Consider the following 123,530-nt stretch of genomic DNA (forward strand, 5'->3'; position numbering starts at 1 on the left):
GATCTGAGTTGACATGGGCAAGGCCGACTTTAGTGTGGTCTTTAAGAGCACCGTATGCTTTTCTCCATGTCTGAAGCGTCCCCATTTCCCTGCAGATCGCCTCTGTTTTCTCTTCTTTTCTTTTATGAAAATTAGGAGTCTGTCTCACTGTGTGATTTACCCTTTCTTATGATTTTTCCTATGATTTCTTCGACTGTTTTTTCTCTCTCTGTCTCTCTCTCTCTCCTGCTATTCTGTTGCTCGAGAGAAACGAAGACTATTAAATGGATTGTTGCTGATGAATGAAAAGAAATGGGAAATGAGCGGAAGTATGACACTGTTCTGGTTAGTACTATTCGCTCGCTGTGTTTGTTTCTGCTTCTTTTCTTGTGTGAATAATTGAATGAAATAAATATTTTCCTAGGAGTTTTCGATGGCTCTGGTCGGATGATGATGACAAGTGACGACATGTAAACATAAGATGATGATTCTTTCTTCATTAAGAATAAAGTGTACATGTATTGTCAGTAGCAAGACTCTCATTACATACCAAACAATCTGGTTTGGTTATTACTTACTTTTCTTTTGCATAATCAAAATCTTGATTTTGAATATGAGCGTTGAATGATTGGCATTTAATAGTTTTATTTGACTTTGAATTCAATGAATTGAACTTCTGGAAGAATTCTGTTTTGGATGGCTTTACATATTTCAACACATTCTCATTCATGGTGCAGAATCAAAAGTCAAAACACATTTAGAACACCACTTGTTCTGTATAGTATGAGGCAGGAGGAGGAGGAGGAGGAGGAGGAGACGAGCATTTAGTGCTAACAGAACCAAGATTGAGACAAAAGCAGCAGCATCTTGATGCAAGGCAATATACACTATTCTTCATGAAATGAGATCCTCCAGAAATGGTATGTCAAAGGGCAGCTGTACCATCCCAGAAGCTACAGTAAATGCAAATATCCACACTGGTATCATCCATACAAACATACCCATCAGGATTTGCTTTCCTGCAAACCACAAATCAAATCCACCTCAGTTACTTTTGTTTCTAATGCAATTACAAGAACCAACTCAACTGCACCTCATGTTTTCTTTTGCTGATTGTAATGAAAATCAAGACACTGCCTTTTCAAGAATGATTGGAATCACCTTAAACTTACATACAAAGGCTAATAATCTGCATAAAGCTTTCTGAATCAATCCCAGAAAAACAAGGATATAAAACTCCACCTCAGCTTAACACTTGAAACCAAGAAGGAAGCTACTACAGGCATATAGATACCAATTCAATCTCCCCATGCAATGAAACTTTTGCCAAAATGGCGTGTGTATCAACTTGGATTCAAATGGAGATCTTCAAATCAGAAACCCATTCACACATATGAAAGCCATATGAAAGGTTAAAAAGAAGATTACCAGCAGAACGAGAAGTCCGTTCCGTTCGTTCAATGAGCCATTCCCCAGTCTCCCTTAGCTTCTTCTCCACCGACCCTTCACTTTTCCCCACAGATTTCCTCAGCATATTATCAAACATACTCTCCTTCTCTTCTGCTTCACTGCAAATTGGGGACAGCCGCAGACAACACAACCAACAATTTTTTCAAGAAACCAAAATCATTATAAGTAATCTAAAACAAAGAAAAAGGGAAGAAGAGTTTAATTCTGCCTTGAGAATCTTGTTCTTTGTTCTCATAGAATTTAAATGAGAAGATAAAAACATTAGGGTTTTGCTTCTGCTTGCCTGTTGGTGTCCCTGTCCCGAAAAATGCCAGCACCAATTGCTCGTTCAATTTCCAAAACAGAAGGCTGCTGCGGCCCCTGTTTTTGGTAGACCTTTTCTTGAAGTTTTCTGCTATTTGCTTTTTGAAGCCGAATAGGTGGCTTGAGATTGGGATGAGGAGAAAGAGAAGGTGAAGAAGATTCATTAGGTTGAGCAGAAGAAGCCAGAATTTGAGGTTTGGCAATGGAGTGGCAGTTGAGGATAGCCATTATACTACTGATACGTACAACTGAAAGTACAAACAAAGCTTCCTTTTTTATTAGTTTTTTCTCAAAGGTATTTAAAATTCTGATAAAGATAAAAAGAGGGCCACACCCACACCACAGCCATGAGTAAATATCTACGCCTGGCTACAAATCCAGTGATGGTGTTATTCCTGCTCAACTCCAGATATATGGTTCCAGTCCAGACCAAGTCAACTAATATAGTAAAGCAAGAGATGAAAGAACCAATTTTGCAAATCTAATAAATAGCTAAAATTTTTAATACAAGTTTCCACTTGCTACAATGTAACCGCCCTTCCTCATGACAACTATCCCATCTACAGTGCCAATATTTTCTACATCTGAAATATATCAAATTAAAGTAGAGAGATACAGTCCACCTCCAATGACAAAATTTCACATTGAATTCGTACATCATGTAGACCAAAAATGGCCAAAAAGATTCACAGCCAACTTCTTTGACTTATGATCTTATTCCATCAAGTAGGTAACGTTCTAAGCAAGCGAAGAGCACGCATCCATTGCGATCTTTGTGAAAGCACAAGTTTCCTCAACACTGGAATGGCTCCAGCCGCTATAATTGCTGCATGGTTTTCGCTGTCCATGCTTAGATTATAGAGTATTGCTAAACTGGCTTCCACAGCTCGGTCACTGCCATTTTCCATCAGCTTCACCAATGGAAAAATTCCTCCCTCAGAGGCGACGGCTCTGGTTGAATCTATCATCCCTTCAGATATTATTTTGTTCAGCTCTAAAACAGCGGCTTCCTGGACTTCAGGGGAAAATGAACTTTTGATCTGTTCTATCAACCTTGGAATCGTTTCATAAAGAGCCACTTCCATATTAATTGGATTCTCAAAGTCTGAATTTTGACCAGATAGGCTGCCGAGTTTAACAAGGCAAGCAGCAACCCACTCTTTGTTCTGAAGAGGAATGCTAGATATGAGGACTGCATGAAGCAACCTTGTAAATTGATGCCAATTCACAGTTAGGCGAAACTGTTCATAATCGAGCAATTTTGTAAGTAACCGTGATGCTGCGGATAGTGCTAGACCGGCTTCTTCCAATTCCAGAATTTGCAAGTCTGGCTTGTCACCCTCAGTCCTGTACTCCATCTCTGCTATTCAGTTCAAATAAAATTAGGAATTACATACATGAAAACTCAGAAGCGATGGATGGAAATGCATAAATCAAGGTTGCTAAGTATTTAAAAAGCAGAGGCATTTAGACACTATTTACCCATTTAAACGATGATAACAACTTAAACGGAATCTGGTTTAGGTATGTTACTTGAGCAGTTTGTAATAGTCAACAAGTATTAGTTTCTACAAGTCATCAAACAAATCATGGCAATTATCCTCGCGTCATATTTCTGCTTCCAACATATGGTCATTCCATTAGTAATCCCTCTCTACACACGAACTTTAACTTCTTAGCTGATGAGTAGAGATCTTGAATTGTTAAAATGTTGCAAGGCACCTTACATAAAGTTTGTTTCTAAATGAAGGGACTAATAAAGCAATTAAACAGGCTGAAACAGTACATGTAAATCTTCTCCACATTTTCTCACATGTATACCCATGGACAATGAAACAAACGAAAGAAAGGCAAATGTTAAACTTCGTCATATTTTCTCACATGTACACTACTAGACAATGAAATAAAAGAAAAGATCAGTTAAATCTCAAGGTAGTTCCTGCACTTTGCTAGGTCTCTCAAAATGATACATAAACCGGTAAGGCAGAGACAAGGTATTTTAGTTCAAGTTCCTATTTCCAAACATGTTCTAGCACATCTTGCCTTTGTAGCAGTAAGTTATTTTTCATACCTATTAAAGATTTCTGTCGAAAAACTGCTTCTAGTCCTGATTCAATATCAGCTGAGATAAGCTGTTCAACACAAGCTTCAATCGCCACAATGGACTCTAGGATCGAAGCAGCTTTTCTCTGCAAATCGGGGATTGATGTCTTCAAGATATCCACAAGGCAAGAGAGGAAAGTCGAATCAACAGGGTCTCCTCCAGCAATGGTTTGTCTTCTGTCCAAGTGGTTATTTCTGTATGACTCCCAATCATTTTCATTGAAAGAGGAGTTCTAAATAGATTATGCAAAAGGAAAAACAGAATTGCTCAAAGACTTTCACAAGATCCTGATGTTGCTAGCACGTTGAATTACAATTAATTCATAAGCATATTAATAACTTGTGATGACCAGCGCCAGAAAAAATGGTACTTTACTTTCTCATTAACAATCTTAAGCCATAAATGCCAGAAACCAGCTCAAATAAGTGCACAAGACAGAAAAGAGACATTCTCTGGCAGTAAGTTTAACAAGCTCCGTATACAATGCCAAACAAACATCCCATATTTGCATCAGCAAGCCCAGACAATGAAGACAAAGTACACTATTTCTTTTTTTTTGGAAAGAAGGTGGAGTGGAGGGGCCAAAAGACAGAATATATACTCAGTGTTTGTATTGTCCATAAAGAAAACAAATAGCATGTGGATTAGTCGTCTGTCTAAAGAAAATACAGATGAATCTATTGCTAAAACTTCAAATGTGAAGAAATTGGATAAAATATCATTTGGAGGGCTTCTTTCAAACTGATGAATAAAATCAATATAGAAGGGAGTTACAAATATTTTTCTAGTTCTCATAATCAGTTCCAACGAAACCTAACACAACAAAACAAAGAAGTGGAATATGGACAATAGTTTAATGATTTCTTAAGCTACATATTACAAGTTTGCTCGGCCAAAGAATAGAAAGACCAGTTGCAGAAGGCTCATATTTCGACGGGCCAATTATATCCAATACAACCAGTGAACATCAACTGTGGAAATCAAGTAATTCTGCCAACCCTTATACATGGTAAGAAATACATGACACATTGATATGACAAAAGAATTCCATTTAAGAGATCCTCCACCGCCAAATCATATCTTAATGCCATCTACAGGAAATTATAATACGATTTTTTCATATTTATAACAGATGCATTACTTATTTAAAACACACAGAATGACATGAAAATCTTACTGAAGTGCCTATTGCATTCTAATATGAGCTCAAACAAGAAAGAACCTGGAGGCTAGTTCTGAGGGGATCATGTCATTCCCATGAGCTGATGCTGGATGCCTCACCACATCCCATCCTTTATTTGACCCATTTACCGTTCCATCATAAAACTGAAACACAGAAATATCAGACAAACTGTTGCATATAAGAGGAATCAGCTGAAAGCTTTTAATATTGGTGATAAAACCCATGTACCTTTGATTTCATTTCTTTGTTAGGGTCTAAAATCCGAGTAAGAATGTTCAGTATCTGCAGATCAACATAATTTTCTTTTTCTAACTTCAGTGTACAAATTGGAAACTTGTAAGTAACAGCACTTGAGGGAAATATATTCAAATACTACCATTGCTGTCAAGCTATGAGAGATCTCTGACTTTGACTGCTTCAGCAAATTTGTGAGAGGGTGCAAAATATTTTCTGCTTCAATTGTCCGACAGACATTATTGCTGGATTGCAAACAACTCCAGAGATTTAATATAATCAATTCACACTGGATAAAGTCCAACAACAGTATACAAAAATCATCCAAGAACTTGATTTGTGATAACCCTTCATTAAAACATGGACAGATAACAAATCGTACCTTGACGAATAGGCCAGAAATGAAAGGATAGTAGATTATATGAAGATACTAGGACTATAAACAAAAACAAACTATAGTTACATGTACTTTGATGCATGAAAAGATAAAATGTTTAAGCAAATTAGTTAATGTGAAGAAACAGAAACATACTCAGACATCCTCACCCACATCAGCACACAGAAGTGTAACACAATTTCAACAATCATGCACAAATCTACACTGATTTTCAGGGATGCATACCAGAGAACTCATATAGACTACTTCACTAATATACAAATGTTTTTATGGGTATGCCTGCATAGGTGTATATGGATGTGGTCATGTATCATTCTAGACGGGTATATATGCAACTGAAAACTAAGAAAAGGTCAGCACCACAAAAACCCCAATCCCTTCCATTGGATTTGGTCTTCTTTCTCAGGCCACTTTCTCCATTCTAAGAAATCTATCAGAAGTGAACAGCTAGGCACTGAAAGAAATAGCATGAGAACACCAAGAAGAATGGAAGGTCATTGTCTATCCACCAAGACAAAGGAAACCCTACCGACCAGACAATAAGTTCCACAAAATCTTATAAGTTTTCCATTTGTCTCTAAGATTCTTCATGTTCCTATTTCCATACAAAATTCCCTAAAATTACTGCTTATCTCACATATTAATCTGTACATATTACCTGATGGACAGCCTGTCCAAAGCTCGAATCACGGCCAATCTAACAGCGTCACTAGGATGATCAATAAACTGAACAAGATGCTTGATGGCACCAGCCTCCTTAAACGAGGTACGCATATGTTCATTGATGGATGCATCAGCAATTGATGCTGCAGCTTTGGCAATAGCTGATTCTTCTTCAAGTCCGAGAATTAAAACCAAACGTGCAACAGCGTCCATCCATGGCAAAAGCGTCACCCTCTGACCGGAAGACCATTCACCATTAGATTTAGTATCATCTTCAATTTCAATTGCCCCCATACGAGCAAGAAACTGTTGCTGTGTGCGTCCAACTACTGCATTCATCTTTGCCTCCTCTAATTCCACATTCTTGTCTTCAACATTCAATCCAAGTAGCAGTTCAGCTGCACCATATCTGGAAGGCCCTTTTGAGCTCTGTTCAATCTTTGTACCATCAGGCAAAGAAGGCCATGAGTACAAAGCTGGTCTAAAAGACTTATAGGCTGCTGCACCGACCAAGGGCACCAGAACCAGACCTTCCTCCATGACAAGTATTCTATTATACTCATCTTTAGCAAGTTCCAATAATGCATTTCTTGCTATCTTCCTAATGACTTTAGAGTCCTCCTCATTAGCGTTCAAGAGATTCGCCTGCATTGTGTTTGTAGTGATTAAATTCTCATTGGATCAGGAACATGATTAGGCATGACCAGCATTTTGCTATAATACAATCCTTGAGGAAAAAGGATATGCATGAAACAGCTGCCTGGCCACTTATACACCTCATAATCTGTTATGGCAGTAAAATCATGCATTAAATGAAAGATACATTAATCATGGTGATTCCAGAGAAGCAAAGTGAGCCTCACCAATTTCGGAATAACTCCAGCTTCAACCATTAGTTTATGACTTGACTGGCTCAACGTTAAATTAGACAAAACTCCTCCAGCAGCCTCCTTAACTTTGATATCTTCATCCTCCAAGAACTTGACAAGTAGAGGAAGGATATCAGAGCTAGTGATTCTCACACGGAGCTTCTCATCTACAGACAAGTTCCACAGAGTACATATGCTCTGCTCCTTCACCTGCAGAAATTCATTCAAGCTTTCCCTAAGTCATGAACCCAAGAAACAAAACAGCTAAGTACCAAAACATGGTAGTATGTTAAGTTTTTATTTACATCAGAAGACAAGGAAGAACGTGTCAACAGGCTGGTCATCTCTTCTATTGCACCACTGTCAGCTACTAAGTTTCTGTACAGATTAATTGATGATATCACCCTCAGAAGTCCAGCAGCTGCTTCACATGCAGAATCCGATTCTGATTTTAAAAGGTTCACAATGAGATTGACAGTTCCACGATACTTCATGATGCTATCAATGCAGTGCTTTCCACCAAGTGAGTACTTCCAGAGAGCGACAACAGCCTGTTCTCTGTCCTGAGGATCATTGTCTACCCCAAGCATGCGAATAAACAATGCGATGGAACCATCATTTGAAATAGATGATTCGTCCCTCAATGTCTCAACATCCTGAAATTGATGGGAGAATTAGTCTATCATTATAAGGTAGCCAAAAGAATATCATACTTCTTTTCCCAAATATTACAAAAAACTCGACTCTTAACAGCGAGGAACCCAACCAACTACAAAACGGTTTTGGGTAAATACAAGGGGTTAGCTGTACCAGTTTCAATTTTCTAAAGAAAGTGCTATAGCTGTTCAACAATCAGTTTATTTAAAAAGGAAATACGGAGGACAGTTAGCAGAGTCTAACCTCACTGAAAATGTCATACCCCGGTATATGATCATAGGAACACAGTGGCATCTGGACTTTGGAAGAACTAAATGGAAGTACAATAAGAGATCATTATCTCCCCAATATGTGTCATAGGCATGCTTGATGCTACTTGCGTATAAGGTTTGGACAAAAGTCACAAAAGAATTACGGTATAAATTGTTTTAAAATATTTCAGGATTGATACTTATCAATGACTTAAAGGTACACATAATTGCTAGAATCCTAAAAAATCCAATGTCGAGAAGAGAGGGATAAATGTATATAAGATAAATGCACAGAGTGCACGAGGAAACCTTCTAGCAGATTCAAATGTTTTGTTGCTGATAGAAAATACACCACATATGCAAACTGACAATGTTCAGGAGTTTATAATCCCTATTATGCAACAAATTATACTAATAGTAGGGTTCTGATATGACATTAGAATGTTGAAAAGCTATTCAATTACATAACTTGTAGAACAAAAACCACACAATAAATAATTTTGGATGCATCTGCTAAATTCGATTGATTCTAACAAGCTTAACCATGGATGAGAGATAGACACAGATCATTACCCGAACACAAACATACATTATTAAGCACTTCAAGTGTGCTATATTACAAACTGTTGGCCGTAGTTCAAGTATTATTGAGCAATCACATAGACAACCCAAATTCCATAAGGCTTAAAGCTGAAGACCTTAAGACAAAGGTAAAATAATTTTAACTTAAAATTTAAGGGAGGAAAAAAAAAAAAAAAAGAACAACCCATAATAAAAAGTAGCAACAAGCCATATTACTTGACCTGCAAAGAAATTCATCTGAACAAATTTGAAGTTTTATAGTCCCCGATAAATTTGGTAAGAAGATATATCATGCATTCCTCATGGCAGCATGACTTTAAAAAACATATACTTCCCCAGAACATTTTAATGATCATAATTCCAAACATGAAAATTGCCAACATAATAAAAGTGGCCTAAGTGACATGCATATACGGAACCATCAAAAACATATATAGAAGTGAAAACCAAAATGAGAAAAACCCAAACGGAATTATAACGAGTAGAGTGCTTACAGAAGCTGAAGATTGTTCTTTGGCAGCAAAAATTTCACCTTGACCTTCATGACTGCAAGCCCTTGTCGGCACAGGGAACTTAGAGCAGAATGAAGTTGCTGGGTACATGGTATTTTTCTTAAATTTTTAACTGAAAAAATATAGGCAGACGTATGATTATGTAAAGAGGGTTTCATGAAATTTGGGGGTTTGAATTTGAAATGGTTTGGGATGGCCACGGACATGTTGTTAATCTTACCAAAAACTGATTCAAGAGTAACAGAAACGAGGGTTTAAGCAGGACGGTGAGTCATGAAATGGGTTTTTCCCTAAGAGAAGATATGTTTGTTTTTCATTTTCCTTTCTTTTTTTTTTTTTTTGTGGGAATAAAACAAAGGTTTGTTTCTAGAGTTATACCTCTTGCCCTGTTCTTGTAGCATCAGGATATTAGGGCGGGGAGAATTTACAAAAAGATATATGAATGAATAATAACTATATATGCCCATGAAAAAGAAAAAAGCGAGAGAGAGCTCACTCATAGTACATAAAATAATTATTAATAAATTATGAAAGAAATTGTTGACACGAGTATTCTTTATTATTATTTAATATAAAAATTGATCTTTCGAAATTTCCAGAACCATAGGATAATTCGTTTATGATTTGACTTTAACTAAAAAGAATTTCTTTAAAGAACTGTTTATCACATTTACAGTATCTTTTTAAAGACCATATTTACATTATTTGCTACTTTAATAATTAATTTATTTCTTTGAAATTATAAGAAAGTTTCTTTTTTTAAAAGAAATAATGCAGTGGTCAACCATTAATTATTACATCCAGAAATTAGCAGATGAATAGTAGAAAATTTAATTTTCAAAATTATGAAAAGATAAGAAAAAAAGGAAAAATAAGAGGTGGGATGGAGAAATCTTATCCGGGTTTCTGGGCCGTATCTTTATTTTCTCTTTGCAACAATTTATTTTTTGATTTCTGCCTGTGCTGAAATGGAATGAAACAGTTGCAAAACCAGTGATTGTGGTAGAAACTAGGACTAGGAACCAGAACAACTCTGCGTCATGCCTTGTTGTCCTGTGTACCATCTGTGACCGAGAAAGATAAGGAAATTTTGGCAGTTGGGTCAGTAAAATGAGCAGCTTCCACATCCTCAAGGCTTTGCCTTCTCTGTCCCCTCCCTTCCAATGCAAATGCAAGAATCGTCTTCTCTCCATTTCTTGTGAACAGAATCAGAATCAGTATGTCTCCTCCTCCTCCTCGAGAAAACAGGTCTCAACTTCTTTTCAATCACAGCCACACGCATCCATTACAAACAAAATCCAAGACCCCAGAGCTAAAATTGTTAGTTTGGCAGTTCAAGTTGGAGGCGTTTTGGCCACTGTACGTAGAATCATCCTATCCAGCTGCACCATTAATTCTTTGCGCTTCCATGTTTTTGAGCTTTAACCTCTTTGAGAATTGACTATACACGTGATGTGAACAGGTTGCACAGCCTGCTTTTGCTGTGACAGGTGTAAATGAAGGAGAAGATTTGATATGGATTTTGATTCAATCCGGAATTTCAGCTTTCTTGTACTTCATTGTGTTTCCAGTGAGTGAAAACTGTGTCGTAATTAACTTGTATGTATTAATGTTGGGCGGGTTTGGGTTAATGCAATTCTCAACTCTGTTTTGCTGCAGCCCATCATCATGAACTGGCTTAGGACCAGATGGTACAAGAGGAACCTATTGGAAATGTATGTGCAGTTCATGTTTGTTTTCATCTTCTATCCAGGGTAAGTGCCACTTTACAGCTTCCCCAACAACTCATTTGTTACTCAACCTATTTGCAACAAATACTACACGTAGTAGCAACTAATAATGGTAAGGTTTGATTCATCCGAAACTCCAAATGCTATCTATATATGTTGGTATTAATCAGTTTTTATGGACTGTTTGAATGAGGTTGGATTACCTCAAGTCAGGTTTTCTATTTCTTTAAACACGTAGTATATATGTGGGCAGGGTGTTGCTTTGGGCACCATTTCTCAACTTCAGGAAGTTCCCCAGAGATCCCTCCATGAAGTATCCTTGGTCCACGCCACAAGATCCTTCTCAGATTAAAGGTGGATTCTTGAAGTACCCCTGGGCTCAACCTGAAGACTATGAATAGGAATAGGACGTTTTGCAAGTGTAAGCAATTCAAAACGGTCTACACGAATCCATCTAATAACCATTTCTACTTCAGCTCCATTCCAGTGTTAATTAGTTTGGATGAAAGATGATATTAGAACTGATAATTATATAACAGTACTGGAAACACACTTTTCTCCAAGACTCGTATCCTATCTTTGTTTCTAGCGCCAGCTAGCTAGAGTTAGCAATTGACTAGTTTCTCCCAGTATTGTTTATCAAATGAAGCTATTTCACCAAGGAATACAACTTCAATTCCTCTTAAACAGAGGTCATTAGAACCAGTCAGCATTCAGCAACGGCAAAAAACATACTGCGCAGATCAGCTTGGAAGTCGGGACTCTACCTACCAAGTCTCCAGCACCAAAGGCCAAAACCCAACTCCTATATATATATACAGGGGGCAGTGGGAAAGAGAGCAGAAGATAGCCAAACACATGCAATTGATTTACAAGAAATGCCACCAAGATATAAGACTGTCCCATACACACATATGATCACACAACACTACCTCAGTTTCCATCAGGAAGCACAACCAAATATAGCAGCTCAACAGCTAAGCCACCATGGATTTAAAGCTAAGCACATTAACAATAAATAAGAAACTATTGCAGCTTTGCTTCCATGGGAGAGAATTGGATCGGTTGGAGTCCGAAATTTCATGTATGCTATATATGCAAGGAGCCGGAAATGGAGATAAATATATATAATAGTAGCAAGCTGGGGAAGTCTCAATTATGGGCTTGTGGGTTTTTTTATATATAGCTTAATTAGATTGGTTTTCTTTGTTTAATAAATGTGTAAAATTAACCTTCACAATACATATCTGATATAAATGAAATAGACCGCGTGCTGCCTATGATCAAGCTTAGCTTGTATATTTTTAAGCTATGCTTCTTCTCCGGTTAAACTCATTCATTTTCACTTATGAAAATATCACTTATCTTAAAAGTTCATTTAATATTGATCATCGGACCAAACATTAGATTTAAATTTTTTTTTGGTCAAAATGTTAATGCCAATTGAGATAATATTTGTCATCCTTGTACAAATGATATGTGTGGTTCAGATTGCTGATTGCTCTCTAGATCTCCAATAATGTATATATATAATATATTGGGGGTGAAGATGAACACTTGAATAACTTATAATAACTAAGAAAATACTAAATAAGAATTAATTAATATGATGAAGAAAACAAACTCATGCATGTATGTAAAAGATTTGAAGGGTTGGGCCACAATTTAAGGAAATGCGGTCATTTATGTATAATTAATTTTGTCACACGTACGGTGGGATATGATAAAATCAAGTAGAAACGTGGAATTAATACATAAATATATATATATATATATATATATATATATTTATACATATATATATGTAGGTATATATGGGGCTTATGGGCGTATAGGTATAGTATATGGGTGGTGGGCGTAGGTAAGGTAATTGTGGGATATATGTCCATCGCCCTATATATAGCTCTCCTTAAATATCTGTTGTCCTGAGGTTGAGGAGCCCATTTCTCTACATTTACGTACGTACGTATACCCATTCTCCATTAATAATAATAATATTCAAATCAACGTTAATTGCTAGCTCAAGAAGAGGAAGAAGAAGAAGAAGAAGAAGAAGAAGAAGAAGAAGAAGAAGAAGAAGAAGAAGGAAAATGGATGTTTTGGGTCTTGTGAAGATTCGAATTCGTAGAGGCATTGGTCTTGCTGTGCGCGACACCGTCAGCAGTGATCCTTATTGTGTTGTCTCCTGCGGTACTCAGGTAAATTAGTTTGACTCATTCATATTTATACATCCTTAAAGATATTCATTATTGGAAGATACGTGCGTGCATGTTTGGTGGTGCAGAAGGTGAAAACTAAAGTGGTGAAGGGAAACTGCAATCCTATTTGGAATGAGGAGCTCACCATTTATATTAAGGATCTAAATGTTCCCATCATTCTGGTATAAACGTAATTTATATGTATGTTCTCCTATGTTTTTGTTAAATTGATTTCATGGTTTAATTACAATTTGATGACGATGCATGGATGGATGGATGGACGGATGCAGCAAGTGTTTGACAAAGACACGTTCACGGATGATGACAACATGGGAACTGCTGTAATAGACATAAAACCTTTAATAGAATGTGTGAGAATGGAATTGGAAGATCTGCCAGATGGGACTCGAGTAGATAGGATTGTGCCGGACAGGCACAACTGCCTTGCTGATGAGAGCTGTGTTATATGGAACCAAGGCAAAATGACACAAGACATGATTCTCAGACTCAACAATGTTGAATGTGGCCAAGTTGAGGTTCAAGTTGAATGGATGGAAGGTCTCCTCATATAATTATTATTATTATTATTATTTATAACATTATTACCTACCAATATTATTAAATTACTATATATATTTTCCTTAATTATGATTCTCTCTATATATCATTCTTATCTAATTGTAATTATATATATCATCAAGTGTATATATATATATATATAGAGTCCAGCTCCAAGCACCAGTTTGCTGTTTCATCACCCAGATCTACATTCTACCCAGTTATTGTTGACATAAAGTGCTATTCTGTAAAAACCCTTTTTTTTCACTCTTTGTTATATATATAATCCCTTGTATAGCTTTGTGTGGCAATTAGTCAGGAGAAGAGGCAGTTATTTCAATTGTATCAAATGGCCACCTGGCCGAGGCATTAATTTACTATATGTGAGAGACTGATAATCTGTTGTTATAAATTTTGGTACATATTAATTGTAAATTAATTCAACCCCTTTTATACATGCATCCTATAAATTCTCATAATTTATGTGATAATTATGATTTCAGACTTAGAAGATTATGAGGAAGCAATGGATATGAAAATAGAGCCAAAAGACGCAAAATGGAAGGCAGTTTTTAAGAAGAAAACATGGCATGACAGATTTGTCAACAGAATTAGACGTGGACACGACTAGTGCAGCATACACATTCCTGATCAATGCCGACGAGTTGGATCAATTTTCTGGACATCTTTGCTTCCTTTTTACTTCCTTTTATACTTATATGTTTTATCTAAATTATGATGTTTTCATCTTTTATGTATTACGTAGTAGTAGTTGTAGTAGTAGTAGATTTTGATTCAAAACTTTTCCTTCTTCTCTAGCTTTATTAGGCAACTTATATTGTATAAATACAAGACATATTTTCAGCTTTAAGACATCAAATTCCATGTGTCTCATTTCAGCAATAATATTTTCTCTTTTCTGATGTATTCTTTCTTTGATATGTTTAGCCAATACTTCTTTTTCTTTCTTTCTTTTTTTTTTTTATTCTGGAATTGTAATTTCTACTTTCATTCTCTATGTTTTATTACAAATAATTCGATTTTTGAATGACTGGCACTTTCTTTGTCAATAATATTTGTTATTGGACTATTAAATCTGTAATTATTGTTTGATTAGTGGCAACACAATATAATTTATTATGTCATAGTAGTCAATATACATTATGGTTAGAAATTGATTTTTTTTTAGTTTTTAATTCTATTGATAAATTAAATATTGAGGATGTGTTCCTAATTATGTTGTTTATTTAGTAAGGTAATAGTTAGCCAACAGCGTTCCTTTATGTAATGAAAGATATGAATGGTAGGTTCTTAGGTCGTATTATTGTTCATAATCAATTTTTGTGTTGTGAATGAACGATATAAAATATTTTTTTTCTTACAAAATATTAAGTTCTTTTATGCAAAACTTCTGTGATAATTCAGTAATTTGAAATAATTATAAAAGTGTGATAATTTTTTAATTTGAAATCTTAATTTAGTAATTAATTTTATTAATATATTAATTGAATAATTTAATTATTAAATTTTGAAATTGTAAAGGCTGCCAAGGGTGAATTTTATAATTTTTGAAAAGACAAGGGTAATTTGTGTAAAAATGCAATAGACGAGGGGGTGTAAATATAATTATTTTTTTATTTTCTTGTTAATATCAACAAGTTCGATAAATTTTGACTAACGAATAAGCTTATTTATTAAATAAAAGCAAATTTTAGAGGTGTTAAATATAATTTTTTAAACTATAATGAGTTAGGTAAATGTAATTTTTATTAAAGGGCAAAAGACAATTTTCGTCTCACAACTATAGGTCATTTTCGTTTTAGTCCCGTAAGTATCTAGGGTTTGATCCCGTAAAACTAAAAAATTCGCAATTTCAGTCCAAATTTCGCCGGAAAATTTTGTGGGTCGCCGGAAAAAGTCACATGCGATGCATGTGACTTTTAAAATTGGGGGCTCGATCCTGATTGGCTGGAGAAGCTGATGTGGTGGATTAAAAATCGCCCGCCAGTCGCCGCCACCTTCTCTCTTCAATTCCGCCGCCGTTACTTGGAATTTCTAGCCACCACATATACCATTCGATTCCCCATATCAAGGAGAACAAAACCCCTCAACCAATTTTGAGATCCCACCACGACAGCGATTGGGCTTTGAAATTGACCGCCGCGGACAATTCCTGTCGATTCTCCGGTGACAGGACGACCCACGATCGCGGATTGGTACCATTGGATTCGTCTCCTCACTGCGGTTTTAATGGGACTAGTCTCATCCATTTTCATCAACTAGGTGCAAAGATCCATCGTTTTGAAGATCTCGGTCGTCGTCCGCCGCGACTGCACCTTCCGCCGGCGTATTCTCCTTCGTCTGAACGAACCACCTGCTCGGAATACCATCGTTGAACGCCTCTCGTTCTGGCGAATCTTTTGAGACCAGTCCCATCGATTTTGGTCACCTCTGTGCAAAGATTTGACGAAAGCCATCCTCCGCCTTTGCCGACGGTCGCGAACTCGATTTTCGTCGTTTTTTTTTTTAATTTCCATGTATGCGCCACATATGCGCCACATCAGCTTCTCCAACCAATCAAGATCGAGCCCCCAATTTTAAAAGTCACATGCATCGCATGTGACTTTTTCCGGCGACCCACAAAATTTTCCGGCGAAATTTGGACTGAAATTGCGAATTTTTCAGTTTTACGGGACCAAATTGAAACCCTAGATACTTACGGGACTAAAACAAAAATGGCCTATAGCTGTGGGACGAAAATTGTCTTTTGCCCTTTATTAAATAAACAGTACAATCGTACAGTATAACAGTGCTCAATGAGTGGCTGTCTCCCTCGACAGGCTAAGGGATACACCAAAGTCTATATAACACACAAGAACTAACAAAGCGAGCTAAAAAAGCACTATAAAAAGTTTATATATAATTACATTAAATTTGATAGAGGGAGAGTGTAGTTATCCCAATATTAATTACGCAAGCAGGTAAAACTCGAACGGTTTGAATTTAATGCCCAGAAACAAGAAGCCAAGATCATATATTCCTCTAATTAAAATATATAGAAAGCAGCAGTCATCAATAGCTACTCACTCACTCACATTTTTAATTAATTGGCGTGGTTGATTAGTGATCATTACTTAACTCGCTACTGCAAAGGAAAACAAATTAAGAGTTGGGTGTAATTAATCATCAATCCCATATATATATATAAGTCGTTATTATACAAATACCTCATACCGAAGCAAGAAAGAAATTGTCAACACACGAGACACGACCACTCTGGTTTATTCACACACCATCACCCACTTGACCAGACAACAACAAACATACAGCAATAGCATACTTATTTCTGAAAGAGCTGTCTAGATCTGCATGTGGATGACCAGTACTTGCACTAATAATAAGAAGGAAATATATAGTTGCAGTCGGGCAGCTCTCGGACGTGACGAAAATATTTGTAAATGTAATTACTGATTATGAAGGTGAGGGACATGGTGTTTCTCAATGTCTTTGGTAACATTGAGGCAGAACTCCATGAGTGTGTGGGGGTCAGGAACATCCTCGCTCAGTTTCTCGTACTCTAGGGTCCAAGTGACGAGGTTGTCGTCCCCATTGGTGTCCACATGAACGGTCAATTTGAAAGTCTTGTACAGCTCCATAAGATCTCCTTCTATCACTTTGAATGTCACCGACTTCTTCTCCTCATCTATAGCTTCAATTATCTCTTTCGCAACCTTCTCCTTACCATCTGTACGTATTCATTCATCATGCATGTATATATATATATATAAAATGAATGAAATACAAGTAGCTAGGTACGTACCATGGGTGTAGTTCCAATAAATGACAGAGCCGACAGTTCCCCATTGGCCTTCATGCAAATCGCAGTTTTGAATGTTATGAGGGGTCATGCCGGAGATGTGGTGTGGTCTCTCTCTGAAGATCTCATGGAAAACGTCTCCATCGCATTTGATGTCTATTTGAGACACCAGCTTCCCACTTAGCCCCATGGATGGATATTGGATATTGGATATTGGATATTGGATATTGTGATCAACTAATGTGATGTATCTCTGATGAGGCAAGAAAATGGCTTCACACTTGACCTCTTTATATAGTACAAGATCTGAAGATGCATATATGATTACAATTTCCATCACTCTCCTCTCTTCAACCACACACCCAATATTTTATGAAAATAATGCCATGAAATTATTTTGGATTATTTAAATGTTTTATGTGGCTTGGGATCCTCTATTCTCATATCATATTTCATCTCCTCTTTCATCAATAATTGATGCCATGCCGACGAATTATTTCTTCTCTTTTCATTTGCGACCCATCTTCACTAAAATAATATTTTATATCTACTAACGCTGCATTACACTCCATGTAGCGTATGAATAATAAAATATATATATATATAAAAATATTAAATTATGTATTTTAATCAATTTTAATACGTAGTATTCAGTATAATGAAATTAGAAAAAAAAATTAAATATATGTACATATGTGATTTGAAATATATAAATTTAAGTATTTTAAAAAGAATAAATTATAAAAGTTGTTAACAAAAATATATAATCTTTTCCTTTTGCCTGTATTGGAAGAAGAACTAAATATAGTAGGTATTATAATATCACAAATTTGTATACTATAATTTAACTTACATAATAATGAAATCAACTATCATCCTTTGGCTAGAAAATTACACATGACCCAATTAAATTGTAATTTTAATCATGTAATTTAAGAGACATTGGTATTTTTAGTTCTGTAATTTAAAAGAGTTAACATTTTTGGTCCTATACGAATTTATTTACTACACTTAATCGCAAGTACTTTTTTCTTTTAAGTAAAAGCTCTTCATCATATATAATATAGTTTAAAATAAGAATTTTAATTAAGTTAAAAATTTTATTTTGATGATAAATACGCTCTACTTTAAAATAGTAATTCTTATATCACAAAAGTTTCACTACTAGTTTTAAGAATAATAGTAAAAAATTGAACCATTTATTATTAATACTTTTTCATTACATTATCGATACTCTATACTCAAGTATGCTAGACAAGTTAATTTTAGATATTGAGCAAGTACAGTTAGTCTATTAATTACTAAATTAAATTGGTTAAAATAACGTCAAATTCAGTCTCTAATATAATACCCTGTAGTGTGTGGAAGCAAGGATTATTAATTTTCTCTCTCTTGCCCATATATTGTATTAGCATTTGCTCTTCATTGCCCGGGTCTCTTATCAATCGATTTCTTGATGCAATAGAAGATGAAATATGATAGGGGAATAGAGGATCCCAAGACCTTTTTTTTTGTCCATGCTACTATGCTCATCGGAAAAGAAATGGCCCCATTATTATTATCTTTAAATAATAAATTCTGTTACATGATGATAAGTATAATTTTATTTTTTATTTGGTGAGAGATCCAAACATATCTTCAAAATTACTACTTGTATTAGAATAATAAGTATAATTTCATTATTTATTTGGTGAGAAATCAGAACATATCTTTAAAATTATTACTCATATTATATATATATACACATAAATATTTTTCTATGTCTAAAGTCAAATGTATAAATTTCAACCACAACTTTTGAAAAGTTTATTCTAAAATTGTACAATTCTTTTTGCCAAAAAATTTCGGTATCAATAATATCTCAGTTCCAGCAAAAAGCTGATATAGGAAAGTCGTACTTCTGACCAATGGATCAATTATGTTGCTGCCCACAATGGTAGAGACATCTGACAAGATTGAGTAGGCAGAGCCGGTGAGATTGACGTCTATTATGTCTTTCTTGAAATGATGAAACATACATTAATATGAACATCAAATTATGAACCGACATATCACATTGGTAATGGTGAACGTCAATTTATATAATTATTATTGAGAATCTCGTGGAAGACAAATTATTGCAATCAACATTTAATCATTAAACCTCCTCTCGAGATCCATCAGAATAATAATAATAAGATCCGACCCATTAACAGTGATAGTTTTGGCCATTTTAATATCAAATTTTAATGAATCGTGAATTTTGTACCTGTGTATGCTGGCCAAGATTCAATTGAAAGGAGCCAGAGGCCCGAGACCTAAAGCAGAACAGTTGAGTTAAGAATAAATTTGTTCACTTGTGATTATAAGAAGAGTGCTGTTCCTTTCCTGCACACAAGATACTCCAATATTTCTTCAAAATATACATCAGTTGATGTAAAGAAAGAAAGGTCAGAGGATTCTGATGGCTCTATATATGGTTAGACTCAGACCGATAACATTCACTTCTTTATCAAGTCAGATGATTCTTTTCTATTGTTAACAACAACTGGAGACGTGGAGAAACCATTCCGGTTATCTGAAATAACAAACTTGTTGCTTTCAGGATTGCATTCTCTTGATGAAGACTCTGATCTTGCTCCCATTATCTGCACTGTTAAACTTCCACCTACACGAGAGATTGGGGACACAAACTTATTAGTATTTTCTGGAAGAGAATTATCAACAAGTAAAATAACAAATGCAAAACGTTCAGTCCCCAGTACAACTTCTTGATTCCACTTCACTAGACAACTTATTAGTAGAATAGATTTGTGTGTTTAAATTATATTACAGAAGCAGAACCTTTAAGGATTTGAAATTGTCAAACAAGATGTAGTTCTGAAAGCAAGACTCCTTAAGTTCAGAATTAACCTCCACAAGAGTTGCACATTTTCAGATTCAATAATTGGTAGTTGGTACTTAATAGTATATCGGATATTAAACTCATTAAAGATGACAAAGGTTTTCTACCAAGCACAAGAGCAGCTCCAATCCATCCTCTGACACCCCATCTCTCACCAAGTAAAAACCAAGCGAATCCAGCACCCCATACTGGTTCTAACCCGTAGATTATTGCAGTTTCTGTGGCCGAAACATCACGCATTGCAGCCATCTGCATAGTAATTCTAGATCAAACTTAGATAACAAAGACTTCAATCTCTAATTATTGAATCGACAACTGGGTAGCAAAGTTAACCATATCTATACCGTGTATATTATCTGACAAAAGAAACCGGTAACAATTGAAGGTGTTTAATAAGCCTTTTTCCATTTCTACTAGAAATTTAAATTAAGAAAACTTTATGTACGTTGAATAAGACCTGTTGGCAAGAGCAGAACTTCATACCTCTACAGATAAGCAAAGGCTAGTTGAGAAAATCCCAGTATAAAGTGCTGGTATCCAAGGAAATGTTGAAATGCAATCCAGAACTGTTGGCCACGTCCAAGAAAATGGGTTTGATTCTTGGATACCACCACTAAACAAGCCTTCAACAGAGTACCAAACAGCTGATAGAAGGGCAACAACACATACCTACACAATTCAATAATTGGACTTGCATTACAACTATAAAGAGTAATCTGTAGGCAAAATCACCGAGTTACGACTTTACCTCATATCCAAGGAGTGGTAAGAAATTTTCTCTTTTTGTACTTCTTGAAATATGTTCAGTTCTAAGCATATGGATCCCAAAAGAAACTGCACTTAAAAAGTTTAGCAAGTCTCCAATCTGTAAACATCCATAACAAAATAGGTGAAATCTTTTGGTAAATGCATTTGGATTGTAGATAAAAGAGTAGTTACAGATAAGTTCAAGGAAATAATAGCTTCAGATCATTTTAAATCGAAGCCATGTGAAGAACAACCTATTCTAGAATTCTATAGGAATAACAACAAGACACTAACAGATGGAGGCGATCCGCTGGACTCCAGCATCGCAACTCCTACTATAGACATGAGAGCGCCAAACCAGGTACGAGCAGGTATAGCAGATCCTAGCATGCCATCAATCAAGGGGACAACAATTACCTGAACATTATCCTAAGTTAGAAGAATTAAATCACAATCTAGAACAAAAATGTCTTATCAGCAACAGTGACAGTTCATAGATCCATACAAAATTTAGGAGTTGTTCTTACAGTAAACATGGTAATAAATGATGCCCGTCCAGCATCAGATGTGAGAAGCCCAAGGGCTTGCAGGATGTATCCTAAGCTGACCCAAAATCCCAACTCTACCCCTGCATTACGAGTATGAACATCATCTCTAGCCTGGATAATAAAGGGGATAAATGGAATGGCAGCCACAGCAAATCGCACAACAGTGAAGGCCTCAGGATCAATAATAGCTTCAACTTCCTTGACAACTGGAATGTTACTGGCTGCAGCAAAATGGGCATATATATCGTAAGTCAATCAAACTTTTAATACCATTACCAGAAGTTTCAACTGAGACATTGTTTTACTTGATACCATTTACACATCGTGGTCTTGAGCTAATTGCATCCTTTTATAATTATAGCACAGTTGATGTTGAGATTCTGCCATATCCTTTTTGGATGTCAACAAATAGTTTTTCTACTTCTTAGATGGCAAATCTTTCCTTTCCACAAGTTTTCAGGTAATCTAATAAATTTGTAGAAAACATTTCACTTTTTCAGCTCTAAAAAATGTGCATAGACATTCCCCAGCTCACATAAAGAATAAAACTCATGTCTTTGAGTTGAACTTTCATCTATTACTTAGCTGCGGGGTCAATGTTCTATCTGTTCAACGTCGAGGATGATTTTCATCGATAAGAAGATTTCTTTGTTTCATCTTTAACTTTATTTAATGAACACCAATTCCACAGCTAAAATAAAATGTCTACTGAAAGAAAAAAGGGAATTAATTTAGAAATTAATGGCTGAATTACACAATGAAGATTAGTGCTGAAAGAGCAAGAAAAATGGAATGAGTAAAAACAATAGAAATCAAAACCAACAAGAAAATCACAAACTTCAAATTCCTACCATAAATAATCGTGATGACATTTAGCAAAAGGAGGCTCCTTACTTTCCGCGACGCAAGTAGTATTCTTCGCCAAGATGCCCGCTTTCCAAACAACGACTTGAAACTCAATACTTTACCATTTAATGCACCGCCGACTGTTGAAGAATTAGTCGTTTCATTATTTTCAGAATCAGTGTGGACCTTAATTATTTGGAGTGATTCTTTTCCCAATCTGTTTCTGCCATTATTAACAGCACAACCACACAAAAAAGAAGAAGAAGAAGAAGAAGAAGAGTGGAAATTAGAAGAGGGGATAACAGGAGGGGGTTTCCGGTAAGAGAGTGATGGGAAAATGGAGGAGCGGAGAGAAGTAGTGGTGGTGGTGGCGTAGTTGAAGTGCCATCGCCATGGGAATGGTGCAACCATTCCCATTGGTGTTGGTTGGTGGAGGTGAGCCTGAACCTGAGCCTGAGCCCGAGTCTGAGGAGCTCTCTCTCTCAAACTGTAAGATCTCTCTTCCCATATGAATGGTGAGACAAAATTGCAAAATAATCCCACATTTTAGTATTATTTTAAATTTGACCTTATATTTTAAAATTTAAAATTCATCCTCATATTTCATTAAAAATTACAAAATTGATTCCAAACATAGCAAAAAAACAACCCACCACTAACAAACATTAAATACTTAATGGCGGCTGTCAATCCTGTCATTAACCATTTTTTTACTTATATTGCATTTTTTGCTCTTGTTCACAATCATTAGGCAAAGATAAAGAAAATAAGAAAAAAACAATAAAGTTAATTCACAAATGACAAAATATTTCATGTGTTTAGTAATAACAATATATTATTATTATTATTATTATTTAAGCATAAATTTCATTATTTTAACCAAAAAAATAAATAAAAGAAATATACATACCATAGTTGGAGTTGGTATTGTTGATACAACTCTAGACTGCAGTGCCACACGTCAAACAACTTTGGATGTTCATATTGTGTCAATATTTGAATATCAATACTATTATCAGCAAATTATGTTGGAGTTGATATTGCTGATACAACTCTAAGACTGCAGTGCCACACATCAAACAACCTTGAATTTTCATATTGTGTCAATATTTGAATATCGATACTATTATCAGCGAATTAGGTTGGAGTTGGTATTGCTGATACAACTCTAAGACTGCAGTGCCACACATCAAACAACCTTGGATTTTCATATTGTGTCAATCTTTGAATATCGATACTATTATCAGCAAATTAGGTTGGAGTTGGTATTGTTGATACAACTCTAAGACTGCAGTGCCACACATCAAACAACTTTAAATTTTTATATTTTCAATCTTTGAATATTGATACTATTATCAGCAAATTAGGATGGAATTTGAAGAGTTTGGAAAAACGATTTTGGAGAAGGAGAGAAATGACAATATATATTTTATTTTTATAGCCCACTAAGTGCAAGTGACTTGTCCTCCGTTAAGTGTCTATAACATATGTTAGTGGGTGGGTGTTCTTAAAATCTTGAAAAACATGGAGTTGAGTTTGGAGAATTCCTAAATTGTGAGGCTAATTTTGTAAGTTTAGGGAATTGTGTGCAGTGGTAAGGGTACGGTAGTAACAATTAGGAAAAGAGAACCAGTTAGGAGAAGCCACGTCTGTTTTGGACACGTATGGTATGGATCCTTTTTTTTGTCAAACTCTTGTGATCTCATGTCCTTTTTCTTTTTATTAAAAATTGACTATTAGGAAAGCGATAAATTTATGATTTTCTTTTTTTTTTATATTGTAGAAATTCCATTGAGCAGTAACAATAGCATCAAGGACGTTTGGGCCCTTGTCACAAAAAATATACATGGGGAAGTTTGGGGAGGGGGGTACTAGGCTGTCCCAATTTACAACATGAGCCCATTTAGCCAGCCTATGTGCCATGCTATTACAGTGTCTCAGGATTTTCCTAAAGATCCAGTTGGGCCTAAGGTCCTAAAATTCTTTAATAATTCAATTTTTGCTGCATAATCTGCATTCTCACTGTTTCTGGAGATCCATTGGACGGCTTCAAGAGAATCTGACTAAAAAATGACCTAATCTGCATTAGTTCTGTGGAGTATTTCTACTGCAATTCGGATTACACAAAGTTGAGCAAGTGATGCATCGTTTACAAAAATTTCATTTGTCTCTGCACAAGTCAAAATTGAGTAATGGTCTCGAACAATTAATGACGCTAGCAAAACATTTTCCCTCCTTGAGTGCGACATCTGTGTTAACCTTGATCCAACCCGTCGGGGTGGAGTTTAGTTTTAACAAGACCGGATTCATGAGCGTTCCAATATTCAGTTGAGTTCTTGAGGATACAGGCAACAACTTTCTCCAGTGGTTGTGGGTCTTTCCCATGCATCTTGTCATTTCGTATCTTCCAAATGAGCTCGAGGGTGATGGCCCCTGCAGTGATGAATTCGTGTTTGATATTCTGGAGCTAGGACTTGAGATTTTCAAAAACCACTCTCTAAGTGACAAGTGGAACAACAGGTGTAGTTTCACTTACCATTTAGAGAGTAACCAGATTCGCTCTGAACAAGGGGCAACATAGGAAAAGATGGTCAGCATTCTCCTCCTGCCAATCACAGAAAAAAACATTCAGGGTTGGAGATGGGGAAATATTGTATCAATTTACCTTTAGTAGGCAACATGTCAAAAAGAATATGTCAGATAAACAACTTCAATCTATTATGGAGGTTAAGCGACCAGATTCTTTTTCCTAAGAGTTCATCCTCCTAGTTTGGGGAGGATTTGGAGAGCTGGATTGCACAAAATCGCAATTTGGCAGAGAACTTCCTTGACCTGGAGAGGCAAATGGACGGGGGGGTTTCGTACATTCTGGAATATTTTGGATTTTTTTTTTTATTTCTTTTGATGATTGAATCTAGGAACAAGTCCACGAGAATTTCTTGCCTCCACTGGTAGGTATTTTGGTCAATGAGGTCTCGAACCGGTGTTGGTCAGCTTGGTCTCAGGTTCAGTGGTTGAGTGCAAAGAAACAAAAATAATTTTGGGTTGAGAGGAAAGCCATTGGGGAAGCAAGAATTTCATAAAGCTTGAGAGAAAATTATATCAGCTCAAGAACTGGAGCTTCAGTATTTACAGAACTGCAAGAAGCGGTTAACAGGTTAACCGCTATTAAGAAGGGGTTGTGGTGGCCTTGGCATTGCTTAAGCCTGTGTTAGCAACAATGTATTTGATGTATTTTGTCTGCGTAATGGCAAGGCCGCTGGCTGATCTAGCAATCTCCAATCCTAAAAAATGCTTTGACTACACGAAACTAACGGTGACAACAAGTCGAGCTTGAGCTTGAGCTCGCTTCTGTAATTTCAAGCTTGAGCTAGAAGAGCTCACCAATTCGAGCTCGAGCTCGAGCTCAACTCCTATATGTCGAGCTCGAGCTCAAACTAGAGCTCAAATTGTTTTTTTTTTTTTTGAACTTTTTGTTTTCTTGTTTATTATTATTATTATTATTATTATTATAAATTATGGAAATCGCCAATTTTTTACATAAATTTATAAGTAATAAAATAAATTATATAATGCACACTATATTATTGTTATTATTATTATTATTATTAGATTAAATAATGGGATCACCAATTTTTTACATAAATTTATAAGTAATAAAATAGATTGTATAATGTATACTATATTATAAATATACCAAAATATAGTATGAAATTCTAATTTATTGTTATAAATATAAACTACTGATTAGTTTAGTAGTAATATAATTAGTAAATTGAACAAAAAAAGAAAATTATTCTGAATAGTTTAAAGTTATTGGAAAAGTATCAATTATCTGAAATAATGCAATTAAAATACATAAAAATATTTTATAGTTGAAATTAATATATGCATAAAAATATTTTATAGTTGAAATTAATATATGTTCACAATCTGCAAAATTTATATATTTATAAATGTTACTATAATATTGATGTAACTATCATTTTACATTGTTGAACAACATGGGCTAATCGGGCCATCAAAATTCAGATCAGACCGTTAGATATGATAAAACTTACAAAAAAATACATTTGGTAAAATTTTAGACTTATTGGATATACGGAAAAACTTACAAAAAAATACATTTGGTAAAATTTTAGACTTATTGGATATACGGATGTCGAGATATCGTACTCGAAACATAAGAGTGATCATTCAAGACGGTGTATCGTTGAATCATACTATGTGATTTTAAATCATATCATTTGATATGATTTAATAGACACAGTCTTGTATATATTTAAATTTCATATGAATAGGGTGTCTGAATTTTAAGAAATCGTAATTATTGATTAAACTTTTTAATCTCATTATACATATAATAAAATAATAATTAAAATTGTTCAACCATCATCATCATCATCATCATCGTCATTATTATTATTATGATTTTTAGATTAATTCATAGGAATTACTAAATTTTGACATAAATTTATAAATAATAAAAAATCATAAGTGAATTACTTGTCAATTTAAAAAATGTATGACGTAATACAAATATATATATTTATATATTTCATATTAAAAATAATTTTAATTATAAAAAATATTATAATTTACTAAGTTGTTGATTAAATTTATTTTTGTATAAATAAAAATACCATAATTTATTATTATTCAAAATAAAATGTATAATATTTATTAATAATTATAATATATGGTCAATTTTGATTATAAAATTGATCAAATATTAAATATAAAAAATTTAAAAATAAAAATATATATAAAAAATAAAAAAAAATATTTGGCTTGCGAGCTGGTGAACAACCATAACTGAGCTCGAGCTCGAGCTGGCTCGCGAGCGGCTCGACTCATCTGCCACTCCTACAACAAACCATAAGCCTGGAACTTAAATTCTTAATTTCATTGCTTTGATGCTTGTTTTAGCCTATATAATGACCTTTTAAGCTTGCATACTTGACCTGCAGGTATTGCATATCCTTGTGGAGGTTTCATGCATATTGCTTCTTCTAAGAAACCATACAGAAACGTATTGTTAATGTCAAGTTGATGTATATGCCACACATGTGCTGCAACTACTACAAGTATGATCCTTACTATTACAGACTTGGTATCTAGAGAGAAACTATCCACATAATTTATCCCAGCAACTTGATTATAACCATTAGCAACCAATCTTGCCTTATGCCTATCTATAGATCCATCTGATCAGCTTAAGTTTAAAAATCATCTACATCCTATAGCCTTTTTTTGTGAGGTAGGGGTGCAATATCCCAAGTGTGATTACTTTCAAGAGCATCTATCTCAATCTGCATTGCTCTTTTCCATTCCTTCTGCTGACTGGCCTTTTCATAAGTTCTTGGTTCTTGCAAATGGTTAATAGAGGCAAGAAAATAACTATATGCAGAAGAAGTGAAAGCTATCAAAGGAGAATCAGAAGTTAATGTGGAAAGTGTACATTCAAAATCCTGCGAGTATCCAGATTTATTAGTAACTCTAGAAGATCTTATAAAAGTGGTACTGTTTATAGGTTTGTCATTTTGAGGAGTTGCATCAAAACCTATTTCTTGTTCTATGTCAACTGGAGTCTGTGAATATAACGGTTCTAAGTCTGTATCTTCTGCAAAAGTAGGTAAAGATGCTTACTTTCTTAAAAATTTGCTGACATTTTTCAATCGAGAATTTTGTATCATTATCAGTTCTAAAGCTCTTAATCTTTTTAGTAAATTGGGCCTGAACCATCTTATTAGAAGCAATAAGAATGGATATCGTTACAACTTTGCGTTTCCTAAGATAAGTCCAAGTACATCTACTAAAATTATCGATTAAAGTTAACATATAAGTGCAATTAGACAATTAATATTGGTTATAGGGTCCAAATCTGCATGCACTTATTCAAATTCACTGGTTGAATTGGATTCACTTACAGGGAAAGAAAGTCTATGCTATTATGCTTGTGGGCAAACTTCACATAAACCAATATCCTTTTGATTATTCTTTGACAAAGGAAAATGATTGTAGTGGAGGCATGGCCTAATCTTCTATGTCAGATTTCCATATTATCAGTGGTTACATTGAGTCTCATTCTTGTTACAACATTCAACCATTGGTCTACGGTTTCTTGCTTAAAAGATTGATTATCTAGCACATAGTTAGCCACACATCTCCTGTCTTCTTGACAGGGTGTTTGGCACCATCTACAAGCCCAACAAAATTATTAGTAGCTAGTGTTTTTAAAACATGAAAGATGGAGATATCATTACACATATGTGTGGTGGCTCTACTATTTAGTATTTATGAGGTTTGCTTCTATTTAATAAATAAATTCCTTCTTTAATTAAAATTCATCAAATTTATATGATATTAACAAAAAAAAGTTTGGATAGAAATCCGTATTTACTCCCGATTGACTTATTATTAATTCATTGCAGGTCATTAAATCTTTTTATGATCAAATTAATTTCTCTTATTCATGTTCACATGTTAATGCATGTGATGAGGTATATTTTCATCGTATAAGGATAGTTTAGTTACAAAAGGTTTGTTTAACCTGCAATAAATCAGAACTGGGAGTAAATATCAATTTCTATTTGTCTTTTTTTGTTAATATCAATAAATTCAGTGAATTTTTATCAACAAAATAACCTATTTATTAGACGAAAACTAACGTTGAAAATACTAAATATAATTTTTTAAACTATAAAAAATTTAAATATAATTATATCAAATATCAGGAAAAGAGAATATAATTATACATATTTCTTATCATGGCATTTTATGGTCTTTTTATGTAGATATGTATTATGTATATATGTATTTGCTAACGTGTACATATATACATTACATACACAGGAATAATTATGATTTTGGCCCTTAAATAAATTAAGTTTCTTATGCAATTTTGATCTTCAAATAAATTGAGATTGCAGTGTTGATTCTCAAACTGTTGTTTTTTGTTTCTTTAAACGTTTTAAGCTCTAATGTTACTAAAATTATTAAAGTTAAGTGATGTTTAATTTAAAGAGGTAAAATAATCTTTTTTCTTCAATTTTGTGGTATTTTTCAAATTTTGGTCCAATTTACTCATTTCTCTCATTTTTCGTCAAACTTCAATAGATAAAAAATCAAAAAAAATAAAGTTACGCAATAAATTTCTATATAATCTCAACAAATTTTCTATATAATCTCAATCTTAACTTTATTGGATTATTTTGTCTTTCTTATTTTTTTTAATCTATAGATAAAATATATATGATATAAAGACAATAAAATAAATATAATAAAGTCAATATTTTGTTTAATACATATATTTTAGGTATTGCATTATACACAAAAAAAATAAATTATTGACAATATTTTAAGATTATAAGATAATTTATTGCTTAAATCCATTTTTAGGGTTTTATTTTTCTTTCTTGAAACTTGAAAATAGACGGGGAGAAATAGATGTATTAGACTAAAACTTAAAAAGTAAAACAAAATGAATGAAAAATGACTATTTTTGCCTCTTGAAATGAAACTTTTATTAGTTTAATGATTTTATTAACTGAGAAAACATCTAAAAAAATAACAATTTAAAAATCAAAACTACAATTTCAAATTATATAAGTGACTTTATTTGACAACCAATATTATATTTATCCCACATACACACTACGTAAAATCTGATTGTTAGCAAACATTCATGAATTTATATATGTGGAGAAGTAGATATGATGATTTTTCTTGCACGAAATAAGAGATGGTCGAGTCGGCTTGCGCATCTAATTTCTCACTTTGTGGAATCTCTTTTGGACAACGTGGCAAACTTTAGTTTCAAGAGAGAGACTGCTCCCTATTCTCAAAACAATGTCGATGGGTTTGGTTGGAAATTGGAATTCCAAGGAAGTTTCTAAAAGCAACTTTTTAGATCCCGCCTTGAGAACATGAACATTATTTAACAAAAAGGTGGTATCGAAACAACACAACAACTATACTATGCCAGCTCCTTTATCGGAGGCTTCTCTTTCAAAGATTCTGCCCTTTTTGAGGAAGGAAAAATGCTCTCGTCCAATTCTCTGCCTTTGCTCAAATCTCAACTTCCTCCTCCAAAACCTCCAGATAAAGAATTCCAGAGATCATCAAACTATCCTCACTTCTCACAAGGGATGAATCCAACAATACAAAATTCATCAAAAAATTCTGAATTTGAGTTTTTTCTATCCGTACAAGAGCAAACTTATGCAGACATTCCCTCGTATTTATTTTTCAAATTGGATCTGTGATTTTAATGAACCAGAATACAACGATACTTGCAATGAAAGTAATCCATCTACCAGAAATACTTCATTTTTATAAATTTCTAAGGAGCTTATTGAAAAGATCACGAAACCATGGAACCAGGCCCACATTATCCAGATCACGGGTATTCCTAAATCTCACCATCAATTAGATAGTCATTTACAGAAGATTTGGAAGCCTACAAACCCCATCACTACCGTAGAGCTAGGACAAGGAAGATTTTTTAATCCAGAAGATTACTTTCTCACTCTCGATGGAGGACCATGGTTCTTTCTTAATGATTATATAATAGTATCTCAATGGACCCCTTCAGACTTTTTACATAAAAAATTACAACCATGGTTACATGGGTACAACTCCCAGAACTACCCATAGAGTACTATGATATTCAATCATTATTCGAAATAGCGAAACTGATTGGAAGACCCATTAAGGTGGATGCTCACACTGGAGCTGCTTCCAGAGAACAATATGGTCGACTCTGCCTTGAAATAGACACTACCAAACCATTGCCTATGTTCATCAACATGGGAGCATGGAGCCAACTACTCATTTATGAGCTCAAGAATGATTTCTGTCAATCATGTGGGATAATAGAACATAATAAAAGTAATTGTCTCAAACGCATAGGGACGAACTACATAAAGAAGTCGCATCATAGTGAACATCATATTCGCTTATTCAAGAATGCCAGATTATAAGAAACAGACCACACAGAGCAAACCCCAACCCCAACACCAATCACCGAAGGTTTTCAGACTACATGTACACGAAAGAGAACGATCAGTCAAAAAAATACACAATCAACAAATCCAATGAAAAATATTGACTAAGCCCCTTCACAAAAAAGGAGTGCTCAGATTTGGGTACAGAAATCGACATCCATCAAGTCTACGAAGACAAGCACACCTTCTCCAATCTTACAATCAAGTGACTGAGATTATGTCCTGGCGCATGCACAAAGTGTAGACAAAGGCAATCTGACATCAGCCCTAAAGATAGATAAACAGTCTAACACGCAAACAGTCCATAGATTAGACAAAATGGTTACTACTCTCCTTCGACCACGTCCAGATACTAACGTCCAACTGGTTGCTGAGGTGGCAGCCATGCAAATAACCCAGGCCATACCTACGCGTCAGCTGGTTTCTCCATCCCTTAACTGAGTCCCGCCAATAAACAAACTAAATCACCTACTAAATACCTTTCCTACAACTCTAATCAATCAGGCTAATATGGTAATATCCACATATTTTCATCAAAACCCACTTAGGGAAACTGAAGAGTTGGCTATAATTTCCAAAGTACAAACAACTTGCATGAAACCGTGTAACCCTATTTATATAGAAGCTCATACCCACATTAAATCTTATTTGCCACTTACTCCAAACTATTCAAACTTTAGCTACCACGAACCAGCGCCACTGAATCTAACCACTCAAACAACCAAGGGCCACCGAGCCCAACTTTCTACCTGACCACCCCACAGAATGCACAACCATCTAACAACAACCAGATTATATCACCTTTGATCTGCCCTCAACAGCCATCAACTTCCATCGGTCAATGGCCAACTCAATAGGAGGGAAGCAAATCACCTAATCCCAAGGCTCAATACCCTTCTAGCTTTGAACCAATATTCCAATTCCATTGCACCACTGCCGAACCAATCACCAGTCCAGGCAAAAGAGGGAGAAAATTTGGTCGGAGGCAACATGCATCTAACAAATATGAGAGCAAGAAACAACATGACCACCCTCGGCCAGTACGAGTTCATTATTCAACCATTTCATGTGGTACCACATATCTTCATGAACCCAATCAACAATCCTAGAGTCCTGGTCGACGTAAGCCAAGAACAGGAAGCATTTGAACGAGAACGGGAAAGGGAGACTCAGTTCCACATACTCATTTTTCCAATGTCAAGCGTCCATCATCTAAACCAATAGAACATGATGGAATAAAAGATGTTGCACCGGACAACCAAATTAGGAGGAATGGCTATCTATCCCTAATTGCACCGCCTTTAAACCCACTGATGAAAATACTTGTCTAGAATTGTAGGGGTGTTGTTTAGCCAGAATTTATTACGGTAGCCCGCTCTATTCTTAGCAGGTATACCCCGCACATCTTTGTGGTTCTTGATACTTTAATACAGGCGAAGAGGTCTCAACAAGCTGTCATATAGCAATTAAACTTAATCTTGAAAAAGCTTGTGACAAACTTGAATGGTCTTTTATAGAATCTTCACTTCAAAAGCTATAATTTTCCACAATAAATAATTTCTTGAATAAGGACGTGCACTCAATTTTTCACGTACTCAATTAGTATTAATGGGACTACATCATCGCAGTTCAAACCAAAGCAAGGCTTACGCCAAGGAGACCCATCATCTCCTTATATCTTCATCTTGTGCTTGGACCGCCTTATTCAACACTTACTTACCCTTTCAAATTCTAAAAAAAATTAAACCCATTAAAATTGGCAAAGAAGGTCCCCAATTCCAATTTTATGTTTTGCAGTGGATTGTATTCTCTTCAGTAAAGCAGCCCATAAACAAACAATAAACATTAAAGAATCATTAGATCATTTTGCAATATGCTCAGGCCTTATTGCCAATTAGGATAAATCAAAAATACTTTTTTTCCCCAACACTCCTAGGTTGAGAGAAAAAAATATCATAAGAACCCTCAATATTAGAAAAATAGAAGTAAGAGATAAATATCTAGGCCTTCCTTTTACCTTCTCAAGATTCTCCACTCGGTACTACTTCAACTAACAAAGCAAAATTACGTGCACTTTGGATGGGACTCCAACATGCCCTCACACTTGAAATATCACTCTTATTGTTGAATTTGATTCACAATTTCTGTTAAACAGCGTGACCAAGGATCCACTTCAGGCACTCAAAACGATGGACAACCTGCTCGGGGACTGCCGAAGGCGCTTCTCTAATTTTCAAGAAGTTCAGTTTCACTTTTGCTGCAAGGAGCTCAATCAAACGGCAGACAGACTAGCCAACCATACTGTATCTTCTCAAGTCTATGAAATTTTTTACTATTGCCCGTTTTTTTTTTTGTTTTTGCTTATTTTTATGGAAAATGACAAATTATGTTATGTAAAAAGTCCATGTACTCTCCGTCCCTATAGAAACTTTGCTTTGCTTTATCTAATATATTATGTTATGTTCAAAAAAGAGAAAAACAACTATACTATGCCATATTATGTTACTGCTGCTTATGCTTTTTCTGGAATACGTCAAAATTAATTAATGTTCATGCATTTTAATTAAATAGGTGATACGTGTTTTTGCCAAGCCAAAGGTGGCTTCTAATTAATTAGTACAAGCGTAGCGTAAATATTGAAGAACCATATATATATATATATATAGGATTAAATATAATTTACCTTCTATGTTAATGAAAAAGTACAAAAAAACCCTTGTAATAAAAAAACAAGTGCAATTTAATATTATGGGAGTAAATTATATTTTATTTTTTCACAGAGTCTTTTTTTTTTTTTTTTTTTGCACTTTTTCATCAAACAAAGGAGTACATTGTATTTTTTTTGCACTTTTTCATCAAACAAAGGAGTACATTGTATTTAACCCAAAATATTTTCATAGTTTTCCTTAGTAATAAATAATTTAGTCATTTCTTCAAAGGACTATCTAGAACATGAGTTATATCAATAACAATTTTTCAAAATTGGAACTTGCACTACTTGAGTAGGTAAGTAGTATCAAAATTATAAAAAAAGAAATCAAAGAAATTAATAGGTAGGTAGTTAAAAGAGAAGTGATTCAGTAGTTATGTGTGGAGTTGATGAATGATTGTAAGCAAGTAATAACGGTGGGTAGCTAATCAATTTGAAAATAAAGTCATGAATGTGTAATTAATAGATATGTGTGGATATGTGCCTTAGGCAATTAATTAAGGCTTGAGAATGCGTGCTTGTTGAGACAGGCATCCCATTCCCATCCTCCTTTTGAGAGAAAACAGGAGCATTTAAGTCAATAGAAACAGATGAGAGCCCCCCCTCCCCCTAGGAATAATCAACAATTCAACCCTACTCTCCTCTCCACCCCATGTGCCATCTACACCTTAATTTCCTAAATTTTCAAATTAACTATTATTCATGATATCGATATTGTTCCCCCAATAAACTCCATCTAATTATCAATATTCATGATCATGAGGTGAATAACTAATTTTCCTTGCTAAGAATGAATGCAAAGTGTATATATGATCAATTATTAATCAAATTAAGTTGAATATATATTGGGTGAGTTAATTTTGTTTGGCTTTTTTAGTAACGATGAACCTGTGAAAAGGATTGGCAGTGTAGAGTTTACATACAATAGGCATGCAGATGCATGCCCGCTAAATTAACAACCTTCCTTGCCTCACTACTATATCTCAAAAATTAAAATTGTCCTCCAAATTTAACACCTAATTGGGATGTTTATCTCTATACTATAAAATTAATACCAATGTTGATTATCTTATCATATATATATATATATATATGTGTGTGTGTGTGTGTGTCAATGCATGCTCGTCGTCCAACAATTCATAACTCATGTTTAAGTATTAAAACTGCATGTCTTTTATATATATATACAAGTAGTGTGTATAGTAGGTGGTAGTAGTCATGTACGAGTAGAGGGGCGTTTGGATGATAAGGTGGCGGTGTCTTCATCAATTAATTTAAGAATGGAAAGTATATGTGATTTATGAAGAAGAAAGAATTGTATTTGTGGCTGCAAAAGGAAAAGAATGAAATACTAAAAAGAGGTGGAGGTGCAGGTGGATGGATGAGTATTGAGTAGATGAAGATGAGTTACTGCAGCAATTAATACAACAACAGCAGTACTAGTAATAATTAATGTTTAATTCATCACCAGCAAGAGCAAGGTACGTACAGGGCCAGGAGAAAAAGAAGCAACAGCATTTATAGTACTAGTTACTATTGCCTGCTCTCTACGTACGTAACACCGCCCCCCTGCCCCTGCCCCTGCCCTTAATTATATATTTCTTTCTTCCTTTTTCTGCAGTACTCGCCCTCACTCATAACTGCACACTACATCATTTAATTAGAGCGATGATCCATCACCGGAAAAAAAAGCTTCACTGCTAATAATTAATAAGCCTTGCTACAATTAATTCTAATTCACAATTAAAGGAAAAAAGAACAAATGGATGGATGGATGGATGAATTGATTAAGGAACATACACAGTAGACGACGGTCTTTTTTCCTGTAGCTATAGTGGAATTGATGAATTCCATTATTAGAATCCATGGTAGCAAAGCTTCACCTTCATCTTCGTAATTAAGTCGTCTTAGTTGTGAAGAGGGTTGGGGCCTGTGTGTACTAATCTCTTCTCTTCTTCATACAACTTGTCGTCTGACTTCTCATTCTGATCCCTTCTCATTTCTACCACTTGTGATGAACCTCTAATTGCATGGTGCTGCTGATGCTGAGGCGCCCACCCCCGCCCATTATGATAAAACCGCGCTTTTCTTGCAGCTGACCACCGTCTCTCGGAGCTAATCTTCTCGCCGCGCGCGGATGGTAATAAACAAAGTTGAGATAAAATCAAGAGGAAGCCAAGAGAAAAAACTGCCCAAAAATCCCATCTTTTTCTCCTCCTTCTCTTTCTTTCACTTTCAGTAGAAAATGACATTTGCTCCACCAGAAAAATAACGCTGCTAGGTAGCTAATAATATGGGGGCTTACACACTAAATTAAAGGCAAGGGAGAACACACCTTATGTAAAAAGCTAAGATGGATAGATATGTTGGAGCTACAAAGTATAGTAGCAGTAGAAGAAAAATGGATGGTGAAATATGAGGTGGTAACACAAACACATCATGGCAAACTCTCTAATAAACCCTAGCTAGTGTAGAGAGAGAGAGAGAGATTGAGAGATAGAGAGAGACATACTAATACCGCTTTCTCCTTATCTTATGGGTCTAGTCACATGATCTTGACCCTTGATTCCTGGAACCTTCTTATACATATCTTACTTTCTTCTTGGCTGAATCTCGGAAGTTGGAATTCTCTGTACCTTTTTCTAATTTTTTGTGTTAATTGTAATGTAAACAAACAATGCAGGTCCGGATATGCATGTTAGTTTTGGGCTCTGTTTATTGTATTTTAAACGTTGTGACACGTGATTCTTGTGTGAATATAATAAATAATTTTTTTACATATTAAAATATATTATAAACAAGAAAAAATATACAAATTACTATATTATTTTAAAAAAAAATTAAAAAAAAGTTATTAATTAATTATAATTTAAAAAATTAAATAAGATAGTCATCTTATTAGTTTAAAAAAGTATTTTTAACTTAACAAAAAATTAATAAAATGGTATCATTAATCTCTATTTATAAATATAGAGCCTTTTTACTTTTTATATTAATATAGATATACAAATGTGATTTAGTGGTTGGAGAAAGGAAGATGCGAGAGTGGGACTGTCGAGTATTAATAGCCGTTGTCTGCGGACTACACGTATACATATATACTGCATGTGTATGTATATTTCATCAACTTGTTTTCTTAAAGTTTATGATATATTAATGTGTTTAGGTAGTATTATATATGGGGTATCTGTTTGGGGTTGGGTGTGTTTATGTTGACTAATTATTTAATAAAAAAATTCTAATACAGATCGAGTTTGGTCAGTTATTTGAATTAATTATATAATAAGTGTTATATATTTATTGGTATATAATTCAATAAAAGTGATAAATTATATGATAAATATATTATACTTACTTAATAAATAATTTAATTCTTTTCAAAATTCATTTGGATAAAAAAAAAATTATTATAATAATAAAGGGTGCATCGATTTTGGGCTTCATTTTGGAAATGTGTGTGAAGTAATTAGAAGAATGAGGGCGGAGGCGCAGTGGCATAGGCAGCATGGTAGATAGGCTTTGACTTGCCACTTTCCACCCATCTCTAACTATCTTTATAATACTCTGTGTGTCTAGTTTGTATTCTGTACCCCCTCTTTTCTCACTCTTTTTGGTATGTTAATGCTAACATCTCATTACCAAAATCTTAACAATACGACCCTCTACATATCTCAGTTTCAGTCGCTATCCCCTATACATATATACTCTAATAACTAGATTAGGTTTGAAACATTAAATAAATATATAGTACGTTTGAAACTAGTCCAAGAATTTCTTCTTTCCCATGCAATTTGATGTGAAGGTTTTCTATTATTCTTCTTATTAGTTTGAAATAGAATTTAGGAGTTTGGTTGAATTAAATGAAAAAGTAATTTTGGGGGCGTTGAGCATTTGAATCAAATGAATCCTAATTTGGGCGGTTGAGTGAGGGATTATTTTCTGCACATTCTCAAAATATGTAGTTATTTTTAGTTTGTGCAGCCAATTTTGACTTAGCATACTGATTAAAATTAAGGCTGGTATCTTATAAATAAGTTTGAAGTCACGAGGTGGAGTCTCATCGAATGTGTGAGTGTTGATTTATTTGTCGTTGTTAGTCATGTTGGTGTGTTGATTGAATTGAGCTATTGTAATGTATTTATTGTTGTTAGTATGTTTTGCTCGAATTGAGTTGTTGCTCAATGTTTTTATAATTTATTTATCATTGTTAGTCATATTAATGTATTGTTTGAATTGAAGTATTACTCGATATATGGAGATAAATTAAATTTTTGTAATTCATTTATCTTTATTAGTAAAATTAAAAAAGAAAAGTTTGTCCACACACATTTAAACATAATAATCAATTGAAAAAAATAAATTATTTATCATGGGTGCGCATTATATTTTTAGTTATCAACGATCGAATCATCCTAAAAATCGCAACCATCAAACTCATTATATCAATGATATTTTAGCTTTGTGATTAAAGTTGAAATTCAACAAACAATTTCACAACTTTGAGGTCATGAATTCGAGTATAACCGAATGTATGGGTATTTGTTTCACATTATATGAGTTTATATTGTAATTTATTTTATAGTGTTTAGTTATATTGATGTATTGATATTAAATAATACATCATCAATTTGTTCGAGATATTAGTGTCATTATATAATTATCTAAAAAAAAATTAAAAGAAACTGATTGTTCACACTTCATTATTTATTTATCTTACAAATTAATTATGTAAAAAATCAAATGACAAATGAAAATGCAGCTGCATCAAAAGAAAAGAAGAGAATGAGGATTACTTTGAAGTGATGTTGAGTTAACGAAATGAAATGAAAGCAAAGAGATCAAAGCAAGAAAAAACAAAATTTGAGAGGCCGTGTTTTGGTTGGAGTTGGGATTGGAATTGTTGGAACATGGAGGAATATGCCGCACATTCAACCATTCCTAAGGAAGATTCTCTATTTCACATTCGCATCTTTTTCCCTATTTTAATTTTGCCCTAATTTTCACTACCATGGATTTTAATTATTAGATTCCCATTCTTTCCTCCAACTTCGCATCGCCACACTAGTCCATTTTCTCAGGTAATATCTTCTCTCTCTCTCTCTCTTTCTCTCCCTCCCTCAGATGTCATAAACTGAACATTCATCCTTTTTATATATTCTTCTTCGTATTATTATATGTTATTTCTTCAATCTCTTTCTTATTTTTGATTTGATTGCTAATATATTCTGCAAGTTTAATTATTTTGGGGGGAAAATGCTCTGATCTTAGATGCATTATTGCACTTATTTAAGTCCAATGCGTCTCGTCTTGTATGAACTTTGTAGCTAGGTATGGCAATTGGCAGCGTTTGAGTTGTCATTTGAATGGGCATGATCACTCACAGTTGTCCTCCGACTTCTATTATGTAAATTGCCACCTTGCTTGTCTTGTTCCTCATACTTAATGGTGGTTCTGCTGTTGAAGTTTGGTTGTTAAACTTGTTCCACTACTTCAGCTGCAGACTCCAACACCAGAAATGGGAAAAAAAAAATTCCATTTGGATTTTCTGATTGATTATTCATGAATCCAGCTGGAAACTATAATCGCCGGTCCAAGAATATGATTTTTTACCCAATCTGGAAAAGCAAATTCTTCACGATTCAACCCAATCTGGAAATTTTTTGTAAAGATAATTTTTAAAGACAAATCCTATATTTTACCTCAAAAGTATAACATGGACAGACCCAAGTCAGATTCTCTGCGACTGCGTACGAGCAAAATAGTGGGACTACTGTTGAGAAAATTCAAATTTTGATTAGGCAGCCTCTGTAAATAATGCGCCTTTATTGTGTAGGAGGGACTATCCTAGTCTGGAAATGGTTGTCTATGTATCTCTATCACTGTGTCAGATGTTGTATGAAGACTTGGTTGATGACTCTGATTACTAGTGTTTTTCACTTGTTTGCAAGTCCAGATTTGGTAGAAAAACTTCGGATTGCAATTAATCCGTGACTCTACAACTGTGCAGCCCTTCTTCCCTTCCTGTGTCCTGTATATATGTTATTTCTGCAGTTAGTCCAATTCGACTGACTGTTTGCCAAATAACATATGACTCCCGAGAGTTCATTGAAGCCTAGTAACGCCTTAAATGGAGTACATGGCATGCATGTGGTTTCTCACTCGCCATTTTCATTCCAAGAGATAAAACAACATGCGGACTTTAATGAGTCGGCCTATGGACCCTCCAATACAGGGAGCAAACAACGGCTAATAGTGCAGTGAGTTTGTTGCTTAGCATTTGATTTTAAACTTCTCTTAACCATATAATGCAAAACCTTTTCAAGGGTAGTTATTGTTAGTTTTATCATGGAGCACTTCGCTAACTGTAATATATATATATCCTGCTGATCAGGAAAGTTTGGCATCAAAGACCTGCTTGTTTGAGGCCCATCCATTGCTGTCGTACTGGTACTGCAGACTTTAAGTTATCCTTGGTCTTAATAAAGTATCTGTCTTCTGTTTTTTTTTTTTTTTTTTTTTTTTTTTTTTTTTTTTTTTTTTCTTCTGTTTTTTTTTTTTTTTTTTTTATTGTTATTTTTCTTGTTTCTGCCATAATAAATAAGTTGCTCCTCTCAGGTGATAAAAACATTGCTGAAACAGTTGCCAATGTGCTTACTTCACTCCCTTTTATTGCCCTTGGACTCCAGGCCCCAAGGTGATAATTATACCTCTCGTCTAAGCTGCCTACAAGTGAAAAGCTGTGTGTTCTCTTACTTTTATATCTTATACTTTGGTTCTGATGCAGGAAAAATCTTAATTGTAAAATCTACGCCAATTCGTTAATTGGAGTAGGAATTGCATCAAGTTTTTACCATGCTTCAAGGGGGAAATTGAGGAAGTACCTTAGATGGGCTGACTACACTATGATAGCCACAACTACGGTGGTGAGTCAAATAATTTAGGCATTCTATGTATTATGGGCTTCCCTATTAATAGTTTTGTAGAATGGACTTCCAGAAAATTAGTTTCGAAACATCACTCTTGTACTATATCTCAATTGCTTGACATGGCAAATTTTCAAGAATGGAATACTCAGAAAATTGAATTTATTTTATGGTTGTTATCTATATTATTGCTTTAATTTTAGTATGATTGAGCAAGATTTCACTAAACAAAAAGTTTTTCGGACTTGCCCACCAAAGGTTTCTGGTTTGGAGTCATGTCAATTCGAATGTGAAGCATGCATGCGTTTAGGTCATGACTTGTAATATAAATAACCATTCAGTTGTCTTATTCACTTGTAAGATGAATAAGCTGCTTCTTATATTATTATCATTTTGGATGCTTATCTGCTTGAAATTGGGTTGTGTCATGTGCAAAGGGCTCACTGATTATTTCTTTTTATCTCTATCATATCAAGAGGAGAGATCAAGAACTATGTATTAGTGTGTCTTTGTAAAATATATCTTCTTCACATTTGATAGTTTCCAGAGTATGGAACTTTTTGCTTCTGTTGGCAGACTTTTGACAAGTTAATTCCTTTTCAGTGCCTCTCAAGAGCGCTTAGGAATGAGAACCCAAAATTGCTGATGGCAGCATCTGCGTTCTTTCTACCGATACAGCCAGTAATGGTTTCAGCAGTTCACACCGGAATGATGGAGGTAGCATTGCCATCTCTAATCATTTAGGCCCCAAAACTTACCTTGTGAATTTAGAAGAAAATGAAAAATTCTTTATAATAAGCTGGGAATTTTTTAAATCATGCTGGTCTCTCAAGTGTTATTTCTACCTTTTCGGGTCCAGAGCAAACAAGCTCTTTTAACTTGAATTCTCTCTTTACACAATCAGGTTGCATTTGCAAAGAGAGCATTTCAAGATCCAGAGCTGAGGATGGCCCATAATGTGCATAAAATGTCATCATTGTTAGGTGGAGCACTTTTCGTTGCTGATGACCTGCTCCCTCAAACTCCATTTCTCCATGCTGGTTGGCACCTTGCTGCCGCTGTTGGAGTAAGCACTCTCAACAAGCTCCTCGAGTAGTTAGACACTCCAAATCATCCTCACCAATTTGCCGAAAACACCTACATTTCCCACATGCATTTTCCAAGTTTGCAATTTATAGGTATGACAATTAGAGGATATGCCACATCAAAACAGCATCTGGCATTCCAGCTGGTTCTACAGCTATCTAGAAAGGGATTTGCAATGTGTAATGCTATATTAGCATATAGTTCAGGTAAGTAGTACATTTGGATTTTTCTAAACTTGCAGAAATGGCAATCTGGCGTTGCCTTTAATTGAAAATAATCATTTTTTGGAAGGGGAAGAGTATCAGCTAAGTAGCTGGACTTAGCTGCCATTCATGTAATGATACTAATTCCTATCTTCTTAATTAATTAATGGTTCAGATTGTAACTCTTCTCTTAGTCGTGAATATAGTCTTATAAACTGTTTGCACATAATTAAGAGCTGGGTGTATTTAGATCCTTCCAGTACAGTAACAATCGTTTTGAACTCATCAGTCAAACCATTTCTCTATTATCGAATGCATTATTGAGGGTACTGATGAGATCAGTAATACTAATTGTATGTGAATTCTGGCAAGCAGGCACGGGTGTAATGTAACCTATAGCGTCAGTTTCTGGTTGTACCTGTGGGTAGGAGTATTGATTGAATGCTTGAATGCACTTGTAATGAGATGCATATTTCACACTTAACAGTTAACAGGTACGTGGGGGGGAGGTCTAGTTAATTATTATTTCAACCATCCATTATAAATGCGATAGCGAAAAGTACTACTAATAAGCTGATATGCATGAACAGATATTATCTGACATAATAGCGCCGAAATGATTCTTCAATAATAAAAACATAAGAGGAAAAGGATGGAGTTAATGTATATAGTTAGTAGTTGGAGATAAACATGATGAGTAATAAAGAGACGTCATAACAATGATGTACATGGTAGCACTCGCACGAGTGCACAATGAAATGTAATTTATGTGAGGCACCCTACTTTCTCCAATAATGCGTCAAATCATGGTGTAAATATTGATGCAATCTGCAACACAAATTAAACACTTAAGTAGCTAGCTAGTAGACTAATAAGTCAAAGATCAGTAATGAAAACGAAACGCCATAAATGAAGAGCTAGGTCTCAATTAAACTACGTTCTTGAAGAGACAAAGAAGTAAATTCTAGCAGCTGCAGGTTGGAGGAATATATGATGATAATAAGAAATTGAGTGAGAGGTTTACTTACTTTTGAGCATTATTAATCAAGAAAAAGAAGGCAAAGTCTTTTGCCCTCTTGGAGTGGGTGTGTGAGAGGGGGCAGATTGGAATATTGTGAAGAGGAAGAGAGGGGGTTGTTGATGTTTAAGTTGCATGTGGGGGGCCTAGTGCGGTGTGGTATATGAAGAATGTATAGGTGCATGGTATAAAGACATTAAAAGGACCGTAATGACACACTTGTCATAATCTCATCATCATTGTCAAGTCGCTGTAAAGTATCCATCTCTCCCAGAATTTCACGCCTCCCTTTGTTTCATCTCTATTCAATTCTCTTTCTCTGGCCCTTTGTCCCCCTTTCAATTCTGTTGTTGTGCGTACTCATGTACTGTACGCGTGTATATACACATAGCTAATGGATCATGCGGGTCAACCTACCTATACCTGTACACAATATATATATATATACATATATATTACATGCTCCTCTTCTTTAATTTGTTGTAAAACCAAGAAAATTATATATCCATCCGTTCTCCCTCCCTTTGTTTTCTTGTCAAGTCTTTATCTCTGAAACTCTGAAACCTTATTGTCTACATTTCTTTAACCTTAGAGAATTCTTTTTCACTGATTTCTAAAAGCTACTCGACACCTCCAAAATCTACACTTTCATGCATCATTAACCAATGCCGGCCATGCATACCCTTCAATGTTAATACCCCTCCCTCCTATACGTACATGAGTTCTCTCTTCTTCAGACTTAGCGCCTATCTTTTATTATTAGTATATTTTACTAGCAATTAACGTTTTACAACTCTATCTCACACACACATACAGAGAGAGGGGATGTGGATGATGGAGAGTAATAATCATGAGCATGGCAAAGAGTTGATGAGGATGTCAACGTCGGCGTCAACCGACGGCCCGAAGCTGCGGCCACTTATGCCAAGGCCAATTAGTAGCTCCAACAGTACCAAGAGCAGCAGTAGCACATTTTCTACAATTACATCAACTCTCCCTTGTTGCATTCGAAACCCTAATAATATCCTTACATGGAATTATCCCATAAGCATGATTAATACCTCAGGTAATTAATTTTCAATACTAAATTTGCAGGTAGTGGTACATATATACTCCTTCAGCTGATTCTGATACTGGCCAGCTAGTCATGCATGTTTAATTTGTAGGTTGTGTGATTAATGATTATTGCGTTAAAAGGGATGATGAGATAATTAAGACGGCGCCTTTGGTGAGTGGAAGATGGAGCCCTACCAGAGAGCAAGTGCAGGCTCTTGAAGAAATGTATAGGCGTGGAATCAGAACTCCATCTGCCGATCAAATCCAGCAGATTGCAGCAAAACTGAGGAGGTTTGGTAAAATCGAAGGCAAGAATGTGTTTTACTGGTTTCAGAACCACAAAGCTAGGGAGAGGCAGAAAAAACGTCGTCAGCTTCAGCTCATACCTCTACCTGCAAATAAGATTCACCATCAAACACTTGCATCTGCACCTCCAGGTAATCATATAATTTCAATCACCACTCACATTTTTAATGTATAATTTACATAAACTAAAACGTTCGTGTTTTGCAGAATTGAGGCGGAGATATTTTGATATTGAACATCATAAGAAGTTGCCTAACCCTTCAAACTGCACCACACATTCCGAGGTATACATATCTATACGTTTTTTCCTGTATTTACCTAATTAGTACTTAATATATCTGATAGCTAGATCTCTTGCATGCTAATTACACTCCTTTTGCTTTCTGTTTCTTTTTTTCCCCCAACTTCTATTCTAAAAAATTCATCATTTTCTAGACGATGTATATTTACAAAGTTGAACGTACTTCCACACGATTTTCCTCTTGGAATGCAAATGTATTTAGATTAATGTATTAAAAAAAATTAATTTATATATTTTCCGGTTACAAATTGAATTAGAATTTATAATATGTTTAGAACATTAATTGGGGGTCCTCCATATTTTTATTGAATTGTGGATATGATAAAGGCGAGTGTTATTTTTGTTGACAAGTGATAAAATATATATTTTCAAATTAATAATAGAAAATAAGAATTTGAGTTTGAGAATGAATACAAACATGTACTTAATTAGTAGTATCTTTGCACAAAACTCAACATCCGACTTAATTGATACTTTACAAGACAAAAGCAGAGGCAAAAATTATGGGGCAATAATATGGTATGAAGGTCAAAAAGTTGGAAGGCAAAGAGAAAAAGTAAAGGAAAAGGTTTGTATGATGGAAAAAGAATTGAGGCCAAAAGGCTGCATTCTATACTTTCTGTTGGGGGTGTTGCTATGATAAGTTAATTTAGAATGTGTTGGGAGAAGTGCAAAATTCACTCAGCTTTTTTATTAATTGTTATAATGCTCAGGATTCTGCAGTATCAATGCACGGATCAGTGATAGCAGAATATTGTAATAAAGATGGGTGGACACACAAGGAATTACAGCAGAAGACCACAACACCACACAAAATTCAAACCTCCTGCCGATTGGACTTATCTTCTTGCTTCTCTGTCCAACCAATTACTACTGCAGATCAAGAAAAGACAAAGCCCTTAATTACTGCACTAAACCTCAGCTTATTACTGCCCCCCAAGGATCTTGATCATCACAATTATATTGTTAGGAATGAGATAAAAGAAAATGATCAAACTCTTGAGCTGTTTCCCATTGGGACTGGGAGGAGCAATGATCTTCATGAGCCAGAGATTCATGATGTCTCAACCACAGAAACCAAATTAAGACCTAATGAGTTTATTGAGTTTCTTCCAACAAAAAATTGAAGCCTTCTTTCCTCTCTTCATCCAAGTAATTAAAGTGCTAGTTTGTAGCAAATTGAAGATGTACTTTACTCTGTGACTTTCTTTACTTCAGTTACATTCGTGTTAATTTGTATCTATCTGCATCATGTATTGCTTAATTAATGTCTTCAATATATATTTCATTAATCTCAAATATATGAAAATCCATGTGAAGTATATCATGGTTACTACATATGATCAATTGAACTGCTAATCCTCTTGGAATAATTATAAAAAAAGAACACCACTTAGGATGCATAGGTTGATGCCAAGGGACCAACCACGAAATCTAGACAGAATCTAAAGGAGAAGAGCAATAGCTACTAAGCAGAAGCAGTAGCCTCAGGACATAAGAGGGTGGCAGCTGGCAGTCTGTCGTCTGTCTGTGTCTGCCGCTCTGGGTTGCCTTGTCCCAGCTAGACAAAACGAACCACAGCACACAGTCAGTGAACAAGTCAACAGATTAGTCCATTTCTCGCATAGCTGCTGCTTTGGGTTTTCCGCAACAAATTAAATCCCATTACCTCTTTTTGCATGAGACCATTTGATATTCAAGTCTGCTCTCACGCATTTCAAATAATCCAGCTACTTCCAAAACATTCAATTCCAGCTAGCATGTATCTCAATCAATCCACTTCCTCAACATTAAATTCGAGCAAGCATCTATCTTAATCAATGTACTTCCTTACCATTTCTCGGGACGCCTGCTGGTTCTGGTTTTCCATTGTTCATAAGTAAGCTTCTGCATTGTTGCCAAATCTTTAAAATGGTAACAACAATATTGAGGTTATTGTTAAATGAGTGCGTAGAACCTGAAATGTTTAACCCTTTCATATTATTTGTCAGAGCTTTGAAAATTTCTTAACCCTTTTCTATCATTTGTTGAAACTTCTACAACTCTATAATTAAAGTAAAGAAAAAATTGCATTCATCAAATGGAAACAGAGCACGTCATTTAAATAACACCAAAGGCATGTAATCGGAATAGTAGGAATTAAGAGTGGATTGAAAACCACAAATACAGAAAATAAATAAATATATAAAAGCCAGAATATGGAACTAATGGAACCCAAATATAGAATTTTCGCTTGATATATAACATCCATCCTGTTTTCTACCATATTATACAGCTGAAACAACTAATGTACAGTACAAACATGGACACATCACGTCCAAATCCCTCTTCCTTAGTCTATCCACAACTTAGATACAGTCCCTCACACAAAGAATTCATGTATAATTAACGCCTCTCCAGTAAACATTGAGTCCTCTTCCGGCATTGTGGTTAATCGACAACTACCCCTTGTACCAGGCAAAGAATCATTCTTCCAACAAATCAACATTGCCACTCCAAAAATGCCTTCTCTCCAGAGGAAAGGAAAAAAATGAAAGAATCACAATCAAGATTTGGGGTTAGATGCCACGAGCAGACAAATAATAGAAACAAAACCAACTCGCTGGTTGCACTTGAACAATCACGTCACAGATGATGATCTTGAATCTTCAGTTTTATTTGCTTTGCACATGCAATCTGGACAAGGAAACGAATATATCGAGTCATTAGGTCTCTTCAGTTGAAGACCTTTTGAAGCGCTATGTGCTCGCATACTTAGCATCTGCTTCTTGAAGCCTTTCCACCTGAGAGATAGAACCAACCAAATGCATAAAATTAATGAACTTGCAATATCACTCCACCAGTACAGAGAATTTGTGAAGTAGATTTCCCAATAAAATTCATTACCCAATACTTGGATTGTCAAATATTAAAGCCAACTTCCGCTTGTCAGGCTTAATTGTCCTGGAGTGTCCACCATACAAATATCTTCTGTGCCCCAAAAGAAAATGTGGAAAGTTTCCACCTTGAGTTGTTACAAACACTTCACTGTGAAGACAAACAGTGTAGTCTATAGCAGCCATTCTGGATGAGTAATTCTGAAATTAAATAACTCAAGTCAAAACACATTATAGGTTGAGACCATGAAAGCTAATTGCATAGATAAAAGATAGCTCTTGATTAAGACCTGAAATGGAGCTAGTTCCTCAGCAGATGCCAACGTCTCTTTTGTTTGCAATAACGGAAACATTTCGAGAAGAGGAGCCATATGCCTCTCAGAGTCATATATCTTTCCAGATGCCAAATAGATAGAAGTACTTTTGCTAAAGCCCATCCCCCTCAGCATCAGACCTACCTGATCCACATAACATAAGGGTTATGAGTTATTCAAAATTATGCAGAGAAAATCCTCGTTATTCAGAGATGTAACGTAATTCCAAGAAGATCAAGGTGAATCAAATATAGAGATAAAACATGAATATCAGGTCTCAACAAAAGGATGTAGATCAATCATGGGAAGATCAATATTGTGAATTAACATTCTTGTAAATCACAAACCAGCTATCAACATAGTTGTACTATTTAAAGAAAGCAACAAAGAAAACCAGAATGGGATTAGGGGAGTGGATAATCATATATAAAAAAAATTCACTTCCTGAAAGAGCAGTTATATCTATGTAGAATAGTTATACATTGGAATCATGCAATTTTCACACACAGCCATGGCTCGCAAATGCACCCATGTCCACCACCTCTATACGTCCTCACTCGACATAAGATATTGTGATTAACATAACACCAGAGGAAACTGATTTCACATAAGATAGTCTTTGTGATAGATATTCAGCAACATCATCTGGACAGATTTTTGTAGGTCATGTAAGACCTCCTTCAAGTCATGAACCTGCTTAACTACTCTTACTAACCCAAACCCAGTGCAAATTGTATTTCAGTCGCAATGGCTAAACTCAAACTTCTGGTTATGTGCAACCAAACACCTGCTTATTCTCCGTTCAAAGTACCTCAGCACACTAGCTTGTACTGAGAAACAAGCTTAAGTAACCAAACAAATAACTAAAAAAATATTAGCAAAAGAACCACATTATATTTTGAAACCTACCTTGAAAAAGTTCAATAAAGTTACAACATAAACTTGATAAAAGTATGAAATAGCATGCCACTCAGAAAAGGACGTCCGGAAGTCAACCAAAAAGGAACCAAGAAGACCCTAGCCCATTTATTCCCCCCATATTTCAAAATGATTTCGGGCATTTTTACCTAATACATGAATTCTATAGCATCTTTGAAAGAGGAAACCAACAAAACATCAAAACCTTAGGCTAATCAAAGAGAAGAAAATGTCAGAATCATACTTAATGCATATGCCTCATTGGAATCAGCTTACTCCTATAATATCTTCCTCAAGTTGACCATTCATGCCAGTCCACCCAACATCATATTTACAGTCAATATGCACATTTTTCTCATTTCAGTCAAAACTGGGACGTGCAATTCTGCCTTTCTAAACAACAAACTCGCAGGGGTGGAATGGAATGGGAAGGAAACTGAAGACAATGCTAATTAAAAGTACCTCTAAAGGTGTTAAGGGACAACTTCCATTTAATCTGATTTCTCCCGGAAGTATGATACGACCTGGTTTAGTAAATTTTCCTCTCCAACCTCTTTCTCTGGCAGCATCCATGTCTGTCTTTTCTTGCTCGCCACCATCATATACACAACAAGAGAAAGCTACCATATCCTATAGAAGAACATAGTTAATTCTTGAATTTTTGAAAGAGTACAGATACAATCAAATTCATATTGGTCCAGATTAACCTCCTCAAAGCGAAGATGCACAGATATATATTTGCCACTATTGTTTGCACTGCGTTCTTTCATTCTTGCCACCAAAGTTTCACCAAGAGATAATATGGGATTCGAGAACCTTAGAGCTTGATAATTTGCCAAGCATCTAAGCCGTTGTACAGCTGGAGGAGCATCAAATGACAGTCGATTTGCAAATGGTGCAATCCTTATAATCCTGAGTTAGCAAATTACATAACAGTAAAAACATGAAACTGAAGAAACAAGTAAATGAAATTCTCAGGAATCAATAATAAAAAGAATTGTAGCAACAGAAAAAAATATTATACAAAACAGAGATATCTGGTCTATGAGCAATAAAGGGCGAAGAAATTCAAAACAAAATGCAAAATTAGGATGGCAATGAAATTGAAGGCAATGACATAAGCAAACACAGGCACTCAAGTACCAATCCACCACTATGTTAAATTCCTTTACATCAGCGATTTGCAAAGGGTGCAATCTCTATCACCCTGAGTTAGCAAATTACAAAAAGGTGAAAGCTTGAAACTGAAGAAATAAGTAAAAAAGATGCTCAGGAATCGATAACGAGAAGAATCATAACAGAAAAAATATCACGCAGAATGGTGATATCTGGCCTATAAGCAATAAAGGGTGATAAATTCAAAACAAAATGCAATATTAATTGGTCTTAATGTATTCAAGGCAATGACCAAAGTGAACACAGGCACTCCAGGATAAACATCAATCCACCACTTTGGTAAATTCTTTTATACAATAGTCATATTGTGCACATCGCCATTGGAACATCACGAATAGCATAGAACTAGAAGGATCTAAAATATAAATTATGCACCATGTTAGTCAAAAAAAAGGAAAAACTCAAATGGACGTGCAAAAAGATCCGACAATAGAACAAAGGGAAAAGGAAAAAGAACGACTTATTTGTAGTAATTTTTGCTACAAGATATCAATTAAAATATACATTGTATAACTTGCAACTATGAAAAGTGGGTATACAAGTCAAATGTTTTCCCTGAGCAAGCAAATAATCATCTAGGTGACTTGCAGGATAAGTCCAATGAATTGTATTATCGGAAATCTCCAATGCATTGCACAGGCTGATTAACCATTGCAGTGATTAAAAAAGGTTAGAGAAATGTAAACCAGAAAACCTTTCGAACCTACTTTTCCTCAAGCAGCTTCGGAAGAACTGTATCCCTATAGAATTGGATTGATGACCATGCCTTTATCCTGAAGTTGTAGACGTTGCTCAAGTTATAGTCAAATCGTTCCATTATGTACCCTGGAACAGTTTTAACTATCCGAACATCATTTTGCAGGGATTTGATGAAAAATCCTTCATCATATATGTCTCCAAACTTGCTGCATGTCAAAAACCAGTATCAGTCATTTCTACTCTTTTTAATGAAAGGATGTCACATCACAAGTTAAATTCTGCAATGATTATTTATTTAATTAAAAGGGAAAAATCCAAACCAATTCATTGCCATGATGACAAAAGAGGAAAGAAGATTGAAGACACCTCAAGGTGAATACCAATTGCATTTTTTGTTAATATCGACTAAAGAAGCCAATTAACCAAATCATAACTTGACCCACAGACAGACTGTGGAGCAGGCAGCCAATAGGCTTTCACCTCAAAATAATGCATATTTTTCCCTTGCCATCAATCATTTACAATCAGAACATTTCTCACAGCTGTACGCATAAATTTTTCATATTTGTTCCAGTAAGCATGATCCTTGCTATATATTTTCGGTCAATTAATGCACCGCTTGGCAGCAACAATCATGTGACCCACCTTCTATCTCTCCAGATGCTGTGGAAGTGGAAGTTTGGAATTACAAGAGTTGCATTAAGGTAGCCTGCCACAGCCACAGCATTGCATATCTGGAAACACCAAAACCAGTGAGAGAGCACATGTTGCCAATCACACAAACTAATACGAAGTTATTAAATCATAAGAAATAGACAATGGTAACACATAATATGTACCGATGTTCTCTGCTGATTCAGACCACCGTTGGCCTCAATAAATATATATCCATTTGACTCAGGTAGACCTACAATGATAAAGTATGTTTTATAATTTCTGAAGCTTGTTTGAAGTAACAGCAAAATGAAGAATACAATGACAGACAAAAGAGCATGATATCCGGAATATATCCACTTGACTCACGTACGTCTAGAACAATATAATTCGGGCAAACGTCTAGCCTACAATTGTCTTATTACATTTGCCAGCCCCTCTTCCTATGAAAATATAGAACTAAGTTTTATCGTTTGAATTATGAAGCCTAAGAAGATCAATGATGCATTGAAGACAGCAATCCTGAAGAAAACAAAGAAACTCTAAGAAAATCTGTACCTTGCAAGGACTTGTTGATGCATGGTCTCCATTCTCGGCCTTTATAAGAGTGTTTCCATATAGTTGATATCTGTACAGAAGTTCAAGATAACTTATATTAATAGCAACAAACTGATGATTAACAGAAACAGATACATATTAATATGAAAGGTTAAGTTGTTATTTTGAAAAGAATTATGCTTGTTGTTGATAATGCTATGCTAATTTTCACATATGACTTATTCAATAGGCACACCCACATAAACTCCATCTAGCAACTTATAAACAGAAAAACGACTCTGCCAGACTTAATTTTTTCAAGACATAGAAAATGATTTGGCCTAACAATGATCAGCATATCTTGATTATACTTTATACGGTGTCATGGATGAATAGTATATTAAGTAATCGACTTAAGCCACAATCAATTGGGGTTGTTAGACTGGATTAGGGCCAGAAAAATTAAAAACAAATATTGTTATTGGTCAAGTGTCCAGTTGCATTTCGTATAATCATATCTCGCAGACTCACCATTTTAAACCTCATATTTATGCAAATTAAGTACTTTCTCTTCATTCTTGCATATTCAACATAAGAAATCCATTCTTTCATTTTATAAATCCTTAATTCTCAAGGCCCTTGAAATCGATCCAAACTTGATTGCAGACTTTTACCATGTTAAATGAGAAAGCAAGCATTCTATTTGGGATTCTTGAACACAGATATCAATGCATAAACATATATTTCAACAGAGATAAGTAGGACTCCCAGAAAATGGAATAAAGTATAAATAGTGAATGAAATCCAACAATATATTAGTAGCAGAGAGCTGACCAAACCAGAGATCCTAACAACGCCTAACTAAAGCTATACTGCATTCAGTCAGATTCCCAGCATAGTGATGCCCTTAATTTATCTGAAATACTTGGAAGGTACAATAAAACGAGATCCATAGAGTTGCAAGGTTTCATTTTTACACATAATTGAAAATTGGGAGACAATCACTCCAATACCAGGAAAGAGAAGGAATACAAATAAATAAATAATCAAAGTGAGTTACAGCTTAAAATCACCTTGAGTAAGCAGGAGAGGATTGTAAGTTGCAGGAAAAAAACTAAAAAAGTGTGAGGAAGAGAATTTTAGTAGTTGGGGTACTAACCGTATCACCGTAGGAATTATCAGATTCCATTTCGCGGCGGACCTTGGCGTAGAGCTGAGGGCTGCGGTAAACGGAACCGGGGGTAGGCCTATGCTTAATAACGGGAACAACATCAAACGACACCGTTCCCATGTAAAACAACATGACGGAAATGTAGAGTAGGGGAGCGAAGAGAAAAAGGCCCTGGCGCTTGAGGAGTAGGGAGAGTAGGGTCCAAGCGAGGCGCTGGGCGAGGGAATTAGGTGGGGAGCGAGCGGGTTTGGAAGGGCGTTGACGGCGGGGATCTTGGACTGTTACTTCCGCTGCTTGGGAGCCTATTGTACGCTTGCATCGCTGTGTTTCTTCACATGATAGTAACAATAGGGAGGACGAATTTTACGCGAAAAGATACAAATCGTGATGAATAGATAAAAAGGGGGGAGGGGACTCAGGGGAGAGGGGAGAAGAGATAGCGAGGGTGGGGACACGTGACGTGAGAGAGGGGCGCACGTGCAAAAGGGAAGAGTGAGAGTGAGAGTGAGAAGTGAGGGATGATGAATTGGAATGGAAGGGAAGTGGGGGATTAGGGCGTGTTTGGGAGTACAGTACAGTCTACAACTACTGCTGCCTGCTGGGGAATTGATATTGACAGTTCTAAAGAGGACTCGTTTTCAGTTTCAATGTATAATAATAATATCAGATCAAATCAATTCAATCCGATATGAACAACAAACAAATTGTTGCCAAAATTTAAATATGGGAAATGAGGAGGAAAATGTGAAAAGGTTAATACGAACAAGTTTAGATTAGAAAGATTAAAACAACACCACCACCATCATAATAATAATAATAATAATATAATAGATAGTATTGGTAATGGTAATGGTAATGGTAGGGCGACCATACAGGTTATTGACAGCTTAAAGAAAGGATGGAAGAAATCCCAACAATGGAGCACCCCTGCCAAGTTGGAGTTGGAGTTGGAGTTGGAGAGCACGTGGTGAAGGCACATATGTCACGCCTCGTGTTGCGCCATTTTACCCAACACTAACATCAATACCAAAACCAAACAGCCTGTACTGCTACTACTATTATTATTTTCTTTTCTGTCTTTTGCTTCTTCACTTGTAATTCGAATCTACTTTCCTTCCAACTTCCTCTTCCACTTCCATCCATTTTTTTTTCTTTTCAAATGGAGAAATTAAAAATAAAATAGGCTCTCACAGCTTGATTTACACAACACAAGATAAGGATTTGGAGAATTAATGTAGTAGTTGTTGAATTTGTATGACTCTGCACATAATTAGGGCTTTAACATGAAATTAGTTTTAGTATATCAATGTTTCAAGATCAAAATTCAATCCACTCAGTTTCTTTGCATTTGCCTTCCAATTATTTGCTTGAGTAGGGTACCTTTTCAACCACTCAACTCAACACCATACATCGCCACTTGTGTAGCTTCAAAAAAACACATCTCCATCCATTAGCTTATGAATGTGTAGTAGATCAATGGAAGTGGCACAGACACCTCCTAACTGCAACTCCAAATCTGGATCTTATTACTGTTCCCACCACAATTCAACTTCAGCTACAATACAAAAACATTGTCTCCCACGTCGTGCATATTAATTAATCCCTATAGTCAACACAATTTTTAATCCCACTTGAACAACACAGAAAAAGGAGGATGTCTATATACTGCGATCATCATCAATTAGAATCCATTAGAGAGTTATCCGTATGGAAGTAAAAAGAATCTGATAAGTAATCTAGATGCATACACTTAATCAAAGAATCAAATTCACCACCAAGTCCATCAGACACGATCAAACGGAAAACCCGACACTTCAAAATTCAAACATAAACAGTTGAATGAGAATTGGGAGGAGCACAATCACAATCAATTATGTCAAAAGCGCAGCTTTTCCTTTTAGGTAATAATAACAAACTGCCACAGCAATTTGAACCAAAGATAACGACCTCAAAAACAGAATTCCTCATTGATCATTGGATTGCAAAACAACTTCAATAATCAGTTACACTTGAAACACCAACACCTACAACTAATCTCAAGAAACAAACATGAAGCCGAAACCCAATTCAATCCAATCCATGCGACATTCCTAACGTTGTTTTATGGATTGATTAATCGTGCAGAGTCCCCAAGATATCCTCATCCCTGTACAAATGGTACCTGCATATGCATTCCATTCCCCCAACACGGAGAGTTAAGTTAGCCGTCAGTTCACCCTACCAAGAAAGCAAAACACAGTGAATGACAAAGCAATCTTGCAAGATCATGAAAAAGCTCACTCACTCTTTTTCGCCCAATTTGACTTGTGTTCCCCCATATTCAGGCAAAAGAACCGTGTCGCCTTCTTTCACAGCAACCGGGATATGGTTCCCCCCTGCTTCCCCACGCAGCCCGGGTCCAACCGCAACCACTTTACCAGAGTTCAACTTGGATGATTTTTCTGGGAGGAGAATACCAGCTGTGGTTTTGGAAGGGGGCACAATTTTCTCCACAAGTACTCTGTTCAGAGTTGGGATCAACCGTTTAGCCATTGCCGAACGGGATTCAACTTGCAGACGCAGAAGATCAGTTCACTACCAAGATAAACAAACTATCTCGTCGTGAGCGAGTCTGAGTGGTAACAAATAGAAAGAGGGAGTTTTAAGTGGAAGGTTCTAGGCTGTATTCCAGAGGGGGTTTAGGGTTCTACAGCTGTAATAAAGAACTTGATTTGGGCCAAGAAACAAAAAAAGAAAAGGGCTGCTGGGCTGTTTCTCTTACTTAGTTTTGAGTCTTCACAATTTAATATTGCAAGATGGACATTTCTAAAAAGTCCCAAGAACATATGGTTTGTTTCAAATAGCTGGGCATCAACTTTTTCATCATGTTCATAGGGGCTTCTCCATCATCATTTAGAGCCCACTAACCTACTTGACACCATATCTTCTATCCATACTTCAAATACTTCGGGCCTCGCAACTGTCTACTTCGGTAAGGAATATGATGTCTAATTGTTCAAGTAATTCTAAACCAATGGTCAGGAAATAAATATGTATACCATAGTTAACAATCATGTGCTTAAATTTAATCTCTCTACTCCATAATCTCTTCAATGTTCATAAGACATGCAAAATCTTAAATTGTCTCCAAAATTTGGGATAAATGTATGAGAGATTTCTGCAATTTTAGAGTTAGAATTCATGATTTGACATAATCTAATCAAAATTCAACAAGAGCATCATGTTATCGATATATCTTTATATTGCAAACTAAATAAAAATCTTCAAAAACAATGATTACTTACAAGTAAATTCATAAATTGACATCCACTTGCAACAAAATTATTGAGAGGCAGAGGCGTGGGAATTTCAACAGCAGTTACCATATTCACCACCCTCTCCATGAGTTGCTGAGGCTCACACGATGAAAAAGGGGTTGGACCAAGAGTTCCCCATCATCTGTGGACGGCATTCTTGGACCACTCGGTTTTTTTTCTTTTAGCTCAATCATAAGTTGTTGTTGCCCAACTGCATCCATACCATAATCAGATTCATATTGACTACTTGTCCCTCCTCGTCCCTCATAACCAAAGTAAAATCCAAATAGAAGAGGTTTACGCTTTTGCTTTTGGACCATCAAAGAATATGCAATAAGAGTGGTGCACAATCAAATGAATAATTAATGGTATCTTCTGCTAAAGCCCATGGCAACGGCATACACTCACTTATCCATCCCCCCAACTCCCCCTGACAATGACCACCACAACATCCATCATTTTTCTTCCCAAATTCAATGTTCCCATCATCTCCCAGACCCTGAGAAGATTCTAGTATCCAACTGATGATTGCATATTTTCTTAAGGAAAAAATGCTTAATTATTTGGAGGAAAATTGATTGAAAACAAATGTGTCTCGAAACATTCAGCTCAAGCAAAACCAAAAAAGAGGCGAGCAAGATTGAGCCACGTGTATTGTATAATTGCGCTTTAGAGCATAATTGTCTTTAACAAACAAGGAAAAATAAGGACATTAGTAGTTAGTTTATTGAGTCTCGTTGAAATGTTTTGTTTTGACTCAAATCAAGTGGAGCAAAATTACAATCACAAATAAAATGATGCTGATATAAGAATATGAACAACTATGTGTTGTTCAGAATTAATGTTGATTCGAAGGGAGCATATATGTAACAGTAAAGCATGTGTGAGTTGGGACATTCTGTAACTGATGTGAAATCATTAGCTTCCAATAAATGTGGTTTCTAAACCAGCTTTCTTGCGCCACATTTTCTGGGGAGGGCACACTACCACCACACCACACCAAACCATTCACATTTCACTTTTGTAATTATAATTTAGAGCCAATAATTTTTTACAATTTATTTCAGTATAAAAGTTGGAAGTCCAACCGAGTCAGAATTATGGACTACTTTTGTACTGGTTGTTTCAAATTAAATGAGATAATTAATTTGATTGCTTCACTTAAAAAAAGAAGTTGCCAATTTAGAATTGGTAATTGTTCAACCCGTCATGTCGTGTCGTCAGCATGCACAAAGATTGGTCCAAGATTCTGAAATATTTTACCCGTTGGTAGATAATAAATCAAGTAGGAATGGTGCGAAAAGAAGTAACTAAAATTGAAAGAGTGCAGATATGGTTGAATATGGTCAGGGCTAGCTGAGGCCTGCCTACTGTCTCCTACCTCCACTCAATTAGGCAAAAGGTTAAATATAAAAGCAGGAGGAAGGCATACACATTGCAGTTTGCACACTCCACTCCACTCCATTCCACTCGCATATAAAATGCTTGAAATGGATATCGTTTTGCTATATATATATATATAGATATTGACCTATTGGTGCCTAACTTGGACTAAAAAAGTTCCGATTTAGTATTAATTGACGACAGCTTTCAGTAATGTTTGTTAATAAGGTCCCGAATATTTTTTTAACTGTAAAAAATCTTTACACTTTGATTCTCTCTTGCCCAATTCACATCTTTGAGACCTTAGAAAATAAAATTATGATCTAGATTAGATCAAGTAATTTGAGATTTGATTCGATCTTCTCGGTGGTTCAAGAAACACAACAATAGCAAATTTATGGAAACAAGGAAGAAAAGAGTATATGAAAATGGGAGAAGAAATTAAACAGTTTGGTGGAATTGAATTCTTCCTTAAAGATACGCGAGATCTTGAAACAGAATTGGGTGATATGAAAATGGGAGAAGAAACAAGTCAACAAAGTAAGTGCTATTTGACGTCAACTCGTCAAGTTTCTTTCAACAAAAACAATTCATTTAGATCAACTTGTTGGTTTCCTCAGACACACACATACACATGCACTCCTTTTATATTTTTTAAATTTGAATATATAGGTATGTATGTATGTGATGGAGATACGGTTTTAGTGCGCCTGCGTTGCATGGTCCTTTTGGACTTTAGAATATGCAATTTATTCCGTAGCCTTCCACTCTGAGTTGAGACCTAATCTTGATTGTGGGTGGCATTGGCATACCAGTGCAGAATCTTCTCCGTGTGGACCCTTCATTTGGTGCGTCGAATCTTTACGTGACCCACATTTCTTTTTTCCATTTTTTCCCAAACCTATCAGCGTTTTGAACGTATTAGCATTGATACTGTGTGTTCAACATTACATGATGAAACAAACCCTTTCTGTAAACAAAACAGGTGGTCGTGCCGGAGTGGTTATCGGGCATGACTAGAAATCATGTGGGCTCTGCCCGCGCAGGTTCGAATCCTGCCGACCACGTCATGAGTCTTTTAGCTATTTTCTTATTTTGATATGGTTGGCTGTCAGCACCACAAAATTCCAGTACGCCAACCGAACCTAAATCTCTGAAGATAAGCGGTGGTACTGGTAAGCATGCTTCAATTATTGTTCAAACCGTCCATGCACGATCACGCTCATACAGGCACAGGCACAGCAAGCACAAGAGAGAGGGGGTACATACTACATATCCGTCCATGGCATTGGCTCTACTATAGTGAGTGCTGTGGGCCAAACAAAAGAAGGGATATATGAGTTGAGTGGCTCCAATTCCTCAACTCAAAAAGGGAACTTTGGTGATGATGATAAGCTCCCTAACTATGTTTATCCTCACCCACTCCCCATCATCATCATCATATATACTTGTTCTGCTCCATCATTTTAATTACAATTAATTGTGATCAGAATCATCCATCCATCTGCTTCACTTTTCCATCCCTTTGTCTCTTACATTGGATCCCCAATTGGCTTTAATGAAACTCACCCTATCTACCATTGAAGCTGAAACCCATCTCTATCTACTTTGTTTCCATCCTCAAAACAAACCTCCACTCTTCATCATATTACAAAAAAAGAAGCTTTTCTTATAAAAGTAAAAGTGTAGTACTGTAGGAATTAATTGGGATATATCTAAACTAAAGCAAAGGACTAGGTTTTCTTATAAGTTGCCTCTTTTTACTCATGTAGGGACATGGGACTCATCATCACTTGGAATATATATATATATATATATATAATTAGTAGTTTTGAGACCACAACAAATATTGTGAATTTACTAACCGCTTCTCTAATGAATTCTCGTTTGACCATAATATTAAAACAAGCCAAAACTACTAACATGGTTATCAATAAAATTTCAAAATGTAATAAATATTTGTTGTATGATAAGTTAGGTCTGACCACCCCCAAGTTAGGAGAAAAGATTATATAAAAAGTAAAAGATGAGTACATACATATACATCTATGTCTCTTCATTTGTCTCAATCTTGAAAATTTGAATGATTTCCAAAACACTCAAAAAAAAAAAAAAAAAGAAAAACATTTTATCTTAATGATCATGTGTTGTGATGAAGAGGCCCGTGAGCATTAGACGTATAATGCCAAAAACCAATATTATGTAATCAGCAGGGAATATTAATTGGTTAGACATGTGAACTAATTAGTTTAGTATTTTTATAGGAACTTGATGATCCATGATTCCATTAATCAATTTGCATTCATAAAAATGTATACAGCACGTAGTGCCCAAATCCGGACACATTAACTGTTGGATTGAACACGACATTTAAGATCGATCATCGCTGCCACGACCATGTTGTTGATCTCATCATCATCATCATCGACTACTGCTTGCTTGCAACCTCATCGTGCGTCTGTGGTTGATAGGCAGATGATGATGCAAATGATTAAATGAAAGGGAACTAACACTTGTTCTTTTCTATTCAACTAGTACTCTGCTGAGCTAACCACAAATATCGATCACTACACATGATCTTGCTGCTCTGTACGTATAATCTAGTAGAGGGTTGACACGCTACGTTTATACTTGCGTCCATCACTAGAACTTCAAATAAAATAAGCTTGAAAATTTATACAAATAAATAAGAAATTAAAAAAAAAAGTGTCAATTAATTTTCTTTGCATCATCATCTTATATATAATTTAGGCAATCCCATGCAGTGATACAGTCGAGATTCCTGAATATACTCATCAAAGCGAATGTTCTAACCACATAATAATATATAGTATTGAAATAAAAGCATGAATGTTTCTTCATAATAAAGCAACTTTTCAGTGTATTTTATGAGCAATGATCGATAATGGATAAACTAGAAAGTGGGACTGGGACTGTGATCCTGACGCAATTTATTAATAAAATCATATATATATATATATATAAATTAAGTAGGGAGATAATTATTTATCAAGTCTGAGTGGTTCCTTCCCGAAAGGCATGCAGATGCAGGGGTCTAGGCAGAGAAGAGTAGTAGTCCCGTCCACCTGACCTCACCTCACCTCTCCACATAAATGTGTTAATAGCCACATTTAATACGTAGCAGACCAGTTTTATGCAAACTTTATAAGCTACCTTGGGACTTCCCACTCTCCAATATTCTAAATTCAATTATTATTTATTTATTTTATTTCCATGGACTACGTACTTATTGTTACCGCCTTCTCTCTCTCTCGGGCCCATGGAGAGATTCTCATATTAAATCATTGATTTATTATATATCCTATCCGTGCTTTATATATAGTATTTCATACTCAGCTACATATAAATGAATTTTTGTATTAGAGTTTATCATGTTTAAATATGATTAAACTACGTACAACAATATTCGGATTAAATCCGACACGCACATATATATATATATATATATAATATTCGCTACTATATAATTAGAAGTTGAGGCTATTAATTAATATGTTGTTACAAATGAATAAATTATTAAAAAGAAACTAAATAAGGTAGTTGCCACCTTTTATTCTACTTTACCAAATACAAACACACTTATTAGCCTATAATTGCAGTGTTGGTATGTATATGTGTAATAATTAATATGCATGTAATGATTCTTACAAATTAAGATCATAACAAAAAGAAAGAGGTAATAAAGATTAGAGAGGAATTAAGAGCAAAATAGCCACACATTTGATACAGAATTGACTCTTACCCAACACTTGCATCCCATCATAATTGCTTTTTCTATTTCTTTTTCCCACATCCTCTTTGACTTGCGTTTCTCCTTTTTATTTTTTCTTATACTAATATTTAATCATATTCGATCATCAATATATATCATTAAATAATCCCTTATAATAGTTTAAATAAATAAAGATTAACATGCACATATAAATACACACAGACAGACACGAATACACATGTGTTTACCCCGACCTGTATATATATGTTCATGCAAATTGCAAATTATTTGTATATAAAGCAAGCAAGTTGGCAAGTACTAATTTGTAGAGTAGCGGTCTTTTTGAATGTCTGATTGAGGAACCTCAACCTCGATAAAATAAATAGGACACCAAATTAACCAAAGAACTACTGCTCCAGCAGCACCCCCCACCCCATATATCCCATCCCACATACGCACTCAGTCCATAATGGAACCAAACAGTTCTGATCATCGTGAGGCGGTGGAAATAGCCATGGAGACGGAGGTGCACCGTGTGGCTCCGCCTCCTCACCGTAGCACCCTTGAGAAACTGAGGACACGCCTCAAAGAAACCTTCTTCCCGGATGATCCTCTGCGCCAGTTCAAGGGCCAGTCATGGAAAGTAAAGTTGATTCTTGGAGCGCAGTACATATTTCCCATACTTGAATGGGGTCCCAAGTATAGTCTCACACTCCTCAAATCTGATATTGTTTCTGGTCTCACCATAGCCAGCCTTGCCATACCTCAGGTTAATTTTCTATTTATGAACAATATATACATACTGTATGTATATGGTTAATTACAAATAATTATATTCATAAATATTTTACATTTTCAGGGTATAAGTTACGCAAAGCTGGCTAATTTGCCTCCAATCGTCGGTCTATGTAAGCAACCAACCATTGATATATCTGTTGTTGAATTTTCGTTAAATTAAAAGGGTTTGCAAGTAACCATATATGATCTGCTTTAATCAATCGTTTACGTTTGTTTTTTGGTGTTCTATTCAGATTCAAGTTTTGTGCCTCCCCTAATATACGCTGTTCTTGGGAGCTCAAGAGATCTTGCAGTAGGTCCAGTTTCGATTGCTTCTCTGATAATGGGATCAATGCTGAGACAAGTAGTTTCACCTGCTAAAGACCCCATTTTGTTTCTTCAACTCGCATTCTCTTCGACCTTTTTTGCCGGGCTTTTTCAAGCTTCTCTTGGCTTCTTAAGGTTGATTGATTCTTTCATCCTTAATTAATTATTGATATCTTCTTTCTTCCCAGGCCTCATAAAGACCACCTGACCTCACTGCACACACTAATTTGCTTTTCCTTAATGTGTTTGGTCCAGGCTTGGATTTATCATCGACTTTCTTTCGAAAGCAACTCTCATCGGATTCATGGCTGGTGCTGCCATTATTGTCTCTCTTCAGCAGCTTAAGAGCCTTCTTGGCATCACTCACTTCACTAAGAAAATGGGCATAGTTCCTGTTTTGACTTCTGTTTTCCACAACACACATGAGGTTAATTAATTAATTTCTTCACTTTTAATTCTTTAATTCAGATGCAGAATAAAATGGTACCTACCTGCATGCTAACTAACTATTCTTAATTATCTCATCATCACATTAATTACCAACAACATTTTATTTAATTCAACTCATCAAATATCTTCGACTCACACACATAATTCTCAACATACATACTTATAATCCATCCTGAATTTCTACATTTTTTTTAATCTTAATTATGGCTAAATTACGGCCACTATTTTTTATTATTAAAAAAAGAAAAAGGGTTTGTCATATAAGCTAGCGTATGACCAAAATGATCCTATTCTACTTTGTCCCCCTTTGCCTAAAAGTTGATTTTATTGCCTTTTTGCCAAGAAAACAAAAGAACAGAACAAATAAAAAAAGTATATGAAGACACTTATGCACATGCTGACACGTTGGTGTTGTCTGAAATAAATATTTGTGACTTTTTCATCTCTGTAATAATTGCTTTTCTTTTCAATGGATAAGAACACATAATTAAATTCTAACATTTTCAATTATCTCTGATTGTTGCGCAGTGGTCGTGGGAAACTATTCTCATGGGATTTTGCTTTCTGGTGTTCCTCCTTCTGGCTAGACATATTGTACGTTTTCGGTTTTCTCATGTTACGCTATTTTATTTTACCTCTGGTGCTCCGCTGTTTGGACAAATTTTACAATGGTGAAATCCAAAAGGGCCAGTTAATATATATATGAGATCTGGATAGTCGTTAATTTGTTTTATACTATGTAGTTTGGCATAATTCAAATCCTAAATATCTTAATTACTTTGCAATAATCACTTTAGATAATTACTTGAGGATTGGACACCTCTAGATTTGCAACTCTTGAACCCGTGAACCAACTGAGACGAAATCTGTAGTAAAATTGTTTATTTATAACTGTTTCTTTGTCCACCATAAACTGTAATTCTGCCTCTATCATTTTGGATCAAACTTAACCGATAATTCTTGGTGATTGATGGTCAGTTTCTAGTAAGTAACTCCGAATAAAGAGAAGAAAGTATGTCAAACACAAAGACCTTAATTACTGCAGTTGGAACTGATATAGATTTGTACTAAAAAGAGATTTGGCCAAGACCAACGAGTTGAATGATATTCATGATTTTCTGCTACAAACCAGAATCGAAACTCGTGCCAAGAAAATCGGAAAGCTTATGAACCAATAGAATTATGATGTTACTGTGTATTGATGTATAATGCAGAGCATGAAGAAACCAAAGCTATTTTGGGTGTCAGCTGGAGCACCTCTCCTTTCTGTTATCCTCTCAACTCTGCTGGTTTTTGCATTCAAAGCTCAAAATCATGGCATCAGTGTCGTATGTTCCCACGCTCCTCTGTTCTCTATATCCTTGTTTACATTCTCTTCCACTCTTCTAATAATGTGTTTTTCTCAAATCAGATTGGGAAACTACAAGAAGGCTTGAATCCCCCTTCATGGAACATGCTGCATTTTCATGGTAGCTATTTGGGACTTGTAATGAAAACAGGTCTCATCACTGGTATCATTTCGCTTACAGTAAGCAACTCTTCCACCTCAACTTAATTTTCCTTCAAGAACCGAATAATATGTTAAGAATAATTATCTTCGGATCATTGAGGATTGGTTTAAAACTCTAAAGTTCATGATGCTTGCTTTACATCTTATTTAAACAAAGAATTTGTGAAACAGGAAGGAATTGCGGTTGGAAGGACATTTGCAGCATTGAAGAACTATCAGGTGGATGGAAACAAGGAGATGATTGCTATCGGACTAATGAATATAGTTGGCTCGTCCACTTCTTGTTATGTCACAACAGGTGCACTTTTACCACAAACTCATACTCTTCTTAATAATGTTTACCACAGAAGGATGGACAGATAAATTGACTGAAATGAGTGGTAAAACAGGTGCTTTTTCAAGATCGGCTGTGAATCACAACGCAGGGTGCAAAACTGCAGTTTCTAACATAATAATGGCAGTGACGGTCATGGTAACGCTCCTCTTCCTCATGCCGCTCTTTCAGTACACACCAAACGTCGTGTTGGGGGCAATCATCGTCACTGTTCCGGCTGCCTGCCAAATTTGGAAGATCGACAAATTTGATTTTCTTGTGATGTTATGTGCATTCTTGGGAGTCCTCTTCATCTCTGTCCAGGAGGGCCTAGCCATTGCTGTAAATTATCTCATTCTTTACTATCACTACAGAAGAATTCTTTTTATTCTCCCTTTAATGGTAATTCAAGCTAAATGTGATGGCCATAATGTACAGGTGGGAATATCTGTTTTCAAGGTTCTGCTACAAATCACTAGGCCTAAAACTGTGATATTGGGAAACATACCCGGTACAGATATTTATCGCAATCTTCACCACTACAAAGAAGCTGTCAGCGTTCCTGGATTCCTAATTCTGAGTATTGAAGCTCCAATTAACTTTGCTAATACCACTTATCTTAAGGAAAGGTTGGTTGCTCAATCTCCTATTTTTCTAGAAATTTTTCCCATGTTACATTACTTTGACATATTTGTTGTTTGTCAGGATTACAAGATGGATAGAAGAATATGAAACAGAAGATGCAAATGCTAAAAAGAAGTCTGAAGTTAAGTTTGTGATTCTTGATTTGTCTGGTGAGTTCACAGAGAAGCAAAAGTGATTCCAATGTCTACATGATCTTTTATTTCACTATAGAGTTAATTAATAATCCTTTCCAGCTGTGAGCGCAATCGATACAAATGGAGTCTCCTTCTTCAAAGATTTGAAGATGGCACTGGAAAAGAAGAACTTGGAGGCAAGTCATACAAAAAAACTTCACTTCACTTAGTAAATTCCCAATGCTTTTTTTATAACTCTGATTTTGCTGCAATTTGTTCACAGCTTGTGTTGGTGAATCCAGTTGGTGAGGTGATAGAAAAGTTGCAAAGGGCCGACGATGCCAAAGAATTAGCAAGACCTGATTGTTTGTTCTTGACAGTTGGGGAAGCAGTAACTTCACTTGTGTCAACAGTGAAGAGCCATTCATCTAGTTATGTATGATGAGAGGCCTATTAATAATTATACCAATAATTTTCCTTTTCCTTTTGTCATTTTGGCAGAAAAATGAAAGCTTTCCATGACAAGGAAACATTTACGTGTGATCTTTTGTGAGTATAGATATCTATAGAACGTACTAGTTTGAGATGTCATGCAAAATGTTTCTAAGTTGTATGTTGTAAGACAAATCCATGGGCTTAAGCCCAAATATTTTTCGCTAAAGTTCATGTTGGGCTGAATATCTCAATGAATAATGTCCCATTTGGGCATGGACTGAGCCCACGGCCTAAATATTCTCTTTGTTGTATAGCTGATCCGGATTCGGAAACCCGGCCCGGAAAAGCATAATCGGGTCATAAAAGGTCCGCTTCTCTCGTAAGCTGAGAAGTGAAAACTGTAGCAACTGAATTTCAATTCACAAGTCAAAACCACACACTCGCACGAGAGACAATACAAACAGCGACGAATCAAGCTGCCAGAACTACGGCGTCCCTCCTGCTGCTGCCACCGCCGCCTTAAGACAAGATTGTTCCTTGGAATCTGCCGGTTCCTCCTCCGTTAACCGCCACGTCGTGCTTGCCTGGGGTGATGGAGAAGGTCGAACCGGCATTACTAGTGCTCTTCTCCTATCTGTCTTTGTTATGAATCCAATTCCCTTTCAGATCAGCCCGTAAGCTTGCCGATCAATATACCCATGCGCATACAAATAGTTTAAGGCCGTATGTATGTATGTATGAATATTTGGTGGTTATGATTCATGTTTCATTTATTGGTATTTGATCTATCTTTGTAAATTTGAAGCTAGGAGATTGGTTTTAACTTTGGCTGAAATATATTGCCATATTTTGGCTTCTTTTCTGTCTGTTCAAACAACATGAAGTTTGGAGTTATTACCTTATGAGAAGCTCTTACAATTTTCAATTCATACAGTCTCTAAGAGAACCGAGGCAAGATTTTGTTGTTACTAAAAATAAGTAGTGCATGGAAACTAAAGGAAGATTTGTAGCTATGATTGCTGATTCGAACATTTACTTTTTCTGTATTGGGAGGTTAAGTATGAATATGCTTTTTCTGGTATAGAGTATGCTGTACATCTCCTGTCTGGCCATTGCATTTCTAATGCTGGTGAAAAATTGAAACTGTTACTTTAGTTTTTAGAGTTAACTAATAAATGTTGCAGTTTTTATCTTTATAAGGTGGCAGCATAGGAACTGGAAGTGATTTGCCATACAGAATTGCAGTGCTTTCGGGAGGAGAACGTGTTCTTTGTTCATTGCCCAAAGTTACAGGTACTTTCTCCCCTATCATGCGTTGAGGCTGACATTCATGTCTAATCTTAGAATTGTATCTTTCCAAGTCCTGGAGGAATTGACCTCATGTTTATCATGTGGCGTCTCTAATTGTGGGGGATGGTGACTCCATTCCACAATGCTCAGACAGTTATATAACAAGCATATTAATTATATTGGTGTGTTTTCCACTGCACTATTCTGTAGATACAGGGACATTCAAGGTGAAATAATATCACATATGAGAGAGTATTCATGATAATTCTTTTCTTTACTTCTTTCGCTGGTCTGGCTAGTTTCTTTGTGGGACGGAATGTATGCTAAGATGCATTCTTCTACCAGTGTTCGAGCTATCTTCTCATTAAATAATCTGAGGCCCCTAATTGTTCATGGATTATGCTTTCTAAATATTTAATGCTTAAGCAGATAAGTGCAGCCAAAATTTTAAATACTGATGTAATGAACCAAAACACACTTCTTGTTAGATACTATTATTTATAAAAATACAGAATATTGTTAGGTACCATAACACCCGCCCAATATATTTGTTCATACAAGTTACTGATGAAGCTTAGTTATGTTCTCACAGTTATTTGGAATGATATGCAGATGGTCTGAATGGGATGCTGCCACAAGCACAGACAAGCGTACTATGTGTCATAAATCATCTGACAAACCCCTGGAGAAATTGAAAGATGTTGGACAGCAGTTGGCAAGGCCCTTTAAAAATGAGGAGAGCTTACTTGCTGTTGGTGGTGAGGTAAAAGAAATATAGCATCATTATGCCATGCTATTGGATGATAAACTGCATAACATGTCAATGCAGCTGACTATTTTTAACTCGAGAGAACTATATTACAATTTTAGGTTCAGAACTTACATGATATCTGCAACTAATCTAAAGATTCTGCCTTTTCTTTTCGGAAATTTCAAGTGCTGCATCTTTGCTTGTAGATATTTTAGTACATTATCGAATGGGGTTAAAATTTTGTAGGATTACCCATTCAAAGAAAATTGGAATGTGAAACTAAACGCATCTTCACCCAAGAAGAGTACTGCTGTGTATGTTTTCTGATTATATTACATGGTGCAGTACATGATGGCAAGGTGGAATCGACTCTTGATGGGGCTAATTTTCATACTTCTGTGAAGGTATGGATTTCAAGTTCCATGTAATTGGTATATAATCTAACTCATACACTTCAATGCGGGACGCAATACGTTATCTATAATGAACTTTTGATTTAATTGCCCTTGGTTATCTCATGCAGGCCTGATGGGAAATTTCTGGTCTCCGTGGGAAGTGGCCCTGGAAGGATTTGAACTGTAAATGAATCAACATCTGTAGCTTCACTACCGAAGGAAAATGTAGCGTTTCTTTGAAACAGTACTTGACTAAAAAAAAGTTTCTTTGCTGCCAATACAATAAAAGAATCTTATCTCATGGGTTGTGATTATGAACATGCTCTCGCAATATTTGCATTTTCTTTGTTTCCTATGTTTGTACGTAGATTGCAATTGAATATTTCATGACATTATTCGTTAATATTCATTGATTTTCTATTTCACATATCTGTCTGCAATATGTTATAGATAATCAGTGGTTCAGCTGCTAGTTTTAAAAAGATGTGTTAAATTTCTACTGAAATTAACCTATTGACTTTCTTCATAAGTTTACCATCCTTACTAATTCATTTGACCTACTCCAGGATGAGGTTTTTGGGTTTTGTAGATTCTCCCGAACTACCAAAGCAGATCTGGTTCTTTTGTCACAGCAATCCGATGTTAGTCTTCTGAGTTCTGAGCAACATATTTTTCTGTATGAGGAAATGTTTCTGGCAATAGAAGTTTTGAGTTCTTTTCTACATACACAGGTAAAGGTGGAAAGTGGAATACTTCTCCATGGAAAAGGATAAGCTCAACACACATTGTCCTGGATCCAGTTTCTGCTTTAAATGTATGACCTTAGGGAGAGCTACTTGCATTGTAAGAACATGTTCTCACCTTTTTCATGGGTTTACTTTTGTTTCCCTGTGAAAGTAAACTATAAAATAATGCAAAATTGTTGAGCTATTTGCCTCCAAGAGCAAGCTACGCCACCAAATGCGGCAATTTTCACCTAGGAGAAAACTAAGCCACTTTTGTGACCGAGAATACCTAGTACAACTGAGCCACTCTTATGATTAAGCAATACGTATTATAATTATAGGAAGTTATGTAGTTGAAGTTATCTTCAAATATTCTTGGCTCCTTTCTATGACTTCATCACAACTGATGATCATGCAGCGGAAAATTCAAGGGGACATTTTGATTATTAGTCCTGCCAGTATGTGGGTGCAGACTTTTGTGAGGAAGCACATATGGTCCTTGTGACAGCATTAGCGTTTCCACAAGATTCAAGGCTTTGAGTTCTTGTGCATATCTCTGTACCATTCAAGTCACTTGAGCACTCCAACATAACTGATTTCTCAAGTTGTGTGGTTTGAGCATGAATTTGGTCTCCGCATCCCTGGATTAAGTGCAAGGGTGACATGAATCAAGGATAAGAAGAGAGATGGTATGAATTGTTCTCATCTTTCATATTAGTAATTGACTGGCTTAGGTTTGTCGCTTGTTTGCCAGTAAACACACCTCACACAACCAGCATGGGTATTTTACTGTATTAGAATGACGTATTTTTTGTTGCTGAAAGCCTTCTACTGCCGTTAGAGATACTTATATTCAAACTTCTAGTTTTTCTCAGCTCCAACCCCATGAACCCTAGTATAAGAATCTAAAACATTCAAAGTTCTTTCCCCTTGTTTCTTACTTCATATAACTTTGCAGTGATGGGCCTGTGGATCATCCTGTTCATCATTTTACGTGCCGTTACTGTGTAGTTTGCTAAAGCAAAGGATCACCTGAGCCCATAACTTTGCCATCAAGTTCCCTGGACAACTTTGCAACAAGTTGGTCTATTGCAGCTCATATATCTGGTTCTCTGATTTGGTGGTGGTGATACTCTTTTGGCTAGTGAAAAGATTGACAAGCTGTGGACACTGTTCATCCAGTTTACTTGGTGAACTATGGATTCATCTTGAATTTTGTCATTCTTGTACCTGGTATAAGAACTCCATGTAGAGTAGTGACTTGGTTATCCACAATTATGTTTACTGTGATCTGAATTGATATAGAAGTATTAATAGCAAACGATTCTCAATTGGCATGAAACGGTAGTCTATATATTTCTTTGACAGTTGCCAGGGGGCGAGTGTTTTTCTCTTTTTCTTTTTTTTTTTCTCTTCATTCTTTTGATATGGCATGTTCAAAAATATTAAACTTTAGCCCTGAATTCAAACTTCGGAGACAGTTTTGTCCGCATATAAGAAAATAGCAGGGATATAACCTTCTAAGTTACGTATTGAAGTTGTGTAATTTGGGAGGATCAACAATACAAACTTGTATTGATGAAACTGTGGAACTTGGCAAATATAATTCACGTTAGAGACCAATAACCGTAAGAGTTTTAGCTGAATTTTAGATTCAATTATGCATATAAGAAATAAGAAAAATAGTTCTAGATAATTACTATAAGGTATAACATTTACATCAAGTTGAATTAATCTATGAAAACAAAATTAATAATATTCAAATATTTAAAATGTTAATGAATAAAAAAACAAAAAAAGCATAGAGAGAAGAGTTTTTGGCATAGCAATAGTAGTATAGGAAGAAGACAAAACAATGACAGGAAAGAAAAGGCAGAGTTTTCAGAATCTAAGGTTGGCACCTGAATGTAGGAGGCCATCATCCATCATATGCTTCCTATCTTTTTTATTTTATTTTAATAAATTAAAAACACAGTACTGCTACAATCATCGATTAATATATAATGAAAATGAAGAGAGAAAAAGGGCAATGAGTGAGTATAAGATTCTTCTTTCCATTAACTCCTCAAAATGTCAACGCTTTCTGCCCACTTTTCCCCTTTTCTCCTCTTCTTCTTCTTATTCACTTTCTCTCTCTCCCCCAGTTCCATTGTGATTGGATGCCGCGCGTGCATATCCACACTTCATTACACATATGAAAAAGTTGTGCCTTTGATTGAAACTAGCAAACTTCATTGTGCTATACAAATCATGCCAAAAGCATAAGTGAGATTTCATATGTATCCACTAATTATTGTGGATTATTAACAAACTCCAAACACCAAAATTATTATCACTAATCATAGTTAAATTAAACCCTTACATATGTAGCAAGGTTGGTTCTGTAATATTGAACTGACTCGATTTTTCTTTCTTTCTTTCAAAAAAAAAAAAGATTATATATTGTCAAAAATAAAAATTAAAAAGATCTATTATAACTAATAAATGCTTGGGATATGGACATTATCATCATAATAATAAGAGAATACAATGTTATTTGATGTTTATCCCATAAACGAGTTTTGATTTTCAACTTTGGAAAAGGAGAATTATCTTCTGTACCTCCTGCACTCTTATTAACTGTGAATCGGAATTAGAAAATCTTGATCCATCATTAGGATTTAGGACAATTGAATGACATCTCAGGATAACATTATCTGACCTCCTCAGCACCAAATCTTTCCTCCACTATATATATATATATATGTTGTAATGTAAATATATATCATTTATTTAAAAACCCATAAAAAGAAAAACAGAAAAGAAAAGAAAAAGCAGAATTGAATTGAATTGAATTGAATGCGCACGATAAGCACAGAGGAGGAAAAGCAGAAAAAGTCGTATAAGTCTCAACGCACTCCACGTCATCATCACCTCATTCTTACACACAGTACACACACTAACACAGTGCATATGAATGTGTTTGACTTTGAGCTAAAGTGATATTCTGATAGTGATTTGCATTCTCTCTCAGAAAATTCTCTCACCTCTCACCTCTCACCTCTTCTTTGAGTTTGAGTTTCAGTTCCCAACTGAATTTCTAGAGAGCTAAAAAATCAATGGAGGGTCTGCCCTCTGGTTATCGCCCCAACGTCGGCGTCTGTCTCATCAATGATGATAACATGGTACCAAAATAATACATATATGCCTTCTTGATTTGTTTTCCATGCGGTTATCAATTAGCACTACATATTTCTTTTTCTTTTCGCATAAATTTTCGAATCAAAATGCTGTCTTTCTTTCCGGGTTCAGTGTGATTAAGAAGAACAATGAGGGCATGGCTGGATTTCTTTTTTCATTTTTCTCTTGTAGTTTTTAAGCTAAAATAAACATATTCTTATATATATTGTGCTTTTTTATCTAATTGGCACCTCAATCTTTTTTTACTTCTTCTAATACTAATATGATTAGTATGCTTCTTGTTTGTTAATCCCATAATTTCTTAACTTATTTATTCAAATCATGCTTCAGGTTTCACAGACTCTTTGGTGATATAATAATTGAGCATGTCTCTCATTTTTTGGTATTGTTTTTTCTTGTTATTTATCTTTCTTATTTAATCTACACTAGTGGTTGAATTGGTTGTTTTTTTTTCTCTTTGCCCTTGGAGATCTATGCTACCAGGTATTTAATAGGAATTTTTTAGATTTATCTTAAGCATAAATTTGGCGTAGGAGTGACAACTCAAATAAATGAGGATTGAAAATGAAAAATTGCTGTGGAGTGATTATTTTTTTGATAAAAGCTGCAATTGGATCTGCAAGCAAATTCAATAACTTTGTGCAATTTGCTTCCAGGTGTTTGTGGCTTCTAAACTGAATGTTCCTGGAGCATGGCAGATGCCTCAGGTAATGTCACTGGTGGCTGGAAAGAGGGTTAATCTGTGACCATCTTTATTTGTTTGTGCAGTGATTCTTAACAAGCATTTTGTATGCCAAACTACCATAAGAATCCCTTATTTGAATATTTCTTCCTTTTTTAAATGCTGGATTTGTCTTGGTATTTTATGCTTTTTTGCATGGAGTGGCAATGGCTGGTAAAATGGATTTTATAGTAGTTAAGTCTCAAAGATATAACTTCATTTCAAATTTCAAATGCTTCGTCGTGATGAAAGCTAGACGAAGCATGGCAATTGGTACACGACCATTCACACTATCATTTTCAGCATTATGCTCCTGTTTTCATATAGATTTGACTTGTAATAGTTTACTATTTTATCATATTTACTTAGAGAATGAACTTCCATATACATACTTGTCAGGGAGGTATTGAAGAAGGTGAGGACCCAAGGTCTGCAGCAATCAGAGAATTGAGGGAAGAAACTGGAATCTTGTCTGCTGAAATAATAGATGAGGTCTGTCTCATATGATGTTTGCTGCCGTCATCTTTCTTCGATGTTTGCTTTGCTTGCAAACATGTCTGTATTCTCTTTCTATGTGCTTTTGTGCCAACGGCTATAACAAAATTGGTCTTTTCATTCTTTCCACTTATGTTTTCTATTCATGTTTGAGATCAATGTTTTTATATCGAAAACTTGCTTGTTTTCCGTGTGATCGCTCTTTGACTAAGAACTCAGCTACTGCCATGTTAATTATTGGCTTCGCAAACTAAAACAGCCTGTGTATCTATTTATAAGAAATCTTATGAATTATCAGGTTCCTGGATGGTTGACCTACGACTTCCCCCCTGCTGTGAAGGCGAAAGTGAATCGTCTTTGGCGAGGAGAATGGCATGGACAGGCACAAAAATGGTTAGTGTGTCACTGACTGATGTTCTATGACATCAATACCATGCTATATAGTATATGCATGCATGCTAACTTTCATTGAGATGGAATCCCCAAAAGGACATGATGTCAGGAAATTACTATAGCATGTGATCTTTCCGCCGGCCAGATGATTAACTGCTTATGATTCTTACAGGCTGTGATCTGATAACCATAAATGTGAATTTGTAATTTTGCTAACGTGTGTGTTGTCGAAACAAGATGTGTCTGTTTCTTGGCACCCATGCATTTCACTTCCTTCTTTTAAGTTCGGTCCTTTATTGGCATTTCATATGATGCACTCCTATGAGACCGTGACGTAGTTTGGATTTCATAACCTACAAAGCAGACTTGTGTGTTTGGATTCTAGTTGATATAAACTGGCCAGTAGAAAACATATCCAGCCTCATGGTTGCTAAAAAAATGTTTGAGATACAAAGCAGCCAGGTTATACAACGACCAGGACTTAGTTATTGATTTATTGAGCATCAGTTATTCAGAATTCTTCCTCTCCTTTTATGTAACATGACCCAATGTCTGTGATATCAATTATGCTGACGATAGTAATAATAAAAGAATAGTTCTGATAAGATCAAGAATCAACAACTTCCTTATGTGTTGAAATAAAATATACTGTCCAATGGTGAACCTAATATTCTGTCCAATGGATTAGAGTTACCATTCTAGCGATGAGGAGGCACAACTCATGTATAAGAATAAAATATACTTTCGGTTCCATGAATGCAACCACTGACAAAAGCATGCGAGTTTTGGTCTAGATGATTAAGTGATTAGGACCAAACAGACAGAATTTGGTTTGCTTCTTTAATAATTTTAAGCATTATATTTACTACAAAACAAAAGTTCCTCCACGATCTTATTTACGTAAAAGTTTTACTTCTTGATGTAGAACTTTTCTTTTAATGTGTAAATGTGTAATGTATTTGATATACTGGTTGAAATTTTATTTCATCAGCTAATGGGTCTTAAAAGCTGTAACCATCTTCAGAAAGCAGTTGAATGCTTCAAATGAGTAGGCAGATTTAAGCCATGGCCTGAAAACGTAAGAATACAAATTATGCATCTTTAGTTGACCATGACAACCAGTAGGAAGCATCATCTGTTGTTGATCTCTGTGAGTTGAGGATAAATTAATTTGTTCAGCTTGGCATATTGTAAGCCTTGTTGTTTGAAGTTCTCATTTGCATTCATTGTCTTAAATCAACCTGTGCAAGAAATCGCATATTCAGGATTCATGCCAGAATGCTATTTTTGAAGTTATTATTTAAAAGTGAACGATTGTCCACTACTTGACAAAAGGAAAAGAACCATTACTTCAAATGGCAAGATACCAGCCTCGGCAGTTTGTAAAACATACCATGCCTGCAAGCACATATTCTGCTAATTTAATTAAGTTAACATTGGTGATTAATGGTGCCATTTTCAAGTGGTCCGAACCAATAGAAATAGGATGAGGAATAACTCGGGGTACTTGACAGGTTTCTCATGAGACTAACAGCAGATGAGAGTGAGATCAACTTAGCTAATGGTGAAACAGATAAAGAATTCTCGGAATGGAAATGGGCTACCCCAGAAGAAGTCATCGAGCAGGTATTCTTTCGTTCTTTCTAAATAATCCTGGACTTACCATTATCTTTATCAAGAAGCTTACATTTCCCTCAATTTTGGCCTCCACCAGGCTGTGGACTACAAGAGGCCAACTTATGAGGAAGTTATGAAAACCTTCAGGCCTCACTTCAATTCAGGAAAAGCTACAAAGTGCTACTCTACAAAATGGTGAATAATAACAACGCAGCATGTGGTCGTCTGCAGGTTTTCTTTCTTTTTGTTTCTTGTCGTTGTCATGGACTCGCTATAGTCGCAGCAGTACTTGAACTCAGTTGTAAATGTATATGGGGATCGAAACTTTCAGATTAGGTGTTTATTTCTAATAAATGTTTCTTCAAGAATCTAATGCTTTTTCTCCTTATTTCTCGTCAAAGTTGCTATTTTAGTTGATCTCTCCAGTTGGATTTGTCTTGCTGTTAAAACTTGTTTGTGTTGGGCTATGAAAAAAGAAGAGCTGATTTACATGTTCATTCTTGAAATTAGGCATGACTATAAACATTTGAAACACGACTTTGCAACGCTGCTTCAAGGGAATTGACAGACGAGCACGATTGTGATCAACTAAAATAGAATATAAGGTTGATTAATACTTGGGAGAAGATTGGGATTTAACAGGAAATATAAGGTGAGTTTGAGTTCATTAATAACTAATTAGGGGAAAATAATAATTTAAATCAAGTTGGTCGAATCAAACCAATTTTAAGTAAGTATATCACACTTGCTATGTAATTGATCACTTTATTTAAAATGTACATCAATCACACAATAAATTTGAAATAATTATACTTGTAAGTGCAATATATTTATGGCACGATCGATTTATAATTCAAGAAAATAACTAATTATTATAATACATTTATTTTATAATTAATTTGATCGAATCGAATTATTATAGCTTCCTTTCCTACTCAATCAAACAATCATCAACATTTTGAGATGCCTTATTCTTTCCATACTCTTTGTAATGATACTGAAAAGACATAAGCACACATTAGATTACTACATATTTTCAATTTATTATTATTATTTTTTTTCCAAAACACAAATCCACAATATAAAAAAGAAATGCTTTTTACCCACTAGAAGAATCACACGATGAAGAGCAGAGTGGCTTTTGACAACAAAATAATAAAATCTCAAAAATAAATTTTTTATTATTATTTCCATATTATTAATAATTTCAAGTTAAATTACATTTAAAAATAATAAATAAGTGGAGCTCCACAAGAAAGAAAGTAGAAACAAGACAAGAATTTGACACACACACACACACACACAGTCAACTGAAACTCCACTCTGAAATGGACAGCCCCAAACCACCAGCATCACCACCTCCACCTGCAACGACCACGGCCCCCGGCAACCACCATGCACTGGATAACCTCAAATCACTGCTAATGAAGTGCGCCATAGCCTCAACCCCAGCTAAATCACTCACCCTTCCACAGAAAACTTTCATCGAAAAGCGCATTCAAGATTTCTTTCCCACTATTCACACCCCTGATCACCCACCTTATGCTTGGGTACTTGCTCCTCAAAATTTTTCCCCTTTTTCTTTCTTTCTAGCTCATTCTGCTCAAAACTGCGCTCTGTGGTCTGAAGCATGCATTTGATGATATCTTGCTCTGCTTGTGCTGATACTTGGGGCTGATTGTTGATTTAGGAAAGCTTTAGCCAGATGATGGTATTTTGGGTTCTTTTCACTGATTGCATGTCCATGTTCTTGCTTGGTTGTGGCTGTAGAAAGTCAATTTACTATCACATTTTACCTCATCTTTCAATATCTCTCCCCCCTCCCCCACCCCCAGAAAAAAAAATAAAAAATCACTTTTCTCTTCTCATCTATCTTTTATACATTTTCTTGTTCTCTTTCAGCACTGCGACGGGGGCGTCCCAGCTTCAACCCTTATCTGTCTCTTTTGGGTCATGGGCTGATTTTTGCTTGTCCTCCTAGTTTTTAGTTGGGATGGTTAGTCAAATGCCATTATTTTCAGCAATATGCAACTTGTGTTGGGCTAGTTAGAAACTTGTACCATGTCCTATCTGTTACATCTGTAACTTTACATGATACATATATGTATATATATATTTCTGAAAATATTTTGCTGAGATGATTTCCACATATTGGTTCGATGAAGAAATTCTTAGACCCATATGTCCCTCGGGGCCACTTATATTGACACAAGTTGGTTTTAGGATGGATGCTAGACCTTTGTTTCTTGAATTCCTTTTCTTGTATGTGCAAATACTGATAGATGTCCCATAATTTATCTTGTGAGCTGTTGAATAATAACTCATTTGCAAGTTCTCTTATCTGTAAGTTATTTTTTCTGCAGATGATTGAGAATGCAATTAAACAGATGAATGAAGAAGGCGGTTCCAATGAGGAGGCAATATCCAAGTTTATTTTAGAAGAATACCATGACTTGCCTTGGTCTCATGCTGCTTTACTTAAGGACCATCTGAAGCAGCTCTCTGAAAGTGGTAATCTTGTTGAGGTTCATGGTGGGTGTTATTTGATTGGTAAAGCAAGCATCACACTGAATCGCACTTCTAAACGTACTCCAACCCTTACGTATATGAATAGCCCAAGCCCTAGCCTTAGCCTTAGCTACAGCCCCAGCCCCAGCCCCAGCCCCAGCCTCAGCTCCAGCTCCAGCTCCACATATGAATCTAGTTCCTCATCTAGCTCTAGTAGTTTTAGCCTTAAGGGGAAAGGAAGAAAGAGGAAGAAAAAGAATCATAAGAGGAAATGGAGTCAAAGACGGAAACAAAGTGCTAGAGGAATAAAGATTCATCATAAGCATAAAGAAGTCCGAAGGCGGGGTCGGGGTCGGGGTCGGGGCCGGGGTCGGGGTAGGGGTAGGGCTAGAGGTCGTGGTCGAGTTAGCAGTAGGGGTTGCCGTCGTGGTCGAGGTCGAGGTTGGGACTGCAGCTATGATCAGCCTTGCGAGGAGAACATGATGATAGAAGTGCATGTGACTCAAGCAGAAGATGAAGTGTGCATGGGAAGTAAGGAAGCAATGGAAATGCAATATATAATGGTAGAACATGAAGTGACTGATGAAGATATTCAAGGGAATCAAGGTTCAATTGATGTTGCGGGCCAAGTAGACCAAAGTGCTACAGTGATTGAGATTGAGCCTGTGGAACAGGAATATAGAGTTAATGAAGAAATAATTGAGACCCTGCAACAAGAAAAGGTAGATAGTGGTGATGATATCTTTATACCTAGTACTATTCCCTGGTCATGTAGGGAAAAACTGATTAATGAGCAGGGGAGTGAGAAAGTTAGGACTCATGAGAGGAGCATTCACTCAAAGTATACACCTCCGACTGGGAGCGGACAGGGAAGATCTTGTAAGAGAGATATGCAGATGAGAGAAAATGGAAAGACCATGGAACTGCAGGGGGCAACTCAGAGAGAAGCTCTGATGGGGGAAGAGAAACGAAAGAACGAGGAACAAAGTCAACTACAAGAAGGCCAGTGTTATCGCCGCAGCACTGAAGTCTGCCTCATCAATGATGAGAATATGGTATTGAAAGAAATTGTTTATTTAAATGTTTAATTGACAAAGAATGTGTTGTCCTGTTTAAAATTCCAGTAGAATAGCTTTTGAATCAGCACTTAACTGCTGAAACTGATAGGGTTATATGGAACTATATTGGATCTTAATAGTTTATAGCTGTGGTCCCTATTGACTAAGTTGTCGAAATGAACTGCTATATCTATCTGTACATTGAGAACCAAAAGAAATTCTGTAGCTCTATTGAAGTCATATTAATTGTCAGGTTCCAGAATGGTTGACCTGTGAGTTTCCCCCTGCTGTGAAGGTAAACATGATGGAAGAAGAATTTGGCCATGTCGGTCGAGTGGAACCACATGAGAAAGACATGCTGGACGAGCTAATTGAAGAAGTGTATATGGAAATCATGGAAGCAGCAGAAATACAAGATGTAACGGTAGATGATGAATCAGCTAGGAGGAATCTTCAAAGAGTTGAGCATTTTCAAGTACAAGTAAACCACGATTCAGTAAGTGTTGAAGGGCAAGCAGAACCAAGCAATATGGTGATCGATGTTGAGCCTCAGCAACAAGATAACATAGTCAGTCAAGAAAACATTGGAACAGAGCAACAAAATGTTGGTGGAGATACTAGTCCTAGACCTCATGCAACTTCTTGTTGTCATAAGAAAACGCCAATCAGTATGCAGGGGCAGGAGCAGGGGAGCAAAAGAATTACAGTGCAAAAGAGAAGTATTCAGTCAAAGCATACACCTCACACTGGGAGGAGACGGGGTAGACCTCGTAAGAGAGGTCTGCAGATTGAAGAAACTGGGGAGCTCGTGGAACTACTAGAGGCAACTGCGACAGGAGCTCTGATGGAGGAAAACAAACTGGACACTGGGGAGCAAAATCAATCCAAAGAAAATATAAACGAACAGATTGAAATACAAGATCACGCTGAAGGAATGCAACATCATAAAATCAATCAGCAAATCCCAGCTGATAAAGTGTATGCAATAAATGACGTTGAACCTCAAGAACAAGAATATAAATTCACTGATGATCTGAACGAACAGCAGATACAAGAGAGTTCATTTGGCAGACCACCTGGAGCTAAGGTGGTTTCGGAACAGAACCATTTAGAAGGAGACCAAGGTAGTTGCATTGAAGAGCAAAACCATGCACAGATACAGCTGCATGAGAACAAAGAAGCAATAGCGGGACTAATTCTATTGAACGAAGACAAAGATGAGAGGGTCAATCGGCTGAATCACAAAGCAGGGATACAGGATGTTATCAGTGAGAAGACTTCAAAACATCAAGCTAGCATAAGGAGTAATGTTGACCCGCAAAATGGAGAATACCATGTTGATGACTACCTCAGGGAACAACAGCTTGGAGGGAATGAGCATAGTAGAAACCCTGTTCTAAAGGAGGCGATCAGGAAACAAGTTCAGCATCTGGTACTTAGTGAGCCGCAAAAACAAGAATCTAATTTGATTCAGCGTCAAGATCAACTCAAAGGGGGACAAGGGGAAGTAACTGGAGAAAAAAGCATTTCTGGAGGAGACTGCCCCTTGATTGAAGAAGAAACTCATATCAAGAAGTCATTTGAAGTTCTTGAAGAAGAAAATCTGCAGATTGAACAACCAGAAGCAATCATTGAGCAGAATCAACCTGAAGAACTACATTGTATTTTTTTTTACAGAGACCAAAAAGAGAATGATGAGTTCAAACATTGTGATCAACTGAGGAAGCTTGAGAAAGAGAACAATGAAGAGAACTGTCACTCTGGGAAAACACAAGCTGACGAACATCCTCATAAACAGCAGAATGAAGATCAAATTAAGCAAACACAAGACATAACGAGTTCCTTTTCAGAACAGCCAGTGGCAATAGCTGAACATGATCAACCAATGGAAGAATCTGAAAGGATGGGGACAGAGACATTAAAAGTGGAAGGTAATGCTGAAAATGGGCAAAAGGTGATCCTTTGTTTTGAAGAGACCTCTGGATCAATGATGCAAAACAAACAGAAGAATATCTTGGGAAACTTGGAGCAGCAAAATAGATGTGGAGACAGGAAATATGTTTCAGAGCATCAATCAGATGCGATAAGTGCAGAGATGTCCACAGAAGAAAAATCAGTTGAAGATTCATCAATAGTAGTGTCCATGCAAAAGCATAAGCAAACAATGGAGAAGCCACAGTGTCGACAATTACGGCCCCGCCCCCCCAAATTCCAGCCAGATCAAACAGAAGGGAGATTTGATCTTTCAAGCGAAGAGAGGTCTTCAGAAAATAATCAGCGGCGTAAACTAAGGCCAAGGCCTTCCAAAACTGAATCCATCGGAATTGCAAATAGAGCTGGACCTGCTAGGCCTGTGCTTCAGAAGCGGCAGGAACTGAGTGCTCGTAGAAGCTTAAAGCCCTGACTGACTAGGAACTTGAGGAATGCGTAAAAGTTTGGTGTCCAAGCATGGTATTCATTATAATTAAAAGTTCAATGTTGTGGCATCCCCATAAATTTTCTGGTAACCATAAAATTAGAATATTGAACCAGTTTTCTAGGTGCAAATGGCAACCATTTAAGTTTTCTGGTAAGAGGCGTCATGGCTACTTGTGGAGGTCATATGGGTACAGATTTGCTTTTGTTCCAGGCAATGCTTGTGGCTGCATCGGCAACTTCATTTCTTATTCATCTGATTCCTATGTTCTTTTTACTTCTCACTGCTTGTAGAACATGAAGCAGATAAAAGAATGTTATGGTGAACCCATCATAAGGTCTTCTTTCTGTACATACACAATTCCCATCTTAATTGTGTATTTAGGTGTGATGTAGATATAATAATTGAATGAAGCATTTCTGCAGTTATATTCTCTGACCGAAAGAGCAATGGAGAATACTCCATATGTGATGCTTTCTGTGATCAAGATTCTCACTTTTTACAGGCAGGAAATACCTGTTGTTGACAGTAGGATATGCTGGTTGCATCCAGTACAATATCATCTTTTAGTTTATTCGCAATTTACTTAGACATTATTTCAGGTATTTGAAGGAGAAATCTTAAATTGTGGATGTGCACGGTTGTCCTTCAATTTCTTGTGGACTGCGTATCTCATGGCAGTTGGAAATGCTGTATCTGCAGGCGTTATAGAAGAAATAAAACAAAACCAAAAATACTTGTTTGTAATGACGTCCATCAGATCAAATTAGAAGGATATGGTATCCAATATGGCAATCACTGGGGGCCATCTCTCAAACTCTATCTCTCTTTACCTTTTGCAAACTGTGTTTGAGTCTCTTGACTTTGAATATGTGTGATAAGCATTTTACTTGTAACACTGGTTTTAATATCCAGAAAAAAGAATAGCCGTGCTCTTTTCACTCAGATGGCTCTGATGCTCTGTCTATGATCATGCAGAGGGCCCAGTTCTTCGTGATGCAAATGGAAGCTAGTTTGATGTGAGCATGGTGCATAATTTTCACAGCCAGCTGTAGAGAAAGGTGGAAAGCAGCTTCCCTTCTGAAGACTAACTGGAACGAAGTTGTAGCTACTCGCCTCAGGTTGGCATTTTGGCTGATAGATCAAGTGCTTCACACTGTTATTATCAGTAATTCTGTCATCATGTAGATCAGACACTGAGACATGATCTCTGTTTAAGGAGGAGGTTAGGCTGGTAAACAGAACAATATGTTGCATGTGATGGTGTAGCAATTTTTTTAATATCATGGAAGAAAGCTCACATTTGGAATCTAAGTGATGCTACTACATAAAATGAACTTTTTCCAAGATTCCCAAGTCTTTGTTATGTGGGATATCCTCAAACTAAGTGTTGAGGTATGCATCAGGTTGGTTATTCTGCAGGGATGCTTGGAAATTATGTTAAGGCGCTTATATATAGTTGCCGCTAATGCTTTTGTCACAGAATTAATATTATATATTTATTCCTTTTAATATATTTCAGAATATTACCCTCAAGAAACAGACAAGCAAGAAAACTTCATCTCAAATCAATTATACAAGAACATATATATAAAAGTTTACGGAAGGATTAAAAATTACATATATATATATATATGTATGCGTGAGTTTGTGTGTGTGTGTATAGAGGAGATACATATAGAAGGAAACGAAGTGGAAAAAGGAAAGTGAATGACTTGTGTTATCTTTTAGGGAATTGACTAATTACTGAAGATTTGGTGAAAATCTCGAGCTGCGGTTGGTTGTGTTTTCATTTTTAATTTCAGTTTTCATCAATTTTATTTGTATAGAAATATTTTATTAGTTTCTGTGTAAAAATTGAGAATATGTTTGGATTAGTTATTTTTAAACCTAAGTATATAGGTGTGAGAATTAAAAATATATTTAGATTAGATGTTTTTTTTTACTGAAATAAATTACATGGGTTGACCAAAATGATTGAATATGAGAAATTATAAAATTATGGAACTGCCTCTTATCATTTTCTTTTCTTTTTTCAGTAAAAGTTTTTCTTTTTTTGCTTTATTTAAGGTACATCTTTCTTTCTTTTTTTTTTTTTTTATGGGCTACAACTGAAGATGTGCGGTGCTCCTTTCCATACAAATTGGCACACAATGAAGATAAGAGATACAAGAACACTTTTGTACATAAATTTATAAAATGACTATATATAATATAATTTAATATCATATATTTTTTATTTTGTTGTAAAATTAAAAAATACAGTATAAAAAAAGTACAACCTGAAACAAGTATATTTTACATTTTAATTCGTAATCCAATATATCTTGAAAGATATACCTAATTATTTTATTTGAATAATAAAAGATAATTCTTATGAATACCATCTCTGCAATTTATAAATGCTCACCCTTAATTGAAAGAGTTCGAAATTTGAAGTTAATTTGTCCGTCCAATTTTGTTCCTTTTATTTTTAAATTTAGAGAGTTATCTCCTGTTCGTTGGAATAACTTATGATTAGCCAATTACTTTGATAGAACTTGTGCAATCATACGTTAACTTAATTATTCTAAATTTATGAAAATATTTCATTTTCGCCGAACAAAAAGTGGCGACTTAAAAATCGAACCCAAAAAAGAGCAACAATATGAAAACAAACATGAAGATGAAAAATTCTTTTAAGAATTACGACAGGTAATCCACTAAAATGACCATATATAATATACTAACTTTGTTATATATTTTTAATTGTACACATAAAAATACAAAATACAATATAAAAAATCCTAAAAATAAAACCTACAAAACCATGGTTTACATTTCAATTGTTAACCCATTATCTCTTAAAAGATACACATAATTATTTTATTTGGATAATAAAAAAAAATTATCCACATTAATAGCAACTCTGCAATTCTCCACTTACACTATCTGTGTGAGAATTGAAAATATGTTTGAATTAGTTATTTCTAGACCTAAGTATATAGATGTGAGAATTAATAATATATTTGGCTTAGATTTTTTTTTTTTTACTGAAATTAATTATATGGGTCGACCAAATTCATTGAATATGAGATATTATAAAATTATGATATTTTCTCTTCTTCTCTCGGTACAAGTTTTTAATTCTTTGCTTCATTTGAGGTACATCTCTCTCCTTTCTTTTATGGGCTACAGGTGAAGATGTGCATTGCTCCTTCCCACACAAAATAATTAGAGCATGAAGATAAGAGATATAAGAACTGTTTTGTACATAAATTTCTAAAATGACTATATATAATATAATTTCTTTATTATATATTTTTTATTTTCTTGTAAAATTAAAAGCTACTGACAAGAATAAGGCTGATCAAGGATCTGAAAACTACACAAGTTTGAAGCTTGTGGACGATGATGAACAGTTGAAGAACTAAGGAAGAAGAAAGTTGCTGCTGTCAGGCGCAAATAGCACTAACAACTCTTTTTAGTGAAAGAACGTTTTTGTTTTTCGTTTCTTTCAGCCTTTGATAGATAAAGTCTCTTTTAACCAAACTGCGACTTTATTACTGAAATAGCGGTTTAGTTAGTAGCAGTTGACAGGTTGCTAGGTAACTGCTTTCCTTCCTTCTCTACATGTATCAGAGTTCTGTAAACACATAGAACTGATTGTATACCATCTCTGCAATTTATAAATGCACAATATATATTGGGGTTTTAACACATGGAATTTATTTTATACATCTATTAAATTTACAGTTATTGTTGCGTTCATTTAGACCACCCTTAATTGAAAGGGTTTGAAATTTTTAAGTTAATTTTTCTGTGGAATTTTGATCCTTCTATTTTTAATGTACTTCGATAAATCATACTAAAGTTTTGTCTATTTATCTATAATTATAATTTGTTCCTTTTATTTTTAAATTTAAAGAGTATGTCCCGTTCCTTGGAATAACTTATCATTGGATAATTACTTTGATAAAACTTGTGTAATTATACATTAACTTAATTATTCTAAATTTATGATAACATTTTCATTTTCCTCCAACAAAAAGTGGCAACTAAAAATTGAACAAAAAGAAGAGCTACAATATGAAAACGGACATGAACATGAAATTCTTGTAAGAATTACGATAGACAATCCAGTAAAATGACTATATATAATATAATTTATTTGTTATATATTTTTAATTGTACACATAAAAATATAAAAAATGTAAAAATTAAATATAAAAAAACACGTCTTATATCTCAATTCTTAACCCATTATGTATTAAAAGATATACATAATTATTTATTTTGATAATATAATATAATTAAATCATTAATAGCCACTTTGCAATTGTCCACTTGCACTATTTTTGAGTGACAATTGACAATAAATTGATGTGATTATTCTTCATATCAATTGCCATAAATCATGATATATATTCATTAATAGTGGAACGGGTGGTTGGGAGTTAGTAGTCAATTAGAAAGAGGTGCATCATTCCCGCGAGGACGAGGGAAATTGGCCTGACACAATGTTTGCAAATCTTCCCCCTTCAATCCTCACTGTTGCAGCCACTTGAGGAATAATCACTACATTTGGTTGAGTGAGCAAGACGAGAGTATGGCCTTCAATGCTGCTTGCCAACAACCTGCAATTCATTACTCCTAGCAGATTGCTTTTAGTGTGTTTTTTTACTACCAAGTCCCCACAATTGCATCTATTATCCATGCAACCATTGTGCATCAATATCTCTATAAATAGCAGTTGCATGCAACCTTACAAAGTCACTCCCTGCTGCTGTGTTTTAATTTTAATCTTCTGCAAACCTTGTTCTCTTTTGCAGCTTCATCATGTGGCCAAACGGGTACTACTTTCCGCCCTAGATGTTCTATAGCTGGAAATGGACGAGGGAGATGGAGAATACATTCGTCCAAGCATTGCTCGACCTCAAAAAGTAGGTATTTTTTGTCCTGCCGCAAATAACATGCACGTTGTTCATTCTGCCATTTTTGACGTAAATAAGGTTTACGCGTCTCGAGTTACTTACAGCTAAGGTTACAATCGTTTGGACAAGTTTCACGAGAGGTACTACACATTTCAATGGGTTGGAAACCACACTGGCGTTGTTTGGAATGTGTATGAGCGCAAAGTAACAACTGAAGATGGGGTTTGGGAACAAATTTGTCAGGTTTTTGTTTAATCATGATAAGTGGTTTGTGTTTATTATTCTTACTGACAATTCCTTTTACTTATTTTCTTAATTAGTCTTAACCATTCGACGCTAAAAATGAACAAGAGAATAAGCTAGCCCGATGCTATATGAATGCTTACGAGCCATTGTGGGATCAACTATGCATGCTGTTTGAGGAAGAGGAAAATGAGATCATCTGGATCAGCAATGATGAAGAAGCTAGTAATGATATGTTCGGTGCGAATCCAGGTTTGGTTGATCCCCAGCCGTCTAATGAGCCTGTAACTATCATTTTTGATTCTGTGTTCACCCAATTTCTGATAGCTCAAGCGACTCTTTGTCATTAGATACGCTTTTTAAAGAGATTTATGATTCTAACACTGAGGTAGACTCTGTTCTCCCAATTCCTGGAGTCCCAACCACTGAATTTAATAATCCTCCGCCTACTGCATTCTCTTCTACCCAGAATGATGGCAGCACCTCGCCAAAATCCTCAGCGCCTGATGAGGCACCAACTTAAGGCTGATGATGAAACATTTTCTATAATGCGGCATCGGTTGTCCTGAGCTGTAGTTCTTTTTGCTAGAAATGTGACAAGTTTGCCAATGAGCTGCATATATTTATCTTTTAGTACTATGTGTTTCTTTTGTGGTAACAGGGGTCGTTTGTTGGATAACTTCATAAAACAGCAAATGGTATGCTTGTAGTGGACTGCGCTACAGCATTTGCTATGCACGTGCACCCCTGGTTTGCAAGCACTGTGTACCTTGTTCATAGTAGGGTGGAATATAATGTGATGCTTTAATGGTAATGAAATTTAATGTTATGCTTTAATGGTTATCTTTTTGTTTAGTTTGTTTACGTATGAGAAATGTTGAATCTAGTATATTCTCACAAACCCAATTTTAATTGAGAGGCTCTTTTTGGTAGGAGTTGCGATTAAAAATATCACTCTTATTCAATAGCAAAATTTTATACAAATACCTTTTGAAGGGGTATTTACAAAACTAAAGGGTATTTATGTCATTCGACTTTATTTCAGAGAATGTTGATTTATCCTGCAAAAAAAAATCATTTCATTAAATTTCTCTATGAATAATTATATATATTCATGAATATTTAAAGTTAACAAGAATTATTCACAAAAATATTATAAGTCGTTTATTTTATTTTATCTTTTCTCCTTCAGTACTTTAATAAATGTATTAAATTTTAAAATTACGTACAAGTATTGAGTATGTTCCAAGAGCTACTTTTAAAACTAATATACTATTATTATTATCATATTTAAAATAATGCTAAATGAAGAAAAATGAGCTTACAAGAATATGACATATCCTTAAAATAAAAGTAACTAGCGGCGCAAAAGTAGATAAGATTATCGAGACAGGCATATTTTTCTTATTGAAGATTTAATAAACATGACCAGTTGTTCTAAATGCTTACTTCGATTAATTTTATTGCAAATATACCATTATTATTATATTTAGAATAAAGTTACTTCTATTCCGATTAGATTGTTTGTATAACTCATAATATTAAGATTTAACGGATAGCAGATACAACTATTCATATAACTATACATTAATGGTCCCCCGCCCATCCCACAAATGGCCTGTCATTGCACACGGAAGGCTTTTTGCGTGTCAATATCTTCTTGCTATTGCTGAGGCAAACGATGAAATTTGTTGTTTGCTAGATTGTCATAACTGTCAAACTCTCCAAGTTCCCCATGGTAAAAAAAATGGTCATTGATGGAAAATTTTCGTATAAAGTTGTGGATGCCACAACAAGCAATGACAAGATCTCGCTAACAATGTAAACTATAGTAGGGCATAGGTCCTTTAATAATAGGGAATTGGTTCTTTAACACACGAAATGCCCGCTCAATTATATTATGAAATTGAGAATGACGCTGGTTAAATAATTCTTTCGGACCACGATTTTAACAGTTGTTACCTTGTAACGAGTTAATGTGATAACAATCTTTTCGGTACGACGCAAAAACCCAGAAAAATTAGGATAAGAGGAATCCACTAAGTAGTATTTATCTGAAATCACAAGAGACGTAACCATTTATTATCACCCTAGAATAAGGGTTTAAATACAATATGCCTCTCGTATACAATGAATTTATTACGAATGTAATAGTACTACCATCTGGTGGCCAAGAAAAATCCGGGTCATTGTTCAGGCAATCCATGAACACACGGACACTATTTGCGCTACCCTCCCATCCAGCTGACATATGTGAACACTAGGTCAAAATCGCAAACATCCATAACATTATGTGAGATATCCCATGTCGTGAACGGTATGCATTTTGTAAACGTACAGTAACACTTGCTGGTATAATTGTACCATCAATTGCCCAGCACAGTCCTATTAAAGTATAAATTTGAAATGTTATGAAAGGAAAAATTAGTGCAAGATGGATTAAATAATGTATACATAACCTTAAAATATGGAAACAAATGTCGGCTGTACTGAAAGATGAGTATGATTGAAATTGGTAAGACAAATTAGTTTCGGTGCAAGAAGATAACAGAGCCCGACAAACACGTTTCATGTGCTTGAAAATGGTCTCCAACGAGTGCTGAAAACGCTTGCAGCTCTTTCTTTGACGCTCACTTAAACCATCAGTTTACAAGAAAATGGCCACCGATTCCATAACAGAGACACGCGACCGTTGCGACTCTAATATAATACCTTTGTCTTGTAGGAATGAGCATAAAATTTGGAATGTTTCTTTCTTCATCCATATCATATTAAAGATTTGATTTGGGTGTCCCGACGTAAGCTTGCTCACCCAATCATAATCTTGCAGAAAAGAACTATGTTGTGGTTGTTTTGTCCGAAAATATGAAGGGCATAACACCGTCAAAAAGTAACACGAAGTGTTTTTCCTCATCGGAAGACATATTGAAAAAATCTGTCTCTTCATCCCCACTACTAGAACCAATGGCCCATGATAATCCAGTATCATGAGGAAAATTGGTCCTAGAAGGAGGAGACAAGGTAGTGTTGGTACTTGATTCATCCATCTCTCTATTTCTACTCAAAGGTATTGGTGAATATTATGAAAGAAATGGAGACAACCTTCACAATTAAATAATTTGATGTGGAACTTATAGGTTAATACAAATATGAATTAACTGAAGGCACCTACCACCACTTGGGGCTTTGTGCATCCACAGTTACTACTTGATAAGAAAGAGGGTCGATGACAAAGTGCAATAAATATTTTTTAACAAATGGTTATATTGTTATGAAATAAAATATTAAAATATTTTTTTATTTATTGTTAACAAAAAATTCCCAACATGAGGAATGAATAATGAGAATAAGCACCAAAAATTGACCTGACAAATTGGATTTTGCAAATCTTCCAACAAAATTAGCCTGACCTACGTATTCATTACCTCATGCATGGGGTTTGACTTTCTTTTGTCTAACAAGTTAGTGAAGTTAATGGTAGTTTTGCTATTTGAGAAGGACCCTACGTTTACATCTGTAAATAGAAATTTAATATTTTTATTATTTTTGTTTACACAAAATCATAGTGTATATAAAAATGATTTAATAAAATGATAAATTAATATATTTATTGTGTATAAAAATGAATTTAGTGAAATGATAATTTTTATTCTGTGTAAATATAAATTTATTGTGCATGATGAAATGATAAATTTAATATAAATTATCGACAATCATAATGTGCAATTTTACTCAAAGTATGGACATCAACCTTTTTTCCGAAAATAAGTATTACTAGAATGTGTTAATCATTAAAATAAATAATTAAAACTTAATAATCTCATTATTATTTCCCATTATTATTGTGTAGAATAAATATTTATTTAAAAGTTGTTTAAATAAATTTCCCAATATCACATATTGTACAGTATTACACGAAATCATGACAACATATTTTTTTGGTTTGAAATATGCTATTAATTATAATAAATAATTTAAAATTAATAATAATTAATTAATGTACAGTAAGGTTCAGTAAATAACTAATTTAAAGGGTCATTGTGTACTGTAATAAATTAAAATTAATCAAGCGTTCTTCTTAAATTCGTGTATAATAGTGTGTCCACAATTGTATGGTGATAACTGCTAATCCTGTTCAAATAAACCTATTATTACCCCATCATTAAACAAATGTATGGGATTACAATTAAAGATAACTACTTATATTCAGATTCCCAACTATTGCACTGTTAATTAAGAAATCCAAGTACAACAATCGACTACAAAATGTTAAAAAAACATGAACTAATGTCAATACATTCATAAATCATTCTAAGCAGTGGGTTTAGCAGTCAAGTTATCGTATAAAGAGGTTACTTGCCGAGTCTCTCAACCCACGCATGTTTGTCCGCGTCACTCATGAGAAGGAACAATTGGCGTCTAACCTTTAACACAAACTGATCTTGCGCTGCAAAGAACAAATCCCGCGGAAGTCCCTCCGTTTTAGAAAGCGCAAGCATGCAATTTTCAATATCGTCGTTGGAAATTTTTGCCAGCTTTCGAGTTTTTGCCTCATTACAAGCCGTTATGGCATCAATGCAAGTATCAATTCTATTTAAGCGATCACTTTGCCCCCCTTTCCGCTTCACTCCTCTTGGTGTTCTTAGATACTTCACAACTCCGGCGGAGAGTGCATGAGAAGGATCCATTACAGGATAGCTTACATCAACTCATCATCGCCATTGTTGTTGAAATGAGGTATGGCGGAGGAACGGGCAATATTGCTTGTGGCTACAGAAGTAGAGAACATCTCAGTACATAAATCAAAATGAGGAAGACTCTTCTTTCTCAAGCCAAACTCTCTCGGATTAGCCTGCACAATCATTGATAATTAATTGATGTATGATAAGAAATGAAAATGATTATATGTTTACAAGTAAAATGAGAAATGTACGATTACCGCTATCCATTCAGTCCAACGATCCTCACTGGCAGTGACAGTATACGTAGTTGGATCCCAACCAAAGCCAGTCCGTTTATATACCAAATCATAAAACTGACGCCAAAGCATCCGAAACCTGTTGGCCTTGCCCTTAAGTTGCGCCACGGTGTATTGTGTTCTATTACGTTCATACAACTCAACACCTATTTCACACCAAATTTGCTCACTAAATGTAAATGAGATAAGTTGTCCTTTCTTGTAATGGTCATACATCAATTTAATGAATAAAGAGACCCGTGGAAAATCCCACCTAGCATCATTAATTCTTGACCTTGGCTCCGAAGACGTGGTGCATGGCTCCTTCCTCTTTCGACTCATCTGCCGTGTTAAAATCACAACTTATGTTACTCAACATCTAAAGTAAGCAAATTAATTAATCGTATATTCTCCATAAATTGCAATTACCATCGAATAATGAGTAAGGCAACAACAAACAGGAAAAAGAACAGAGGTTCTGTTCGGTGTGAAACAGAAAGTACGTATGGTGCCTGATTCGAAATTACTTTGGTTCAGTTCTTCACATTTCGCGATGAATTTCAGTTCCTGTTTTCATTACGCCCAAAGAATGAAAGATTATTATCATCAGCTGTAAATGTTGAATGAGGATAAACAGATTACGACTAGTACAGAGATAGCTAATGGTTACTTCCCTTCAAATTTAATATCATTGATTCCTCGTACATGGTTAGACTATTCCCTCTAACTAGTTATCTAATCTGCACTATAAATCAAATCCATTTTACACACTGCAACCTCAAAAGTAAGAACATTTTTCATGAATTACACTGCAACTAAATGGGTTTTCTACAAGAGTTTCATCAATTTATCTGCACACAAAAGTTGTTGCACCATTTTCCAATTCCACTTCAAATCAGCCACAAAACAATAGAGATACAGGGCAGAACAATGTCAACAACAACTAATGAAAAAACAAGCAACAAGAAATTGAATGAATTTTGGCAAAGTCAAGCATAACAAAGTAATGGAAAAACAACTCAAATTGTGCATTGTAGATTAGGAACTTGTTATACACCAATAACGGGACAAAATTACTTTCAGAATAACAACGGGCAGACGAAATATTGTGTAATGCGAATCTGCTTCAACCACCAGCAAAACTGCTTCGATCAGCAAATTTGCTTCGACCATTTCTGAGGTAGAAGAGAGCTCACTTTATCTAGAGTGGTGAGTTTTTTCTTCCGGCGAAGGATGTTGATGTTCAAACTACAGGACTCGACGCTGGTGAAAAATGGGTTGAACATCGGACGTTCAGACAGGTCGGAGGAGGAGGACGGAGGAGGCAAGCTGGTTTTGAGAGTCTTCCATGGAAAGACATTTTGTGAGAGAAACTAACACTTAATTGATTTGAAGGCTATGACAAAATGGCGGGCCTAAGATAAAACATGGCTGACAAGTTTGCTACAATTTCAAAATATTTGTATACAAAATAGGAATGCCATAAGAATTGCATCACCAAACAAAATCACAACTATCCAAATGGTGAAAAGTGAAAATAAACTGACTGGAAACACAACCAAACGGTTATATCATAAAAAACTTACGAATGGTGATAAAGAGATAAATTTAATTATAATCAACTATATATGAAAAATTATAGCCCGAACTTGATTTGGTCGAACCTGAACTTGAATTAATTGTATCATAAGTAAAATACACTTGTCTTATGATTGATGTACAGTTCAGAAAAAATAACTAATCACAAGCACTTATTTTATGATTGGTTTGATTCTACTAAACATAATTCTTAATAATAATTTTTTCCTATATATATAGTCGGACGAGGATCATCATTAATAGAAAGCTCCAACACAAAAATTGGGTAAAGAAATATGTCATCCATGTTCAACCAAAAAAGAGCGCCAGAGAAGAGTAAAAACATTATTTATTCCAAACAGTTAATCCCATGCAGGAGTAGGAGTAGGAGTAGGACTCTAATATATATTTGTACTGCTGGCTGCTCCTAAACTTCAAGACTTCTCCAACATTACTCCACAAATTAATCATGGACGCTCAAACACCTCAGCCCTTTTCATCAGATCATCTAAACAGCGAATCCCTTTTCCACAATTCCATAAATCAAGTCAAGCAAACCACGTCTGGCAAGAACGCCATGGAAAACTTTCGAGCACTTATCTTGAAACTCGTTGAGGAGGCCCAGTCAAGCAACCCCTCAACTGCACCTGCCCAAACCCACGTCCCAAGTCGCTTAAACCAATTCTTTTCTCAATATAAAACCCCTGACCACCCTCCTTATTCTGCGGTAACGATGCACCATCATTCTTTTCTTCCACCGGATATGTGTTGTGTTTCTGTTTCTGTTTGTGGGACTTTACACTTAATTTATTGTTTTTCGTATGTCTTTCATTGTGTTTGATTTTGTTTTTGGAGTGACTTGTTTTGTGTTTTGGTGAGAGAACAATAAAGATCAATAAGAGTATATTGGAGATATTTTATGTTTTGTTTCTATGTTTAAAGTTGTATTTTCAGAAGATAAAATCGTTATCCGTTGTCAAATCATATATATTTTATGTTATATTTATATACATAAGTGTGTGTATATATATATAAATAGAAAAACACGCAAACAAAGTGTGAAAACAAAGAGACAAATATTGAGTGTATTTTGCCTCAGTGATTACCCAAAAATGAAACCAAACATAGTATTTTCATTTGATGCAAGTCATGATATTGATCGTGTTTGAAATCTTTTCATCTTCAAGTCTTTGGATTATGTTGTTAAAAAGGAGATGCTTTTCTTATGAATGTTTAGTCCCTCTAACTTGTGAATGTGCATGGATTTTAACGTTTTATGCATGGCCAGTCCAAGCATGTACGTATTAGTTCATGGTCAATTTGCAGTTATAGATCTGTGAAAAAACAGAGAACTTATGTACCATCTCCTAACCACAGAGTAAAGATCGACCTATATATATTATAAACACAGAGAGCATGCATTTTGTGTTGGAAACTTGGAATTGTTTCTAAGTGCGGTGTACGTTCTTCCTTTTACTGCTTTCAGATGATAGAAAGGGCTCTTCGAGAGTTGAATGAGAAAGGAGGTTCTAGAGAAGAATCTATATCCCAGTTTCTGGAAAAAGAATACAATGCTTTGCCATGGGCACATTCAACCTTGTTAAAAGATCATCTTGGAGAACTCTTGTGAATCTGGTGATATAGTTGCGACTCGTGGAAGTCGTGGCAAAAGATATCTGCTCAAAACAAGTAAGAGGACGCCACCACTGAGGAGGGAATAGACACGCATGGAAATGGAAATGAAAGCATGATTGATAGACGAAGAGAAACAGAGATTTTATCATCCATACAGTGATATATACTTCATCTGATTGTCCTTTACACAAGCAAAAAAAAGCAAGGATATTTATTGTGTTCTTAAGTAGATCAAACCTTAAACGTGCAATCAAGAGAAACGACGAATTTCATTCTTCACAATTTCTTTTGCAATTTCCTTGTTGATCTATTCACGGGCTTGCATTAGAAGATCCACTAGTTAGAATTTTATATATTATCTAATACAACAGATTTAAAGCAATTTTGAGTAGAATACTTGATTATGGAAACTATACGCTAATCAAGTCAAACGCGGGAGAAGATTCTTCCGCCGCCGCCGATACAGGGTAAGCTAGCTGAAGCTTATCAAAACGTCTCCACCGACGAAATGGTCAGCGGCCAGCCCACTTGCCCTATTCTCCTCCCAAAACACACACAGACACAAGGGTGTAGGGGTGTGTGTGGGCAATAACAGCAAAGGTGAACAGATAAGATAAGGCTCACATATCAAAGCACTGATGACTAATTGCATTGAATGCAAATTTTGTTGTCCTTTACTTTAACAGAGTCCAAGTGGGGAAGGTGTATATGTATCTATTTTTCTGGGCCATATTTTATTGACCATTAAAATCCTCACGCTCCATTGGCTCTTTCTTTATTTTTTACTTTTCCTCTTTTCGTGGGTTCTTCTCGACTTCACAAATATAAGTGAATACCAAGGCACCGACAGTCACAAATCACAAGCATTCATATGTCGGGATCTATATCTCTTTCATTCGCAGCTTGCATATGATCAAAATAGGTGCAGAAAAGAAATCTTGAAATCATTCTTCTTGACTATTATATGGCCATAGAATTTTGGCGGTCAATTTTCTTTCGTAGTAACTTGCTAGTTCGCAGAAAATCAGGGAAAGATCAAATCTTGAAATCGTTTAAGTATGATGTGTGGATAGACAGTATTGAAGTATTCAGTTTTCTTTAATTGTAGATCACCTGTTCTCTGAAGAGCAGGAAAGGGGAAAAGAGGGATCTTGGGATAGGGTTTATGAGTCGTTTACGGACACAAAATCTTGACATAATCAACTCTGCCCTTTTATGCATCTAAAAGACTATTTCCTTAATGTCAACTCATTTGTATGTGAAGGGGTTATTTAATACAAGCAATATTTTAGTGGGTTGTGAGAATTGCTTTCGTCCTTGCTTTTAAGCTGCCATTCTCCGGAGGCCTTGGAAAGGACATATATATTCTGTTTTCGCTTCTGGAGGAAATTTGCGAATGATTCAGGTGAGCATTTTGCTTTCTTTGATTTTTATGAGGTTTAGATAAGTTTTCTGAATTCTGGCTTAAGACTCATGATTTTTCCTTTTCCTCTTTTGCTGGGCTATCTCTCTCTCTCTCTTTTCTTTTTTTTTTTTTTTCACATTTAAGTCTAATATAAGTGAGGTATTTATACATGTCTGGTTTTGATTTCCCCTGTTGATTCTTTAGTTGTCTCCTTTGCGGTGAAATTTTTCATTGTGTTATTGCTTGGCTTTTATATTCTCATGTTTCAATATTATAAAATCTGTAGAAAATGGATCCCTGAGATTTTTTTACGGGGCAACTTCAACAAAGAAAAAGAAAAGGAATCTGGTTGAGTTTACCTTATATACAAGGACACTTGTTTCCTTGGAAGCTAGCAATTTCTGTTCTATCTGAGGGGTGAAGAAGTTGGCTTTCTTTTTGTGTCTGGTTGTCCATATAATATTTCGTTTTGGAGTAACTTAAACTAGCTAAGCAAATGAGGTTATGAAACCTTGAAATTTTCACTTCAAAAGTGAACCTCAACAAGAACATTTTTACATGACAAATAAGACTATGTCATTATAGATTGAACTCTGATGTTGGGCATTGTCACTGAAATCATTTTTCTCACTGCTTCCTGTTATTTTAATAATATCTTAGTATCAATTTCCTTCCTCTAGTCAGTATGTGAAATTACTTCATTATCTTCCTATCTAGATGCAATTCATTGCTGATATTATTTTTGGCATGTCAGAACATGCCTTTCAAGGACTTCTTCACCGAATATGGTGAAGCAAACTTATACGAGATTCAAGAGGTTGTTGGTAAGGGAAGTTATGGTGTGGTGGCTGCTGCAGTTGATACTCACACCGGAGAAAAGGTAGCTATAAAGAAGATCAGTGGTATTTTTGAGCATGTATCTGAAGCGACTCGCATTCTTAGAGAAATCAAGCTCCTCCGGTTGCTTCGGCACCCAGACATTGTGGAAATAAAGCATATTATGCTGCCCCCATGTAGGAGAGAATTCAAGGATATATATGTTGTGTTCGAATTGATGGAGACAGACCTTCACCATGTAATCAGGACAAATGATGATCTCACTCCTGGGCATCATCAGTTCTTTTTGTATCAGTTGCTTCGAGCTTTAAAATATATACATTCTGGTAGGCTTCTTTTTCAACTCATATTTCCTTAGTTTCCTTGTGGTTTTGTGCAGTTAATGTGACTTACTAGTATTCCTTTTTGCAGCAAATGTTTTCCACCGGGATTTGAAACCCAAAAACATCCTTGCTAATGCAGACTGCAAGTTAAAGATTTGTGATTTTGGGCTAGCTCGTGCATCATTTGGTGATGCCCCATCTGCTGTTTTTTGGACTGTATGTGATTTGTGTAGAGATGTGAAGGATTCACATTGAATTCTCTAAATCTTTCCATCTTTCTCTTAGTTTGCGGAGCAGTAATCTCAGTGTTGTTGCTTATTACACATATTGCTTACAATATTGTAATCTTTTACTGAAATGCTGATTATCTGTAGGATTACGTGGCAACTCGGTGGTATCGTGCTCCTGAACTTTGTGGTTCCTTTTTCTCCAAAGTAAGTTTCCATGTTTGCACTTTAGAGTTTTCAAATACATGTTTGAGCTTTGTCACTTTTGGTCTCTACTTATACCACTTTTTGTATGTTGCTGTAGATTGAACTAGTTTTCTTTGTTTTAGTTGGATGCATATATATGGCATGGTGGTTAATCTCCATCATTATCAAAATTTATCAGAAAAAAGTAGGCTTTTACCATTTATTAGGTTGTGTGATGCTTGTTCTATTCTCTCTTCACATTAGTTCTGTTGGGACTTTGCTAATGGCTCATATGAATTTTTGATTTCACTCTTGCATTTCAATGATACATTGGTCACCTGGTTTGCTGGAGAATGTAAGGGGTTATATGAGTTCTTTTGTCGGTATCCACTTTAGGTGTACTGAGTAATGTAAGCTACCTTTCTAAGATAGTCGATTGCCAGGTCTATGTATTCTGGTGGATACTAATAGCTGAAATAATCCCTGGATTTCCTACAATCTTGAAAGATCACTCTGGGGTTGAGTGTTTAGATCAGTTGCAGAAGTAGGAAACGGGTTCTTAAATCAAATTTAGTCTCTGAAATATACAGATAGAATTGTTTTTTATGCGCAAGTTATGTAGTAGATTTCCTAAAACTTGCGGTTTTTGCAGTATACCCCTGCTATCGATATCTGGAGCATTGGATGTATATTTGCAGAAATGCTCACTGGTAAACCATTGTTTCCTGGGAAGAATGTTGTCCACCAATTAGATCTTATAACTGATCTTCTTGGTTCACCTTCTGCTGAAGCCATTTCAAGGGTTTGTTCCTGTTGTAATCATTCAGCTAACTCATCTCTTAGAAACACCTTGGAGTTTCTAGAGATTGGATTTTCATGCTGCACAAACTATTTGAGTAATTGGGTTTTTCTGGTACGTGCAGATTCGAAATGAAAAGGCTCGGAGATATTTGAGTAGCATGAAAAAGAAACCACCTGTACCTCTATCCCAAAGGTTCCCAAATATTGACCCCTTGGCTCTTCGTTTACTTGAACGTTTAATTGCATTTGATCCTAAAGATCGTCCATCTGCTGAAGAAGTAAGATTACTGTAACCAAGTATTCATTGTTTTCTCACTCAATTCGTTGTCATCTCTTGACATTTGCGATTGTTTGTTACTCCAGGCATTGGCAGATCCATATTTTTATGGACTGGCAAATGTAGAAGATGAGCCGTCAACTCAGCACATTTCGAAGTTCGAGTTTGAGTTTGAAAGGAGAAAGTTAACAAAAGACGACGTGAGGGAGCTGATTTACAGGGAGGTACGAGCATCACTAGTAATGTCTTGACGCTTTTATCCTTGCATAAATTAGTTGTACTTACGTTGTATCTTAATTAAGCAAACAGATCTTGGAGTATCATCCCCAGATGCTCCAGGAGTACCTCCGTGGCGTGGACCAGATTCACTTTATGTATCCAAGGTCGGGCAATTAAAACAATCCTTATTAAGTCGGGTTTGAGATAAAAAATCCACACGCTTTGGTTATCTTTCTTCATCAAATAAAATCATCTCTGTTCACTTTCTTCTGTTTTCCTCCATTCAAGTCTGTCTTTTCTCTTATGATGGTTCCTTGGTATTTTACATCGGATATTGTCACTCTGTTCAATCTTTTCATATATGCTTCCATTCGGTTTATGCAAAGAAGAATGTTGGATCATGACGATTGCCTACTTGTGCAACATCTGTTTATTTTCATTTGCTTCAACCTCATTACTTTACCATGTTATAATACAATCTGTTTCACTTCGTGAGTTTATCTGTTGAAAGTGAATCTGTATTCCTTTCCTATCTAGTCGGCCCTCTTAATCAAACCTTTTGGTGTTTCAGTGGAGTTGACCAATTTAAGCAACAATTTTTCCGTCTGGAGGGACAGCCGGGTAAAGCAGACAAGCCTCCACTGAGAAGGCGCTATGCCTCCTTGCCCAGGTGAGGGGTTTTGGAATCGATTTACAGGTTGTTTATTTGATTTTCTTGGTACATCAATAGCTTAACAGCCATCACTGTTTGCTTGCAGGGAGCGGGTCTGTGGGCTCATAGATGAGGATCATGACCAAAATAGTGATTCTACAAATCAAACAGTGGCTGCTATTCCACGGCCATGCCTTGTCAGCCCAAAAAAGTCATTGGATGTCAAAGCATCAGAAATTAGTAATACAGGCACAAAAGCAAAGAGAAATGATTGCAGGAAATCAAGCTGCAGCGCGCGTTGCTTGTTAAGAAGTGATAGCATTAGTGCTTCGAAATGTATTGGTGTTGAAGGAGCAGAGTACTTGTGAGGTTAGCTGTCCTGTCTACTATATAAGATTAAAATCATAGTGTTATGAATCGTCCGTTTTTCTGAGATTTGGATCTTGTTACTGATAAACCCTTCTCTATTCTTGTGTGAGCAGGTGTAGATGCTCTCAAACAGTGGAAGAAGTTGCTTCATTCCCTTATCTATATTTACCAAGATTCCAGGTAGAAAGATATCTGTGAGACAAACATGCTCGAGATTCTTGAGCTATGCCTGGCACAATGTTTCAAGCTTTCTTTTCTTGTTTCTCTTCTCTTCATCATCTTCTTCTTGCTGTGAGCTAGACGGTGTGTATTTTATGTAATTGTGTGACAAGTTTACTGTTGTAATCACCTAACATTTGTTTGGAAACATGCATTCAGTTGTAAGTTCTTAATTTCTAGTTATCAAGACTTGGCTGAGGCAGACCCAGGAATAGCCATTTCGCTGTCGCCAGCTAACTCGTTTCAAGAACATGGGTTGACTCTCTTTCTAAGAGCAGGGAAAGAACGAGTACAGGAGCCAAAGGATAATTTGTGTATATTTATGAAGTTCATTTGATTTCATCTGATTTTTCCATCATGTTTCAATATCCAGGAGTGGATAGAGTCAAATAATTGTAATAGTTTACATGGTTTAATCAACGTAATATGAATAAACAATCAAGATAAGAATTTAGAAGTCACATATTAATATCATTTTAACCATCTTTATTTTAATATAGAATCTATATTTTCATACATCATATTAACAATTTTATTGAAATTATTACATTTCGTTCACAAGAGATATGAAAGATCAAAGATAATAATTATTTTGGCTCCATTTACTTTCTCGTATGGATTAAATAGGTGAAAGAAGAAATTGGAATTAAATGTATGATAAAAAAAATTTAGTTAATAGTAGGGAGTTTGTTTAATCTCACTATCATCTTAAACTAAAATATGAAATAGTGACTAATAATTTTAGTATATGATGAATTTTTAAAATAAATACATTTAATTGTAGTGAATTTTAGAATATAACAATAAAATTCATATTCATTAAATTACATTAATCTTACAAATGGAACTCACATAAATAATGTTATAGCATTATGTAGGAGTGAGCAATAGGTCTAGCTTAGACTCGGACTAGAATCTAAATTCATTTGGTTTGGGGTGGGTTTTGAAGTCTTAATCCGTTCTAGTGTTCAAAATTTGATTCGAACCCAATCATATATATTTTATATTATATATGTGAATGTATATTTAAAGAAGAATGTGTATATCTCATTTATAGTTACACATAATACATAGAATTAGTAGTTTTATAAATTAAAATAATAATATAAATAATTTATAGAGATTTTAACTTATATACAACACATATTTTAAAATCTAAAAACATGCATATATAAATGTAAAAACACAATTGACATTCCAATAAAATTATTATCTCATATTCATAAAGTTATGAGGATATTATTTTTTAAAAATTATATTTTTAAAATATTAAACTCGAATTCATTGGGTTGAACCTGCTAGATCCCATGTCTATGGCAAGACGAATTCCAAATTCAAAAATTTCTTAATTGCTGGGATCCAAAATTTTGGCAGACCCATTCCAAACCCATTGCCATTTCTACTAATAGCAGTGTACTCAATTTCGCCATTGAGACTTTGACCCACAAAAATGTTCCTTTTACATGGCATTTGTAGTAAATTTTATTTCTCATTGAGATATCAAAGTTTAGCTTCACATTATCTAGGCGACTCAAAATTATGCACCCCTAACAATTCATGTTACTAAGCAGAACCAATTTTCGAAAGTTGATCTTATTAGGCAGAACCAAATTTCCGCACATGAACGATCTTATTTCATGCATTTAATCCAGGACTCGTACGAGCTTATGTTTGTTAATTGTATTGATTAAAATAAATCGAGTCTTTAATTGAAATAAGATGCTCTATTCGGGTCTAGAGTTCAACTAAAAATCAACATTAGATCAATTAAAAATATTGTCCTTTCCGCCAGAAATCCAATATCCAATACTATATGCATTCTAAATTCCAATGAAAAATCGAAAGAAACTCATAAAATTAGTGAATGTAATGGCGTTTGGAGGCGGGTTTGTGACGATCAGCAAAATGAGCAGTCTGCAAAAAGCAAAGCTCAGCCCAAAAATAGGCCAAGAAAAATCTTTACTTTCCACTGGAAAAAACCCATTTGAAAGCACGAAACCCGTACTATGATGCCATTATTGATGTCAAGGCTGGAAATTTGCAGGGCAGCCCGCAGAAAACCTGCAGGTATTTTCAGAGCCACGAACAAGGAATTTGCTCAAGCTCTCCCCTTTTGCATTTCAGCCCATATCTCTTTTACAAAGTAATTGCTTGAAATGGAAGAAAACAAAGAAATTCAGGCGACGGACTGAGGGGGTGTTTAGAGCGGGATTTTGATGGTGATCGAGATGCTGAGGAGGTGGCGCAACCTAAAAAACCCTAATCACTTGTGGGTGTTCAATGTGTGTTCTTGGGCTTGTATTTATAGAGAGTGTGATGTGAACGGGATAATTGCTTGAACATCCCTATACTCAGTGCTATTTACTTTCCCTCTTGTCCCCTTTAGGGGCAATCTAATAATTTTGTGAAAAATGGGTTCTTTTTGCTAGTTTCTGAAAGAATAGGGGGTAGTTCACAATTTTCGAAAAGATATATTTGCTCTCAATTTGAACATATTAAACGACTGCCCCATTTCTTTGCCGATTCTCAAACCCGTTATCCTCCAGGCGAAGTCCCTCTCAACAGTCATTTGAGCTTCAACAGAAGGATTTATTTCTGAACTCTTGGCTGCCACGGCGATTCTGATATTTCTGTGGGTTTTTTTTTCTTCTTTGATGTGCCTAATTGAACTCCATTACTGAGTATATTCATTCTTCATTTTGCATGACTTGCTTCACCTTCGCTGAATTTATTTACCTGCGGAAAATTGCTACTCTTTGGAGTTGTTGCTGACTTACCATGTGTTATATCAGCAATTATCATATGAAATGAGCAGCCTTTGCTCTGAGTTTTACTTTTTAGTGATCTTTCTGCAGTACCAAGTTGTTTCAAGAGTGATCAGGGAGGAGCAACTAGGCGGACCATAGTTGCAATTTTATGTGTGGTTTGCCTGACTACGCAAACTGGGACCTGTTACATTTTCTGGTTACACCGTCCATTTATAGAGTTCTTTATCTAACTTTTCTTTGCATCCGAAAATCTTGGTTCATCTCACAGCAAAGGGTACTGCAGATAGCATCAATACTGTTTGCCTGATTGAGTCCAAAGAATTGTGGTTGAAGTTTGCCGACTGAGGTGTATTGACTGTTTTATTTGTAATAAGCTACTAACGACAGCTGGCTGTCAATTTTACTTGTGTTTCCTATCCAATTGAGTTATGGGTTTGGATTTTGTATGCTTTTTCTGTGGCGGCTAGTGCTGATATCAGTAAATGCTGCCTGTTTTTAGTTTCTGCTAAGTCAATTTATCATTTTGGTTTGTATGTTTCAGAATAAGCTCTGCTCCATTTCATTGTAAAGTGACTAAGACAAGGTTTTACAGGTTTCATGGCTGTATCATCTAGGCAGCTATTTCTAATGCTGTAATCCTTTTATGGCAGTGACGACATTAGCTGTTCATATGTGCAGCATGGTATGGGTGTTCACTATATTTCACTATGTTTTGATGCATATGTCCATTAATACATGAAATTATAATAAAACAGAGAACGGCTCTAATGTATTTCACTGTTATAGTGAGGACAGGAATAAGTTAATGGTTAAAATTGTGAACATTTATCATAAGTTGGCTATGCATGGATAAGAAACAAATATAATCTGAAAATATTTCATTGTTGGATAACAGTGCAAGGAATTCAAGACACCAATGCCAATATCTCAATATTTATAAATAATCAAATCATGTTATTGAGAAAGTTCATATCTGAGATTTTCTTGGACCTCCTAACATTTACAGTTCTTAAAGCTAGTGTTACCTTATTGTTTAAATAATTTTCTTTTGGCGTAGTTAAGAAGAATATGACATGGAGCCTCATCTTGTAGGCCATTAGTCTATCCATAGAAAATGAGAATAGACCATATTGGGCTCCAAGCAGATTGTTCATGTATTGCATCGGTGCTCAACCAAGCTGAACTTAGCCTGAAAGAGGTCAATATCACCTTGTTAATGTCCTTAATAAAATAAACTCTCAGTTTGATATCATAATGAAAAGGATTCAGTAATTACTTTGGATACTACTCTCTGAGTTTGGTTCTATTTTGATTCAAATTTTCTTATGAGAATTTTCAGTTGGCTCTCTGCCCAAGCTATTAAGTAAGCATCACAGGTTCCAAAATAAAAATCCTTTTCTCAGGGTTTCGGTGAGAAATGCTTGCGACATGCTGTAAATTTTGAAGCCGAGAGAGCATACAGGAATATATTCGGCAGAAGGCTGAGGTATCATTGACTTTATTAAGTTATATTTATACCTTTTAATGATCTAGCATGGATATCTTCTGAAATTTCTGCAATTCTATGCAGGTTTTGTTTATCATCAGGCTTCCGATCAAAGCATAAGTTTCCAGAAAAGTTGTTGAAGGGTGTTGATGGTTGTGAAAAGGTAAGTGTCTCAAAGCAGTCAAAGATGCTAGACAAGGTCTGGCAATTCATAGCATGTACACATATAAAGCTTATGTAGCTTGATAATGCGCTGACTTAATCACTTTGACCTATTGCAGCACTTGTTTTAAGTTTTTCCCATTTTCAATGACTTTCTTTCTGTTGCAATCTATGTAAATAAACCGGGTTCTTGCTTCGTGATATTTGTATTTGCTTGTTGATACTGTTCTTTCTGTATAGATAGAAAAGTCACAGGACTTTGTTTTTGAATAGTGTATATAACTAGTTATGGTAGTGAAATGCTCATTTGGGGTGTTTGCTTTGAAACCTTGGAAATTTGGTTTTTCCTACTATGGTGGGGGTTTCACATGGTCTTGCAACTTGATTTTCTTGTAGGAATCGGCTTTTATGGGCTACAGTGGTCTTGATGAATTAATTGGCAACAGTAGATCTAGAGAAAAGTTCATTGAGAATCTTAAAGGCGAAAATTTTGAGTTTGATGCCGCCTTGGCATGCAAACAATTCCCTTCCATTACCTTGGGTTGCTTCCCAACCGTGGAATTGTATGATGGACCTGCGTGCTATTCTCAAATCACAGAATCACTGGTGCCTCAAATTCTTGGAGGAAGTATTCCCAGTCATATTGATGCAAATTGGGTGGATCCAAAATGTTTGTACCAAAATCTGCAGTCTATATATTCAGAGATGTCGAATATGAATGCCCCTTATATCCTGGAAGAAAAGGTCGACCAATGTTTTATTCATTCTCAGTCACCTGATTGGAAGATGGAGACAAGAAATGCTTTACAACTGACTGCAGATAAACCTTGCAGCAATGCTGGCTCTGTGACCCAACAAACTGCAACCTCAGTGGCAGAAATTCTTGATAAACATATCAACTGCTTAACTGGGCTGACCAAACGCCAGCTCAGTCAGCTAGAAAACTGTGGTTTTCACACGGTGCGCTATCTAAAGAAATACTTGGAGACCATTGCATTTCATTTTAGATGTGGATGTCTGATGGATCTGCTTGTCTGCTTGTAGCTGCGGAAACTGCTACATCATTTTCCTCGCACCTATGTCGATTTGCAGAATGCTGAGATGGAAATTGATGATGGACAGTACTTGATCTTTGTGGGGAAAATAATGTCATCAAGGTAAAGCTTCTACTGTTCCTGATTTATCTATCTCGTCCTTCATATGAAGTATTTATTGTTGAATATGTCTACTCTGCCTTTCCAGTTATGGTGCTCCAACTGAAACTGAACTATTTTCATAATTATGATGTAGATTTAGTTTGTTAACATTGTACTGTTTATTAAAATCAATGCTGCAAACCACATATCTCTCTGTTTGTTTTGTTTTTCTTTTTGTTATTATGTTATTTAATGTACCACACATTTTTCCATAAAGTTCTATACCACAGTGCTAAACTTGATTTTTAATGCTGCAACCATTTTCATTCAGAGCAATCCGGGCTAGTTCTTCATTCTCATTTCTGGAGGTAGTCGTGGCTTGTGAGGTTGCAGATGCTGACCCAAATCCTGAGTGCACGCCAAACAAACTTGAAGAAAGACAGAAAAGGACAATATATTTGCATTTGAAGAAGTTTTTCCGTGGTACCCGCTTCACATGCTCACCTTTTCTAAGAAGTATTCAGGAAAAGCACAGGGAGGGAGATATTGTCTGTGTCAGTGGGAAGGTGGGTATTCTTAAATTTCAATATACTTTTCTCCGTTGAAGCTCTTAGAGTAGCAAACTTTCTGTTGCACATGTTGAATTCAAATTAGTTAAATGATGAATTTTGTGAGAAATTGTAGTTATTGGTCAATTATAAAGTCTTGTGGGAGTTGATGCCCTCTGATTGAGAAGCTAACTGGTGCTTGAGATGAAATACATCTATAATGACTTTGTTGTCTGTTAAATGGGGAAGAAGATCAAGGGTATGGTGGGTCAATAGTTCTACTTTCCAAACATTTGAACTTTCCATATCTTGCAAAAGTTAGAAGGGTGGCTAGATCTTAAGCTTATTCCAGTGATTTGCATGGGCTGGTTGTTTTATATGTTCTATAAACACTTTCAGACACAGTCATGACTTATAACTTTTGATACAGCTGAGTTAGTCCCAGCAAGTCTTATAACAGAAAAGACACATTTGTTTGATTTTGTTTCATGTTTTGTTGTTTCTTGTAGAGGTCTATTTTTCTTTTCAGTCTTTTAATTTTTCCTTTTATCCTCTCTTTCTGTTTGATGGCTTGGGAATTATTTCTCAATAGTTTTGATTGTTATGCATAACTTATGAATTTTCAAAGGTGCGGACAATGCGCGGTAAAGATCACTTTGAAATGAGGGAGTACAATATCGACGTGCTTAAAGGTGAAGACGACTCATGTGTTTATCCAAAAGGGAGGCCTTATCCAATATATCCTTCAAAAAAAGGTCTTAACCCTGAGTTTCTTAGGGATATTATTTCAAGGTTTGCATCATGAACCATTATCTCATTATCAACTTTTCTATGTGGCTAGCTTCCACTTATCTATCCTTAGGTTGGCTACTTGTTTGTCGATTGCAGTTGGTGTTTCATGATTTGTCTTAGCTTCCACTTTAGTTTTCTTGGCATTTCTATTTGTCCTATATAGTACAGCAGGAGTAATATATGCCTGGTAAGTGGTCAAAATTTGGACTTTCTAGCCATTATTTTGCTTATAGTTTCAGGAACTAATTTGATTTATAGATGAGACTCAGATATTAGTTGAGAAATGAATCTAGCCATTTTAAATACTTAAAGATTGCGAAAAGGAGAAGGATTCTATTTTCTGAACTAGGGATTTATTAATTAATGGAACTTGAATTTTTGACTCCTATGGTAGTGGACAAATCAAGGATTTTTAATTGTGGTGTTATTGAAGTAACGAGGAGTATCCATATAACCAGTGACGGGGATAATAAACACCTATTGCTGGATTCCAGTTTGTCCCTACATGGCATCCTGTTTATACTGTGTCCAATGATCATATGTTGATGCTATATCACCATGTGCATAGTGTGTTCAATGGCCTTCTATTAATGCTGCTTTTGCAAAGATGGTAGATATGGCAGTAATGTTTCTTGAGTCTGTTGTTTTAAAAATATATGCTTATTTGGTTAAAATATGTGTTCATTCTCTAATGCAGTGGTCTTGTGCATTTTTCAGATCTTTAAAGATATTGCCAGTCGAACTTGATCCTCTCCCTAAAGATGTTACTCAGGATATATGCCTTCCATCCCTTTCTGATGTACGTAAGCTGGCTTTATATGTACATTTTTTCTCTTTGTTCGTAAATATTACTGAGTGGTGTTTCTAGATGAAATGATATCACACTTATTGCCATTTGGGGCATATCCTGTGTCTTTCTTTTTCTTTTTTTTTTAAAAATAAATAAAAAATATACGAAAGCTGGTACCTTTTCTGATTGGTGCATGCAAAGAGATCATCCCTTGTATGCTGTTGATACTAATTCGGCACCACACATTCCCTTGGTTGTGGAGTTGGGATGCTAAAAGAACCAAAAGCCATAAAAGAGAATTAAAGCTAGGTTAATGGCATTGTGTCTTTATGGGAGATGGTACTTAGGATTTTGGACTTTTATTCCTATCTGACATATGCAAACTAGCTTTAAAGTTTGTTTTAGTTTTCAAAGTGTATCCTTCAGCTATCAACTGGTGCTTCATGTAGCTGTCCTGTTATTTTCTTGAATTCTTCCCCCATTTATAAGCTAGTAGGTGTTTCAAAAGGGGCAAAATAATTATCTTTTTTCCGTCTCCCTCCCTGTCACCTGTTGCAGCCGCTTCAGTTCATTGCTCCTGCATATTATATGAAGGTGATATATCATCATCAGGCTTGGGCGATGACTTTATAATAATTACACATGATCATTGGTGAATGAACAGGAAGTATAAACCATGCTTTGCAAGGGGTCAAGAACAGATGTGAAAATCACTAGCTTTCTCGGTTTTAGCCCTGGTGATGATGTTTGTAATTATAAATGCTACCCTACATTATGGAATCTGTTATTACTCCTCTTGAAAGAAACAACAAAATCAGGATAGACCTATTTATGTGTTAAGTTGCCAACCTCTTCTGGAGATGCTTTTACCTATTTGATTTTTAAATTTGCTAGTTCCGCTCACTCCATCAAATTTTATTTCTATGTAGCCTCATAAGCACATGTGCATGAACTGCCATCCCCCTTAATGCGTAGATACTCTTGGAAATCCTAAGTTCCTTTTTTTTGGTAAATGACCGCAGGCATATATTGGAATTCACCAGCCAGCTAATTTGAACGAGGCTGATTTAGCTCGCAGAAGGCTTATATTTGATGAGTTCTTTTATCTTCAGGTAATGGTGACAGGTTGTTTTATCCATTTCTAACTGTTTGTCACGGTCACTACTGAGCCATGTTCTTATTGGTTTATGCTAAAGTCTGTATTACTGTCTCGCATAAGATGACGGAATTTGGAAATTGAAAGATATCCGAGGACTCAGTTGCTCCATCTAAGTTATCATCGATCTCAATTAGATCTCTAAATGAATCAACAGAACCCTCTTCATTTTAGGTCTAAATTCTTCAATGCGAAAATGTATCAACCCTTTTCTATCCCTATCTTGAAATTGGATTGATTGATTTGAATTCAGAAAATTAGGAGTTCATAAAAAAATTCAGATTAGAATATACCACATTCAAATTAATGGCATTATTATTACTGATCGGTAAAATCCATATCTGTAAAAAGAGAAGGGGGAATTTTTTTTTTTGGTCAATAATTCATTCAGTTCGGTTATTTCTCAAAAAGAAAACGAAGAAAACAGAGGATCTGTTGAATTTCAAGTATTCAGTTTCACCAGTAAAATAAGGAGAGACTTACTTAACATTTGGAATTACACAAAAAAGACTCCTCATCTCAAGAGAGGTTTGCGAAAAATTTTGGGAAAACGTCAATTACTGCTGGCTTTTGGGTATGTTCTCACATCTGTTATTTTCAAAAGGATCACTAGTCCAGCAGAATTAATATGCATGAGTCAACCAAGTACATAAACTTGATGAGTTGGATGCAATAACGTAGTTCTTTATGAAATGTTTCTTGCTATTCTTTCTGCCCTTTGTATAGATCTGTTAAAGCCTACTTCAAACTCTTCTGCTGATATTGATGCACAGCATTATTTGGCCATCTGTTGGCCAGATTATTGTAATATATTTCTCTTAAATGTTTACCTCTCAGTTGGGAAGGTTATTCCAAATGCTTGAGGGTCTTGGTACAAAGGTAGAAAAAGATGGATTACTGAAGAGGTACACGAAACCTGAGTTGAACACAATATTTATGGAAGAATGGTCAAGTATCACCAAAACATTCATGAAGGTTCTCCCATATACACTTACATCCAGTCAGCTGCGTGCCACTTCAGAAATAATATGGGATCTAAAACGACCAGTTCCAATGAATAGACTATTACAGGTTTGGACTTATCCTTTTCATTGAAGTTAATTTTTTTGTGTTCCTCTTCTGATTCCTGAAATCCTACTCCCTATCTATAAGGGCACTGATCCCACCATTAAGGTAGGTTCTGCACTTTTTTCTATTTTACTGTTCTGATCCTAAAATCCAACTTCCAGTCTTACGGCTATTGAACCTGCCTCTAAGGTAAAGGAAATGGTTTACTTTGTCCAAGCATCTTACATATCTTGGGGTTCAAATATCATTTTGATGGGTAGCTAGGCTCAATATTTTGATGCTTCCTAGTTGAGCAGTTAATATTCAATCTCCTGCCTTACTTTTTGCCTTTTCCCGTTGTAATCCTAGTCAAGGCAATTCCTCGTATAGTTAGATACGAGGCTTGCTGGCATCTGAGGGTAAGTGAAACTGTTGCTAGATGTGAGACCATTTGCTTAACTATCACTTAGTAGCCCTTGGCAGCTATAAGGTCTGAAGGATTCTTGTTTGTCTCTTTTCTCTTTCTTCCTTTTTCCTCCCTTCATCAGGGTGATGTTGGATGCGGTAAGACTGTGGTAGCATTTCTAGCATGCATGGAGGTAATTGGCTCCGGATATCAGGTGATCAATTACTGCTTTTACTTTATGTTTAGCATTGCTTACTCAAAATTAAGTGTATGTTTGACTGTATTACTTACCACCAGGCAGCTTTTATGGTTCCAACTGAGCTTCTAGCTTTCCAGCATTATGAGCATCTTCTTGGATTACTTGAGAAAATAGAGGCGACCAATGAAAAACCTTCTGTTGCTCTGTTGACAGGCTCTACCCCGTCAAAGCAAGCCCAACTTATTCGAAAGGTAGTAAGGCCACATTGTCCTTGTTTATTCCTAGCATATCAATGTTTTCATCTTATACTAACTGTTTTCGTAGGGTCTTCAAACTGGAGATATCTCTATGGTCATTGGAACTCATACTTTAATAGCTGAAAAGGTGGAATTTTCAGCTTTGCGTATTGCTGTTGTTGATGAGCAACATCGTTTTGGTGTCGTTCAAAGAGGACGCTTCAACAGCAAGGTAGCTCTTGGCTTCCGGACTATGTGAAACGCTTGCTGGATTCATAGAATATAGGCTGTGTGTATATATGTCTTTGTTTATGAGGAAACAACTTATTTTGCTAGTAGAAATTGAGTTCCCCGTCCTTTCTCATGTTAACCTAAGTTTTGATTGTGATACCAGTTTTCTAGTTTCCAATGTAAAACTGGTGCACTGATTCTAGAGCTTGAGATCCGGAATGAGATTGCTGCATAGGTTCTTTTTCTTGTGAAAGAATGTCAATCACTAATCAGAATCAATCTAACCTTGAAAGATCCATCTTTATTAATTTCTAATTTTTTTTTATGTTAAGCATTTATAGAGGAGCTATTATCGTAAAAATCAATTTACAAAATCTGAAAATGATGTGCATGGCCTCTTATATCATTTATTTGTTTCCCAGGGTGCGGTGGCGTGGGGGTTAATTCTGGGTACTATGATCTTAGTGTTTATTTTCATGTGTTCATTCCTCTATCTACCCTCTTTTTCTTGATAACAGAAAAAGTTATTCTGTTTCTTGATCATGTTGGATGTTCTGAGAAGTCGACTTATACTATATAATATTCATGCTTTTGATAAAGCTCATAATTTTGCAGTTATATTTTAACAGCATAACTTCCCAACTGGTGTCAACTAGTTCAAATAACTCTGCAAAGAATGATGTTGCCATGGCTCCACATGTTCTGGCAATGTCTGCAACACCAATTCCAAGATCACTTGCCCTGGCTTTGTACGGAGACATGTCTCTGACTCAGGTATGTGGGTCTTTTGTCTGGTCTGAATCATCAATAGCTGTTACTGATTTCATAAATGCCTGTGAAAGAGCTATCATTTCTCTAAACTACTTTCATTGCTCTTTATTAAGGGATTAACATGGAAGATGTAAACCTGAATCTGATTCTACTTGTGCACTAGCTAGTTCTTATAGATACATTTATCTAATGTTTTAATAACGAATTCTTAAGGGCCCAAGGAAGATGTTTCTTTTGTTCCTTAAATTCTGGCAGAACAGTGCATTGACTGTGGACGGTGCTTGTATTTTTGCATTTGAAGAAACTTGTTTCCCTGGTTTAATTACCTTCCTATACATTAAAATAAAATAGAATAAAATACTATAAATTGAATTGGTCAATAAGGAGCAGAGCGCTGTGACTATAAAATTTTAGTTTCATCAGGAGTTTTTACCTGATGATTTTATGCGTATTTGATTTGAGCACTGCTTACTTTTTTTCATTTCACAATTCTTATATATGATGGTGAATGTTTATATTTTTGTCATATGTCATGAACCTGACAGATTACTGATTTACCTCCGGGAAGAACACCAGTTAAGACATACATTATTGAAGGAAACGAGGCTGGGTTTGAGAGGGCTTATCAGGTAAACTCTATAACACAATGACATTCTTCAACATGGAGCAGATTTAAGTCTAAAATAGTACAAATACCTTAATACGCCGTGGAGTATGTGTTATTAATGCTAATGGATGTGGCTATGTGCTACCTCTCTAATTGTTGTAGAGGACATTAGTTTCTTATACAAATATCTTTAGTGAGCCTGGCACCTTTTCTTCACTCTTACTGCATTCATTTTTCTGGTCATATTAGACATTAAGTGGTTTAACTATTGCAGATGATGTTGGAGGACTTAGAAGCAGGAGGGAAAGTATATCTCGTCTATCCTGTAATCGAGCAGTCTGAACAACTGCCTCAACTCCGTGCTGCTTCAGCTGATCTTGAAACTATCTCGACGAAGTTTTCTGGTTATAAATGTGGACTGTTACATGGAAGAATGAGAAGTGATGAGAAGGAAGAAGCTCTGAGGATGTTTCGATCTGGAGAAACAAATATATTGCTGTCGACACAAGTAATTGAGATTGGGGTCGATATACCAGATGCATCCATGATGGTTGTAATGAATGCTGAGAGATTTGGGATGGCACAGCTGCACCAACTTCGAGGTAGAGTCGGACGTGGAGAGAGGAAATCCAAGTGTATATTATTAGCATCTACTAGCTCTAGCCTAAAACGATTGAAGGTGCTGGAGAAGTCATCGGATGGTTTCTACCTAGCAAATATGGACCTTGTCCTTCGTGGACCTGGTGACTTGCTAGGTAAAAAACAGTCAGGTCACCTGCCAGAGTTTCCTGTGGCTAGGTTAGAGGTAGATGGGAATATTCTTCAGGATGCACATCATGCGGCACTGGTGAGTATGAAAATTCATTCCTTGGTTATAAAGTTTCACATTATGGGAAACTTTTCTCCAGATGCTGGTCTTCTCAATACTTGGTGGATATATTTTCTTCAATTGTTTCTTCTTTTCTGATATTGTTTGCTGCAGACACCAAAATTATTTATGAACTTTCTCTATTCTTATTGCACCCTGATGACACTATAGCTCTACGCATGGTCGTCCTCCTTCTCCTAATGTGGAAAAAGTAATGAAGAATAAAAGCAATCTGTTGTAATGAATTGAATTATATGTTGTGGTTGCAGAAAGTCTTGGAAACTTCACATGATCTGGAGAAATTTCCGGACCTGAAAGCTGAGCTTAGCATGCGACAGCCGCTGTGTCCTCTAGGAGATTGATGCATCAGGTACAGCTTCACCACCATGTTAAACTGTAGGACATATGTTGTACATAATAGTAAAGGAAGAAAGCAGACGAGTATACTCTGTAAATTGTTTGTATTAGCAAGTGGAAAGAGCTTCAAGATTACTGGTTATATCTGATGCTAATGGATTGTATGTAAAATTGATGAGAATTACCATTAGTGTGTGTTTGCCCTCAGCCTCAAATGTGGGGTGTGCTGTTTTAGTTTTACCAATGGCATTGGTGCTTTTCCAACTCACCCTGTCTTCCAATCCATTTTGAAGTAACACCACCCACCCACACACACTCACAAAAGTATAATATGGATGGGTAAATAAAATGGGTCAAAACCACCAACCTACCCGAGCTTATTCAGCAATATTGGGTCTGGTCCGGGTCGTGGTCTCTTAATTGTGTTGAAAGCATGTTAAAAACACACAACTTTTTAATACCAACATCAGCATTATTAAAGTGTAAAATTCAGCAGCTATGGAGCAAAAATGCGATATGGCTTTGGCAAGGTTAGAAGAAGGTATCGACTATTTGTCTTGTGCCGTCAACCGAAAATCACGCTTTTGAGCTGCCTGATCAAGCAAAGAATGAAAAATCAGGAGGACCCACTTGCCATCCACTGGCACTACAGATGTGAGCTGCCGACTGGCAAATGAAAACTGTGTAAGACCATGGCATTCAATGTGGGCCCCGGTGTCCCTTACCTTGTTGTGAACATGGACCCACATTAATGTGTGTTTCTATTCTACGGGTTATAATATTATATATATACACACACCCTTCCCTGTCTCGTGAAATAGCAATTTGGTGGATTTCAAAGTGGAAAATGGAAATACACATTAGTTTTAAAACATATAAAAAGTAGTTTGTACGGTTCACAGTTAATTAATAAATTGGCCAAGAAAAAAATGAAAGAAAATAGAATTCCTTGTTTGACTCAAATTAAAGATTGAAATATTTGTTTGGTCTAAGTAGCAGTGGTACTTGCATCTTCAATCTGAACAACAGAACCACCAAAGTTGGACTCCCACGAATTGGTCTTAATTTGTTGGCTACAAAATTCTCCTTTTAATTTCTTGGTCATTTTTATAGATCTTGAGGGTCAACATTGCTTCAGTTTCTTCTAGAATGCTCCTTCTTCTGTTCAAACTGTCAACATTTTGTTCAAACCTTCATATTAATAAAATAATGTTGCACTTGATAAGTATTTAATTCTTTTATTTTTTTCGTCAATTAATACTTGCATGCTTTATTTTGGTCAAATAAAAATTTGAATACCATTACTATAGCTCATTGCATCACACAAAAAATGAATCACGAAACAAGTATATGTGTTAATATTACAAAATCGTATTTCAACTTGAGTATATATGACAACAAAAAGTGTGTGTCTGTACATATACTAATCGAACTAATGTTACATGGGATTTAATTGGTGTATACATAAACATACTCTATGAATGTATATATGTTAGGAGAATTATATGAATGAGCTACACATGAATAAATTATTATTCTTCTTTCATTTTTTTGGTAATTAAATAGAGTGGATTAGTTGTTTAATTTGTGGATGTTGTGGAGCAGTATTTTTCTCCTTTGGTGGATGCGGACCATACTTAGTCATGCATTATTGAAAAATTATTAATTACTTAGTCTTGAAGAATCAAACTTATTATAACATGGGGTTCTAATTAAGTTTTAACATAAATTAATTATACTAATGGTATTGCAGTTTTATGATTTTTTTAGTAATATTCTATATTATTTAAATTGACTTTACTACTACTTAATTTGGTCCATTTATATTTATTGTAGGTTAATTTTCCAAAAGTAAAACTTATGTCGCATCAGAGTACCAAAAGAGTTGCAAATTGCTTAGAAAAATGTCGTCCATGATGACTCATGAGCGTTTCAAACAAGACATATAATTGAAAGCAGAATTTCCAAAAAAAAAAAATATATTAGTCTATATATGAAACAGAAACATTTAATTCGCATAAAAAGACTAAGAAACAATCCAACAATTGAAGCAAATATTACGAAAAATAATAACCTCGACATCAATGTTAATGCAAAAAGAGGTGTTCCAATTTCCTCTTTCATATATCAATGATAACAATTATGTACTTATATATAGTAATAATTAAATTAAGCGAATTAATTATGGTTACTATATATATATAACCTATACATACAATATGAAGCTACTATAGAGGTAGGTAGATATGTACACACATAGACACACACACAGTGATCATGAAATGAAGGGGTAGGGCAATAAATTAAAGTTGTAAGGGTGTATCCATTGCCAATCATTTCAGCAGCTGACTTCTGAACCGACAAATCGGGCTCAAATTAACAAGGGGACCCCCTGCCCCCTGCCCCCTGCCCCCTGCTGCTGCTTGCTTTAATCTAACAATTATTAATTAGTAAATTAAACCCAAAATTAAAAATATATTTCTTTTAACTTATTAATTCCAGTAAGACCATTTTTCCAAGTCTGGCTAGATCAATGATCTCAACGTGTATGATTATACTGTATGTATGTTTAATTAGTTAAGTTGTGTACTAATTAATTAATATTTCAACAACCCTCCAATCCCTTAATTATTTAATATTGACCTTTTGGCACTCTTCACCTTTATACTTTTCCGTCTCGTTTCTCCTTTTACTTTTAATATCTTGTCTGAATATGTGTATCAGATCCCACAAATTCTTCTTGTCTGGTTAATATATATACATATACATATACATATATTGAAGTAATTAATTAGGTTATGTAATTATCCAATAAGTCCTGTTTTTCTCTCTTGTTAATTGCTGTCATATATATATATACATATTGGCAGCTGGGTTTCATGGAGATTTTTCATCACAATTATTCTACAGCTAGTTTGGAGTTGAGCATAGCCGTGCCGGGCTTTTCTTCTTCTCCATCTTCTGGTAAGGAACAAATAATATAATATAATAAAACTATATCTTAATTTTTTATATGCTTCAATTATATTTTCATTTTTGGAGTTCGAGTTTTGAGCAACTTCCATTAATATTCACTTCAACTACATGTGATTTTGTGTTCGATCTTCTTCGTCTGTTAAAGAAATTTGATTTTTATTCTCATGATCTGGATCGAAATTAATATATATTTCCTTTTGTTTTTACTTTTTCTTGTGATTAAAAAGGTGATGTAATTAATTTGTAGGGTTTCTTGCATGATAGTCGATCGATCACGGGTGAAACTTTTTTCTTCTATCTATTAATTTAATTTTTTGATAAAAGAAATTGTGCATGGTTATATGGATTATTGGGTAGATGAGAATCTACGTACTGTTCTTGCCTTTTCTGAAACAAGGTATTAATGATGTAATAATTCTAATTTCTTTATGTGCATAAAATGGAAAATTCATTGATGATGAATTAGATGCTTAATTAATTATACCAAGAAATAATGAATAATATAAATTATATATTAAGGGGAAAGCTGTGGTGGTGCAATGAAAGAGCTGGACATAAATCAAGTACCTTCACCGATAGAAGAAGAAGAATGCATGGAAGAAGAAGAAGAAGATAATGACAGTCCGAACAATAATGGCATCGGGGCGGCCTCGGCCCCTAGGAAGAAACTCCGTCTTACCAAAGAGCAGTCTCGTCTTCTTGAACAAACCTTCTTACAGAATCATACTTTAAACCCTGTACGTACACTTCTCTCTAACCCCAAATCCCATAAAATTAAATTATTTATACGAATTGTATTAATGCAGAAAGAGAAGGATGCTTTGGCAGCGGAACTGAAATTGAAGGCAAGGCAAGTGGAGGTGTGGTTTCAAAATCGTCGAGCCAGGTACTTTTTCTAATTAATTAACTACTCTTCACATCCATGGATTATTAAGTTAATTCTGTAAATAAATTAAATTGTCTCCTAATTAATTTAGACTAGCTATACATATATATATAGTTTGTATTAATTAAAAATATTAGAAATTACTGATCAGAATATCGACAGTTAGCATCGTAACCTGAATCAGATTCTACCATGATAATGAAAAAGATGAAAGCGACATATACATGAATAAATAGTACGAGATTGATGGAGATTAAATATCATCATTATCATATAAAAGCAAGCAAGAAATCTCTTGGGCTGATAGAGTTCTAATTAATAGAATCAATGTTGTTAGGGAAACTGAAACAAGTTTAGCTAGCTTCAACTCCCCAATTAAGTTATAATTAACCTAGTCGTGATTTTTCAATTTCATTTTTGGTGGGGGGTTTGAGCTAGGTAAAGAATCTTCTATCACACTTTGATATTATAAACCAATCATCCCGCATCTATACATGTATATACTTTCTATTTTTTAAATTATAATAGAATTTAATTATATTTTTTAATTTAAAAATAAATACGCATCAATTATGCATCGATATAATAAAAAAATATGATAGAAGATTCATATTGACAATGGTGGTGGGTGGGGGTGAGAGTATGTCAGGGGTAAAAAGTCAAAACGTAATGCAAAAGTAAATAATCACTTTAATGTTACATAAGCATTTCTCACCATATGTAATTCAAAATTAGAATGATCCTTAATTCGACCTAAAATAACCCGAAATAAATACATGCATGTATAATAACATGACATGCGTTGCATTCTTATATAAATTAATTAATATTTAGGCGGGGACTTGCAATAATTACATAAAAATAATTAGATATGCATGATACATTAATTAATTAATGTTATATATTATTCAGCCCGTGAATGTTCAGCCCTAGGCCGGCTATATAGGGTAGCAACTCATGCATTGGTTGTCTCCTATCCTTCAATTTATAACCAACAGGAGCAAGATGAAGCAAACAGAAATGGAGTGTGAGTACCTGAAGAGATGGTTTGCAACACTCATAGAACAAAACAGGAGGCTGCAAAAGGAAGTGGAGGAGCTGAGGGCCATGAAGGTGGCGCCTCCACACTGCCGCCAGCCACTGCCACACACTATGTGTCCGTGCTGTGACCGTGTCATCACGACTACTACTACTCTCCTGGAAAAGGGCCCTGCCAGCGGCGCCTCCGCAGCCACTACCACCTCCACCATTTCTTCAGCCCCCATAACCCGCCCCTATTAATTTCTAATGGTGCAGTAAATTAACTAATGATAGAAGACAGGCAGGCATACCGCATACATATGTTGTTTAAAGTAGTGTTGTTCATCATGTATATTGTATAGGCCTCCCCCTCCTAATTGATCATGTCAATAACTGTATTAACAGGGTAATTAAGTAAATGAACACAAATTAAGGTAGAGTAATGTCCTAGTCTAATCAAACTGAAATATACAAGTTGTATTTACTATTTCCTGCAGTATAGTTCTATTAATCGTCATTAATCCATTGTTGTGCATGTTTTCCTGCAGTAATTAATCGAATTCACCAGATGCAACTAATTGTATGTCTAATCTAGGAGTAGTTAAGCAAATTAATATTAGGTCTAATTCCTTAAAAATATGACCACTTTAACCGAAAACTCCACTTAATTTTTTATATATAATAATAATTCAGATATATAAATATCATCAATACTATTATAAAAGAAATTTTTTGTCGTACCAATTTTTTAATACCTAAATTTGCCCTTTAATTCATTTCGTACCTTAAAAAAAATTGGTCATAATTGTAATTTTAATATTTTATAATATTTTTTCTCTCGACCACTAATTCATATTTTCCTCTCACCTTCTCCTTTTTTTCCCCTTACAGACTTTCACATTTTAATAAACCCACAATTACAATTTATTTTTCTTTCCCACATTCTTCATATTTTTTTCCTCATAAACTTTCATATTAATTTTCAATAAATTCATGATTACAAGTCATTTTTTATTTCTCACTTTATCCATATTTCTTTCTCCTCGCCTCACACAACGTTGGTGTCTTTTCACAATTTTTTTCTCTTCTCATCTCACATTATAATTTAATTATATGCGACAACAAGTAGTTATAATGAAAAGGATGACAGTTATTTGGTGAGGCTGTATGCATACAGGGTGGGTTTAGTTGAAAGTTGCATATGTTGCTTGGGCCTAAATATGGACAAGTATGAGCAAAAGCAAAGTGGTTAAATCGGCCCAAGTGAATCACACAACACGAAATGCAGCAAAGTAATTTGATTTCTAATTAATGCTCTAATTGTGGCAACACACGACATGAGTTGATTAATTACTTAAATTGCACGAATAAGCATCATTCAATTATTACAAGTTTTGGGAACGAATTATTCGGGTACGTAGCCTAGCCAACTGGTCCTGCTTTCTGATTTGACACGTCGTCTCCTGCCTGCGTTCTCGACCGTATTAGACGCTTAACAAATTGACAAGAGGCATAGCAATTAATTGTTTGGGAGAAAGTGGGGTTTATTATGACCAATTTCGTCTCCTAATTATCAAGGATTTTGTATATGATTTTGTTGAAGAAAAATATCATGGAAAAAGAGCAGGCATATGGGGCCTGTATGGGTATGGGTATGGGTATGGGTATGGATTGCGGAGTGGGCCGACAGTGCAACATATCTACCCAATTACCAAATTTTGATGCAATGGAGCTACTCATGTTGGATTATTGCTTTTTATCTTTTTCCTATTGTAATTCGAATCTCCATCTATTAATAATTAATCTCATTAAACTTTTCCATAATCAAAACCAACTGCTTCTCTCCAATAATTATATATGTTTTTGCAACTTGTTACATCTACTACTCATCCATTGAAATTTGTTATGACAAGCAAAATTAAATTCAACCTACGTATATTATATATATTAATTTATAAAAATTACAATCATCCACATATATATACTTACATTAAAACATAAAACGGCAAATGAAAAGAACGAATGAATTCTACGGTGTACGTGCGTCGGATAATGAGTGCATCGCGCTCAAATCTTAAATATTACTTTATACTTACAATTATAATTTACAAGTTTTAGTTATGAAATCATTATACATTATGATTGATCAATTATAATGGTGATGAGGATCTGAGTTGCGGTAGGCAGTCCAAACAGAAGATTGAATTAGCCAGGGATAGTGGGGTACGAAAACCATAAGGAAAGAAAAAGATCAGAAAAAGTTGTCGTCAATAGTGTGGGATTTGTGTTTATAATCATATCTCAAAATAATTTTATATATAATAAGAAAATGAATGAAATAAATTTAAAAATTAAAAAAGCTATACCGATAGAGAGTCACGACACTTGTCGCTGACCTAAAGCATGATTGCCTCCCTACGTGCAAGTTTTAATGATTGACCATGACTCCAGCATGAAAACCCCTTTAACTCTCAACAGTGTCTTATCCTATATGCACAACCACGAGGAAACTGGAACCAGTTCACAATCATGTCGCCAAAACTCTAAAAATACTTGTGGGAGTATAAAATATTTCTCGACTCATAAGCTATGTAAAATTTATTTCTCTCTCAATGTGCCAAGTGAAAAAAGCTAATGCTCTCTAAGTAATTGTAAGAATTTGGCCATTATAAAATATTAAATGGCCTAATTAAAACTCATAATAATATAATAAATCCAATTATAAATAGGCCACATAAATATAAAAAATATAACGGTTAAATACTTATTAAACCTCATAAAATCATAATTAAATTATTATAATAATAGAACCATAAACCTCAAATAAATATCAAATTAAATTGACACATTGAGATCAAATAAAGTATTAAAAATAATTTGACAAAGCGAAAAAAATTTAAGACTTATTTCCAACAAAAGTATCAACTTTTTCCCAATGGCATGATCAATCATGCATATGGTATGGATTGATATTTTTGGGTGCGTGCATGAATATAATAAGATTTACTAATTAGTCCCTTAAATCCTATGTAATTATTAACGTGGAATCTTGGAAAAAGAAGAAAATTACAAGGCTCCATTTTGTAGGCACTTAAATGGTAAGATTTCTTGTTTTTGGAGACAGAAAAGGTTTGATGTGAAACAAAATTTATAGTACTCCCATCTTTAAAACAACCCACACGTCTTGATTTGCTTAAACTCATGTAAGAAGACACTACACAACCCAATTTCAATTCATACATGTCAACTCTCTAATCATCCTCTCAACTATCAAACAAAAACAGTGTTAATATGCGTGGGTGTGCCCAAACCCTACCAACCTATTTATCTAATTTGGACCTATGCTTTTGTTAAATTCTTGGGAAAAAAAAAATAATTACTTATATTATAGTTTATAGCAAATTAAGTTTGAGTTTTTTAATGAAAGTGGAAAAAGGGTTGCTCATGAGTTTATTAATAAAGATATATATCTATATGCATAATAAATATTTTAATTAAAAAATATTTTATTTACAGTAAATTGCGCCTTGAAAGTATAAAATCGATTTAATTTTGATCCAAAATTAAAAATCTGATTGATTAATTCGTGCATTTAGATGGAAATGAGCAACTAATTATAATGGATGAGGGAAATTGAGTGGGGAGAGGAGCGCATGTGAAGTGTTATGGAGTAATCTATCACAGTAATCTAATATAGTAATTATATATATATATATATATAGACTCTCTTAAATATATATTCCCTTTTTCTTTTAATATTCTTCTTCTCTGGGACCAAATATCTTGGGGAAAAATCCAGAGACCCCCTGTAATAATAGGAATGTTCAAAAACCCCCCTATGAAAATTAAAATATCAAATACCCCCCTATGATATAAAATAAAGTTCAAAAAATCCCCCTCCGTACAAAAATTGGGCCACACGCGCTTTGACTACGATTTTTCTATAAAAATACCTTTTTTTTTTGACATTTTTGCCCTTCTCTCACATTTAACATATAATATTATATATATGTATTTAAGAATTAAATATTATTTTATATAATAATTATTTAATTAAAATATGATATATTTCTATTAATAATAAAATATTTTTTTATATAATAATTACTTAATTATTTATATAATAAAATATTATTTTAATTAAATTAAAATTAATTTTATATATAATTTAAAAAAAAAGCAGCGGTGGCGTCGTCGCCGCCGCTACTGAAGAGGAGGGCCGGCGCCC

General features: G+C 35.3%; 17 protein-coding genes, 1 non-coding gene and 1 pseudogene across 23 annotated transcripts in view; 11 read left to right on the top strand and 8 right to left on the bottom strand.

The window, feature by feature from the left end:
- Positions 1 to 340, bottom strand: part of LOC105159900 (putative clathrin assembly protein At2g01600) — a 4,946-nt gene extending 4,606 nt beyond the window's left edge. The window contains exon 1 of the mRNA XM_011077116.2: positions 1 to 340. This exon is cut by the window's left edge and continues 3 nt beyond it. Coding sequence (XP_011075418.2) covers positions 1 to 85 — 85 coding nt within the window. The 5' untranslated portion in view covers positions 86 to 340.
- Positions 608 to 2,112, bottom strand: LOC105159891 (probable NAD(P)H dehydrogenase subunit CRR3, chloroplastic). The gene is made up of 3 exons (XM_011077107.2): positions 1,733 to 2,112; positions 1,408 to 1,547; positions 608 to 998 (listed from the first exon to the last, which is right to left on the bottom strand). The coding sequence occupies exons 1-3, from the start codon at positions 1,978 to 1,980 to the stop codon at positions 874 to 876; spliced, it is 513 nt and encodes a 170-aa protein (XP_011075409.1). The 5' UTR covers positions 1,981 to 2,112; the 3' UTR covers positions 608 to 873.
- LOC105159907 lies at positions 2,214 to 9,272 on the bottom strand. Of its 2 annotated transcripts, none has more exons than XM_020692348.1 (10): positions 9,187 to 9,272; positions 8,103 to 8,169; positions 7,508 to 7,858; positions 7,197 to 7,412; positions 6,329 to 6,978; positions 5,416 to 5,518; positions 5,268 to 5,321; positions 5,079 to 5,182; positions 3,824 to 4,032; positions 2,214 to 3,112 (listed from the first exon to the last, which is right to left on the bottom strand). In XM_020692348.1, exons 1-10 carry the CDS (start codon positions 9,234 to 9,236, stop codon positions 2,475 to 2,477), a joined length of 2,442 nt encoding a protein of 813 aa, XP_020548007.1. In that variant the 5' UTR covers positions 9,237 to 9,272; the 3' UTR covers positions 2,214 to 2,474. The 2 variants fall into 2 exon arrangements, with proteins under 2 accessions (XP_020548007.1, XP_011075431.1); XM_011077129.2 differs by having other exon boundaries at positions 3,824 to 4,050.
- On the top strand, positions 10,123 to 11,484 carry LOC105159914 (NAD(P)H-quinone oxidoreductase subunit L, chloroplastic). The gene is made up of 4 exons (XM_011077141.2): positions 10,123 to 10,563; positions 10,667 to 10,774; positions 10,864 to 10,958; positions 11,188 to 11,484. The coding sequence occupies exons 1-4, from the start codon at positions 10,315 to 10,317 to the stop codon at positions 11,333 to 11,335; spliced, it is 600 nt and encodes a 199-aa protein (XP_011075443.1). The 5' UTR covers positions 10,123 to 10,314; the 3' UTR covers positions 11,336 to 11,484.
- On the top strand, positions 12,795 to 14,593 carry LOC105159925 (protein C2-DOMAIN ABA-RELATED 7). Its single transcript, XM_011077153.2, has 4 exons — positions 12,795 to 13,132; positions 13,219 to 13,314; positions 13,423 to 13,690; positions 14,194 to 14,593. The coding sequence occupies exons 1-4, from the start codon at positions 13,025 to 13,027 to the stop codon at positions 14,319 to 14,321; spliced, it is 600 nt and encodes a 199-aa protein (XP_011075455.1). The 5' UTR covers positions 12,795 to 13,024; the 3' UTR covers positions 14,322 to 14,593.
- LOC105159933 (kirola-like) lies at positions 16,865 to 17,859 on the bottom strand. The gene is made up of 2 exons (XM_011077165.2): positions 17,511 to 17,859; positions 16,865 to 17,435 (listed from the first exon to the last, which is right to left on the bottom strand). The coding sequence occupies exons 1-2, from the start codon at positions 17,842 to 17,844 to the stop codon at positions 17,155 to 17,157; spliced, it is 615 nt and encodes a 204-aa protein (XP_011075467.2). The 5' UTR covers positions 17,845 to 17,859; the 3' UTR covers positions 16,865 to 17,154.
- LOC105159942 lies at positions 19,819 to 23,050 on the bottom strand. Its single transcript, XM_011077176.2, has 7 exons — positions 22,538 to 23,050; positions 21,666 to 21,907; positions 21,433 to 21,555; positions 21,140 to 21,256; positions 20,875 to 21,060; positions 20,499 to 20,640; positions 19,819 to 20,154 (listed from the first exon to the last, which is right to left on the bottom strand). The coding sequence occupies exons 1-7, from the start codon at positions 22,947 to 22,949 to the stop codon at positions 19,988 to 19,990; spliced, it is 1,389 nt and encodes a 462-aa protein (XP_011075478.1). The 5' UTR covers positions 22,950 to 23,050; the 3' UTR covers positions 19,819 to 19,987.
- Positions 39,076 to 42,691, top strand: LOC105159950. 2 transcript variants are annotated; one of them, XM_011077193.2, is made up of 7 exons: positions 39,076 to 39,328; positions 40,204 to 40,507; positions 40,642 to 40,697; positions 40,866 to 40,944; positions 41,035 to 41,173; positions 41,777 to 41,890; positions 42,078 to 42,691. In XM_011077193.2, exons 2-7 carry the CDS (start codon positions 40,338 to 40,340, stop codon positions 42,267 to 42,269), a joined length of 750 nt encoding a protein of 249 aa, XP_011075495.1. In that variant the 5' UTR covers positions 39,076 to 39,328; positions 40,204 to 40,337; the 3' UTR covers positions 42,270 to 42,691. The 2 variants fall into 2 exon arrangements, with proteins under 2 accessions (XP_011075495.1, XP_020547739.1); XM_020692080.1 differs by having other exon boundaries at positions 40,258 to 40,507.
- On the top strand, positions 43,491 to 46,425 carry LOC110011763 (WUSCHEL-related homeobox 3-like). Its single transcript, XM_020692952.1, has 4 exons — positions 43,491 to 44,546; positions 44,647 to 44,973; positions 45,050 to 45,126; positions 45,857 to 46,425. The coding sequence occupies exons 1-4, from the start codon at positions 44,306 to 44,308 to the stop codon at positions 46,268 to 46,270; spliced, it is 1,059 nt and encodes a 352-aa protein (XP_020548611.1). The 5' UTR covers positions 43,491 to 44,305; the 3' UTR covers positions 46,271 to 46,425.
- LOC105159966 lies at positions 47,343 to 54,089 on the bottom strand (annotated as a pseudogene).
- LOC105159976 (10 kDa chaperonin, mitochondrial-like) lies at positions 55,324 to 56,159 on the bottom strand. The gene is made up of 2 exons (XM_011077215.2): positions 55,773 to 56,159; positions 55,324 to 55,649 (listed from the first exon to the last, which is right to left on the bottom strand). The coding sequence occupies exons 1-2, from the start codon at positions 56,018 to 56,020 to the stop codon at positions 55,601 to 55,603; spliced, it is 297 nt and encodes a 98-aa protein (XP_011075517.1). The 5' UTR covers positions 56,021 to 56,159; the 3' UTR covers positions 55,324 to 55,600.
- TRNAS-AGA lies at positions 59,153 to 59,234 on the top strand. Its single transcript has one exon. It is a non-coding gene; the product is annotated as a tRNA-Ser (tRNA).
- On the top strand, positions 62,154 to 66,765 carry LOC105159986 (probable sulfate transporter 3.3). The gene is made up of 13 exons (XM_011077224.2): positions 62,154 to 62,669; positions 62,760 to 62,808; positions 62,932 to 63,139; positions 63,260 to 63,431; positions 63,983 to 64,048; positions 64,669 to 64,782; positions 64,866 to 64,982; positions 65,136 to 65,262; positions 65,354 to 65,619; positions 65,716 to 65,906; positions 65,983 to 66,071; positions 66,156 to 66,232; positions 66,319 to 66,765. Exons 1-13 carry the CDS (start codon positions 62,370 to 62,372, stop codon positions 66,475 to 66,477), a joined length of 1,935 nt encoding a protein of 644 aa, XP_011075526.1. The 5' UTR covers positions 62,154 to 62,369; the 3' UTR covers positions 66,478 to 66,765.
- Positions 72,577 to 76,410, top strand: LOC105160000 (nudix hydrolase 25). The gene is made up of 6 exons (XM_011077245.2): positions 72,577 to 72,795; positions 73,468 to 73,518; positions 73,932 to 74,024; positions 74,326 to 74,420; positions 75,935 to 76,046; positions 76,135 to 76,410. Exons 1-6 carry the CDS (start codon positions 72,730 to 72,732, stop codon positions 76,234 to 76,236), a joined length of 519 nt encoding a protein of 172 aa, XP_011075547.1. The 5' UTR covers positions 72,577 to 72,729; the 3' UTR covers positions 76,237 to 76,410.
- On the top strand, positions 77,293 to 83,333 carry LOC105160009. Of its 2 annotated transcripts, XM_011077270.2 has the most exons (4): positions 77,293 to 77,587; positions 78,401 to 79,600; positions 79,857 to 82,054; positions 82,998 to 83,333. In XM_011077270.2, the coding sequence occupies exons 1-3, from the start codon at positions 77,366 to 77,368 to the stop codon at positions 82,005 to 82,007; spliced, it is 3,573 nt and encodes a 1,190-aa protein (XP_011075572.1). In that variant the 5' UTR covers positions 77,293 to 77,365; the 3' UTR covers positions 82,008 to 82,054; positions 82,998 to 83,333. The 2 variants fall into 2 exon arrangements, with proteins under 2 accessions (XP_011075572.1, XP_011075580.1); XM_011077278.2 differs by lacking the exon at positions 82,998 to 83,333 and having other exon boundaries at positions 79,899 to 82,980.
- Positions 91,875 to 92,474, bottom strand: LOC105161938 (L10-interacting MYB domain-containing protein-like). The gene is made up of 2 exons (XM_011079818.1): positions 92,115 to 92,474; positions 91,875 to 92,027 (listed from the first exon to the last, which is right to left on the bottom strand). Exons 1-2 carry the CDS (start codon positions 92,472 to 92,474, stop codon positions 91,875 to 91,877), a joined length of 513 nt encoding a protein of 170 aa, XP_011078120.1.
- On the top strand, positions 96,108 to 101,261 carry LOC105160034 (mitogen-activated protein kinase 9-like). Its single transcript, XM_011077299.2, has 11 exons — positions 96,108 to 96,750; positions 97,505 to 97,913; positions 97,999 to 98,126; positions 98,285 to 98,344; positions 98,976 to 99,125; positions 99,247 to 99,402; positions 99,488 to 99,625; positions 99,711 to 99,784; positions 100,192 to 100,290; positions 100,379 to 100,641; positions 100,755 to 101,261. Exons 1-10 carry the CDS (start codon positions 96,742 to 96,744, stop codon positions 100,638 to 100,640), a joined length of 1,485 nt encoding a protein of 494 aa, XP_011075601.1. The 5' UTR covers positions 96,108 to 96,741; the 3' UTR covers position 100,641; positions 100,755 to 101,261.
- On the top strand, positions 103,305 to 114,610 carry LOC105160040 (ATP-dependent DNA helicase homolog RECG, chloroplastic). Of its 3 annotated transcripts, none has more exons than XM_011077314.2 (18): positions 103,305 to 103,492; positions 104,221 to 104,310; positions 105,032 to 105,114; positions 105,199 to 105,277; positions 105,673 to 106,236; positions 106,321 to 106,433; positions 106,744 to 106,978; positions 107,589 to 107,752; positions 108,470 to 108,551; positions 109,565 to 109,654; positions 110,536 to 110,769; positions 111,294 to 111,365; positions 111,449 to 111,601; positions 111,675 to 111,818; positions 112,433 to 112,591; positions 113,134 to 113,217; positions 113,470 to 114,042; positions 114,333 to 114,610. In XM_011077314.2, the coding sequence occupies exons 2-18, from the start codon at positions 104,272 to 104,274 to the stop codon at positions 114,423 to 114,425; spliced, it is 2,961 nt and encodes a 986-aa protein (XP_011075616.1). In that variant the 5' UTR covers positions 103,305 to 103,492; positions 104,221 to 104,271; the 3' UTR covers positions 114,426 to 114,610. The 3 variants fall into 3 exon arrangements, with proteins under 3 accessions (XP_011075616.1, XP_020551678.1, XP_011075609.1); XM_011077307.2 differs by lacking the exon at positions 103,305 to 103,492 and adding an exon at positions 104,721 to 104,826; XM_020696019.1 differs by lacking the exon at positions 104,221 to 104,310 and having other exon boundaries at positions 103,307 to 103,492.
- LOC105160061 (homeobox-leucine zipper protein HOX3) lies at positions 117,147 to 119,825 on the top strand. The gene is made up of 4 exons (XM_011077329.2): positions 117,147 to 117,384; positions 117,916 to 118,133; positions 118,203 to 118,282; positions 119,281 to 119,825. Exons 1-4 carry the CDS (start codon positions 117,300 to 117,302, stop codon positions 119,561 to 119,563), a joined length of 666 nt encoding a protein of 221 aa, XP_011075631.1. The 5' UTR covers positions 117,147 to 117,299; the 3' UTR covers positions 119,564 to 119,825.

The sequence above is a fragment of the Sesamum indicum genome, linkage group LG1 (genome assembly GCF_000512975.1).
Source record: "Sesamum indicum cultivar Zhongzhi No. 13 linkage group LG1, S_indicum_v1.0, whole genome shotgun sequence".
Lineage (NCBI taxonomy): Eukaryota > Viridiplantae > Streptophyta > Magnoliopsida > Lamiales > Pedaliaceae > Sesamum > Sesamum indicum.

What these genes read in the sequence shown, in the direction of transcription:
- LOC105160040 (XM_011077307.2), top strand. Translation starts at nt 104,743, where the DNA reads ATGAGAATAGACCATATTGGGCTCCAAGCAGATTGTTCATGTATTGCA. An exon ending in GTGTTGATGGTTGTGAAAAG is followed by an intron (nt 105,278 to 105,672) that starts GTAAGTGTCTCA and finishes ATTTTCTTGTAG; the next exon opens with GAATCGGCTTTTATGGGCTA. An exon ending in TAATTGGCTCCGGATATCAG is followed by an intron (nt 111,366 to 111,448) that starts GTGATCAATTAC and finishes ACTTACCACCAG; the next exon opens with GCAGCTTTTATGGTTCCAAC.
- LOC110011763 (XM_020692952.1), top strand. Translation starts at nt 44,306, where the DNA reads ATGTGGATGATGGAGAGTAATAATCATGAGCATGGCAAAGAGTTGATG. An exon ending in AAGCATGATTAATACCTCAG is followed by an intron (nt 44,547 to 44,646) that starts GTAATTAATTTT and finishes TTTAATTTGTAG; the next exon opens with GTTGTGTGATTAATGATTAT. An exon ending in ACTGCACCACACATTCCGAG is followed by an intron (nt 45,127 to 45,856) that starts GTATACATATCT and finishes TATAATGCTCAG; the next exon opens with GATTCTGCAGTATCAATGCA.
- LOC105160034 (XM_011077299.2), top strand. An exon ending in GTGGTTCCTTTTTCTCCAAA is followed by an intron (nt 98,345 to 98,975) that starts GTAAGTTTCCAT and finishes CGGTTTTTGCAG; the next exon opens with TATACCCCTGCTATCGATAT. An exon ending in ATTCACTTTATGTATCCAAG is followed by an intron (nt 99,785 to 100,191) that starts GTCGGGCAATTA and finishes TTGGTGTTTCAG; the next exon opens with TGGAGTTGACCAATTTAAGC.
- LOC105159976 (XM_011077215.2), bottom strand. Translation starts at nt 56,020, where the DNA reads ATGGCTAAACGGTTGATCCCAACTCTGAACAGAGTACTTGTGGAGAAA. An exon ending in GTCAAATTGGGCGAAAAAGA is followed by an intron (nt 55,650 to 55,772) that starts GTGAGTGAGCTT and finishes ATGCATATGCAG; the next exon opens with GTACCATTTGTACAGGGATG.
- LOC105159950 (XM_011077193.2), top strand. Translation starts at nt 40,338, where the DNA reads ATGACTCCCGAGAGTTCATTGAAGCCTAGTAACGCCTTAAATGGAGTA. An exon ending in AAACAACGGCTAATAGTGCA is followed by an intron (nt 40,508 to 40,641) that starts GTGAGTTTGTTG and finishes CCTGCTGATCAG; the next exon opens with GAAAGTTTGGCATCAAAGAC. An exon ending in TGATAGCCACAACTACGGTG is followed by an intron (nt 41,174 to 41,776) that starts GTGAGTCAAATA and finishes ATTCCTTTTCAG; the next exon opens with TGCCTCTCAAGAGCGCTTAG.
- LOC105159925 (XM_011077153.2), top strand. Translation starts at nt 13,025, where the DNA reads ATGGATGTTTTGGGTCTTGTGAAGATTCGAATTCGTAGAGGCATTGGT. An exon ending in TTGTCTCCTGCGGTACTCAG is followed by an intron (nt 13,133 to 13,218) that starts GTAAATTAGTTT and finishes TTGGTGGTGCAG; the next exon opens with AAGGTGAAAACTAAAGTGGT. An exon ending in TAAATGTTCCCATCATTCTG is followed by an intron (nt 13,315 to 13,422) that starts GTATAAACGTAA and finishes GGACGGATGCAG; the next exon opens with CAAGTGTTTGACAAAGACAC.
- LOC105159891 (XM_011077107.2), bottom strand. Translation starts at nt 1,980, where the DNA reads ATGGCTATCCTCAACTGCCACTCCATTGCCAAACCTCAAATTCTGGCT. An exon ending in CGGGACAGGGACACCAACAG is followed by an intron (nt 1,548 to 1,732) that starts GCAAGCAGAAGC and finishes CCCAATTTGCAG; the next exon opens with TGAAGCAGAAGAGAAGGAGA. An exon ending in ACGGACTTCTCGTTCTGCTG is followed by an intron (nt 999 to 1,407) that starts GTAATCTTCTTT and finishes TGTGGTTTGCAG; the next exon opens with GAAAGCAAATCCTGATGGGT.
- LOC105161938 (XM_011079818.1), bottom strand. Translation starts at nt 92,474, where the DNA reads ATGAGTCGAAAGAGGAAGGAGCCATGCACCACGTCTTCGGAGCCAAGG. An exon ending in GTTGGACTGAATGGATAGCG is followed by an intron (nt 92,028 to 92,114) that starts GTAATCGTACAT and finishes ATGATTGTGCAG; the next exon opens with GCTAATCCGAGAGAGTTTGG.
- LOC105159914 (XM_011077141.2), top strand. Translation starts at nt 10,315, where the DNA reads ATGAGCAGCTTCCACATCCTCAAGGCTTTGCCTTCTCTGTCCCCTCCC. An exon ending in TTGGAGGCGTTTTGGCCACT is followed by an intron (nt 10,564 to 10,666) that starts GTACGTAGAATC and finishes TGATGTGAACAG; the next exon opens with GTTGCACAGCCTGCTTTTGC. An exon ending in TGTACTTCATTGTGTTTCCA is followed by an intron (nt 10,775 to 10,863) that starts GTGAGTGAAAAC and finishes GTTTTGCTGCAG; the next exon opens with CCCATCATCATGAACTGGCT.
- LOC105160009 (XM_011077270.2), top strand. Translation starts at nt 77,366, where the DNA reads ATGGACAGCCCCAAACCACCAGCATCACCACCTCCACCTGCAACGACC. An exon ending in ATCACCCACCTTATGCTTGG is followed by an intron (nt 77,588 to 78,400) that starts GTACTTGCTCCT and finishes TTTTTTCTGCAG; the next exon opens with ATGATTGAGAATGCAATTAA. An exon ending in TCATCAATGATGAGAATATG is followed by an intron (nt 79,601 to 79,856) that starts GTATTGAAAGAA and finishes ATTAATTGTCAG; the next exon opens with GTTCCAGAATGGTTGACCTG.
- LOC105160061 (XM_011077329.2), top strand. Translation starts at nt 117,300, where the DNA reads ATGGAGATTTTTCATCACAATTATTCTACAGCTAGTTTGGAGTTGAGC. An exon ending in AGAATCATACTTTAAACCCT is followed by an intron (nt 118,134 to 118,202) that starts GTACGTACACTT and finishes GTATTAATGCAG; the next exon opens with AAAGAGAAGGATGCTTTGGC. An exon ending in TTTCAAAATCGTCGAGCCAG is followed by an intron (nt 118,283 to 119,280) that starts GTACTTTTTCTA and finishes TATAACCAACAG; the next exon opens with GAGCAAGATGAAGCAAACAG.
- LOC105159942 (XM_011077176.2), bottom strand. Translation starts at nt 22,949, where the DNA reads ATGGGAATGGTTGCACCATTCCCATGGCGATGGCACTTCAACTACGCC. An exon ending in TGTCATCACGATTATTTATG is followed by an intron (nt 21,908 to 22,537) that starts GTAGGAATTTGA and finishes ATTTTGCTGCAG; the next exon opens with CCAGTAACATTCCAGTTGTC. An exon ending in TGGAGCTGCTCTTGTGCTTG is followed by an intron (nt 20,155 to 20,498) that starts GTAGAAAACCTT and finishes TCTCTCGTGTAG; the next exon opens with GTGGAAGTTTAACAGTGCAG.
- LOC105159907 (XM_011077129.2), bottom strand. Translation starts at nt 9,236, where the DNA reads ATGAAGGTCAAGGTGAAATTTTTGCTGCCAAAGAACAATCTTCAGCTT. An exon ending in TTGGACAGGCTGTCCATCAG is followed by an intron (nt 5,519 to 6,328) that starts GTAATATGTACA and finishes TTTGCAATCCAG; the next exon opens with CAATAATGTCTGTCGGACAA. An exon ending in CTCATAGCTTGACAGCAATG is followed by an intron (nt 5,322 to 5,415) that starts GTAGTATTTGAA and finishes GTTGATCTGCAG; the next exon opens with ATACTGAACATTCTTACTCG.
- LOC105160000 (XM_011077245.2), top strand. Translation starts at nt 72,730, where the DNA reads ATGGAGGGTCTGCCCTCTGGTTATCGCCCCAACGTCGGCGTCTGTCTC. An exon ending in GAGCATGGCAGATGCCTCAG is followed by an intron (nt 73,519 to 73,931) that starts GTAATGTCACTG and finishes CATACTTGTCAG; the next exon opens with GGAGGTATTGAAGAAGGTGA. An exon ending in CAGAAGAAGTCATCGAGCAG is followed by an intron (nt 76,047 to 76,134) that starts GTATTCTTTCGT and finishes GGCCTCCACCAG; the next exon opens with GCTGTGGACTACAAGAGGCC.
- LOC105159933 (XM_011077165.2), bottom strand. Translation starts at nt 17,844, where the DNA reads ATGGAAATTGTAATCATATATGCATCTTCAGATCTTGTACTATATAAA. An exon ending in TTATTGGAACTACACCCATG is followed by an intron (nt 17,436 to 17,510) that starts GTACGTACCTAG and finishes GAATACGTACAG; the next exon opens with ATGGTAAGGAGAAGGTTGCG.
- LOC105159986 (XM_011077224.2), top strand. Translation starts at nt 62,370, where the DNA reads ATGGAACCAAACAGTTCTGATCATCGTGAGGCGGTGGAAATAGCCATG. An exon ending in ACCACTTATCTTAAGGAAAG is followed by an intron (nt 65,907 to 65,982) that starts GTTGGTTGCTCA and finishes GTTGTTTGTCAG; the next exon opens with GATTACAAGATGGATAGAAG. An exon ending in TGGAAAAGAAGAACTTGGAG is followed by an intron (nt 66,233 to 66,318) that starts GCAAGTCATACA and finishes ATTTGTTCACAG; the next exon opens with CTTGTGTTGGTGAATCCAGT.